Below are 128,019 nucleotides of genomic sequence, written 5' to 3'. Positions count from 1 at the left end.
GAGAGGAGAGGAGAGGAGAGGAGAGGAGAGGAGAGGGGAGGGGAGGGGAGGGGAGAGAGAAGAGAGAGAGAAGGAGAGGGGGGATGTGGGTGAATGGCGTGTACACGTTCTGGTGTGTGAATATAAGCATGTGTGGAGGTCAGAGGACAATCTTGAGTGTTGCTCCTTCCTTGTGTGAGACAGTCTCTTCTTCACTGTTCACCACTTTCTACCCCAAACTAGCTGGCCAACAAGAATTCAGGGATCGTCCTTTCTCTGCCTGCCGTCTCCCACGAGAGTACTGCAATTACAGATGTGCACTGCTGTGCCCACGCTCTGTCACATGAGCTCTGGGGATTCAAACTCAGGCCCTCACACTCACACAGCAAGCACTTTGCTTACTGAGCCAATTTCCCAGCTTCCTCCACCTTTACCATGATTAAGGTCTGTTTTTAGAAGAGTCCCCTCCCTTGTGCATGCGTGGAACAATGCAGACCCCTGCGGCAAATACTTACTGTTGCTTTCCTTTTCCCATTATACACGTGCTGAGAAGAGATAGACAGAAGAGGCTGTGCTGAGCCTGGGGCTTGCTCAGGAGAGGGGAGAAGGAAGATTTCTAGCACACCTCTTCTCGAAAGAAGGAAAGGGAGGCCCCCATCTCTGTCACTTGATGATGTGAAGGCGAGAGAAAGGTGGAAGAATTTCCAGTTTTCCTTCTCTCGTGCTTTCTCTTCTGAAGGATGGAGGAAGCGGTCCTTTAGGGACCAGAGCACCCTCATAAGTTTCTGCGAGCTGAGAGAAAGCCTGTAGTTATGGACAGAGAAGGAAACACAGCAGCAAAATATTAGTGCTGACGGCTGGACGTTGGCAGAGAGGAGATGAAGAGAGGCTGGAGGAAATGAGGGCTGTAGAGCCAGCTACAAGCCAGAGAAGAAGGCACACTCTCTATGGCAGGGAATGGATGGCGAAGTCCTTAGAGAATGGCATCTAGTAGCTGGGTTCAAGATGCTGCAGTGATGTGCTGTGTGGAGTCCCTATGTGTTATCTCACGCTCTCAGCAAAGGCAGATGCATAGTCGTCCTTTCGTGCCCATTGAACTGCAACAGTGGGTCCATCTGTGTGGTAGGCCACAGAGAGGGCCCAGGTGTCCCAGAGACAAATGGGGTAATAAAAACATTTAGAAACAAGAAAGCCAGATGATAGCCACCAGAAGGAAGGTGGTCCCTGAGCATGCTCAGAGGTTGATTGATGTAAGTGGTGGGACCCAGCTGCCCCAGTGTGGCCTATAAATTGCCATGACAGCCATTTTACTTTTCCAATTAGTTTTCAAATGTCCACATGCTGATTTGTTTTGCTGGAGTGATTGCATTGTTGGGTGTGGAACTCATGGCCTTGTACAAGTGAGGCCAGCATTCTGTCAATGATATTTGCCCCTCGCCCCACATGTCCTTGCTGGAATGAAAAACAAGTGGCTCTCCACCCCACGGAATTGCCCCTGGGACTCCAGAGGTTTCCAAAAGAGGCCGGTCCTTTTTTCAAGCACCAAGCGGAAATAATTGCAAAGCCTTTTGTCCACAAGAATGAGTCCCTGTCCCATTGCTATTGAGGACTGGCCCTGCTAAGTAGGATGGATAATATCCATAATAGTCTCTGTAGCTGATGGCCCAGGCTACTGAGAAGTGATCACATTGAGTTTCCTACATCTGTTCTGGCACAGATGGACAGACAGACTCATCATACTTGCTTCTGCCCATCTGCGCTGATTCCATAAGTCCTTGACAGTCATCGACTAAGACTTTCCCCCTCCCCCCACCACCACCTCCCCCAGGGAAGGCTCTCTGTAACTGTCAGTGGCTAGCAGGAGCGAGAGGGTGCACTTGAAATATTAATAGAGTTAAAGAAAGTCCATTCACAGAGGTTGGGTAGAGCTCAGGGAAACAGAATGGCAGATACCAAGGACAGCCCTCAATGAGACATCAGACTTACCTAAGCCTGAAGAGACAAGGAAGGACAACCCGATCCCAGCAGGAGTTGCTGCAGGGTAGTCAGGCAAAAGGAGCTGTGCCACAGGTACATCTAATACTCTTGCCTGGGACTGGACTATATAGCTCAGTGGTAGGGCACCTGCCTAAGATGGTTGAAATCCTTGCACAATTCCAGGCCAGTAGGGCAAGAGTTGGAGATACCTTTTGCCTCCTTTCTCAGTCTTCCACTGACAAAAATAATAGACACTAAAGGATGGGGTTGCTGAGTAATAGGATCTATGTATGTCGGCACACTGGAGTAACTAAAAATTAACCAGCACAGCCCACCCCAAGCAACACTGAGCATCCATCAGGAACTCTGCTAAGAAGGGGAGGCAAACACTAATCCTAAGGAAACAGTCCTGTGGACACCATATTGCCCCAGATAATGTCAATTTTGCCTCATTCCCAGGCAGACCTTACACTGGAATGTAGCCAGTGCAAGGCAGAGAGGCTACAGAGCCTCCTCTTAGTGGTCATGAGGCCTGGGATGGACGGTAGTCTTGGTCTTTCCCCTCCTATCCCACGTCCCCTGCATAGTCCCTCATTGAGAGAGGAGACAAATCCTAGTCCTGCTTTTATTGAGTTAATACATGCCCAAAGAACTCAGAAAGGGGCCTTCAGGTCTAGTTGGAAGCACTTTAGAACTCCCAGAAGAGGGCCACAGGAGCTCCTGGATCTGTAGTCCCAAGATGAAGAGCACTGGAGTCTCCATAGAACTAATTAGGAATTTAACCCTAGACTTCCAGAATGGGGACATAGGGCACCAGATGTACCAAGTGTCCCAATGAATCTTTGGGCTCTGGAGTGAGTCTCCTCTGCCCCTGTGGGGTAGCAGTAAAGCCATAGCTTCTAGGGTGTGGGAAAAATTGCCTGACAGTGCAGCAATCCCCTTTTCTGTACACTGGTTCACCTAACAGGCCCCAAATGGCACAACGCCATCTTCCAGTTTATCGGACTCCCACCATGTGTGCTGGTGATTCCCAATCCAGAACATCGATTCTTATTTATTACAGGGGTGGAAAACTCAATTTCACGAGTCACACACCATTAGCTGGAAGATATAATAGAAACGACATGGGGGTTCCTCACAAAGTTAGAACTAGGCATGCCATATGATCCCACATTAGGGCGATATCTAAAGGAAATGCAATATTTCAAAGCACTCTACTCCCATGTTGATTACAGCACAATTCACAATAGCCAAGAGCTGGAAAACTTATAAATATTCATCAATGGATGAGCAGATGAAGAAAATGTGGTACCTGAGTACAGTGGAATCTGATTCATCTCTAGAAAGGATGAAGGCTTGTCATTGGGATATGGATGAAACTGGAGGTCATTCTGTGAAATGAGCCAAGCACAGAAAAACAAGTACTCATGATGTCCTATATGCAGTCAAAAACCATCGCTTCCTCAGAAGCTGAGAGGAGAATGGTGGTTACCAGAGCCTGGGGGAGCAGAGGGGGACCTGGTCACTGGGTCCTATGTTACAGTTAAAGAAATCAGTTCCATTGGGTTACTAGGCTGCAGATTCAAATGAGCTTGGAGAGGGAATTTTGAATGCTTCTACCACAAAGAAGTAATGTTTGAGGTGATATATAGGGTTATCTGGACTTGGCTCTGCATAATATACACACATATCAAAACATCTTATGATATGCTATAAATATGTACAATTTGTGTATCAATTTTAAAAAAATAAATAAAATAGAAAAGGGACAGATACTGCTTTTTTTTGTATGTCAGTTACTGAAATTAAGCCTTTGAAAATCCATTCTATACTACAGTTTTGCCAGTCGTTTCTGGAGGGGGGGCAAGGCAGATGCAGAAACAGAGTTGAGGGAGGCTGCAGCTTCTACATTCCCTACAAGTTGCTGGCCGGGGCAGTGACTAGGACACCATAATCCATACAATCTATTGCCTCTGCTGTAGGTCGCATGCCCCAAGTAGATGTTAAGTCTGTATTGTTGAAAACACCACATACTTTGGCTAAAGCACCTGGAGAAATTAAGCTGAGACTGACCTGGTTATTGACCTAGTACCTAGTATACCATGCTATCAACATGCCAGGCAAGATGTGCCTACTGGTTCAATAGTAGAATGACTGTTATAAATGCAACCAACCACCTTCTAAATAGATTTAAGGCCTATTCTGTGTTTGGAATAGGAGGGAGCCTATGTTAGAAACTGTGAGCCAGGGCAAATCCCAGCAGTTGTGGAGGTGACTGCTGTTGTTTGTTAAACAGAAATATGTGCCCATCAAATTATCTTCTAAAGATTCGTGCACATATCCTTAGATGACTACACCGATCAGCTTCTATCATGCAGGGAAACTTCTTTTTTTTTGCAGTGGGCAGGAGTTATTATGGGGTTTCATGAGGGGTCAAACTGGAGAATCAGTGACTGTTGCTGTGATGTAGTGGCCCAATTCTAAGATAGAAGTGGAAGAAAATAAGCAGGCATCTATATCATCCTCTCTAAGGCTCAAGGAACATTTCAGAAGAGGGAGGGGAAGGCTGGAGGAAGTGGTGGAGTGTTGTGTAGCGATTTCCTCCAAAGGGAAGGTAGGGGTGAGGGTTATGAGACTCAGGAAACAAAACAGGGAGCCCAGGAAACTCATAAGACTCAGGAAGGTCATAAAGTTACAAAGCTCATAAATGGCTACTGAATGGCATTACTCATTAGCGTGCCTGAATTCCCACTCATCTAGCCCAAGAAGAGTCACAGGCACCCTCTTTGATCACTCAGAAACTGGGCCAAGGATCCTGCGTAGAGTGGGTGAGAACAGAGGACCTCAGGCAGTGCTGCTTCTGGGCTCCAGTGGGTATGAAGGAGAAAGGTGAGCACCAGGACCCTTGCTCATCCTAGCCTTGGCTCAGGTGTGCACCTAGGACTTGGTTCCGTGGTGATAGCCACAGGAGGAGAGAGTTTTGCCAGATAACCAGCACTTAGATTTGGCGCTTTAAGTCTCTATAATACTTCCCCACCCCATGTGTATTGTTTCCAGGCTCACACATGCATGTACACACACACACACACACACACACACACACACACACTGGTTGCATCTCTCTGGGGGGGGGTGCAGAATACTTCAGGGGCCACCCTCTTCCCACATCCCAGGGAGTACTGAAGGCCTGAGGTGTCTGATGGAGAACCCCATCAGGGCCTTCAGCCTCACACCCGGAAGCGATGAACTAATTAATGACTGTCTCCATGGGAGCAGCATACACTGACTCACTGGACAAAAGCAAGGACAGAGAACTCTGTGGCGCTTCCTACAAGCAAAATGGCTTTATTCATTCCTGCACGGAGGGCAGCTGCAGCATTGTCCCCGGCAGGCCAGGCTGTGGCCTGTGGCTTCTGGAGCCTCAGGCTGGCGAGAGGGCAGGCAGCACCTTCCCGGCACACTGGCCGAAACCAACACGGTAGCCGTCCCCCTGGCAGTGACCTGAAACACAGTAGGGCAGGATCAGTCACAGAGCTGCAGACTTCCTGGGCGTGAGCTGCTTCAGAGGGTGGACTGGGGCAGCATGAAGACAAAGGGGGCATCACTCGGGACGGAAGCCGACCCAGGGCTTTGCCTTTCATTTAACTCACTGCACAGCCCCATCCTAGAGACAGGTCCCCTGCCTGGAGCTGTGCCTCCTGCTACTCAACGTGAGAAGGAAGAAATGAGATCCCAGCCGCCAGTGGAAGAAAACTCAAGCACACGACTGAGAAGCCCCATGGTTCCCTGGACCAGATGGGGCAGCAGATCTGTGTGGTGAAGAAAAACAGGCAGGTGTGAGAGACGCCACTGTCACATGGACTGCAGGATAGGAAATGGGTTTGTGTCACGAGGTTTCAGATGCCAAGACAGAAGTCTCAACTAACGGTGAGCTAAAGGGCAGTGGGCAGAGAAGTGCCTAGCCGGTCTCCAGGAACAGGTCCTCACAGGTCCAAAGCAGAATGCCAAGTGAGGACAGAAGAAAAGGCTGGAGATTGATGCCTGAAGCCACTTGCTCAAACCGAGGGTGTTTGGTTACTTTCTTCTTCTATGTGGTTCCATGCAGGGGCCACACAGGTCCAAATCCTGGCTCTGCTTGTACCCATCTCTTCGACCCAAGGATTCGGATTTCAGTTGTGGTCTCTGTATATGAAGGGTGAGGTCTGGGTACCCACGGGCACCTTATACAGTGTGTCATATGAACTACATGAAAATCTACCACATAGTCAGTCATCAGGGAGCGACATAGGGACTTGTCTCCTCATTGAGAAAGCATGAGAAGACATGATAGAAAATGACATGATAAAGGAAAGTCAGAGGAAGCCAGTAGGAAAACCAAAGAGAACCAGAGCATGTGAAGCTGGAAGGCGGTATACAGGCCCTGGTGCCAAGGCAGGACAAACCGGGGCGCCTGTGGATCCTGCTTCCCACAACCACACAGGAAAGGACTCCTCCTGCCCTCCGTGGTACAAACATCAAAACCACCATGGGGCTGCCTGCCTCAGCCCCAGGGCCCCTTTTTCCAGGCCTGACAACTGCCCAGCCAAGACCGCATTGTTAGAGGCAGCTGTCAGGCTCTGTCGTACTGACATCAAAGAGTCAATGTCACTTTCTCTCTCTCCTCTCTTTCCACATCAGCACTTGAAAAAAAAATGCTTTCACTCAATCCACAGGACCACAGCAAGAACCTGGGGTTGGCTGGCAGGCGCTGGAGCAATACCATACATAAAACTGGCATACAGCAGTTGGAGGACTTGCTTGACATGCCGAGGTCTAGCCTTGGAGAGAGCAGCTCACCACGGGAGCTGTGTCCTGACCTTGCTGTCTGTGTGTGCCCTAATTCACCTCCCTTATGCTCTCCTAGGTTTCTTACTTTGCAAAACGGGGACAATGACACATTTTCCAAAGGCTTGGGTGAGTAAAAAGAGAAATCACAGAAGTAGATATATACCTCCAACACAGCGGGACTCCGCAGACATTTCATAAGTACAGTCGGCCCTTGGCATCTCCAGGGTAAGCCCCTGGGCAGTTTGCATATGGCCTACACACATGGTCTCTACACCTCAAATCATCTAAGGGTGGCTTACAATGTCTAAGACAATACAAAGGCCATGTCAAGAGTTACACTGTATGGCTTAGGGAGGAATGACAGGAGAAGTGGATATCTTCAGGAAAGACCCAACTCTTCTCAGTGTTTTCCCTCCGCAACTGGTTGGATACATGACAGTGAAGCACAGAGACCATGAGGCACTGCACAGTTAACCAGAACTAAGATCAGTGAGAGCAGAGTGGGTAGTGGTCAACCCCGGGGTGTCGCCTGTTGTCCTGAGCTCTGCCTGAACCTTTCTCCTTGGTCCGGTCCACTCAATGGTGTGCCTAGCCTGTCTCTATGCACTTCAGATTGAGCTGTGGACTCCAAAGACATCAGCTCCCACACTGGGACCTCAAATCTACCTCACAGAGTAAAGGCTTTCAGGTGGGATTGTGGAAAGAGCCTTGAAGGCTCTTTGGGTGGGTCCTAAAACCAACACGAGCATGTCCTATGAGACAAGGAGGGAGGTTTGAGGACAGAACAAGACTGTGTCTTGATGGGAATGGGCACTGGAGCTCTGCTGGTGGTGCCGTAGCTGAAGACCAAGAATAGGCCTTCCCCCCAGGCACCTGGAAGGAGTGCAGCCCCTTCTCCACCTGCATGGCAGATTTCTGCCTTCCAGAACTATAAGAGAAGACCATCAAGCTCATGAGCTCTTATCACATCCAGGAAATGAAGAGGAGCCCTTGGCTAGGTATGGGAGCTGACAGGCATGCTGCCGACTTGAATGACACTAAGTGAGCTCCCGCCAGAGGACAAAGGTGACTACTTTAGTGGCAGGGAAGGCTGAACCAGGCTGTGCCAGGCTGAGATGGAGGGTCCACAGAATCTATGAAAAGTGGTGCTGTGATAGCAGAGAGTCTGTAGTAGAAGGACGCCGGGTGAGTCACACAGAATCACACACAAAGTGATGACAGATTGTGTGAGGCAGCAGATGGGTACCATGAGAGGTTCTCGGGCAGAATAGAAGCATTGTGGAGCAAGCAGGGGGACCCTGTGAGCAGTACTGACTAAAAGGTCTATTGTAGAAGCTTCATGAGGGCTCCAGCTGGGGAATATCTAGAGCATGTCAACTGCACAGAGAGGAAAGGACACCTTAACGAGATATTCAGCAGACTAGGATGAAGAAATGGGTCCAAGATTCCTGTTGTAAAATATTATTTTAAGGAGTGTTACTTTTGTCTATGTTGCATTTGTTTAACTCTGTGAAGCTGTGATACTTTGCCTGTATAAAACACCCAATGGGCCGGGCGGTGGTGGAGCACACCTTTAATCCCAGCACTCGAGAGGCAGAGGCAGGTGGATCTCTGTGAGTTCGAGGCCAGCCTGGGCTACCAAGTGAGTTCCAGGAAAGGCTCCAAAGCCACACAGTGAAACCCTGTCCTGAAAAACCAACCAACCAAACAAACAAACAAATACACCTGATGGTCTAATAAAGAGCTGAATGGCCAATAGTGAGGCAGGAGAAAGGATAGGCAGGGCTGGTAGACAGAGAGAACAAATAGAAGAAATCTGGGAGGAAGGAGCAAGAGAACAAGAAGAAGAGGATACTGAGGTCAGCCACCCAGCCACACAGCCAGCCATGGAGTAAGAGTGAAAGTAAGATACACAGAAGTAAAAAAAGAAAAAAGCTCAGAGGCAAAAGGTAGACGGGATAATTCAAAGTTAAGAAAAGCTGGCAAGAAACAAGTCAAGCTAAAGCCGGGCATTTATAAGTAGGAATAAGCCTCTGTGTATTTATTTGGGAGCTGGATGGTGGGAAACCCCCGCCCCTAGAGTAAAAGAGTAATAAAGTAACCAACAATAGTTTCAGTCCACAGGACAGACTATTTGTACCAAGGCAGCATCAAGGAAGTGTGGGAGATCAGAGGATACACAAAAGGAAATGAGTGGCAGGTGGGCTGAGAGACGAACAGGTGAGAATGTAGGAGATGGTTATAGGCCCCATGGAGGAATGCCCTTCAGAGAGGGTCCCATCAAAGAAAGGTCAAGGGGCTTGGCTCTCTAGAAAGTTATGTAAAACAGCAGAGGACAAGAAGACCTGGATACACATCATCACTGGTTCAAGTACTTTAACTGTAATATATACTCCATGCTTTAGATGCCCCAAGGTGAAAAGAATTAGGACGGTACAGATCAGTTGCCTGGAGGGGAAACCAGACTTCCTTATTCACCGTCTGCAATGCCTCCATGAAATGCCACCCTCACTGTGTATCCTGTACAATAGTGTACGGACGACACTGCAGGGTGAGCCACTCTATCGTGAGCTACTCCTCATTTCTGGAGTCCCAGGATGCCCTCTGGGGGACTCAGTGGGGGCCCAGTGCACTTCTTCCAAGAGCAAAGCTATTGGCATCATCCTCCAGCTCTGTTATCAAATTGTAAAGATGAGGCCAATCAAGTCTCAGAATGTTGAGTACATCAACGGTCACACTGTTGGTAAGTCCCTGGGAGGTCACTGGAATGTTTATGACTCCAAGAAGTGGTCTTCTAATTGTGATCGTGCCTTCCTTGCTATTGATAAATATGTGGAGGGCAAAATGGCAACAAAGATGTGAGGTCTTCAACCTCCTGGAAAGGAGCTGCTGAGAATTTCAGGCACTACTGTAGTCATGCCCTCCCTGACCCCAGTTCCACATCAGCCCCTGCCCATGGATTGGGACATAGTCCAGAAAGCAAGGGCCCCACCATTACTGAATAATTGTTTGGGGGAAGAGATGCAAAATGGACTCTCATGATGTTTCCTGTGTGGACACTAACACATGAAGTCCCCAGGGTATAGCCCAGGCTGTAGCCCAAAGCATACCATGCAAACATAGAATCTAGAAATGCCCGTAAGTGAAAGGGAGATAGATACCCATCTATCTCAGCCCGTGGGGCTTGGTGGTCCATACCTGCTATGATGACTTCATCACCATCCAGCAGGAAGGTCCTGGTCTGCCCCTGGCCTAGATCAATTGCCTTTGTTCCCCTCCAGGACAGTTCCAGCATAGAGCCAAAGCTTCCAGGTTCCTTTAGAAGAGAAGGGGGGGGGGTGACGACACGTATTTATATCTTGGTGATATGATATATCAGCTCTCGTGTGGACAGTACAGTGAGACACAGGGGCCCATAAAACCTTTGAGGCCATTATAGACATGTCCTGGTAGCTCAACAGGCTGTGTCTTCATCTTTCCTGTAAGCACGATGTCTATTCCGGGTCCTGTGCCTATAGTGTGCCCGAGGGGCCTGCTTCAGTGTGTCTTCTCATTCTATAGACTGCAGCTCACAACCCCAGACAGTGTCATGTCCAACACCCTACCACTGGCAAGAGGCTGTTACCTCCCAGTCAACATGGCCAAGATCTCACCGAGTGAAGCCAACCTATTTACCACATCATCATTTCCAAAGTTGTGCACCCCTCTCCCCAGGCTCGTGGTGGCTCAGGGGTAGATGAGAAGCCTGCAGCTGTGAGGTCACCTCCTTCTAGGAGGGAACAGAGGGTTAGAGAGAGTGGCTGCTGCTTTCCGGGGAAACAGAGTCAAGCTCTGGATCTCACACAGATATCCCTTAGCAGGGAAACGGTTTACCCCCGACATTGCTCAATTTGACTAACTTTGGTTTGGTGTCTCAGGGGGTAGTTTGACTCACCGATCCACTGATGGTTCCAGAAGCCAGGAGGTCCCCAGGTCTCAGATTGCAGCCATTAACAGAGTGGTGTGTGAGCTGCTGCAGCATGGTCCAGTACATATGCTGAGGGCAGGGACACAGTAGGACACATATGGGCATCCCACTCTCCGGGCAGGATGCAGTCTGCTTGTCCCATGCCCTCCCTGCCCTCCCCACTCCATGCATACTTATAATTTATGCCTGCCTCATTTCAGTTGAGATTTTGCCTTCCTCTTGTCCCTCTCCAGATGCCCTGCTGTCCACCTGCTAAGGTTCTGACCCACCTCGCCCACCAGCTCTAACCTCACTTCCTCTGGAACCTCATCTCTCCCAACCACCTTTTCCAAGATGTCTGAAAGCTGGGCCTTCTCAACCCTTTCTGTCTGTCCAGGCCTATGTGTTCATGAGCACCTGAGGCCTGGGAGTTCCCAGAGCTGTTCCTGGTGGACTGTCCTTCCTGCAGTAAGGCCTGACTGACTCCTCAGACCAGGACTTGGAACTGCCACCAGCCCTGGAGCTGAAATGATTTTAACAGAATGTCAGAGTGAGGTCAAGGCTTCTGTGCCAGAAACACTCAGAGGCAATGCATGCCCAAGCCTCCACAATGACACAGCTTCCTGGGTCTCCCTTCTACAGCCATACTGGCAGGTAGTGGATCCTCAGAAGTAGATTCTTCCCTTGGTTCCTCCTCAAGCTCTCTATTTCTTTTAACTACAAGGAGGTTATGCAAAACAAATGCATCCATCCATAGAGTCTTCAAGTGGCCAAAGAACATATGAAGAGGTACCCGGTTGTGTTAGCCATCATGGAAATACAACTAAAGCCACAATTCCCCAAATGGCTGAGCTGAAAAGGCAAACACTACATGTCCATACACGGAGTAGCAGAATTTCTTAGATGTCAGTAGTGGGAATGTTCATGTGATGGCTAATCTCAGTTGCCAACTTGATGTAATCTAGAACCAAGTGGGAAAGAAGCCACTGTGAAGGGCTGTCCAGATTCAGCTGACCTGTGGACACACCTGTGAGAGATTCTCTTGGTGAGGTTAATGGAGGTGGAACATCTTGGAAACATCTTGGAAAGCTATTCAAAATTATTCCTAGTTATGCATTTTGCTTTGTGGTGTGTGTGTGTGTGTGTGTGTGTGTGTGTGTGTGTGTGTGTGTGTGTGTGAGTGTCCAGTGTGTGTATGTGTGTGTGTGTGTGTGTCTGTCTGTCTGTCTGTCTGTCATGACCCAGCAATTCTATTCCTGGATATATACCCAACAGAAATGTGCACACGGGTACTCCAAGAGATGTGTACTAGAATGCTGACAGTAATTCAAAGGTGGCCAAAATATGGAAGCAACCAAATGCCCATCACCCATTGTGGAGCTGGCACAGCAGCACCCTTTATAGCAACAAGACAAACAAATTCCCACTGCAAAGAACAACATGGCTGAACCTCACAAATCCAGCATTGCAACAATGAAGTCCAGCATAAAAGATACAAAACTGATAAACAGACAAAGTCTGAATGGCAAGAGAAGCATGGAGATGTGGTCTGCCTTGGGAAAATGGTGGCGTAACTGTAAAGAGGCAGCAGGCTGACGAGGGCTGGGAATTCCCCTTTCTGACATGGGTGCTGGATGCACAGGGATGCTTGCTTTGTGAAAACTCCTGAGCATTTACACTTATGATTTTAGCATTTCTGTATCTGTACATGTGTGTGCTGATGTTTCAAAACAAAACAAAAAACCTCTGCTTTTTTCTCTTTTTGAGACAGGCTTTCTCTGTGTAGTTTTGGTGCCTGTCCTGGATCTTGCTCTGTAGACCAGGCTGGCCTTGAACTCACAGAGATCCACCTGGCTCTGCCTCCCAAGTGCTTGGATTAAAGGCATGCACCACCGCTATCCGGCAAAACCTTTGCCTTTTGATGGCTCTGTGCTTATGAACACATACTTCTATAGCAGGGAGCCTGAGGTGCTTTCTTAGCACCCATGTTGGGTTCTCACAACCCCCTGTAACACCAACACCAGGGATCACTCTTTTCTGGACTCCATAAGTGTTTGCACATGCATGTGCATACATGCATGCATGCATGCACACACAATTTTTAAAATAATAATAAATATTTTTAAAAGGTGTGATTAAGACATAACCGGGCTGCCAAGGTGTAAGTAAAGCTTGCTGCACAGGCACGGGGGCCCAAGTTTGACTGAGTCCCCATGGCCCTCATAAAAATCCGGGTGCGGGTGCGGTGTGTACCTGTCCTCTCAGCACTAAGGAGGTGGAGACAGGAGCATCCCTGAGATTGCTGGCCGGCCAGCCTAGCCAGTCAGTGAGCTCCAGGTTCAGGGAGAGACCTTGTCTCAAAAATAAGGCAGACAGTGACTAAGGAAGACACCCACTGTCAACCTCAGGCCCCCACATGTGTACACAACAGCACTTTCATCAACCCAGCCCATGAGGACATGGGATCCAGAGGCTGGCCCTTACAAGATGTGAATTACTCCCAGAAAACTCTGGCCACATCTGTGCAGCAGCCTCTTCCTTGACAGGACTCTGTGATGTCACGCATGTCTAGGGAGGGACAGGGTCATGGAGACTCCAGGCTTTCAGGTGGATGTCATGCTTGTCTAGGGAGGGACAGGGTCATGGAGACTCCAGGCTTTCAGGTGGATGTCATGCATGTCTAGGGAGGGACAGGGTCATGGAGACTCCAGGCTTTCAGGTGGATGTCATGCTTGTCTAGGAAGGGACAGGGTCATGGAGACTCCAGGCTTTCCGGCTGACCTGCCCTCTCATCCCTAGGTGGATGCCAGTCTCCTGTTCCTGTCCCTTTCTTCCCTCCCACAAAGCAGTCTACTGGCCTCTAAACTCACCTTAAAGTTGGACCTGCAGATGGTAGCCGCCTGGCTCATTCCTTCTCCTGTTAGAAATTGAGAAGTAATACTCATGAAGATTTAGTCCCACCGATCAGAAAGGAAACCTTTCCAATTGCTTCCACTTGCCTGCTAGGATTTCACTTAGTCTGTGGAACAATATGCTTAGAGGGTATCAGAGCGTGGAGATGTCTACTGAGGCCATCTGGTCCAGGATGGGCAAAGATGTGCATCTAAGCTCTCGGTTTCTTCTCCCACACCCACAGGAAGCACCACTGACAGAGGCATGCGTGCCTCTGAGTCTAGACCTGACTTCAGAGTACCTCTTCCTACAGTGCTCCTAATATCCACCAGGCCACCAAAGACAACATAGGCTGAAACCTACATATGACCTTGATCAAGCACAGCCTGCTACTCTCTGGAGAGCTGATCTACCTGCTACACTTCATCGTTAATGCCAACAGTCCTTACTAAGCACCTACTTCATGCAAGGGACCAGCCAGGGCTGCCATCTTCTGATAGTATGAACCGCTAGAAAGTGCTTCCACCCTCAAAGCCCAGCCCTTCCTTCCCTTGGTGCTTGTTGCCCCTCTACAACAGGAAGCTTGCTCTGAAGCCCCACAGGAGGTCAGCGTGCTCACATGGCTGCTTTCCAACCCTGTCATTCTGACGTCAGCGTGGAACGTCAAAACTGAGCTGAGCTCTGTACCTCCGGATGCCGTGATTTCACCCCTATCCTGGAAATGCCCAGAACAAGAGCAAGCTAGGACGGCACTGCAAGGGTGTATCTACGAGTGAAAGCACTGGCTTGGAATTTACAGCCCCAGCACTTAGTTCCAGCCTTACCCTAGTCAGTCCCACGACTCAGGGTAATCCTTCCTCTCTGAGCCTCAGTTTCCTGACTTGAAACATGAAAGGATGGGACCAGCAATTTTCCAGAGGGTACCACCATGGCTTTTGGATCTTTCTTAGATGGAGCATCCTGCTATTTGATCCTTAAGAAACTGAATCTTGGGGCTGGAGAGATGGTTCAGCGGTTAAGAGCACTGGCTGCTCTTCTTAGAGGACCTGGGTTCAATTGCCAGCACCCACATGGCAGCTCACAACTGTCTGTAACTCCAGTTCCATGGGATCTGACACCTTCACACTAATTCACATAAAATAATTTGTTAAAAAAGAAAAAAAAGAAAGAAATTGAATCTCCTGCCACTTATGAGGGCTGAAATCTAGGAACTGACCATAAGGACACAACACAGCCTGTGTGTAATCACAGACAAAAGGAGAGAAATTGAAGGAACAAGGAGCCAGCTAGAATTTGGCCTTGAGGAACTGAATATGTCTCTCGGGCAGGCTCTCTTCCACCCTGAACATGAAGATGACACCTGCCCCTTCCTAGTTACAGGTTCTGTTCTGGGTCTAGATCCAGGTGTATGGATCGGTTTCCTTCCCCATCACCATCACACAATAAAATCAAAGGTATAATCCCCGTTTCACAGATGACAAACTAGGACATTACTTGATTACTTGCCCAAGCCCCACAGCTGGACAAGAGAAGAGCTGAGACTGACCTCCACCACGGCCTGCACAGCAGGCCCCTCACACCACAGCTTGGCCTGGAGAGCCAGCCCCTCAGAGCTCAGTCTGTGAAGAGGTTCAATGGAGGCAGGCCATCCCCATGGATCTCTGCGCTGTCTAACCTGCTGCTCAGGGCTGAGCCCTGCTTCTCATGGTCCCATGAGCCTCTGAGATCGGACTTTCAAACAGGCACTTGATGAAATGGTGCCACACATCTGGGGTGCGGGGGGGGGGCAGTGTAAGGTAGCTGGCAGTGACAAATGTGAGCAGACACTAGGCAGACACAGAGTAGAGAACCAGTGTTCCCATAGAATGGAGGGTGGCCCTTGCATTCTCTTTTTCTTTACAAGAGCCCCACACAGGCTCCAGACTGCAGCAGGTGCCTCTAGTGCCCCTCAGCAAAAGCTCAGGATCCCTTGGGGGCAATGGCACCTGCCCATGCCTGCCTGCTGAGCGTGGGCAACACCACTCGCCCTGCCACATACCTTTCAAGGCAACCGACAGGTTGATATCAAATGTGTAGGGCTGCTTGTGGCAGAGATACGGCAAGGGCTTGGGGTCCTGGAGGAAAGAGCACATCAGGGAGGGGCTGTCAGGGGGGCTGCATTCCCAGCAGCCTCTGCTTTCCAGCACAGAGTGTGCCACGTGGCAGCAGAGTTTTTTTCTCCAGAGACCCGGTTCCTGCACACTGTCCATGGTTGGGCAGTAAGAATCAGGAGGCTGCATGTGCTAGATTTGAGAAAATCGGCTGAGGATGGGGTGCATGAGCAGGTCGGGCAAAGGAGCAACACTGCAGGGGAGGATAGGTTTGGAAAGGGGACCGTGGGAGGCAAAATGGTCCATAGCATCTGTAAGGAAAGGCTGGGACAAAAGAGAGGGCAAGTGCCTGGAAGACAGAGTGCCTGGCAACAGTGAATCTGGCAGCCCTATTTGGTGCTGGAACACCTGGGGAGGCAGCTGATGGCCAGGCAGAGATGCTGTACAAAAGAGAGCATTTCCCTAAAATACAATACAGACAATCGTATAGCAGGACGTAAGATCACCCTGGGTGATTTGAACAGCCGTGTGTTTCTGATGGTAACAGTGCTGACTAGTGATGCTAGGGGGGGAATACAGTTCCTTCCTGGTGCATGAAGGGTTAAACGCGAAGCTGCTTCAGAGGAAAAAAAAAACACCGATTAGTTGGGAATGGACAAGGGTGGTGACAGCAGTACACAGATGGCACTTGGGAAGGACAGAGGCAGCTGGGGTCACAGACAGCTCTGTGAAGGTGGACCTGGAGGAAGGATGAGGAGGGGAGATGTGGGCCATTGAAGGCAGGGGCCCAACAGGTCCTGTGAGGACAGAAACGGAGAGGGGGTGGGGGAAGACAGACGAAGGGGAGGGAGAGCAGCGGAGGGGAGAGGTGGGTGCTACGATGGGAAGAGCTAGGGAAGAGCCGAGGAGATGGAGTGAAGGCCTTGCTGGAACTTTTATGAAGGGCCCATTTGCAGGGAAAGTCCCCACGGTTGTTCAAGAATAGAGTTACATGGACGAGTGAGGGGGAAATGCGGCAGGACACAGGCTGTTGAGACGATGCCAGGGAGAGGGTGGGGAGGAAAAGTGGAGAGCCCCGAGCAGAACCCTCTGGGGGACAGCTGGACCCAGAGACAGACACAGGAGGACCAGATAGGTCATTGACAGACCCATGTTTGAGAGAACATCTATGCAAGCTAGGGCCTGCAAGGTGTTGGCTATAAGGCCAAAAGGGCAGGGTGACTGTAGTGAAGGGTTGGGGCAGAGCATAGTGGGACAGGCTGGGGAGTGAGAGCGAGGGCCACCAGCCTAGGCCTGGGCAAGGGAGTGGGTACAATGTAGCAAAGACATGCACTTTTTTTATACCCTCTATTCCAAACGCATTCTACAAAGTAGACTCCAGAGGGAGCTGTTGCACAAACCAAAATTGTGCAATGGGGCACCGGTGCAGTCAGGGTTTTGCCAGGCAGTTCCCTGAACTCAGAGAACTCTGAAGGCTACAACATTACATTTTCCCCTCTGAACTGTGTTGGAGGGAGAGACATCCCTGGAGCCACGGCGGCCTGGCCACTGCACCACGACGATGCTCCAAGCACTGCCTTGTCTCTGTATTTGCTCCAAGGGCAGCAGGAAAGGGCAGAAGCTGGAACTGAGAGCACGGCGTTCAGCAGAGGGGTGCTTACCTGCTCCGGGTTGGGCACAACAAAGGGCATGAGGGCATCCATGGGCACCACCCACGGGGAGATGGTGGTTCCAAAGCTCTTCCCCAGGAACGGCCCAAGGGGGACGTACTCCCACTGCTGGATGTCTCGGGCTATGGGAGAAGGCACGAGCTTAGGGCTCATGATGGCTTACAGCCACTGCTCACACCAAGCTGCTTCCTGCCCTTGACCTGCAGGGACCTCTCTACAGGGCAAAGCAGACCTCCCGGGGAACGAAAAGAAGGGTGTTCAGTGTGAAGACCGAGGTCTTTGGAGGCACTGTGCCAGGCTACAACACAGGGTAACAAGACTATCCCTGAATGGGGTGGGGGGGCGCTCTCCTGGGATGGGTGAACCCACTTCCTTTTACACATGGTAGCAGGGCGCAAAGCTGGCACTCAGAGGCTAGGCTGCTGAACTTTAAGGCTCAGCTCGGTCACTGGCTAAAATCCCTCCACACTCAGCTCTTCATCAGCACAATGGGATGATGGCGTTGGCAATGGTGAGTGGAGATAGGTGGGGCTTAACAAAGGTTTAGGTACTGTCGGCTCCATCCTTCCACAGATTATGAGGAAGCAGCTGAGGGAGGCTGTGACTGGCCCACATCCTCAGAGTCAGAGGTCAGAGGCATCACTCTTGTGGTCCCTGGGCCTTCTGCCTCATCCCCAAGCCCTGTGTGCTCCTCAGAGCAGAACCTCAGAGGAAGCTGGGCCACCAGGCCTTACCACTCCAGTCGTTCATGAGGACCATCCCGAAGATGTGCTCGTGGGCTTTGGAAATAGGGATTGGCTCTCCGAATGTGTTCCCAGGGCCTACAAAGAAAGCCTGTCATAGGGAAAGTTGGTTAGAATCAAGATGACCCGTCACTCCGGGTCACTGTGGGTTACAGAGAAAGGGAAAATATTTCCAAAGTCCAACCAGGAACCAGGGCTGCCTGAGGACCTGGTACTAATCACTGGATCTCTGAGACCAGAATGGCACTCATGTGTGCCCTGTTTTCCTACCAGCCCCATGACAGTTTCTTCCTGACCCTCAGGGCATCACGGGACATCCTGCTCCTTGCTTTGTTCCCTATACTCCATAACCTAATATCTGACAGCTCTGTTGTGAAGAACAGAAGCATGAGATGTGCCCGAGCCAGAGCACCTGACACCGTGGCTCACAGCCCAAACTGTCTCCAAATGAATGGCATCTGTGCAACAGCCATTAACCAACAGAACACCCAGTCATGTCTAGGGGAACCTAAATGGGGAGGGGGGGGACCTCCTTCAAAGCACAGAATCAGTTACAGTCATGAAACCAGGGTCATTTTTATTTGTTCTGTGACAAGGTTTAAACAATGCAAAAATTTGCATCAAGATACAAAGCAAAAAGACCTGGGGTCACCGAGGCACGAAGGATCCCACCATTTTCAAGTGCAGGGGCTCACCACCTCATTTCTCACAACTGCACGATAGTCTTTAGCACTCTCGTAATAACATGCTTAATTTTATTAATTTATTTAATTTCAATAAAATGTAGAGCCTCACTAGGAGGAGAGGAGGGAGAGAAAAATTTGGGAAAGATTATTTTAAATTATAAATAAATGTTTTTTTAAAAAAGGGAAGCCTTGGTATAAGCATGTTTATGAAATGGTACAGGCCCGGCCACAGGTGTAATGAGGTGGGTGTGGCTTGTTAACTCATGTGACATTCCATAAAATCACCGTGAATGTGAACAGACAAGGTGAAACAATACTCCCGTCAGAAGCAAAGAGCTGGGTTTTCACAGCCTCTGGCTACAGCACTTACCAACTGAACAATAAGTCATTTTATCTTACCATATTTTACCTCTTCTTGTTAATGATAGCCGGTAGAGAGCACTGGCTCAACACCAAGGTCTCCATCAATAGCTACAACTTGGGTAGGAAGGAGGCTTTTCTAACATCTGTCTCTGTAAGGGACATCTGCCCTATTGCTGTTAGGAGACCACAAGCACTCTCCACGTGGGGGACATGATAAATAACAAAAGCAGCTCAAAGCACATAAGAATGTGGAAAACATGGGGTTGGGGGACACACCAGAAAACTAACAAGTGTTTCCAGAAGGAGACCTGAAACAAGAAGACAGGGCTCCTGGTGTGACCTCAACGAGGGACCAGTGTGTGCATCCAGACACTCCTATGTTCTGTGTCTCTGTGTGGCAATGGCTTGTGTTAATATCTGGGTTGCCAAGGAGCTTAGCAAGTGGGTGAATTCTCGAACACAGAACCTGAAGGAAGAACACCAACTGTGCCCAGGGGTCAGATGACAGGTCCACGGGGCTGCTGTTTGCGGCTGGACAGGCATGAACTGCTTCCCAGCTTTCCTGCTGCAGGCCTTTGTGGATCCCCCTCAATGAAACTCTACACATAACTCACCATTTCCAACTCCACGTCCAGGAGTCTGCAGGCACCATACACAGGAGGCTTTGCTGGAGAGACAACAGATAAAAGGCAACCATCAACACCACACTACAGAGCTCATAGCAAAAGGGCAGAGCTGGGCACTGGCAGGGCCTGGAGACTGGAGTCGCTTACAGTTATCAGGTCTCATCTGTCCCATGGGTCTTCGGATTGGGGTGCCAGATACCACGATGGAGGAAGCCCGGCCATGGTATCCCACAGGTAAGTGGAGCCTGACAAAGGAGAGTGAGAGGGGATGGGTGCCATGGCTGTTACATGGTGTAAATTCAACTGCAGAAAGAAACAGAGTCAGTATACACTCACTATTCAAAAGTGAACACATGTCCTCAAGTGTCCAAAATGAATTAAGAAAGGAGAATGGAGACACCAAATGTGGTGTCATACAGCGGGAAATGATCCAGCTCTAGGAAGAGAAGGGGGCAGGGTGTGCCTGTAATCCCAGCACTCGGGAGGCAGAGACAGGAAGGGTACCACAAGTTTCAGGCTGGCCTGGTGTACATAGTAGGTTCTAGGCCAGCTAGGGCTAGCTACACAGTGAGGAAGGTGAGGAGAAGGAGGAGGAAAAGTAAAGAACCCAGAGTTCTGCTGCTTCCTTTGTGGGCCCTGTCCATCTCCAAGGCAAGGGAACCCTAGGAATAAATCACAAAGCTCAGAACAAATAGCTATCCAAGGCTGGGGAACACTGCCAGAAGATGCTTGTACAACAGGAATAGGGAGAGGAAATAAAGGAGTCGTCCACATATCAAAACACTACCAAGCAAGGTGGGGCCAGGGGTGCTCTCCGATGAACACACAGAACTACGCGTGGGTGAGAAGACAGCCCATGATAAACACCAGTGCTGTTCCGAATAAAGCAAGAGGTTATGCCGGGAGTGCAGTGAGTGGCAGCTCCCCACAAAAATCTGTCTGGACCCTCCAGGAAGATGTATGAATGACAATTACTAGCCCTGGATCATCTAAAAGTCCCTATGGCCCAGAGTGTCTTTGTACAAGGTGGAAGACATGGAGAAGAGGAGATAACCATGTGATGACAGAGGCCGGTGAGAGTGATATAGCCACAGGGACTGTCCATCTGTCCATGGTGGCAGGAAAATGGACAATCAGGGTCAGACTTGCACGACACAGCAGGCTGGGCCCGGTCTCCAGGTTCCTGCTTAAGGTGGGCAGATACGACAGAATGCATGCAGCCCTGCATGGCTCCTGGCTGTTTATCCATCAGAAACGGTCTGCTCTCATGACCGCCGGGAAAATGATCCAGCAGCTTGTCTAGCCCCAAAGGAGCTGCCTCTCACCACGGTGCCAGAACTTGTCTAGCCAAATATCAGGGATCAGGAAGTGAGGGGCAAGGCTGGGTGAGGGAATGGGTCCTTACCCTCATCTGAAGCAAACTGGGGAGCCACAGCCTTCGGCCTGCATTCCCTTCACAGAGTAGGAACAAGAGGCCTTTCTCTTGTGGTGTGTGATTCAGGGTGGTCCTCAGTGCTGCCTTTGGTTTACCTTATGCACATGTTCTCCAATATAAAGATAATATAGGATGAGCCTCCCTCCTCTAAAACGCTTGAGACTGGAAGTATTTCAGATTGCTGATTTTTTTTTTTCCAGAATGCTCATGGTTAGAACATTGGCAGTTTGCCGAAAAAAGAATCTAGAGATCAAGCAGCACAGAGAATCGAATCCCCTTGTCTGTTCTCCAGAGGGGAGTTGAAGGGAACTGCCCACAGGCCCTTGACAGCCCCCCACCCCTCAAGTCATGCTGAGGGAATCAGAAGCTAGGTCTGCTGTTTCCAGAGGCTGGAACATCATCACTTCTAGTTTTTCCAGAGAGAGAGAGAGACAGTCAGAGAGAGAGAGAGAGAGAGAGAGAGAGAGAGAGAGAGAGAGAGAGAGAGAGAGAGAGAGAGAGATGATTTTGAATTTATCTCACCATCTGATCTAGGACGTACCAGTTGGGCATCAGCGCATTCTCCTTGCCCCTGAACATGATGCCAACATTAGTGGCATGCTGCCGGGAGGAGTAGAAGTCTGTGTAGTCTCCTGCAGAAGGAAGACCCAAAACAGCCAGTGACCTAGATGGAGGAAGGCCAGTCCCACGTGAAAGGACTCACACCCTTCTTTAAGGACCCCTTCAGAAAATAAAAAAGTAAGCCCACACTTTCTGAACCAGGCAGTGCGATTTAAGTATGAAATGGCTGCTACCAATCACTCCCTCCCAACTTGTAGCACATGTAACTGCTGTGACCCTCACATGGGCGAGCCTTGACATGCCTTTGTCTACTATATGCCTGCTCCCTAGTCTCATTTCTTCCTCAGCTCTGCTGGCTTAAATCCTGGCAAGTCTAAGGCCCCACTACAGAATGCTTCTTTGGAGTGGGCTTCACTCTGCTCCAGTCCCAGGTGTGCAGAAACTGTCACCCTTCGGGCCAGTCCCAGCTTGGCCCCTATTTCATGTGACTGGCCCTCAGCACCAAGAACAAGGCATCTGATCTCTGTATTTGAACTTGTATATCAGTGCCTGTGGATTGTGATGAGCTGAACTTGGAGGTTCACAAACTCCAGGTGCCCCTCTCTCTCAAATGCAATGGATTACTAAGATCTCCTAGAAAAACCACTTAGGGTAGTTTGCTTACTCATCTTCCTAAACCTTATACCACCACCATTCCCAAAGCAAAGCTGAGTACCCCAACTCCAGCAGCTTGGACTGGAAGTGGAGGTGGAAAGATGAGGAGAGGCCAGCTAGGCAAGGGGCTCAAGGGATGGACAGACCCTCACTTACTGTATCACTACTTCCCACCTTCTGTCCTGTGCACAGAAGTAAGAGTGAATGTATTTACCACAAAAACAATCATGTCCATGACAGTAAAAACAAGAAGCCACAGCATCAGTTAACTAGAAAGGATGAAGGACCCCTAGAAGACAACTAGCTTGCCGTAAAAGTAGAGCACAGTCCTAATGGGAAGCAAGAGACAAGCCCATCCTCAAGCCCGCCTTCCACCTAGCTGTGGGCACTAGCACCTCTGGAGGACTCTGCCGAATGGAGAAACTGGTTCCGGAAACCCCATCCTTCCAGGGCAGAACTGTACAGTTCTCAGATCACAGGTGTCCAGGCATGAGCAGAGGCTCCCTCTCATGGCTGACATACAAGGATACAGCCTATGCCTGACCACAGGCTGATGGGCCCATCCTCAGCTTCAGGCTATCAGGCTGTATCGACAGCAACTTGCAGATTCAATCAAATCAGATGCCTGGTCAAATGCATACATGGGCCCTGCAGGGGTTGCGGGGGAGGGGGTGCCTCTGGCTTTCCTCAAAACTCTCTTTCCAGACAGCTCAGAGTGCTTGCCTGACAACCTTCTGGGAAGAAGGAGTGAACTGCTGTACAGGGAGCCATGTAGCTAGTCACAAACTTAGACAGGCTGCTACTTCTTCAGGAGAGCAGGCTTGAGACAACCTGAGCCAAGGCCAACTGTGTGCTGAGCTTGGTCATGATGGGATCATCTGGCAATCCGAACGCCCTCGCTCTGAGGCTTTCTTTCCACCAAGATATGGGGGTCCAATGCCTCTGCCCAGCCATCTAGGCCCACTAAACTACTCAGGTTGATAGAACAGGGAAACAGGACTCACCTATGGCAGCAGGAAGGTGCATCTTGGCAGAAGCCTGGGAGGTGAACGCACTGAAACATAGAACCAGGGGCTCCATCTAGTCTTCCAGGCCCAGAGCCCTCCCACCAACATGCGACCCAGAACAGCAATGGGTGAAGTTGGCCTGACTGTACCAGGCCAGTCAGCCAAGCAGCAGTGCATGAGGGCACTGCCAACTTCCCCGCCCTTATCGCCCCTGGCACGTCCCTCTCTCCTCAGGTGTTCCTCACCACTGCCGAAGCTCCTTGTCATCTCTCAGCCTGGCTTGGCTGGCAGACAGCAAGTTCTGCAAGGTTGTTCTTGCCTCCTTCCAGGCCGCTTGGCCCAGGCCCATAAAGCTGTTGAGAGTTGTCTAAGACCAAAACGTGATCAGAGATGGTTATGCCTGAGAAAAATCCTCCAGCCAGCCCTCCCTCCTGTCAGAGTCTGACTTCTCTCTATGCATTCACAAGTCGGGGCCTTTGTTTACATTTTTGTCTTCTCTGCATAAAGCTAGAGAAAGCTGGTTACCTTCTCGATGCCCTGTCTCCTCCTGGATATGCACCTCACAATCAATGCTCCATAACTATTATGTGGGCAGCAACCCACAAACTGCGTAAGTCCCACTCATCTAGAGACAATATTGAGTCTGTGCCGGAGGGTGGCTAGGAGGACTGACAGAGAGGATGTATGTAAAGCTCCTGTACAAAACAGGTACTCAGAAGATACCACAAGCACCCCTGCCTGTGTGTCAGGAAAAAGCAGATCCTAAGAGCTGGCCTGTGACAAGGGAGGAAAGTTGCACCAACCCCACAGGCATGGAAGCCGAGCTGACTGCCCCCAGGTACTCCTGCACGCCTAGATGACAGTGCAGCCATCTGACATAGACACAAGCAAGGCTGGATGCTCCAGGACTGTACCCTTGAAGGACTGGGCAGCCATCCCCCATGAGCATGGAGGCCAAGATGACTGCCTCAAGCTGTACCCCAAATCTGGACTGTAAGGCTCATGGCTCCTTTTCTCACGGTTTTCTTGGGCCTTGAAAGACCAAAGCATGAATAGCCCAGTCTAAAAAGGAACCAGAGTTACAGAATATCCTCATCTCAGAGGCAACTTGGAAAGACCCTCTCAACTCAGGAGCTCACATTCTATTGAAAAACCACCCTAAGATGTCAAGGATACCTCCTGTTACCTATTATGTCTCAGAACAGCTCCCACTTATCCAGGGATAACCTGTGACTAAGAAAACACTATCTCATTTGCAGTAGGTGATGAAATGGAGACAATCCATGACATAATATCCTACCTCATCAAAGACATGCTGGTGTTTGGAGAGGACAGGCCCAGTGAAGAGGTGTTTAATGACACTGAGGTCCAAGATTTGGTCACCGATGGCCACACCAATCCGCGGCTTTGGCTAGGAGGAGAATGATGCGGTTAGTTCTGACAGGCCCAGCTCATTCACTGCAACAGCCACCCAATACGTAGGGGCCAATGGGTTCCTTTGGGACAACCCTCATAAAGAGAGGACTGAGGACCAGAACCCAGGACAAGAAAGAAAACAAAGCTGTGATCTCTTGATGGAAAATTAATCAAATACCCTCCATAAAATAGAGGAAGAACAGGGAGCCTGAGGAGGCAAAGTTCCTAGCATTGCTTACATGCCTCTAGTGATGAGCGGCTCACCACCTTACCAAGAACCTGAATTCCTCTTTATATTGGGCCTAGGGCTTTGCTCAGGGCCATTCTATGAAGCAGAGCAGTGGGTGCTCCACGTGTAGTGACTTGGAGTGACAGCTCTGGGGTAGCCCGAATGCAGCAGAACTCAGGTTGCAGGGTGCTGCAGAAGCCACAGTGCTCGACCACGTGAATGAATTTCTTTTATGCCCCCATAAAAGCTCTGCAGGAGTTCAGATGAATACAGTGACCCAAATATTTTATCAAGGCTGGTCTCTGGCCCCACAACACTAAGCATGTTGGAAGATTCCACCTCCTGGAACTCTGACCTAAGCCAGGCTTCCTTGGCACCTGAACCAGCAGTCCTGCCATTCTAGGAAATTCGTGGGAGCTGAGAGGTGGAATTCTTGGCTGGCCCTTTCTCCAGTGCCTGCTTTTTTTCAGGGGCTGCTTGGCAGCCCCTAGGGGTTAGGGATAGACCAAGGCCACACAACCCTGAGAAGCTTCACTGGAGAACTCATATGTTTTCAGCTCTGTAACTCCATGGGCCTCGGTCTCCCCACTATGCTTCAAAGAAAACAAACCTGAGCTACATGGGTCCAAGTGACAGTCCACTCAGGTGATGTATAACCTGGGGAGATCATCCTACGCCTTGCTGAAGGCAAGAAGGAACCTCTATCATTGAGTCACCTCTATGATCTAGTCATAGGCGTTACCTGCCTAGTCATAGGTGAACGAAGCCTATACTTTGTTTATACTAAGTCACTTTGGTACTATAACACCTGTTAAGGGGGAGGAGTAATCGGTAGTCCTACCCAGATCTGAGGCCTATGAACCACAACAATCACAGGAATAGCAAGATATTCACAAAGCGGTAATAATGGCACTTAGATCCTGAGGGTCACCCACAGCTGTCTAATTAGACTTAAGGCCTTCCCAATAGGAGGGGATCCATGCCTGTTACTGTAAACCTAGCCAACGGCCCATGGCTGGAGAGGTCACAGACCCAAGAGGAGAACCTACTACTGCCATTTTCTGAAACCAATATAAAAATCTAAGTGTGTTCTAAATATGCATCCCTATACCCACAGATAAGTGTAACTCTCACCCCTCATCAAAGCAGCTTCTTTTTGCAATAGATAGAAACCATCAGAGATCCACAAGGGGTCAAAACGCAGAGAAGAATTCATCATGGGTGCCCAACTTCTGCAATGCAATCCCTACTCCTAAGGCTCAGGAAAAAAAAAAAAATCATCCAAGAGGGAGCAGAGAGACAGTAAGAGCCAGTGGCTCAGGACACCTGTTGATAGATCATTTCCCTAGACATGACCAGGGAAATGCACCTAGGAACTCTCAACAATGTAGCTGCCTGAATAAGACCAGCACAAAGACTCCAGTGGGCCTGCCAGGACTGATTGGAAATTCCACATGGCCCCACCCCTAGATGAAGAGCTACAGGAGGTCCATAGTTGCCCCCAGGGACAAACTCCTGGATACATGTACATATGAGCAAAGCTAAATGAATTCAGTGGGATATATATACATATGAATGTACATGTAACAATAATAAAGAAGAGATCATGAATTTGGGAGGGGGAAGGGAGAAGTTGAAAGGAAGAGTGGGAGGAGCAGGAATGATTTAGATGCAGTACTTCTATATGAAATTCTCAAAAAAATTAATTTTAAAACTAAAAATTAAATTTTTATTACTAATTAAAAAAAAAAGCTAGGCATGGTGGCACACTCCTTTGAACCCACACTCAGTAAGCAGAGGCAGGCAGATCTCTGAGTTTGAGGCTAGCCTGGTTTGCAGATCTAGTTTCAGAACAGGCAGGGCTACACAGAGAAATCCTGTCTCAAGAAATCAAAATAATATTGATGATAACAACAACAACAACAACAACAAAGACACTGCAGAGTATGATGTCTAAAAAGCCTCTAGCCACACATAACAATAGCTCCAGATTCCTCTGGGAGCACAAGTCAGAGTCCCTTACTACCTAGGCAAGTCCTGACGATGTACTTGCCTGCACAAATGTGATACATCTGCCTAACTCATCGGTGCTCCCAGAAAAGGCTGAGAGAGAGCTCCTCCCCTGAGGGCAAAGTACCAGAGGAGGCCAGAGGGAGTATTCTGCTTCCAGAAGGTGGTTGGCTGGCACAGGTTAAGGCTCCACACACCACGACACATTAACTTTGTGTCCTTGCAACATCTAGTCATGCTTGGTGGTTGTGAAACCACCAGTTGACTCTTCTTTCCAAGGCATTCAGCACACGCAGGAGACAAAAGGGCAGCCATCTGGGCAACAGATGTAGAGAAAGGGACCAACTACCAGGAACCCCTTCCTTCCTTCTGCTGGTGCTTGCTAGCCAAGCACTCTACCTATGCTACCTGCCAATCCTGGCGAAGATATTCTGACTCCTGTTACGTCCAACCAGTTTCCATGGCTCTATGGCTTACAAAGCTGAATCAACAGTGTAAGCAAAAAGCAAGCAGAATATACCACAAACATTTTGGAAGGATATGCTTTTCCCACCCAAGGAGCCCTTTATGTATTCGCTGATAACTCCACTCCACTAAAACCGTTTTTAAAGATTTCTTTCTAATCAGACTATGCATACAAGTCAAAGTTCATTTCTCTTGCCCCACAGAACTGGTGATCAGTTCAGGGAATGCCTAGCAGCTCACACTAGAGCAGAAAAATTTAGGCTAAAGGTAAAAGAACCTGGTATCTTAGAGCGCACAGTTTCTAGGCCAGGAAGTACTTGCATCCTCGGAGTTGCTCAAAAATAAGGGAGTCAGCTCGTACTTTCCAGGTTGTAGAGTCAAGGACTAGCAATAAAGTGAACAACCACCCGGCTTCTTGGAAGGAAACCGACTTCAGGACTACGCGTCCGTTTCTGGGTCACAATAATCTCACGGGCCTGCTGTCCAGGCGAGGGAGGATAATTCCCATTTCGCTTTGCATTTGTTCTCGCACAACCACACAGACTGGGACTGAATTTTAACATCGTGCACAGCTATGGTGGGTCATGAGCCGCATTCGAGCCACAGGCACCTTCCACAGAGGCTCCGGAGGAACAGACCGGAGTTCCCACCTCCCCGCGCCCCAGCCCAAGCGCCGAAGCTCACGTGGCTTTGAGTGGAGAAAACGCCATAGGGCAGGTTTTGGATGGGGAAGTCGGAGTCCTCGGCCACCGGAATAAAAGACATGATGACGAGCACTAGGCAGGAAAGCCCTCAGCCGCAGGGGTTGGCTAGCGAGACTGTGCTTAGGGCGAGAATCAGTCTAGCGGTGCACTCTTAGATGCAGAGACCGCCCCGAACCGTGGGACTGCTGTTGCCCCAGGCCAGTACACCGTACCGCCTGGCAACACCCCTACCCGCCCCCTCGGGACCGCCTTCCCACTACAGGCACCCTTTTAGCACCCGCCCCGGGACCACCCAACACCCTTCGCGCCTCCCTTACCCTAGGCTCACCCTCTTTCCCACCCAGCACCCGCCCCGGGACCACCCCATTCCCATGCCCCTCGACCGCCCCGCCTCTTTCCGGGCCCGCCTCCACTTCGGCCCTCTTCCACCCCGGAACCGGCCGGCACCCGCTCCGAGACGACCCCATTTCTCTCTCCTGCGACCTTCCCGCACCCGAGACCACTGCATCCATCCTGACACATAAGACAATCCTCCTTATCCGCCCTAGACATGACCGGAACCATGGAATCACCCGGCCCCATCCCGCCCCTGGGACTCCGCCTCGTCCACGCCCCGCCTTGGTCCTGCCCCCTCTCCATCCCGGAACCCGGGACCGTTCCGCCCCTATGTCCATACAACCCCCTACCCGGTACAACACCTGGGTCCAGGTATTCGTTCTCACCTAGAACGCCCCAGCCCCCAAGGCCCCGCCCTGTAGGTGCTTCATTTCCATAATCTTCCGGCCTCACGGTTCTTCTGAGCGGCCCCGCCTCCCTAGGAGCCCTGCTATTTCCCGGACCCACCTCCAGTTTGCACTTGGGGATCCACCTGGTGACCCCTTTCTTCTGTCCAGGGTTGCCTGCAGCTCCTCCGGCATCACTGGATACTGCAGACGCCCTGTCCCCAGCTCCTCTGCCTGCACAGCCTTGCTCTGGATCCGCAGAGAGGCTTCCAGAGCTGTTGCTGGAAGGGTGGAGTTGGAGCCAATATCCAGAAAAGTGTGACGCGCTTGTGTTTAACCTCTCATAGTTCTACCTCACCCCCCCCCCAGCCCTTCCTCCCGACCCGTACGATACTAGTGGGAAGTCCGCTTCTGAGTGCATGTGTGTAAAACGGGAGGGAGGGAGGAAAGACTATGGACTCTGAGTCCAGAAATATTAGAAGTATGCCTAATCACTGCCTAGAAACTTCGGCGTGCACGATAGTTCAGATGAGGTCTATGGGAGTACCCCTAAGGCTATGGTTGTGTTGGTGGAAATACTTCAGGAACGCAATCTGATAAAAATACAAAGGATTATTTGAATTATTTTGTATTTGCAGAGACGTGCTTTATGGCCTAAACCATGATCTCTAAGAAAGTTCTATGAGCTGCTGAGAATTTGTACTTTCTAGCTGTTGGAAGGTGTAATGTTTAACATTGTCAATTTGACTATTGGATTTAGAATCACAATGGAAACACACCTACACGTGTCTGTGTGTTTCAAAAAGGTTAACTGAACGTGGGCAGCACCACTCCTTCAGCTAGAGGCCTTGGATAAGTGAAAGGAGAAATGGATCTAGGCACCAGCATTCATCCTTCTCTGCTTCCTGGCTGTGGATGCAATGTGATCAACCTCTTCCTTCACTCTTTGCCGTGCCTTCCCAGGTTCCTTCCCTGCTATGGTGGGCTGCATCTCCTCAAATTGTAAATCTAAAGAAAACCTTCCATCCTTAAGTACCTCCCGTCAAGTATCTGGTCACAGCAATGAGAAATTAATACAGATGGAATATTCTGTAGATATCTGTTAAGTTGGCTACATCTAAATTGACCTCTGAAGTTTATCGATTTTTAGTCTGTATGATCTACCTACTGATGAGAGATTAAAGTCACTTAAGATTATTATATCAGAATCTATCTGTTCTTTTTAAGTCCATTGGTGTTTATGAAACTGAGAGCTCCATCGAAACTTTAGCGTATAAGTGTTTATGATTGTTATATCTCTTCAGAGGATTCTTTTTGCTAATATGTAGTGACTTCGTCTCTTCTAGTTTTGGTTTGACATCTACTTTTTTAGTTATCAGAATAGCCATGTGAGCTTCTATCCACCTGATAAATTGAGTGATGCCTATGTTTCTTGGAGACAAGAGACAGTTGGATCTTGTTTTTTAATCCAATCAACAGTCTGCCTCTTGAATTGAGAGTTAAAGATAATTTACTTTAGGTCATTGTTTTTATCATTACCATTTTTTGGGGGGTTCCCAGATTACAGCATCAGGTATTATTGAGGAAGGCTTGTTGATTCCTACAGATTTTGTAGGTGGTTTTTCTGATTTGTTGGAATGCTCATTCTTTTCTTCCCTATTTGGATTAGGAGTCTGTGTTGGGCTCACTGGATTGTTCCTTAGTTCTCCTTTGCTCATGTATTTCTCTCATCAAATGTATTCTTTACTGTCTGTGTTCTCTTGGCTGAGCCTATCCTCCAAGTATACTCTGTAGTGCTGGTTTGTGACCATGAATTGCAATAATTTGTGCTTGTTTAAAATGGCCTTATTTCTCCATGAGTTTTAAAAGATCATTTTGATAGATTGGTAGTTATTTACCTCCAGAACATGAAATCTATCACCCCATGCTTTCCTGACGTTCAGGGTTTCTGTTGAGAGGTCTCGAGACTTGACATTTTTTTTTTTTTAAACTTCTTTTAGTGTTCTTTTGTACACTATATAATGAGGTTTTCTGGTCATGCGGATTTGGGGTTCTAGATGCCCCTTGCATTTGGATTCTTGCTGTAGCATCGAAAAATTTTCTCCTCTAATTTCATTAAGTGCATTCTCTGTGTTTTTAGTTATTTCAGATCCTTCTACCCCATGAATTCCTAGATTGGTTTCTTGACTAAATCTTGAAAGTTGCATCATACTTTTACTTTTTCTTTTCTTCTTTTTTTCCCCCAAAGCTTGTCTTTAACCCCAGCACTTCAGAGGCAGAGGCAGAGGCAGGTGGATCTCTGTGAGTTTGAAACCAGTTTGGTCTACATAATGAACTCCAGGCCAGCCATGGCTACATAGTGAGGTCCTATCTCAAACAAACAAACAAACAGACAGACAGACAGACAGACAGACAAACCCCAATTCTTTTGCTGAATTTCTCATCCATTTTGCATAGTTTCTCATCTGTGTTGTTGACTCTTCTCTGGGTCCTGAATGGATTTCCTTCCTCCATCTGGTTATTTGTATATTCTTTCAAGACATTTATAATTTTTTACATATAAGCCTTCCAATTCTTTTTACCTATTCTTTCCTCTTCACGCATCGCCTCTCCTCTCCTCTTTTCTCCTCCCCTCCCCTCCATCATCTCCCACTTCTGGTTAAAAGGGCTCATCAAAGGGTCTTTCTCATCTCTGTGAGATCAGTTAACTGTATTTATGTTGGTTTATTTCTGAATTGTTCTGTTGCACATACATTATTCTGCCAGTTATCAGTCTTCATTATGGGAGCAATGTAGTTAAATTTTGGAGTCTGTATCAACTTGCACCTTGTGTTTTTTTTTTTAATTGACTATTCTGGACCTTTTTAATCATGTTGATGTCTAAAATATAATTTGCTGAGATTATTGGAATTGTACTGAATTTACCTGAGTGGAGAACAACAGATTGAGTCTCCTCATCAATGACTATGGACCAGCTCTCCTGTTCCATGTATCTTTGCTTTCTCATTAGTTTTAGTTTTTCCTTACATAAATGTTATACTTATTTTACTAGACTTACAACTAAGTATCTTTTTGGAAGGTAATTCAAACTGTTACTTTCTTATTCAAAACATTCTTGTTGGTATGAACACTGACTTGTTTATATATTGCAATCCACATAGTTGCTTCTAGCTATCAGAGTTATGCCAATTCTTGTAGGTTTTCTATGGAGCGGACATGCCATTTGCAAATGAATACAGGTTTTCTCTCCCTTCCCAATCTGAGAAACTTTTCCTATTACATTAGTGGATCAACAGGATATAAAGGGGGAAACTTTTTTACCTCATTCTCTCTCAGAGAGAAAGTATCAATTTTCTCACCTCTTAATATACTAGGTAGGTTTGAGGTATACTTTTCCTTTTCTTTTAATCTATAAATTTTTTCTAAATTCCTAGTTTGTTTCATTTTCTCATGAATGGGTGTTGGATTTTGTTGTATTTTTCCTGGATCTATCAGTAGGACCATGATTTTCTTCTTAGACTGATGTGAGACCAGATGTACAACTAGCCCTGTAGACCAAAAATAAATACTGCCTGATTGTGGCATATAATTTTTAAAATACATCTTTAGGTTCTACTTGCCAAGTTTTTGTTAAGGACTATTTGCATTGACATTTATGAGAAGCACTGATCTATTCTCTCATAATGTATTTGATAGAATACATTAGAAAGCATTATCTCAGGGCTGAAGAGACAGCACAATGCTTAAGAACACTTGATGCTCTTGCACAGAATCCAAATTCAGTTCCCAGCACCCATATAGTGGCTCACAACCACCTGTAATTCTAGCTCCAGAAGACCTGATGCCCTCTTCTAACCTTTGCAGAAACCAGGCAGGCACAGGATATATATATATATATATATATATATATATATATATATATATATATATATATATATATATATATATATATATATATATACATGTGTGTGTGTGTGCACGCGCCAAATACTCACACACATAAAATTTAGAAATTAAAAAAAAAGGCAAGCATTCTCTCTGCCACTGCATTCTACATGAGATTGCAGAGAATTTGTCTAATTTCTTAAGTGTTTAGATTCACTAGTTTACCTACCAGGGGCTTCCCACACACACACCATGGTGATTATACACTCTCTTTAATGTATAAAACACTGTCTTATGAATTTTAGAAGCCTGTTCCTGTGGCTAATTTTTCATCAACGTGACAAACACTTGTATCATCTGGGGAGAGGGAATCTCAGTTAAAGTGCTTCCATCAGATTGGGCAATAGGAAAGTTTGTGTGAAATTTTCTTAATGATGTAGTTGAGCCCAGCACCTATCCAATTGTGGGCAGTGCCACCCTTGGGCAGGTGGTCCTGGGCTGTATAAGAAAAGGGAACATGGCAGGAAGCAGCATCTCCATTGTTTCTGTTTCAGGTCTTGCACTTACTTCCCTCAAACACTGATGGTCTGTGACCTGGGACTTACAAGCCAAATAAACCCTTTCCTCCCCAAGTTGCTTTTGGTCATGGTGTTTATCACAATAGGAAGACTAGAACAGGGTCTTTCGAGAAACTGGCCAGTCATCTAATTTATCGTTTGTGGGCATAGAATGATCCAAAGTATTTTTTAAAATAACTATGTTCCTGGGATCTATACTGATGGACCCTCTTCCCTCCTGATAGAGATCACTTCCCCCTTTTAACATTACAGATGTTAGTGAACATTGGGGACCCACAGGTTTCTAGTTGTAAAGGTCTTTCATTGGTTATATTCTATTCATCACATCTCCACATTCCTCACTTATTCCCCTTGCCCTTCTAATCTTTTAAAAACAATTTTTTTTTTTTTTTTTTTTTTTTAAGATTTGTGTGTATGGATGTGTACCATGCACACAGGGGGCCCAGGAATCACAGAGCCACCATGTGGGAGCTGGGAATTGAACCCAGATTGGTAAGAGCAACAAGTACTCTTAACTGTTGGGTCATCTCTCCAAGCCCCTCTGAATTAATCTTAATGATTACATACTAAAAAAGGAAAACCAAAAAGCTAAGAAGCCAGTATGAAAAAGAAGCAACAAACTTCACAGATCCTTTCCTAAATTCCCAACAATATTCAGCCAAATGTTCTAGAAATTCTGTGAGGAAAAGAAATTCTAGCCACTGTCAGTTTTGTGTAAGTTGTCTTGACATCAGCAAACAGGGCTCTTGCATTGCATACTTGGAGTAATCATTTCATGCAATCCAAGTTAATGTCTCAAAAAATTTAAATGACAAGAAATTCCACATCAACACAGAAGGGACAAAGAATAACAGGTTGTGATTTACGGTTTTATAATTAAGGCACACTGAGGCTGGAGGACTAAAATTTTATTGAAAATAAAAGTAACACTTACATGCTGGCCATGGTGGCGACGCCTTTAATCCCAGCATTTAGGAGGCAGAGGCAGGTGGATTTCTGAGTTTGAGGCCAGCCTGATCTACAGATTTCCCGGACAGTCAGGGCTACACAGAGAAACCCTAATTCAAAACAAACAATATAACAAGCTGGTTCAGGAGTCTTTTCATGCACCAGTCCCAATTTCAAAGTGAGGTTATCAAACAGCTTTATAATTAACACTTTCCTTTTTAATATTCAGCTTGAGGTAAACAAAACAGGATTAATCATAATCCTTGGCTCAAGATACTCCGCACTGGCTCAGAAAGCCTTCTTTTGCTTACTGGAGTATCTTGAACCTGCTACCCCAAAAGCTGTCAGCTGTCACTTACCAGCCTATGCTGCCTGTCATCTAAGGAACAAGCTTTACATCATTACCCTTTTCTTCATATAAACTTCACTACGGTTTGTAAGAGGTCCATTTTCAGACCTCTCTTCCCTGCATAGCAGAGTACTGAACACAGAGCTCCAAGCGTGTTCTCCATTGAGCTGTACCCTGGCTCGTTTAACACTTTGTACTTTGTATTGACCTCACATTCTACCCACCACTCTTCAGTGAGGACTTGGGTTACTTCTAAGTTTTCAAGTTTGTTATAATCTAAGTTTTTCTTGTATGTGTAGTGAAACTTCTGGAGGACAGAGTGCATTAAAAGCCCAACTTTAAAAAGTATCAACAAACTCTGAAGTGTCAAACCACTGTTCACTAACAGCAGCATGGAAACCCTCTAACACTGCTACTGCAAGGCTTCAAATTTTTTGGCAAGTGGATAGGTGCTGTTATCTCCTGTGGTCTTGATTTGCATTGTAGCTTCTTTCCACTAAGTAACCTGTCTCCCCATGTGTAGATATGATAGGACAGATAGTAACAACTTGTTTAAAAATGTTTTACATTGTTATGGATTTTAGTTTATTGGTACAAATTTGAAGTTAATTTTGTTATACTGTATATATATTTCTACTCTCATTTGAAGTACTAGGTTTATGTAACTCATTTAGATTGTAATGGGTAATTAAAAATACAGGTTAATAATTAGTCTTCTATGATAAACTTATAGTCGTGTTAGTTTAGTTTTCTAGGTATATATAGATATATTTCAGATAGATAGGTGGTCTTCAAACACTTCAAAGACCTACAAAATATGGCATTTAAAATTAAAAATTTAGACTTTCTGGACAGTGAGACATGTCTGCTCCTGGCAGTACCAATTTACTTCAGAGAGGAGGATGGACATCAAAGACACTCTATATGGAGTTTATCTTCTTCTTGGCAAAAATTGCCATTTGGGCAAGAAACTGTTCTTCCCTGGACTGCTTGATCGACTGGACATACAGGACCAATAGGAAGGTGACCACTAAACTTTGCTTGGCAAAATGGTCCTTCAGGTTCCTGCTTCACAGAAGAAACTGCCAGGCATTCTACAGGACACAAAGAAAAGTGACTGAGAGACTCTAGGCCTGTGGGCTAAAGACAGATGCCCCAACTTCACAAAAGAACTTTGGATGATTGTCCAGGCTGCCAGCTGTCTGTGTCTACTCTCGCAAGACTCCTGAAAGTTGCTTGCATCCTTCTCCCGTTTCTCAGGTAACATTATATCCTTCTGAGGTCTTTGATTTGTTAAAGACTAGACAGTTATAATTTTCTAGTTATGATAAAAAATAAGTTACATATAAAACCTTAGACTCATAAATATAAGATAGAATATCTTCTTTAATTTTTGCCAAATACAAATAGACTAGATTTAACTATAATTCTTGCTTGATAATTGTTTTGTTATATGTAATTTTACTATGTGAAAGTTAAAACCTTCCTTTTTGAAAAAAAAAAGGTGTGGGGGGGAAGTGCTGTGGGATGTTCTCTATGCTGTCAATGTATTGCTTTGATTGATTGATAAATAAAACACTGATTGGCCAGTAGCCAGGCAAAAAGTATAGGCGGGAGTAACAAAAAGGCAGAGTCAGAGAGATGCCAGCCACCGTGAGAAGCATGATGTAAGATACGAGTAAGCCACGAGCCACATGGCAAGGTATAGATTTATGGAAATGGATTAATTTAATATATAAGAACAGATAGCAAGAAGCCTGCCACAGCCATACAGTTTATAAGTAATATAAGTCTCTGTGTGTTTACTTAGAGGATGCTAGTGGGAGGGATCTGCCCTGACTGCTGGCAGACCGGACACAGAAAAACTCCAGCTACACCCATGTTCTCTAAGTATCTTAAGGTCTGTTAGGTGGTCTAACTATTAATCTTTTATTCTCTTGGAGTTTTAAAATGTTGTATTACATTTCCATCTTTTAACATTCTTCTCTATAGTGTCAAAGGATTTATTTCCTCTTTCCAGCTCGATGTCTCCTTTCCCTAAAGCATCAGGCTATCTTTACCTGACACCAGAGTTCACTTTGGTCCTTTGGTAGGCAATCTAGTGTCTCCCATTGTAATCTCAAGGCAACTGGTACTGTTCAGACACTACTGTGGAAGGATGTCTTCTGGCTTTTCAGTTAACTGGTGTTAAGTTGTAGAAACTGGCATTCTATCTTGCCACCTAACTAAACCTTACTGTATCTGGTGATTTCTTTCTGGATTTATTAAGGTGTGCCATTAAAAAAAATCATAAAATGTTCAAAACTTGAGTGCTGCTTCTGGCTCATGGGTGTCTTGTGCCAGTGTCTAGGATATGCAACAACACCATTCTAAATACACACAGTAAAATGGGCACCTTGTCTGTCTCTCACTTTGAAACAGTCTGCACTTTTTGGCAGATCTTAGTTTTTCTTTGACTGATAGGTTTTACATAGACATTATTGGCTTAAAGAAAATTCTTTCTATGTTTTTTTGTTTTTGTTTTTGTTTCTCGAGACAGGGTTTCTTTGTGTAGCTCTGGTTGTCCTGGAACTCACTCTGTAGACCAGGCTGGCCTCGAACTCCCAGAGATCTACCTGCCTCTTCCTCCTGAGTGCTAGGAATAAAGGCGTGCACCACCACTACCTGGCCTAGTTTTGTTTTATAAATTTACTATTTTGTTTGTGTATGCACGCGCCCATGAGTGTGGTGACGGTCTCTGGAATTTGGTTCTGAAAATGGGCTTCTGTGGCAAGCACTTTCATGCACTTGGCTATTTCACTGGCCCCAAGAAATCCCTGCCTAGCATGCAGTCTGGACCCCATCTCCAGCATTACCTGCATAAACCAGCATGGTGGAAGATGTCCTCAGCTACATATTAGCTGGGGTACAACAGACTCTTAACCAATCAATCCCTTTCTAATCCTGCTATTTTGTTAATTATGAAGGGGCTCTTTTTTTTTTTCTTTCCTTTTCTTTTCAAGACAAACTCTCTCTCACTATATTATCCAGGTCTGAAGTTTATTATATTGACTAGATTAGCCTCGGACTTGCAATGATCTGTCTGGTAAATACTGAATTACAGGCACACACCCCCATGCCAGGCTTACTTTATCCAAATTTACTGAGACAGTCACAGTGGTTAATTCTCATTTAAATCTATCTGCATGATCAGCTAAATATATAACTGTAATATTAAACCATCGTATATACATTAGTTAGTAATTAAAATTAAGAAATTTTACATCAAGGAATTTGTATTGTAAAGTACAGCCAATGTCTTTTTAAACAGACTAATTTCCAGAAGTTTAGAAACCAGAGGACAAATAGGTCTTTGGAGGGCTTATAATTTCGAGTTTATAATTCTTCTACTGATACATGAATGTCTTCTACTGAGACACTGAATGTCTCTAATCCTGTGGAGTAAAGGAGCCCCCATTAGATGTTAATTTGGTGTGTCAGAGTGCAGGACAGTCAGTTGAAGGCCAGAATATGTGAGAGCTCAGTAACCTGGTTTTGAAAAAACTCATAGGAATATAATTGGCATAGCAAATGAGCATGAATAGATGTGAGACAAACAGTGGTACTCCTAACAAATTAGGAAAGCAAAATGGCAGAAGATTCAAAGAGACATTAACTACCAGAAAGAAAGAAAAAGCAGCATTTTTTTTTTCTGGTTTTCCTTTTTATTTAATCAAAGACTGGTGAATAAACATAAATACAGCACAATGACTTCAGATCACTCTTTATATTGTGCACACACAGACCAATGAACAGTAATCTGAAAGAAACTTGCAGTCAGCAGTGAAATGCATTCAGCCTTTCTTTCCCTTACTAAAAAAAAAAAAAAGAAAAAGAAAAAAAGAAAAAACCCCATAAATTTAGAATCTCCTCAGCACATATTCTCCTGTGACAAATGATTCCGACATAAATAGTGGGTGCAAAGAAACTATGCTAACATATGTATAACCTTTGTTAATGAAAACAAAACAAACACAAGCAGCCATAATGATTAAGATACATTCAGTTACTGATAACTAGTTGTGCCCAGAAGGGCATTATCAAAAGGGAATCGTGCTGCAGAGAAAAGCTATATATACATACACAATGAGAAATAAACTGCAAGATCAACACATGCATGTTTAATACTGGAAAAATCACAGCCCTCCAGAATTTCTCCACATTTGTTATAAAAGCCCTCTGCACTCAACTAAAATTAAAATGATCTTAAAAGGATAATACTTCTTTTCAGCCACAGAAACTGCAATGGAAATAAATGTTCAGAGTCATTTTCAAAACAAAAACAAAAATCTATTCTTCTGATGACATGCATGATTCAAAGGTCTATGCAAGATACGGTGCTCTACATTCCCAAGGACTAGGAAAAAAAACCTCAAGTCAATTTTTAGTTTGCAGATGGTCAAAGGATTTTGTATTCCAGCAGGAGTTCAAATCTTCTGGATCTTTTCTCCAACAACTACTGGATTTTCTTTTCTGATTTTCTCAGCAGCATCAGCTTTGTAATTGTAAGAGCAATTGTGTACATCTGAGTAACGGTGCACACCACAGTAAACATTTCCACACCGGCATTCAAACCCTGGAAATGGATGAATATGTGTACAGCATGGGTTAGACAGGATGGCGAGACAGTAAGTTCTTCCCACAGTTGGTGCTAAGTAACACTGTTTTCAAGTCTATGAAGAATCACTGTAAGGTTCTAAAGCTACATTCTCAGCTCACTAGCAGAGAGCTTCCTTTCTTGCACCTATCTACAAATACATGTTTGCACTAGGGCAAGCCCTGATTGCTTCTCTGAGCTGGTTTCACCTGTGATAAGAGCATAATTTCTTCCTATGAAAAAAGAAGGCTGCTAAATTGAAAATGGATCATTTCTTTTTAAACTGAAAAAGCATAATATAAAAGCAAGTCCTACTGTCAGGAGATAACTGTAGCATTTAATTACGAGCAGAGCAGTGAGTCCTGCAGAACTGCTTCTGAATGACAACTCTTTTAACTTTTCCCTCTGCTAAGCTCTGAGGAGATGTGAACTGTTCTGTGGGGGAAGGTCAAGAAGATAGAATCCAGGGTCAGGTTCCTGTGCATCAATGTCCTCAATATCAGAGGCAAATCACTAAGCTTCCTTGAGACTCACGTGAGCTTTTTATGGAATTGTGAATTACTCTAAGGATCAAGTGAGTGTCCATATAAAATAAACACCCAATAAAAGCTACTTAACTATCCAGGTGGTGGTGGTGCACACTTTTAATCCCAGCACTTAAGAGGCAGAGGCAGGTGGATCTCTGAGTTTGAGGCCAGCCTGATCTACAGAGTGAGTTCTAGGACATTCAGGGCTACAGTAAAACCCTGTCTGGAAAAACCAAACCACCACAACAAACAAAATAAAAAACAAAACGCTACTTAACTTGAGGGGTATGCTCTGTGGGTTAAAACCCAGACACAGCTGCAGGGAGAATGGCAGTTCTGCTCCTCCAAAATAGGCGTTTACATTATTATGGATTTGGGGAAACAGAGCTCAGGAATAATCAATATTTTAATCAACATTGTCATTCACCTTCTTTACTACATTTTAATTTTAAAAACATATTCTGAAAATTTATGTACTAGAAAATTAGCCAAAATTAGATGAAAATTAAGTCCTAGACCTGTAGTCAGGAAGTCTAAAACTCTATGCAACTTTTAAAGGATGCGTTTGATATTAAATATGTATGTTTTAAATAGATATTGGAGGAGTGGGACAGTTTAGGTTAACTTTGACATCATACTTTAATCTCCTTTAGTGACAACCTAGTTTTTAGCATGAAGTGATCCTAAGGTATCATTTTCTTTTCTGTTTTTTTTTTTTTTTTTGTGTATGTGTGAGGTAGGATCTGATATAGCATATGCTGGCCTTGAACTTGTGGATCATTCTGTCCTCCTGTCCCAAGTGCTGGAATTACAGGCATGTGCTACCATGCCTCCCTCTGAAGCATAATTTTCATTCAAAGTCTTACTGTTCTCTGCTCATATTTCTGATTTTTATATAAGTATTTGGCACAATGCCCAAGTAAACAATCAGTGAAACTATTTGTAGCTGCATCACATTCTAGTGAAGCAAGCCCAGTACAAAGCTTGCCTGGCCTTAACCCTCAGCTCCCTTGTCAGAGAAGAGGCTGCACTTTCCTTGACAGGCCTCCCCTCCCTTTTGTTTATGTGAATGGATCACAGAACTCCTGTCCCTGAATGCCCAGAGCAGCCTGACTGCGCTTAACCTATCTTCTTTGCTAATATTTTTGAATAGTTCCCCTTTAACAATTTTGACAACTGAGTTACAGCACCAGGCATGTACTAGGATTGTCTTCTACACTGCACCAAGCTGCTTTGCTTTTAGCTCACTGACCATGCATGGTCAATCATCAACATTTTACATAAAGCACTCCACAGCTTACCAAAGTCCCTCCAAAATACCATCTCCTTGAAGGCAGGAGACATCTTTGCCCTTCACCGACATTCACCACATTGACCTTACTTGTCAAATACTCTCAAACCCAGCTGACATGAATTTTTAAATGCTTAAAAAAAAAAAAAGAATACAGAAGTTGACATGTATGTAGCCAACTCCCATGCTTACAGAGGCAGCAGCAATATTAACTGGCCTTAACAGTGAGCATAAGTTATTCAAAACATGACCTTAACTTTAAACCATCCAAGGAAGCCCTTACCAGTAAGTCCCACTTTCTTCCTGCACATGAAACAGCGATTCTTTTTTTGTTTTGGTTTTTCAAGAGACTTGCTTTGCTCTTCAGATGGCTGCTGTGTTGTATCTGATACTGAAGCTGACAAAAATAGGAGGGCGACAAATTTAATTATTCAGTAAGATTTGGTGTTTGGGTGGTGGTTGATCTATATACCCCATACTATCCCATAGATTTGTAATTCAAAGACTAGCTAAGGAACTGGTTTATAGGCCAGGAAAGAGATTCATAAACTTGGGCTATGTATAAAACATGACCCTATTTTCATTAAATGCATGTATACATACAGGTAGAAGGTAACCTGTAATATACTAAACAGTGGTTCTCAACAGTGGCTTACAGATCTTCTTCTTTTGGTATCTAAAGTGGGGAGGGGGAGAGGGAGATAGAGACATATACTGACTACCTAGAAGTCTAAAGGAATGGTATAAGAAGAATAGCCATATGAAAATTAACACTGCAGAGTCTGGTCTACAGAGACTTCTCAGAAAACAGGAATACCAATGTTCTCAGAATGTTCCACATAAAACCACTTAAGCCAAGAGTTGTGGCACATGCCTATAATCCAGTATCCAGAAGATTATTGTTTGAGCCTAGTTTACAGAGTAAGTAAAAGGCCAGCCAAAACAACAAAATGAAACTCTTTCTCAAACCTATCCCTACTCCCAAAGCACTTAAGATGCTAGGAAAAAGAATCAGACATAAGTAAACATTTTAAAGTTAACAAACAATGCATTTTCACACTAAAATCAAGAGCAGATGCATTGAAACTCAGTTTTAGTCACTGTCACTAAACCCTGCTAATGTGCCTTTTCCTGTTACTTGTCACCCTGGCCCTCCTGAGTGCCCCAGAGTCTGCAACCTTGCTTGGTACACATGACATCTAGCTTGAAAACAGTAAGGGGCCTATCACGGTTCAAGTTCCAACTTAACCATTTGGTCACAACTAGGGCCGTTCCAAGGAGTCACCACTGTTGCCAACTATTCTGGCTCATAGTTCTACAAGCTACCCCAAAAGGCTTTCCCATTCCAACCATGTGTGTTCTTTAGAGTCATGATCCAATACCCTTCCCTCATCAACACTCTAGCTTTCCACCCTATTCCCTACGCTTCACCTGTTGCAGGTGAAAAGCAAACAGTGTAAACATTTTGATGGTTGCCCACGATTCTCCAGGTGAGGTCCAGGGATCTTCACCGTTCCTGTCAACTTCTCCTGGCCATGTTACATCATCCCTTAGCTGCCATATATTGGATCCACACAGCAGTGCCTGACTTCCTTAACACATCTCTCTCTCTCACCTGTGGGCTCTCATGAGGTCTTGCCATGCCTGATCTTTAGCAACTAGCTCCATCTTGTCTTTTCTGTTTACACTGATGGAACCCACTCCTAACGTCTCAGAGCAGGAAACCCTCGCTATCTTGTGTTCCCATGGTACTTTCTAAGCTCCTATAACTGTCTACTTAACTTGGCTTAAGTGAATTCTTTGAGGGAGGGAACCTGTCCCATGGTCAGTGTTACCAGAGCCTATCATGATTCCCATGTCACTCAAGAAATAAATGTCTGTGGATCTGCATTAAGTCACTTACCCACTGTATCTATGGAGGACATTTCCATAGCCAGAGCACAGCACCTCTTACAACTATCTACTTATAGCAGATACACAAATACTTCTTAGTGGACTATAACTTGCTTATGTTAACTCATCTAGTATTAAAAAATATGACACCAGACAAAATACCATACATTGGAAGTGAGTGAGTGTATGGTAACTGAATTCTACAGCACAACTTCTCCACTAGACAAGCTAAACCCAGGCCAGAGAAACTTCTGCTAATATACACCCTTATTTCTTATGGCTTTTGAGACAGAGTCTTAACTCTAGCCCAGGCTGGCCTCAAACTCATGGTCTCCCTGTCTTGACCAAGTGTGAGTCACCACATCTGGCCACATTGTGTTTTTTTAAACAAAATAGGGAGACAAACTTTTTTATTTTCTACAAAAAAGTACCCCTAGAATATGAGCTCATTGTGAACAAGGGGTGAATGTGTTGTTTTAGTCTTTGTCTCTAGAACAATATTAGGTAAGGCTTGGCTCTGTAAACTGAACTCAAAAATAATTTAAACTGTAATCAGAAATGAACCTGTATATTTATTTTCTTTAAAATTTGTAAGCCATGATATCTAACCTGTTCTCTAAAAAATATGGTAGTCAAAAAATTAATGCTTAAATGTCAGTAACACTATCACAGATTTCTTTACTAAACAAGATTAGTTTAACTCTTGAGAAATTTTGGGAAGTAACCAGAAATGGAAAGAGTGAAAATTTATGTCCTTCCTCTGAACACAAGTGATTTCACACAACTCAACAGTGAAACTTGCTGATTAGCCCTAAAGAACTAAGACAAATTACTGATGGCAGGTGCAACTTTGAAGTTAAAGACTGCTCGGCTGTCTTAAAAGCCCATAAGCCAGGGCTTGCATTTGGACTGCTGAGTATCAGATACAGCTGAGAGGTGATGGGGACATCTGCTCACCGCAAACCTTAATTCACAAGCAATACGTTGAGTACTCTGTGAAAGACTGACTCCAAGAAATTACTGTCTCCTTGGGTTATATGTGAGATTTAAGACCACAGAATGCCTTATCCAATTCTGTTTATAGAAAAGGAACTATTCAATCACGAATAGAGCTATCTAGTAGCAAAGAAGCCAAAGAACCATAGTCTTACTGAGTTTAAAGTTAAGGACAGTTTCTTTAGAACAGGATAGGTTTCATACAGGGAAATGAAAATTAGAAATATACTGCATATTGTTAATAACTAAGAACTGCTGACTGTCTATATCATACCCACTGGTCATACATGTTTGTGGTGAGGCCAATGTAACAACATAAAGGCAGCAAAATCAACAGTACTGTGCTTGCCAGCTGAATTGCTAACTGGAACCCTGACTAGACATGGTCTACTGGCTATTGCTGTTAAGAGACTTCAAAAAGCACTGGACAGGTAAGAGTGGTTTAACTACCCACATGGAGGATCACATTCAAGAGGAACAAGGCCCTCTGCTCTGGGTCCTGTAAACAGAAAAAGAACACAAATGTAATAGTAAGTACACAACATGATTTAAATACTACTTGTTTGGGACATATTCATAAACACAGTGGAAAAAACAAACTGAACTTAGCACAAAACATTATCTTAATATGCCCACTTTCTCTTGGTGGTGGATACAGTATCTCTATATAATATGATACATAATTTTTTCCCTCACAGTCTTGACAATTCTCAAGAATCAGATGACTTTGTTTTTTTGGTGTGCAGCATTTGCAGAGCCCAAGCATGTAAGACAAGCACCCTACTACAGAGTTCCAGTCCAGCGAAGGATCGGAATTGAGGAGCTCAATGGTTCTGCTTACTTCTGCTCTGAACCCAGTGCTGACACAGAACAAATGCTCTCTAGCTACTACTTAGGGACTCAATGCAGACGGTTAAAACCACCAACTGGGATAATTTTAATTTTCCTTTCAAAAAGAACCTCATTTTCTGATGTGTGTGTTTAAACAATATAATTTATGTTCTTCCCAGTTTAAAAATTCTATGTAAAATAAGAAAAAAATTTAACTACCAAGAGAAAAATCAGACTAGCTCTGGTACTAGCATCCAAAAGAAACAAGTCCTATTTTTATTATTTTCCAGGAATCATATTAAGTAGAAACAGGTCTGGCAAGATAGCTCAGTAGGTAAGGCTGCTTGATGCCACCCCTGACAGCCTGAGTCCAATCCCCAGAAGCCACACAGTGGAAGGCAAGAACAACTCCAGTGAGCTCTAGTACCAAGCAAGGACATGCTTTTATTCTCTTCAGAATTAAGAGTGAAGATGCTAGTTTACCTGATAATTATCCTTAACTTTTTGAGAAACTCCACATTGTTTTCCAAAGCATCTACACTATTCTGAATTCCCATAATGTGCAAGTGTTCCAATTTACACACACCAAAACACTTGTTATTGCTACTGCTGGCAGTACTCTGTGGGGGGTCCCGTGTTAATTCATTATGGGTATGCTTTTGCAATTCCCTGGTGACTACAGATGCAGGGCATCCTTTCACTCACTGATTGTCAGTTTGTACTTCTCTGGAAAAGTATCTACTCAGACCCTTTGCCTATTTTTATTTCCTTTAAAAACATCTTATTAATCCTCTGAGAACTTCCTACTGTACTTAATTTATTAGATTTTTATATTTTATTTTATGTGAGTGCTTTGCTTGCACATATGTATGTGCACCACATGCATGTTTATGCCCTTGGATCTAGAACTGCAGTTATAGATGGTTGCAAAGAACCATGTGGGTCCTGGGAATTGAACCTAGTCCTCTGCAAGAGCATCAAATGCTCAGCTACTGAGCACCATTCTACCTAGTTTTCATTGGATCTTCATATTCTGCTTTCTTTCACTCTTTCTTCTCTTATTTTTACAGCTACCAGAGATTTAAACTAGGGTCCCATGCATGTTGCCCAAGTGCTCTACCTCTGAGCTACATCTCCCACAGAAAATTTTACTTCTTTATACACTCTTATTAGACAGATGATGTAAAACATTTTCTGTGCTGCTTTTCTACTCTTTTCATGGGGGAAAAAAAAACTTGAGAGGACACTCATCTATCCTCTTTGGTTGCTATTGATTTAGGTGTCTTATTTAAGAAACTTCTAATCCAAAACCACAAAAATTACACTTTAAGAGTTTTTATAGTCTCAGCTCTTACATTTATGTAGGTTTTGGTTATGTTGTGGGTGAATTTTTACATCTTTTATGAAACAGGGATCCAATTCATTATTTTGATCAGACTTTCATTTTCCCACTGGATGACCTCAGATCTTTGTTTCATATCAACTGCCCTTAAGCTTCTGAGTGTATTTCTGGACTATCAATACTATTCCACTGATCTGTGTGAGTAGCTTCATTGACAGGACTTCAGTTTGGATCACTGTATCTTTTAATAAATTTTGAAATTTAGAACTGTTAAGTAGTGCAATTTTTTCAAGACTGTCTTGGCTATTTTCACCCATTCTTCAAAATCTTCTGAAATCCCTGATTTATTATGTAAGCTTTTCTAAATAACAGTCCCAAGTTAGCCCAACAGTTCCTGCTGTGAACTACTGATTTAACAACTCTAAGAATCCTGGTTCCCTTTGCTTTGTCTTTGACAGCTCAGCCTCCAAAAAGCTGATTCATTCTACACCGAAAAGCTTTACAGTCAGTCAGTCATCTTTTATTCTAAGCCTCTGATAACTCTTAAATCATTTGGTCAATATACAAAACAAGAATATCCCTCACTGTTTGTACAGCTCATTCTGCATCTGCAGTCTGAATTATTTTAAATTTCCTGTAAGGTGGACATGATTAAAGACAATGAAAATACAGTGCAGAAATGCTGTCAGGGGAAAGACATGAAACCAGAAGCTCTACATCTAAACCCCATCTTCCTTTCAGTCTGTACCACCCAAGACCCGGAGGGCCGCGAGGGTAACCGAAGTTCAGCTTTATCTTCAACAAGGCAACCAATCTGGTATAGTAGTGAGGAATACACCAAAATGCATACGTATTTTGTCTTTAAGCTAGTTTTTATGAACTGTATGACTTAGATTTTTAAGAGCTTGAGATACTATCTTTTTTAATTAAAAAGGGTAATTAAACAACAAACATACAGCAATAGGCTAAATTTTCATTTAAGCATAAGAAAAGTTCTTTAGAGCCATGATGCCAAAATCAAAGCAACACCTACTTGGTGGCATCCTACTCTAATTATAAACAGAATACCTGCAGAAGAAATGCTATTCTGAAAGCCCAGTGACACTGGAATACACAAGAATACCAGGCAGCTTTGCTAACAAGCTAATCCTACCTGCTTGGGGGACAAAGGGGACTGGACACACCAGCTAGATGTACACAGCGCATCCCAGACCATAAGCACCACACTGTCTAGTGGAGGAAATAGAGCCACAGTGGATGCTGGGGTTTCAGCTCCCCATATCATGTGCCTGTGCTACAGGGGCCTTTTCAGTCTCTTTTTACTCATTCAGTAGACGAAAACATCATTCTCTGATTTGGTCAGCAAGGAAACTATGTGTAGAGGAAGTGTGTGTGTATATGTAAGTATCTATATACAAAGAAGCATATTATATTTGTGTTGACAAAAAAGGAAAATATTTTAAATTTAAAAATAAGTAAAAAATTTTAAAGGAGGCTGTTCCAGATGAGGAGCTAGCTCTGTCTGCAAAGTGCTGGTTCCCCTAGAACCTATGCTTGTAAAACAACAGTTGGGTCAGTGGCATGTGCTCCTATCGCTCCAGTCACGTTACACAACTTGGTCAATTCTGGCCAGTAAGAAACTGTCTGAAAATAAGAAAAGCAGATGGCAATAGAGGAGGGACACCCTATGCACTAGCCTCCACATGCACACAAACTCACACACAACTTTACAAGTTGAAGACTAACCCCTTCCTTAACTTAGGTAAAAGTGAAGCTTATATCTGATTTGCCAAAGATTCAGTTATGCTGAAGTTATGAACGCTTAAGTCTTTAAGGAACTGAGAAGTTAGTACTGATCTAAATATCATTCAAAGCATATTTGTAAAAAAGAAACTCTCACTTTTAAAAGCATTCCACAGTCTCCTAATATGACGTCACAACTACGTTCTCAATTAATTCATTCAGGGTGGGCTGGAGGAAATTATGATCTCCATATATCAGAATAGTATAAAGTATCTACAACATTACTGTATTATCAATTCACCTACCTATAATCTTTACCATTTGCCAAACTGCTCAACTCTTACTGCACCTTTAATCTGGTTTGTTTTGGTTCTTTTTTTCGAGAGAAGGTCTTACTATGTGGTCCTAGCTGTTGTCCCGGAATTTGCCTCGTAGACCAGGCTGGCCTTGAACTTAGAAATCTGCCTGCCTCTTCTGGGACTAAAGGCATGTGCCATCACACCCAGCTGCATCTTTAATCTTTATGAATTCTTTTCACAGACAACAATCTAAAAGGTGTTGTGTTCTAAGACATACACAACTAACTATTGTTCTCTTCCATCTGTGCTAGCCTCCTTCTCAAAACCATTTGCTCTTGGGAGCTCCCCTTTAGTTGTGTCTATGGCCTAAAACTAATCAGGATCCAGACAGATGACTCTGTTTTCTGTTCCACTGCTGGCTCACCTTCCTGCTTTACTTTCAAATTCTTGCTTTAGCAGCTTATACCAGACCCTCCAAATATCAGGCACAATCCTCATCACTTTTCTTTTACCTACCTACATCTTCCAAATAAGCTCTCTAAAATTTTAAATTTATCACTTCTTCCTCAATTCATTAACATTTTCTCTAACAGGCTGGTGAGATAGCCCAACATTTAAGAGCACATACCGCCATTGCAGAGGACTCAAGTTCAATTCCCAGGACCCACAACGAGCAACTCACCATTACCTGCAACCTCAGCTCCATCAGATGCCTCTGGCACCTGCCCTCACATGCACACAATCATACATATAACTAAAACCCTTTTCTGTAACCAATACCTGTCTTTACATCACTGTCACTATCATAAAGCTTTGATATCAACTATTCTAGTTTATATAACTAGTGGATAACTTAATCAACATTTTTCCTTTTATGCATTTAAAATACCCCACAAATCCCTACTATTCATTTTAGTTTTCTATTTACTATTACACTTTATGAATTTATAGTGCTATGTGGGGTAGGTTAAAGTATTTATATTGGCCACACAGCAAAAGTCACTTCCTGTAGCAAAATCTGCACAAATAGGTAAATCTGGTTAAGCACTGACTGGACAAGAAATAAACCAAGGATAATTATATTATTTAATATAAAATTTAACAAAGTTCAAATGAACATACCAAATCATCTGTCACTAGCATGCCCACATCATACATGATGCAGAAGTCAGTGTGCTCTCCCCTTAAACCCTGCCATGGTGTCACACATCCCTGAACTTATCTTTGCACAGTACACTCCCTTGGATGACAGGATAAAACAGCCTAGAAGAGATTAAAAACCTCCTAAATGCCTCCTCACTGAGAATGCCTGCAGATAAATTTTTAAGGGTACTTGGGTCACTTGAATCCATTGAACCAGGGTGACAGAGAGCCTGGGGTGCCACACTATGAATGCAAGCAGTTGGATATGACTACTACACTATAGGTCACATGGGGAGAGGAGTGCCTGGCAACTAAGAAAAGCCTCAGATAATGAGTCAAAACTAAAGACAACCAGATTCCAGCAAGTCTGTAGTCCCAGTGTTTGGCCAAAATAACAGAACATAATAGTTTAGTGCCTCTACTGGCCATTCTAATTATGGTTTTTAAACAGATTTGAATCTTCTCTTTATGCTGATCTCATTATGTAAGTGGGAAATAGATCCTAACATTCTAATCAATTAAATATTTGAGAATATGAAAAATACTATTCACAAAATAAAACTATCAAAGCATGTACTTATAAGCAGGTATTTTTCTAATACCCAAGTCTATGTATGCTAGCATCTGGCCTACAGAATTCAAGTGTTAATAAACAACAAATACATGCTCTATCATATGCAAACCTTGCAGGTCTTCTGTCTCGGATACTGCTTTGTCCACAGATGTACTGTCCACTTGGGAAGGTGCTACAGATTCTGATAAAAGTGACTGATTTGATACAGGGCTAGAAAAGCAAAACATATTATTTTTTTAACATAACATTTTTAAAAATTAACTTTCTTCTTTGGTTTTGAGATAGGGGTGAATTCTGTTTCCCAGGATGGTTTAAAACCCCTGGGCTCAAGAGAACTTCTGCCTCCTTCAGGTGAGTGCCACCACACCCAATAACAGTTCAGTTTGAAAAGGTCATCTTCCAAATATCCATATAAACTGAAGGTTCATAGTAAGTACCACTTACCATAGAACACAGAGACACTGGTAACCTAACATAATCACGGGGGCTTGGAAACCAAGGCTAAGTTGGGCCTGAAGTTTATGCTTTGGAAACCAAAGCAACAGCATCTATTTTTTTGTACAACCCAAGTACCACATGAATGCACTAAATAAAAACTAGAAAGATGCAGCCTTGCTTCAGAAACTCTCAAACAGAGTTAAACAGAGTTGTTAAGTGAGCATCTACTATGGACTTTTAAAAAGGAACCACAGTGAAAACATTTGGTGGCCTGCTTTGTAGCAGAATAAGATGGAAACAAGTCTTTCCTTCCCTCCCCTCTTTTTCTTTCTCTTGTCTAGAAGGGCCTCAAATTGGCTGTGCAGTTGAGTCTGGCCTTGAACTCCTGATCCTCTTGCCTCCATTTCTTAAGTCTGAGATTATAGGCATGCACCATGACTTTCAGAGATTAAAATACGTACTTCTGTATGCATTCCTCTATCTCTGACTTCAGAGCTAAAAACAAAAAATATATATATTCTAAAAAAAATGAGTATTACCTCATGATAAAAACAAAAAGAATCAGAGACAAGGTTCTTCTGATTCAAGGCACCAATACATGTAGACCAAGGACTGCAATGTGAAGAACTAACCCAACATGGGTTAGTTTAAAAGGACTTCAGCATCAGGTCAAGATGCAGTGTGAAGACTAAAGGAAAAGATGTCTCAACAGGGAACTGAAGACTTGAAAGAGCTCTCCCTCAACATAAAAACAGTGAAAAGCATCTTGTAACTAGTGAGTAGCAAGCAGTCAGATATAGTTTTAGGCCAATAGATCCTGCTATGGCTTTAAAGTGTTCCTCAATGAAGTGATCAAAAGCAAACAAGATCAATCCTCTCTAGTTTTCATTAGTTTTAGAGTTACCCTGGTTGCAGAGATGAAGACGTGGACTCTAGTGCTGACTGAGCGTCTGGGCCACTGCCGTCTGTGCACTGTACTGGTAACGATTCAGACAGACTGCTGACAGAAGCTGCTGTAACACAACGATATCGCATGTTAGTGATTCCAACAGCAATGCAAGGTCAGTTTCCCACAGAACACGGTATATAGGGTTTCCTTCTTTAATTTACAACTTTGTTATCATTTGCTGATGGGAGAAAACCTTGTGGAAGGTGGTGCTAGGAGTTAAACTCAGGGCCTTGTGCATGTGAAGGATGTGTTCTACCAATGAGCAATACTGTATCCCCTACCTCTTATTTTTTTTAAATCTGCTTTAGTGATATGAATGTAGCACCATAAATATGACAGAAAGTGAAAGGAGTTATTACATATACCCCAATGTGCTTGTCATAAACACTGCTGTGCTTTAACTGGATTACTTACCAGGTGGGCTTATTCTACCACTGCTACTGTTCTGCCTCTGAAGATGTTCTTTATAGCATACCGAACACATGCCATTTGTACGAGGGTTTCCATAAAATCCGCAGCCAGTGGAGCAAAGCATAGGTGCTTGGCTGTGGTTAGTTTCTTGAGCCATGTTCTTCTGTTGCACACCTGAAATTTGCAAAGAATTAATAAAGAACTCAACCACAGGACTTCAGCCTTACATTATCCAAATCTGCTTTTTATAATGAGAAGAAAACCACATGTGTGCCCTTTCCCTGAACACTCCATGGCTGTCCCTAGAAACAGTGCAAAAGTCAAGAACAAAGGGCACTTGGTAACTCCTACTTCAAGCTACCCTATGTAGGCAGGTCTGTGCTGGCTCAGAAAGGATAAAACTTCCCCAGAGCAACAGGCTTCTTTCTGAAGAGACTGCACCATTCAAAGATTAACTTCAGTTTGGACTCTTAGAATAATGAGCAATAACTGAGTTTTGCTATAAGTTATACTATTTAATTTCTAGCTATTTAAAGTTTTGTCCCAAGTCCACATTAACTTGTGATTCTGTTTAAAAATTACCACTGAATGTAAAATTCATTCTGGTGACAACTTGGAGAACTAGGGAGAATGCTGGTGAACTATGGATTCAATCATGGTGGAAGGCAATTTATTAATTCACCTCAAGAGCCCTGTTGAACTGCTCTCTGAATCAGCCATTATTTTCCTTAAGGATCATCTACAGAACAGTATCTACGGTATAATCCAAAAAAGAACAAAGGATACACAAAGATGTGCTCATGGGGTAAAAATCCCCCCCTCAATGTCCAACATTAGAATGAAGTGCTAATGACAAAAAAAATTCCAGAATCAGTAACATTTTGAATGACTTTCTCAGAGAAAAAAAAAATGTTGCTTGTGAAAATGTATATGGTGAACTGTATATATAATATGGTGTTAACTGGTGCTAAAGGAGGAGTTATTAATTATAAAAGAGCAATAGAAAACATATTTAAGAATGGCAATGCTAAGTTTTTTTCTGATATGTTCCTTTTTTATTAGACTTAAAATTTTTTTTTTCAAATCAAGATACTACTTGTCTAATTAGGGAAAACTTTTACTTTTTAAAGCATTTATAATTTTAAAGAGTGAAATTAAAATCTAATGGGGACAGAGACATTAGTTACAGCATGCTGGGACTCAGAACTCTTTGGGAACCACAGGAAGGTGAGGATCAATCACAACAGATGGAAGAACTTCACATGCTCTTTCTCCCAGAAAAGGAACTGGTTATTTGGAACAAACAACCCATGAGAGCAAACAGTAATAGTAGGCTTATATAAAAAAAAGAACCCCTTCTACAGGGGTATTACAGACCAAGAAAGAATAAGATACACAAAATAGAAATTTGTCACTGAAATTGCTTTGATTTGGTAAACACCTAAGGGAAACAAACATTCACTGTTCACTGGAACCAGAGTTTTTTCCATCTGAATGTTTTGAAGATTATCGAGGGTGCAGATGTACCTAATTTAAGATCCAAGAACCATAAGGCCCTTTGTCTGGACAACAAAAGGAAGCTGTAGGCTTAGTATCTACCATTAAAAGTAATGTACCAGCCCACAAGCTGGAGTACTCCTTTAATCCTATTACTTGGAGGCAGAAGGAGGCACATCTCTGTGAGATCCAGTCCAGCCTGGTCTATATAGCAAGTTCTAGGCCAGGCAGTGTTACAAAGTGAGACCCTGTCTCAAAATAAACAAACAAATGAAATAAAAGAAGACATGTCCTAGCTGTGTGTGGTAATGCATACCTGTAATTATAGCACTTGAAGGTTGAATCAAGAGGTCACCAATCTGAACTACATAGAGTTCCAGGCCAGTTTGGGCTAACCAGAGTAACTCAGCCTAAAAACAAAAACAAAACCTCCAAATAACAGAAAAGGTCTCAGACTGTTAAGGTTAGTATTTAGACCTTTAGCTAGGAATATGATCTGAAGTTCTGACAAGCTTCTTTTTCACTCCTTGACAAGTTCTTCTAGAATCTCATCCTTGTCAGAGTGTATGTGTGAAGCATGTGATAGATATTATCAGTCATCTCTCTCCTGCAGCCCTGTAGATTCATATGTCAAATTAAAAGACAATTATAATATAGAGAAGCTAACATAAATGAAAGTTTGATGTCAATATGTTCCTGAGGGGCACCAGTCTATCGCATTCTCTTTTTGTGTTTCTGTTGATGTATGTGTGCAGATGCACACTCATTTTGTGTGTACATCTGTGCTGAGGCCAAAGGTTAAAACTAAAACTGTGTGTCTTCCTCGGTCACTTTCTACCTTGCACTTAGAAACAGTTGTCTCACTGAACCTGGAGTTCACTAATACAGCTAGACTGTCTGTCTGTCTGCCCAGTGGCAAGGACCCTTCCGTCTCCACCTTCTCAGTGCTGGAACTACAGAAGTATGTTGCAGTGCTCGGCTTTTTATGTGACTGTGGGGGATCTGAACTCTGATCCTTATGCTTGTGCATCAAACACTTTATCTGCTGAACCATCTCCCTAGCCCTGTGCTCTTTTTCCATGTCTGCCTAGATCTGTTACCAGGATGACTACTCATCATTAGAAAGCTAATTAAGTAATCGAGCTGGGATTCATCCCAGTAACCTAGCTATACCAAAGTCCAGGTTTGAAGCTAGTAGTTTTAAAAGCATGGTCCATGAGCCCCTATGGAGATCAACACTATCATCAGAACAATGTTAACAAGTTATCTGTCTTTAAAAAACAAAACAAAAGAAACAAACAAAATATAGTGTCAATGATCCTTAGTGGTGCAAAAGCAGTGGTGTGTAAACATCCAAAGCCTTTCAATGAGTCAAACAGGAAGTGGAACAAACTGCACTAGCAGACATAATCATGCTACACCCACGCAAAAAGCAATTTATTCATTAAATTTTGTCCAAGCACACATATCTTATTTTGAGACTGGGTTTTCTGAAGTCATAGGCATGTGTCACCACATCTTTTTAATATTTTGTGTGACCAACTGGGAGGGTGGTCTCCTATGAAGCATTTCTACATTCTGGAGAAATATAAATGTCTGAAAAAAAAATGGTTGTGCAACTATTTGAACTGTAAGGTGACTGAATTATCCTTTTAATGAAGAATTTTATTTGACAGAATGACTGATAAACTGGATATCAGACGACTATATGGTAGACATTTTCTTATTAAAAATGAAGGAAGTGCACCTGTCACTTCAACCAACCAACAAAAAGTCGCCCATACCAAAGATAACATTCAAGCATTCAGACTGAAACGGGCTTAACAAGTCTCCAATATTTTGAGTGTTTTACTGAAATTAGTGATGTTATTAATAAAATGTGATTAAATGATATTGAACCAACCTTTAAAGACCTCCTTAAACCAGTGAACTAAGTACCCAATGTATGACAGTACAAGACCATTCGTGAACAAAAGATCCATTCAAACTGAAAGAGAGGCCAGCAGAAGACAAAGAGGTTTCATATGGTGTCAGGGTCAAAGGTGCAATCATCCCTGAAGAAACTTTGATGTAATAGTAAAGAACACCACCTTTTATCATTTAGAAAGCTTATTAAAACATTCTTTTTTCAAGAGCCCAGATTTTCTTTACAGCAATGTAAATGTTAAATCCTAAGCAACCATGAGAATCTTGTTTTATTAAGCTTCTTAACACTAAAAAAATGTGGTGTTGGGGGGGGGAGGGCAGGTGCAATTTCCATTAAAACATTTTAAATGAGTTAATATTAAAATTTCCCCTAAGTTTTACTTGTCATATGATAAATAGCACAAAATATAATATTCATGAGAAAAGCTTTTCATGGTACTCATTAATTTTAGAAAGCATAAGATTCTGGAACCAACAATGAGAATTTACTGCTACAAAATGTACATTTCTCAACACAAGCCACCACACTTCAAGAGGGCTAAAATAGATTCTTTTGGGAAAAGAGGTACAAAACTGATTTACCCTTTCTGCACAAAAAACAGATACACAGCATATCTCTGGACTTAAAATTTTATGTAAGTGGAGGCTACATGGGGTATCAGGAACACATAACAAGCCTCTGTGGGATAGGTAATAGGGAAAAGACAACGTAGAAGCACAGGTTCAAATGTTACTATACCATGATACTAAGCAATAGATTAAAGTAAGATAAAATAAAAGAAGCTTTTTTTCCCCCAACACAGATAAGCATTTCAGTATAACTGAAAATCACAAAGATCCCAGAGAGGGATGTATTTCTATGAACACTCAGGTAAACAAACATGAATAAAAGGAAATATGACCATCAAGCTTTTCTACCACATTCAACTTCAAAACTAACATTAAAATTCAATATCATCTAACTCTAGGTATTTCCTAAGCCAAACTATCCTGCACAGGAGGAAATTGACAGTAACTTTTCAGAATTCAAGAGACACAAAATATTCAATCTTATTTATTCATTTTCAAAACACTGAACAAGTACCTTTTGAAAAGATTCAAAATGACCACACACACACACACACACACAAAATCACAAAAGGTGACAATTTATTCAAAGGCAGTGGAACAGCAAGCATGCCATGGGAAACCCCAGTTCTGCACCTCCCGCCCGCCCACCCACACCACCGCATTTTTTTTTGGTAGGTGAACAACTTGCAGGGCACCAATCTGGCACTGAAATGATCAGGGAGCAGAACAGGTAAGGGAAAAGAAGGCAGATCAATTCTTCATGCTGCACTGTGGGACTCCACAGCTACAAATCCAAGGAGATGAAAATGCCAGGCATAAGCTCCAGCACTGACTAGGAGAGTATAGTAATAAAACAACTCATGAACTGAATACAAAGTGTTGAACTCACTCTTCACAGTCAAACACAACCTATCACCCCCACAAAATTTACTGTGGGACTATTGTTTTATCCCTACGCCATTTATTTCTAAACAACTCTCCAAGATGGTGCTATGAGATCCCCCAGTTTAACAATGAGGAAAATAATACTCAAAAAACTTAATAACTGGCCTCAAATCACACATCTGGTAAACACACAAATCAGCCTTTTTATATTTAAAAAAAAAAAAAAACGAGAAGAATGGCAGTCTGTTTTCAAACATTTGTGAATAATTCATGCAAATAATTTTTATTATTTGCACTTAAAGACTAGCTTAAACTTTATGCAATTGTTCAGGCTTAAGATAATATGCAACTTTAACTAGCTGTAACCAGCTATACTAAAAAAAAATCAATTGTTTCCTTTATGTCTTTTTTCCTAACAAAGTCTGTATAAAAGTTCAAGATTATATAATCTGAGAATGCAAGAAAATTCATTACCATTAAAATGCCTACAAACATCAGCAATGAATGAAGGCAAGAGAAGCAATGATAAGGACACACCGTTGTTTCATTTTCTATAGCCAAGTCACCAGTTCTAGTGATTTTATCTGGGAATATATCTCATGCTATTTTACTTTCCATCCCAATGGCGATTCTCTTCCCTTCACATTGGGGAGCAGGGGTGGGGAGTGTTTTTAGGAGCCTTGAGGCTGAGTTCCATGTGCACAACAGCCGCACTACTTTTAATTTTTCTGTTTTACTACCTTGCTTCCAGTTCCACTGACTTCAGTGCTCCTTGAACACCTAGGTAGTCTGAGTTACTGTATAGTAACTGCCCTTGAAAAATACTCAACCAAGCATTCATGTTCTACATAATGTACCTAGTTCAGCCTACTTTCCACACAAAGTATACTGTGTGAAACAAGAACAGCCTTGGAGACAGCCAGCAACAGGGCAGTTCCCAACTTTGCCAGTTTCTTGTTTGGAAGAACTTGGACAAGTCACTAACATAGCCTAGGGGTGATACTCTAAGAATACGTACATTACCTATCCAACAGATTAAATCCTGCATATAGTGCCCACCATACATCTAAAGCTCAACCACTGCTCCACCTCTGCTCGGCCTGAAAGCAGAAGGCCCAGTCCCGTCTCCACGCAGACTGCTCATTGCTGGCTCTTGCTGCTCCTTCCCTGTAGATGCCGTCTGCTGTGGCACTCTGCCCAAACAGTCCTATCTATTTCAGGAAGTCAGTCTCTCTCGAATTCCTCAGAAAGCTGCTTGTGGCACTCTTTAGGATGCTTAAGTCTTAACCATAGGGCAACCCAGTAACTCACTTTCCATCTATACGAAGTCTTCAAATCCCTTTTATGCCCACATGAATCTTACAAAATATTTGTTGACTAACCACATCTCATTGTTGTTGAAATGTTGTGGAAATGTTATTCAGAACAGATGACTAGCAGCTTAAATAAGTTGTAAGATGCATGCACCCCCCAACATTGTCTTTCTGCCTTGATCTAAAAGAAACTAGATAGAAATAGTTTATAGAGTCACTCAGAGAAGCTGTAATATGCCAACTTAATCTTACTCAGCCATGTTTGGTTGGCTAGCATGTTAGTCTTCAAAAATTGGGGAATGTCACTTAAAAGTCTCAGATTTTCAAGAAAAATAGGAAGAACTCACAAAGTGAGCTCATTTTCTCAAAACTAAAGCTCAGCTAGGCAGGCCTCTAGGATGGCCTGTGTCTGCCCACTTGGTACATCAGTCTTGTTTTTCAGATTAAAATATATTTTTTATTAGTTCTTTGAGAATTTTGTACAGTGTTTTGATCATATCTACCCTCCTTCCCCATCTTCTGACGTTCACCCCACTCACCTTTGTGTCAGTCCCTCAACCCCATCAAGGCCAAATATTCTGGAATGTGTGGCCTTCCACTGAGCAGGTCAACTTATCAGAGGCTATATACTCTTTGGGCCCTTCATCTAGTAGTTAAAAAAAAAATACACATTTTGTGTGTCTGTGAGCATGTACGTGTTTGCCTGAATATATGTATAAGTACTACATGGTGCCCGGGGCTGGCAAAGGCCAAAAGAAGGCACTGGATCCCCTGGAACTAGGATTACAGAAGGCTGTGAGCTGCCACATGGGTGCTAGGAACCAAATCTGAGGCTTTTGAACCACTGAATCATCTTGCCAGCCCCTGACCAGAATTTGGGACCTTTCAAAAAAAAATTGAGTGTGTATGTGTGTGCACACATAATGTAGCAAGTTAAATAAAGTCACCAATTAAACTATGAATTACTGTTATAGTATAAACTCCTAAAGTCCCTCAAGTCTGTCTTTCTGATTTTTTTGTCACAGAGTCTCACTTTGCAGCTCTGGCTGGCATGGAACTGACTATGTACATCAGGCTGGCCTCAAACTCAGAGAGATCATTTCCTTCTGCATCCTGAGTGCTGGGATTAAAGGTGTGCACCACCATACCCAGCTGTCTTTCTTTAGTCACTAGAAAGCTTACCACCCAGAGATGGCTAGTTATCATATATTATTGTATAAAAAGGGAATCTCAGAAGACAGCAAAGTAGAATCTAAGGTATTCCCTACTATAATTTTTAATAAGTGAGCTAAAGATCAATTAATGCCCAGTGTGACATGCAGTAAATTCTGAGTTCTGAGCATCAAGATCTTTAATTCCATGTGATTGAAGTGTGTGCGTGTGTGTGTGTGTGTGTGTGTGTGTGTGTGTGTGTGTGTGTGAGAGAGAGAGAGGGGGGGGGAGAGGGAGAGGGAGAGGGAGAGGGAGAGGGAGAGGGAGAGAGAGAGAGAGAAAGGGAGAGAGAGGGAGAGAGAGAAAGGGAGAGGGAGAATTTGTCTGCAGAGATAACCCGCAAGGTCACAAACAGAGAACACACCTTGACAGAAAACTCTTGGGAAGAAAGCTGCTCACTCTGATGAAAGAACAGGGACTTAAGTTAAATTTCCTACTGTACTGTAGGCTTGATAACTCTCTGCATAGCAGTCCCCAGATCCCTATGTCGAGTTTTCTTTCCTGCTGTTGCTTGCACTGAAAGACAAAAAGGCCGTTGAGTCTTCCTAACATATGGGTAAAATCTCTTAGGATTTTTTCCTAGAAAACATACAGCACATCATTCCTACATGCTAACTACATCAACATAAGAAGTATTCTAGTGTAAATCCCAAGGGCCTGGAGGATAAATCTCGTCAAAAGGGGCCACTGAGCTAGACAAGGCAACACATGCCTCTGAAAGTTCAAGGCCAACCATGGGGTAAGGTGGGACGTGGTCAGTGTATATGTGTGTGCATGCCTGAGTACATGCTATACTTAGTATCTTTTCTGGCTCTTAAACTTTTGTAAAGGAATTATATGGCACCTAATACTGTGTGACTTAGCTATGCTCTTTATGTAACTGTTTGTTTGTTCTCATCCCTACACAGTATGTTCCATGGTGTAAATGATTATCTCACGTTGATGGGGATTTTGGAACTTTCTCATCTAGGACTTCTACAAATACAGTTGTTGGGGATTTTTTTTTTTTTTTTATGTAGCTTTTGGTTAACGTGCATCCAAACTTTGGCTGAGTACACAACGATGATGAGTGGAAAAGTTGGATCATAGGGTATGTGGATATTCAACTTCAAGCAGAAACCACCAGTTTCTCAAAGCAGTCACAAATGTTTACACTTTCCTAAGAGTATAAGCCTCAGGGTATTCCTTGGCTCTCCCACCCTCAGTACTGTCTTCTAAACTGGGCTGGATGATGGGCTCCAAAGATGTCCATACCCTAATCCCAAAGCCCTAGGTATTTTCTCAAATAGAGTAAGACTCTGAGGAGATCTCATCCTGGATTAATCAGGTAAGCCTTAAAAGAGAGAAGCACAGCAAGCTTTGAGATGTTCAGCAACACCTTCATTTCTGATTTCTTGACTCTAAAATCAAGAGAATGATTTTTCTTTGCTTGTTACTACCTCTTTTCTATTTAAACACTCTTGTGCCTCCATGTCTTATTGCTTCACCATCACTGGCACTAGCACAGCAGAGGTCATCTGCTTGCTCTGATTGGCTACTGGGCATCCTCTTCTGTCTTCACTGCCTATTTTCTGTCGTATGGTTTGGGGTTTTTGTTTGTTTGCTTTTTTTTTTTTTTTTTTTTGGCTTATTTTGCCTACCATGTGCCCTCTCTTTTCCATTTTTAATGGGGCTTGATTTCATAAGCTGATGCTTTGAATGTGTATTCCCTGGCTGGTGGCACTGCTTTGGGATGCTGTGGAATCTTTAGAAGTGGGACTTAGCGGAAGAAATGGATCCCTGGGGACAGGCCTTTGAAAGTGATATAAAGGCCCTGTTTCTGAGCTTGCACTGTTTGCTTCCTGGTCTATCGTGAAATATGGGGCCTCTAACATCCTCCTCTAATACCACAGACTTCTCTACCACAATGGACTGAGTTATCTGAAACTATGAGCCAAAATAAATTTTTCTTCCTGAAAGTTTTTCCTATCAGATATCTCATCATAGGGATGTAAGCTATGTTAATAATGCCCTTGTATAGTTAGGTGCTATTTAATAAGCCACTGCCTATTCCAAAATCATGAAGATATTTCATACTTTTTTTCTAAATTTTGTTATCTTTCATCAGTGACTTATATGGACTTAACTTTTTTAAAACACAGAATGAGGCAGGATTAAGATTCATGTTTCAGTCATACATAAATAACTCAAGTCACTACTAAAACGATCATTCTTTCCTTATTGCAAGGCACTATCAGTTTGTCCCTATGATTGTTACTTTGGGGAAGCTGGTTGCCACATCATAAAGAAAGACCTGTGTGATAAGCAGCTGAGACCTCCAGCTAACATGCTCTCAAAACTGATCTTGATTTTGTACCACTTTTCTTCAAAAATAAGTCAGTACTTACATAAAGTCACTCAATATCCCCACTTATCCAAAAGGCAGGGAAATACATTCAGAGCTCCCCAGTGGCTGCTTCATTTATAGACTTTCACCTGGTCTCAAAACAAAACACACACACACACACACACACACACACACACACACCTAACCCCAAATATAAAATATGATCTGTAATACACAAGATCCATACCTATAAGCACTCTCATTTCCTGTTTGACCTTCAAGTTTCTAAGCCATCCAGCTATCCCTTCTAAGCAGCCAGATAGCAAGGAGTGGCTTCATCTTCCACATTCCTTTAAGAAAATATCTTCACCTCCTTCATCTCCCACACCCTTTTAAGCAAATCTCCAACTTAGTTTATAGCCTTTGTGAATGACTGTCTTGCTTAAGTTCTTCAGTTCAGTAACACCTTTCTCTAAACCTCTCAGAATCTTGTACAATGCTTTTTATGCAACTGACTTTTATCATAGACATAGATACTTTAGGATTTGTCCTTATCAGTCTGGCTATTGGCTACAGTCTACCTTCTAAACCAAATATGCAAAGCCTACCTGGAATCCCTGAGACCTTTTCTGAGTTTAAGGAGGTCGAAATGATAACATCTATAACAATTTATATCCCTATGTGGTATCATGTACCTGTACTTCTAGGTACTGGAAAACTGAAGCAATTAGAATCACTTTTACTCAAATTCAAAGGCAGCCTACACAATATAGAGAAAACCCCATTTTTAAAAAACACCAAGTATGGTAGCACACAGACAAAATAACTATACTGGGAAGACCAAGACAAGAAGATCAGACAGCAAATTCCAGGACAGCCAGGCTACACAGTGAGACCTTGTCTCAAAAAGTAAAACAACAAAGAGCTTGTCTTTTTCAATTCGTTGGCATCTACATCGGCAGTGTGAAAGAGAGGATAAAACAGCTGATACCTTAGTGGTGACACTGACCTGTGTCAGAAGTTATAAAACACCTTATCCCTATACTCTTAACATGAAAAAAACAGCAGTTCTTTTAAAAAATATTCATTTTATGTTTTTAAGGCTCTCATATAGCCCAGGTAGGCCCATGTAGCTATTTAGCTAAATTTTAATCTTGCTACCCTCCACCTCCCAAGTGCTAGGATTTCAGGCATGCGCTACTACTCCAAAACTGTTGCTGGAGATGGAACCCTGGACTTCATACATATTGGGCAATCACTACCAACTTCGATATACCCCAAACCCCTGGGAAGGTCTTTATCTCTTCTTAAAAGTTGATCTTGTAGTGGCTAGAGAGATGGCTAGCTGTTTGGCACGTTGCTCAGATGGAAACCATTACAGAAAACCATAATCAATCAACATGCAGAGTCACGGAGTCCCAGTGAGTACATCTACAATACATTCCTACACCCAAAGCTCAAGGAACATTGCAGAAGTCCGAGCAGAAAGACTCTAGAGCAGCAGTTCTCAATCTTGGGTTGGGGGGGGGGTCGCATATCAGATATTTACATTACAATTTGTAACAGCAGCAGAATTATAGTTATGAAACGGCAACGAGATAATTTTATGGCTGGGAGGGTGACCACAACATGAGGTATTAAAGGGTTGCAGCATTAGGAAGGTTGAGAACCACTGAATTAGAAGATCAGGAAGTTTGTCAAATAATGTCAAAAGCTATACTATGAAGTCTCACCAACATGACTGCCCAGACATGAGTTGAATAAGGATGACACCAATGGGCATACCAAAGTGGATGGAGGATAGGCCACAATGCCTCAAGCGTACACAAAGAACTACAGGCAACTAAGAAATGGTGAGAGCAGAACAAATAGTCTTCCCCAAGAAAAAGCACACCAATTGGTTATTGGATACCATATGCCAGCTCTGAAACTGTATATACAAGTAATATCATATACACCAAGCAGGGTTTATTTAGGAATGAATGTGTATGTGTGTCGCATGTGCGTGTGCATGCACACATAATGAAGAAGCCATAAATTTGAAAAAGGTGGGGAGTAATATGGGAGGGTTTAGAGGAAGGAAAGGGAAAGGAGAAATGATGTAATTATGTTTTATGTTACAGTCTCAAAAATAAAAGGAAAAAAGTGTGCTGTTCTTTTTCTAAAGACATTTATTTTATGTATATAAGGGTATATATGTATGTAAGACATACTTCAAGTATGTCTGTATACCACTTTGCATGCTTGGTGCTAGTAGTGAGCAGAAGAGGTGTTGCATCTCCTGTAACTAGAGTTCAGGATGGCTGTGAGCCACTGCGGTGGTCTGAGTGAGAATGGCCCCATAGGCTCATTATTTGAATGCTTAAGTCACCAGGGAGTGGCACTATTTGAAAGGATTAGAAGGATTAAGAGGTGTGGCCTTGTTGGAAGAAGTGTGTCATTGAGGATGGGCTTTGGGGCTTAAAAAGCCCATGCCAGGCCCAGTCTGTTTGTCTCTGTCTCTTTCTTGGCCTTTGGATCAGCTACTGCTCTAGAACCATGGGTGCCTCTATGCCTCCATGCTCCCCACCATGATGATAATGCACTAAACCTCAGAAACTGTAAGCAAGCCCCCACTTAAATGCTTTCTTTTATAAGAGTTGCCTTGGTCATGGTGTCTCTTCACCATGTGACTAGATTAACCACCATGTGGGTGCTAGAAACTGAATCTGAGTCTTTTGCAAGAGCAGCAAGCGCTCTTAGCTCTTAACCGTTCAACTATCTCTCCATTGTGGTGATAATTTAATTGTGCTGAAATGTGATTTTATTTGTATGTTAATAAATAAAGTTTGCCTGGAGATCAGAGGTCACAGCAAGCCAGCAACAGAAGTCAGGAGGTGGTAGCCCACACCCTTAATCCGAACACATGGCAGGTAGTCTCTGTGTGGTCAAGGACACAGCCAAGCATGGACAGAGCCTTCAATCCCAGTACCAATCATAGAGACCTGGAGGTCTGAATAGACAGCAGTGACAAGGAAGTCATGTGGCTGACTTGGAGCCAATGAGAAGGCAGAAAAGAAAGGCAATAAAAACACAAGTCAGACAGGAAGAAGCTCTCTCTGGGGAAGCTACTGCTGATAGTAAGCTAAAGCTAGTCAGAGCTATTGCTCTGATCTCTTTGGCTGTTACCCCTGTATTTGGCTCTGTGTTTCTTATTTAATAAGACTGTTTAGAAATTTGTCTACACTCCATCCCCAAACAGCAGTTCCTAATGAAACAATAACATTATTGGCTTTATTAAATCTTGGTGCAGATTCTGCTTTAGTTTATTTCTCTTTGATCCTCTTTTATAGGAGTTCTGGAGTACTGGCACCTTGGAATAATCCCTTCCTCATGATTGTTTCCTGTCCATATGACACTGACAGAAGTCACCTTTGGACAGAGTTAAGTTTCATGGCTCCTTTTTCAGAGAACATATCTGCTGGGGAAACAGGCACTACAAACCCAGAGGCAGACTGTTATAGCTACAGATGCCTATCTATAATCAGCAGCAGTGCCTTTCAGGATCAACTGACAGATAAATGATGGACAAATAACCTATCTGTGAGGACAGAGGGAAAGAATGTGACAGAAAAGGGAAAAATCAAATTCAATACACAAAGCACTTTTCCCCCTAGAGTTGTATTTGCAAGTACACTAGACTGATGTTGGCAAACTTTTCCTTTAAGCACTAATAATAAATATGGGGCTTTGTGGGTCATACAATCTCTATTGCAACTTTCCAGTTCTACCTTGGTAATGAAAAGAAGCCACACTCAAATGTTAATGAATGAGTGTGTTTACAATAAAAGGTGACTGAGAGTATTTGGTTAGTGGGCCAGGGTCTGCCAATTCCTGTCCCAGGCTCAGTGTATCAGGTACTCAAGTAAAGCCTGATTGATGAATATATGAATGCTTTCAAAAACTTGTTTGATTAAAAATGTTATTAGAAAAGACACAGCAAGACTTCTTGACAGCAAATCAGTTTTTCTTTTGTTACAGTTTTATTCAAGGATGATATGCTGACCTGTGCTGCCTACTGTTCTTCTGGTTATTATAATAGAAGTTTTATGCCATAGCTTCTGCTTGCAAGGATCAATGTAGAAATATGAGTGTGTGGCTGGGCGGTGGTGGCGCACACCTTTAATCCCAGCACTCAGGTGGCAGAGGCAGGCAGATCTTTGTGAGTTCGAGGCCAGCCTGGTCTACAGAACAAGATCCAGGAAAGGCACAAAGCTATACAGAGAAACCCTGTCAAAGAAGAAGAAAAGAGAAGAGAAGAGAAGAGAAGAGAAGAGAAGAGAAGAGAAGAGAAGAGAAGAGAAGAGAAGAGGAAGAGGAAGAGGAAGAGGAAGAGGAAGAGGAAGAGGAAGAGGAAGAAGAAGAAGAAGAAGAAGAAGAAGAAGAAGAAGAAGAAGAAGAAGAAGAAGAAAAGAAATATGAGAAATTTGAGAGTGTGACTCTGTGGTAGATCATTGGTTAGCATGGGATCAATCAACAAGGGCACAGCTATCAGTGTCTGATTTTCATGTACCTAAAAAGACACAACATCTACCTTCAAAATCAAAACATCAACAAAGCCCACAAAGTGCTAACAAGTACCCGGAAAATTTAGAAATATAATCTAACTTCAGAGAGGTTTTTGTTTTGTTTTGTTTTGTTTTTAGAGACCATAAAGACCACCACAGTGGCTGAGAAGAGTGGTAGAGTTCTTGCTACCACGCACAGACTTTGGATTTGCTCCCTAGCACCACAAAACAAGCAAGCAAATAACAAGTGCATGGCATTCCAGAGGCTGACTTTTCTTTTGGTGAAGATGCAGTCACTTGAAGTAAGGGCTAACAAATATCCTGACAAGAGGCCTGATGACAATTTACTGCAGAACAACTATATACGCAGGGCCAACTTTATATGCAGGGCAACACAGTGAAAAGGACAGACTGGCTTAATTTTAATGCCAGCTTTGATTATGACACTTTCTGCTGCTGAGACCAGGCCCCTCACATGGAGGTCGGTGTGATACCTGACTTTTCTACTTCATGGGATTCTCAGGAAGAGCCCATCAGGTGATGAATATGAAAACCACACCACAACATAAAGTAGTACAAAACTCGCATTAGAATTGAGTGACTTGCCGGGCGTTGGTGGTGCACGCCTTTAATCCCAGCACTCGGGAGGCAGAGCCAGGCGGATCTCTGTGAGTTTGAGGCCAGCCTGGGCTACCAAGTGAGCTCCAGGAAAGGCGCAAAGCTACATAGAGAAACCCTGTCTCGAAAAACCAAAAAAAAAAAAAAAAAAAAAAAAGAATTGAGTGACTTTTAAGTCAACATCTGAGAACATAACGAGGGATGGGTGCAGTTATTAATCCAAGATTCAGCAAACACACTGCATAAAAGGCCTGCTTGCCGCATAATAGATCACTTGTTAGGAATTAGTTGAAAATGTCTCACTTCTGAGATGATGCCAATTCCTTAGTCAGAAGTGTCAGGGAATGGTTCATAAAATGGTATATCAATTATTTTGCTAGCACAGACTTTCTAATTGCTTATACTGAGCATTTACCATTGCAGAAGGTCAAAAACAAGCACAGCCACACTCCATATAATGGCATTCAATAAATGACTAGTGGTTCCACAGGTTATACTGCCTGGTGATCCCACCGCTGTCTCAGTTTTCACTAGTATATGCTCATGTGTGTCTGTGGTGAACAGATGTGTGACGGAATTCTTCCTGGGGGAGAATTCTGTGTGTTTGGAATGGTGAAGTAACCTTAGTTATGTGCTTCAGATGGTGGAAATAACCTTAGAAACAGAATAAGGAAACATTGTTAAAAGTTTATTATCTACGCCAAGGAGGAGTTTGAAGTTAGATGATTAGGCATCAGGGAACTATCCCAACTTAACAATTAGAAGGAGCCTTAACAAGTACTGCTCACTACATACTACCATTTCTCTTACATATCTCATACTGCTTTGAAGGGCATTCAGAGTAATAAAGGTAGATGCTGCATGACATCAAAGTAGGTAAAAATGGCTCTTAAAGGGGAAACAGTAGGGAAAATAAACAAGTCAGAGATGGTGTCTGTGATGACCAATCTTCACTGTCACCTTGACTGTATTCAGAATCACCATGGACATAGACCTCTCAGTGTATCTATTATGAGGGTGTTTTCAGTGGAAGGAAGACCCACCCTGAAAGCGGGTAGAGTCAATGCATGAGTTCGGACTGACTGCATAAAAAGGAAAAAGCAAACAGAGCACAGCACACAAGGCTCTCTGCTTCCTGACTGTGGATACAATGTGACAACTGCTCCACACTCCACAGAACTGTCAGTCAAAATGAGCTCTCCTTAAGTTGCTTTTATCAATTTTTATAGAACGTAAGACAAAGCATTCCTTCCTTCCTTCATTCAGTGTATGTAGCCCCCCTGAGAGACTATCCCTGCTCCAATAGATGGCCCTATACCCACGCACATACTGGCAGTACTCAGTAGACTGAGTAGGTTTATAAAAACGAAAAGGAACATGGGAGAGATGGTTCATCACTAAAAGCATGTATTGTTCTACAGTTTGGTTCCCAGCAGCCACATCAGATAGCTCACAACTGTCTGTAACTTCAGCTCCAGGGACTTCAATGCTCTCTTCTGGTCTCTGTGGGGACCTGTGAGCCCGTGCACATACCCATATACAGACACACAACACATACTTAAAAAGCAAACATTGGGTGATGGCGCACATGAAACTGGAAGGGAATAGTTGTGGAGAATGGAAGCAGTTGGAAGGAGGGAGTATGGATAGATTTGATCATTTATTTTCTTCAAATATTAAAATTAAATAAAAATTTAAATTTATATCTGTAGTAGTTTGAATGAAAATGCCCCTAAAGGATCATCGGGAGTGGCACTATTAGGAAGTGTGACCTTGATGGCGTAGGTGTGGCCTTGTTGGAGGAAGTGGAAGTAGGCTTTAGGGTTTCAAATGCTTCAGCCAGGCCCTGTGTATCTCTCTTCCTGCTGCTCTCTGCCAGTCCTGATGCAGAACTCTCAGCTACCTCTCCAGCACCATGCCTCCCTGAATGCTACCATGCTTCCTGCCATGATAATGGGCTACTCCTCTGAATGTAAGCAAGCCTCCAATTAAATGCCTTCTTTTATAAGAGTTTGCTGTGGTCACCATGTTTCATCACAGCAACAGTAACTGTAAGACTGTATTACCTTTATTTGTATTTGTCGTGAGACCAGGGGGTGGGAGTGGAAGGGTGGGGAGAGGAAAGAATGTGTGCCATAGCACATGTGTGGAAGTCAGAGGACAACTCCTAGGAATCAGTTTTCTCCTTGCACCATGTGGGTCCTTGGGATCAAATTTAGGTTGTCAGGCTTGGCAGCAAGTGCCTTTACTTGCTGAGCAATCACAATTGTCCAAGGATTCCGAGCCCCCCCTCCCCCCCAGAAATGAGAAAAGCAACTAACTAATATACTGTTCACTAAATAAAATGCAGTAGGCCTATAGGATCTACTTGCTAATTTGAAACCAGTTGATGTTATTCTTCCCACCAGTTAGTATGAAAAATAATGAGTACTTAAGAGGCACAATATTCTAAAGATAAACAAATTACTCAGGAGAAATATACTTTAACCTTCATCCACATAACACAAGAGCACTTCATACTGCTTGTAAGTAGAAAAGAATATGCTATGATCAACAATACCTATTCAATAAAACATGGAACTCTAGGCTTGTTTTCTGGTATTATTTTCCCAACTACACATCTATAGTATCATAACTAACTTCAGAAACAGCCCATCCATCAGGAGCCAGAATTACAAACCAAAAATCTTAAAAATACAACACTGTGCATAGCTTTTGCGAATATTATCACTTAGGTAATTCCTCATCAGGTTTATGTGGTCAATATGTTTTGTTCTATCAGGAGGGGGTTGGGTGGATAAAGAATACTGAACAGTAGGGCAGAGTGCAGAAGACATCTCCAAGTCCAACAGTTCCTTTTTGGTATTTTTAAAATGCCCGAATTCTATAAAAGATCTTATTTGAACAAAGGAGTTCAAATGGCTACAGTGCATTTGGCAGCACTAGTCTATGTCCCTAAGAGCCAACCCAGAACAACAGCAGGCTAAGCTAAGGGACGGTTAACAGTCATCAACACCTCAGAGCATAACAACACCATCAGACCAATTAGACAGCCACCCTGTTTCTCAATTGACATGTTTTCTATACACCAGTTCATCAATTCACCTAAAGTTTTCCAGACTTTACCACTAGATTAAAAACCGGAGCCAGGCTTGGTTGTTCAAGTCTATGATCCCAGCACTTAGGAGGCTAATATAATAAGCTTGGAAAGTCAGGAGTTCAAGGGCAGTGTGGGCTCATGAAACCTGCCACCCCTTGAGGGAGAAAAAATGGCCAGAGACATATAACTCTTTCCTAAAAGGTCCAAGGTTCAAAAATTATTTCAAGGCTGGAGAGATGGCTCAGAAGTTGAAAGCACTAGTGTGCTGCTCTTGCAGAGGACCGGGGCAGTGGTGGCGAATGCTTTTAAGCCTAGCACTTGGCAGGCAGAGGCAGGCGGATCTTTGTGAGTTTGAGGCCAGCCTGGCCTACAAAGAGAGTTCAGGGCAGCCAGGGCTACCCTGTCTCAAAAAACAAAAATAACAACAAAAAGTGTGTGAAATGGGTGGATACTGGCAGCAGGTTAAGAATGAGAGGACAGGTGCGTGAAGGGCATCACCCCACTGTGCTTGGGATGTTTCCTATGGTACTCTAGCTGAATATGTTCATGATTTCTGAATTTTTAAGCTTGGGTTGATGAGAAATGGCTCAGTGGATAAAGGAGTTTACAGCCAACCTGAGTTAGATCTCCAGGACCCACATGGTGGAAGGAGACAGCGGAGTCCCTCAGTTGTCCTGTGCTCCACACTCACACTGGGGCAAGTGTGCACATGCATAATGCAAGCACACACACACAAATAAATGTAACTTTAAAGTCTATTATTTGGGGGCTGAGAATGTAGCTGTGATAATACTTGCCTAGCATGAATGAGACCCCAGGTTCAATCCCCAGCACGACAAAAACTAAGAAAACTCAACTATTACTTTGAGGATTTATATTTCCTAGTATTATTACTCTTAAAGAAGAAACAGAGGATTGAAGTATTAATGATAATCCATTACAAGTGCTGTGTATCACTGAACCTTACCACCATGTTAGATAGAAAGTTATCGCTGCATTTTACAGAGGCACGGAAGGGTTAAATAATTCCTCACTATCACCTGGCTGTTATTAGTAATACCTAGGATGTGAGACCAGGGCAGCCTGACTCTATAGTGTTAGCACTTAGCCACAGCCACTGGCTCTCATGTAGCCAGAACTCCATCTTAATCATGCTGAATAATTAATGCAGACGCAAAAGAGGCCAAAATGAATGTATAAATCTGGGTAAGAGGGACCTGGATCAACAAGCCTACACACCTTCCTGATAAGGTAAAGGGCAGAGTAGGGTAGGGCAGACAGAGAGACAGAGAAGAACAGGCACATCCTCCACACAGACCTTCTGTTGAAGTAGACTGCGAGGCTCCTTAGCACTGCCCTGCACACCCTTGACAAGAGTACTACAGAGCAGAGACTCACTTCAGAGTGAGAGAAGCTGGAGAGAACCTACCACCCATTTACCCAGATACTTGACTACCATAAGCCTTCTAGCTATCAGGCTTCCCTTTCCTACAGTCTCCTTTCTGCCTAATCTGACCAAAACTTCCGTAAGTTGGTCCCAAAGGCTTCTTTCACTTTGAATTTTATTTTTGACTCTGAGAGGAAAGTGTGTTCTGATTTGTGTGTATGTGTATGTGTGTGTGTATGTGTGTCTTTAAAGAGCAGCACCAAATTGATCTTGGCTTTACAAGTGAAGTGCCAAACAACTGGCTAAAGAGTAAAACTGCCTGTTCAATAACCCAGAGCACCAGTAAAGAGAGGCTTGTCATTCTTAAAGGGTCACACCTCTGAGCTTCTCAGACATCACATCTGTGTATCCCCTGACCACAGAGTGGGCAAACAGAAGTCTTCACCTTCAAAGGAGTATCTATATTCAAAGTGTAGTCTTCACTGCTTGCTGCGTCTTCTTGATCCCTGCTTTAAGGTATAGTCCACTTGTGATATTAAAGAGAAAGTAACTCATCTTAAATGCAAACACACCAAGCAAACAGCCTCGGTCGCTCTATGCGACACCCACAGGCTAACCGCCCTGCTCCATCCCTCTCATACTTCCAACAAGTCATCTGTACACACCACTCATTCTTCTAAAGAGAAGGGAGTCCAAAGTAGAGCTTCATTCTGAAAATCCATCAACAACAATAAATTGAAGCAGAGAAAAAAAGGTGACTTCCTAAGAGGATTCTTGAGGTGATAACTTTAGGAAAAGAAAGGAAAATCTCTTTCCCTGTCACTATGAATTTATCTTGTCCAAGTAGTGTAATAATAGAGTACATTACAACATTTCAAACTGCATTTAAGAAGTAAGCATTCCTTTAATTTCAGGTAATGCTCTCTCTAAATTATTAAATTATCAGGGATAATTTTCCATACCAATTTCACAAATTCCTAAAAGAAATTTTATGGTTGGCTGAAATTAACTCTAAAATAAACAATCTAAAAAATAATCTTTTGCTTTAAAACAAGAAAATTAGTCATGCATATTCTAACTCTTAGGATAATCTTAAAGATGTGTGGTCACCAACATTGTGCTACTGTAAACAATATCTTATGACTAAACATCTACTACCCACTCCACCCCTCAAATCCTACCCACCAGAAAAATAAGACTTTAAAGTCTTATCACGCTGACTTAGGTGTATCCTCACGTACTTTAGATTTTTTAAAAATTAAGTTCTATGTCCGTTACATAAGGTTACAGGCTTAAGTCTCTACTCACACAGTTGAGGTTGATGAGCAAACAGCTGTCCTGTGTCTTGAGATAGACATTAGCTTCCTGCCTTTCCTATCCTCATAAGCAGCTACTTAAAGTTTGAGTTTTATGCAAGAAAACATTTTAAAGCCTTCAGTGTTTTACTGCAGCAGACTTCAGATTCATTCCTGTAACACATTTAACATGAAACAGAGTTGAGACAGTTAAAACTTATCATGTAAATTTATCACATTTAATCATCTAAAAGTTAAAGGAATGCTTTCACTATTTCAGTGACACAAACAGGGTAGTAACAACCATAACCTACCACTTTTTCTACACAAGGCCATAAGCTATGTGAACCAGGGTTACTTTTCATAATCATTTGATCCAAAGTTAGTTAAACTAGGTAGTCTTCAATTTTTCTGAAGTTTAGCAATTTATTTAGAATACCTGCCACAACTTTACAAGTGGTGGATGGAGGGCCTTCAGTTCTCCAAGGACAGTTCTGTCCCAGCTCTTAGAGAAAGAGGTCCTAGTCCTGCTGTGACAGCAGAAAAGTGCTAGCTGACATGTGCTGTAGGGACCTGCAGCACAGGCCCCCAGATTCTGTCTCTACAGTACCACCACTGCTGCAGACTAATCAGATCCTACTCAAACTGAACTTGTAAAGCAAAACATAAAACCAAAATGTTTAGAAATCAGGAAGTGATTACAGTTAAGATAACTCCTATCTGCATTTCATTAATGTATATACACAGGCAGCCATGATGACATTTTGTACTGTAGAAACAAATAGGAATATTTTAGTTTAAAGATTCCACTTAAAAAAATTATACTCCTAGATAAAAATGATGTTTGTAGTATTTAAAAATTTGATGCAGGGACTAGTAAGATGAGTTAGCTGTAAGGGCTCTTGCAGCCAAGCCTGAAAACGAGTTTGATTCCTAGAACCCACCCACTGGTGGAAAGAGAACTGACTCAAGTTGTTCTTGGACCCCCACATGTATGCCAGGGCACATATGTACCCCTCTCCTACCCATGCCCCCCACAATAAATAAATGAATGTAAAAAAAAAACTGATGCAGAGTACTCTTAAATAGTATTACTGCCCATATATTTATTCAATCTATTTTTAAAATTCTGGCCTCACTGCTGTGACAGAGCAACATAAAGGGACAAATTTTAGGCTTAGATGGCTCAATGTTTTTCTTTCTAATTGGCAATAAACTTCAGCAAAATAAATTTCAATAAAATTCTTGAAAATCCAGGTAACTACTTCCCTACTATATGAACACTGGCTTCAATATATCTATACTGTTCTCATTATTACAGTAAAGTTTAGGACAAGTTTTACTATTTCATGAATATAGTATAAATACTTAACAGTTGTGCAGCATGACTTTTAAAAGTACAAGAAATAACTTCGAAAGCCACCAACTTTACAAGTATTACATTACCTAATGCTGAAATACTGCACATATGCTATGCTATAAAGATGACTAAATGAGTTTATTCAAAACAAATACTTCTTTATAACACAAAAGATCTAAGAAGTAACTCAACATTTCACAAAGTTTGTAATTCCTGGAAAACCTTCCACACAAGAGTTTTATGGACATGCTCTATCCTCCTTCCAATAAGACTGTACATCACATACTCATCACAGACTATGGAACTGAGGCTCGCTCTCCTCAACTCACTGCTCATTAGCCTCAGGCTAGATTAGATGACAGGCCACAGTGATCCAGTGTATTTACAGCAAGCCGTGTCTGGAATTGAGTATCATATAGTCAAATACAACACTAGTAAACTAGCTTTATCAGGAACATAACAGGATCATGAAGCAATCTCTTTGGAGGAAATAATTATGGGAAACTGGAGGGAGCAGCCGCCAAGGGGGTAAAAAGGAACACAATTGAAATGCTGTTAAATAAAGAGGAAAGGAGCAAACACCTCACACAGTGCAAAAGTGCTTACAACACTCTGTACTAGTTCCTGTTCAACACTAGACACCGTAAAGCTAAGGGACACAGCAGCTCGGACAAGTTTCCTCTTGCAGTTTTGAGCTCACACAATTAAAGCCCTGAGACTAATCACCTGAGTCACTACCACTGTAGCAAATGACTCAGGCAAAATCATCAGAGAGGTTAAAGGTGGTGGAGGAAGGTTACACGAAGGCTGCTATACACTGAGTCTCAAGGTGCATCCCACAGGTGACTTAGCACAAATGGAAATTAACTGACAAGGAGGACCCCAGCAGATCTCACACTAATCAGATAATCAAAATTTATCCCTGACAAAGACACAGGTGAACACATGCCTCCTGTTGTGGTACACAGAGAAGCTCCTACCACAGACAGACATTCCTGACACAACTACATTTCCTAACCTCAGTCATGAACACAGGAATTAGCCCCGATCTGACAGATATTCTACAAAAAAGTGTGCCGTCCACTTCAAAAGCATCAATGCCTGTAAAATCAAAGAAAAATTAAGAGAAGTCCCTAATGAACAAGAACAAAAAGATGTGGTAGCAAATGGCAATGAGTGTCCAGATTGTATTTCCTGGACTGAAGTAAATGAGCAGGTGATCTCTGTGAGTTCGAGGCTAGCCTAGTCTACAAAGTGAGTTCCAGGACAGCCAGGACTGCTATACAGAGAAACTCTGTCTAAAAAAAAAAAAAAAAAAAAAGGTGGTGGTGGGGGCACTGAAGAGATGGTCCAGTGGTTAAGAGCACCAGCTGCTTCAGACGATCCTAATTCAATTCTCAGCACCCATATGACACTCTTAACTGTCTGTAACTCCAGTTCCAGAGGATCAGGCACCCTCACAGAGACATACATGCAGGCCAAAAAAAAGGAAACAGAGAGAGAGAGAGAGAGAGAGAGAGAGAGAGAGAGAGAGAGAGAGAGAGAGAGAGAGAAGAAAGAGAGAGAGAAGAGAGAGAGAGAAAGAGAGAGAGAGAGAAAGGAGTTAATGAACATTATGAACATTACTGGAACTGGGCTATGGTGTCCATACCTATACACCTAATACCTAGGAGACTGAAGTAGGAGAACTACCGTGAGTTTGAAGTCAGTCTGGGTTCCAGAGTGAGACCTGGTCTCCAAAAACAAAAACAAATGAACAAACAAACAAAACACCCCAAGCAACACATTATAGAGAAAACTAGTGAAAATTCAATTTAGAGGACAGCAGACAATTAGACAATATTGATTACATTATCTTAAGGATGCCCTTGTCCTTAGGAAGAACATATGCTAATGTCCACATACTAAAAGAATACAAGGTAACACCATATGATACACACAAGTCAATTCTCAGGAGTCAGAAAAAACACTAACTGTAGGTAAAAAGCAAAGCAAAGCAAAACAAAACAAAACAAAACAAAACTTGTTGTGCAAGGACAGGCTTGAGTTAGACACCCCCCCCCAGGACCCCTGTAAACAAACAAACAGGACACAGTGAAACACAGTTCCGAGTCAGACAGGAGGCTCTCTGGGATTCACTGGCCAAGCAGCCTCAACTAATGGGCAGGCCCCAAGTCAGGGAAATCAACCTGCCTCAAAATACAAGGTAGCTATCTCCTAAGGAATGACACCTGAACTTGTCCCCTGGCTTCCACATACATATACACAACCACAAAAACAGCAACCAAAGAACATTCTGACTAGAATAATACAGAAATACTTTATGCAAAATAGTAAAGGAAGTCAGACCCTGCTAATAAGTACACAGGAGATTATTTATACAGTTGCTGTAGCTTTCTATAAGCTTAAATTTCAGAGTATTTAAAAACTACTCGAAGCTGCTATTCTAATGATCCCACGCATCTAGTAAAACAAAAGCAGATTTCCTACCTTACAGCTGTACTCAGGCGGCAGTCTAAGTTGATCTGACTTATGGTCAGCACCCACAATGACTTACAGGAAACAGGGTCTGACAGAACACCACAGATGAGTGCTCACTGACAAATGCCATGCAATGATGATAAGCTGTGAGGCACAGATTTCAAATTCGCTCCCCTCCTTCCCTATTGTACAAGTACAACCTTCCCCATACTTCACCAGAGGTGAAGAGGCAAACCTTTCTCTTTTTTTTTTTTAAGATTTATTTATTTATTATGTATACAGAAGAGGGAGCCAGATCTCATTACAGATGGTTGTGAGCCACCATGTGGGTGCTGGGAATTGAACTCAGGACCTCTGGAAGAGCAGTTGGTGCTCTTAACCTCTGAGCCATCTCTCCAGCCCGAGGCAAACCTTTCTACCAGAGCACTGCCTTTCTTAATCTGTAAGCATGTCTGTCTCCTTGCTAAAAAAAACCTCCAAAGTCAGCTAATTTCTGGTTATGACAGGTAACAAGGCAGAACCAAAGCAACAGCTAATGAGCAACCAAGAGCATCAACTGAAAATATCAGGACACACCTTCAACCTAACAATGTTCTGTGATGCCAACAAGAGCTGAGGAACACACACATTCACTACAGAACATCCTGCACCTGGAGAAGAAAGACATGGAATGTAAATCATTGACTTCCAAACACTAGAGACCAATCACAATCATAAGTGATATTTTTAAAAAAAAGGGTGAAAGTAAAGAGGGAGGGTAGGTGGGTGGTATGGCCCAGTGGTAGAGTACTGCTTTGCAGTTTGCCGATTCAATCCTCAGCAAAGACATTATAAGCACACTGCTCCTAATACCTTTTCTTTAAAACTTGTTGAGGCCTAGAACAGCAAGCAGTCTCTGTACTAGGAGATTCTCATAACAAACACAGTAGAAAGGAGAATGGTAAAATGTGTAGTTTGCTCTGTCTCAGAGGAGGAGCGGCAAGAATTGGAGCCTGTGGACGAACATGAACAGGAAGGCGGCATTCAGCTTCCTGTTCTAACCTGGATTCAGCTTTTACCAGGTAGCAGCCATCTAGGACAGAGCATCTACCATAACTCAGCTGCTTCTGGGCCTTGCTTCTACAGCTCTGCTATGCCTTCTTTCAAGCAGGCTCTGTAATACACTGGTCTGATCTCTGGAAGTCCACGGCACACGTTACCAGCTCAGCTCTTACAGAACACTCAATATCAAAACTTTCTCACTCCATCCCAATCCTACCCCAGGTAGTAAAAGCAGATAAAATCCTCTATCTCTGCCAGACCTATCAGCTTTTCACCCTAAGATCTAAATTTAATGATCACTTCCTTGAATGCTAAAGGTAGATATGGTGATATTTTATTTGTGCTGAAATGTGATTTTATTTGTATGTTAATAAAGTTGCCTGGGGATCAGAGGTCATAGCCATTAAGCAAAAGTCTGGCAGTGGTAGCATACGCCCTTAATCTGATCACATGGCAGGCAGAGTCTGTGCGTTCAAGGACATAGCCAGCATGGTGACACATGCCTTTAATCCAAGTACCAACCATAGAGATCTGGAGGTCTGTATAGACAGGCAGTGACAAAGAAGTCATGTGGTTGGGTTTAGAGCCAATGAGAAGGCAGAACAGAAAGTCAATAAAAAGACACACAGGAAGAAGGTTTCTTTCTCAAGGGAAGAACGGCAGCGGCAGGAGTGGTAAGAAGGTGGTCTTAGCTCTTGGCTACTGTTCTCTGACCTCTGGGCTTTTAACTCTGCATTTGGCTCTGTGTTTATTATTTAATAACTGTTCAGAATCACATCAGCCGGGCGTGGTGGCGCACGCCTTTAATCCCAGCACTTGGGAGGCAGAGGCAGGCGGATCTTTGTGAGTTCGAGGCCAGCCTGGGCTACCAAGTGAGCTCCAGGAAAGGCGCAAAGCTACACAGAGAAACCCTGTCTCGAAAAAACCAAAAAAAAAAAAAAAAACAGAATCACATCTACAGGTAGATGGTAATGTCATAAAAGAATCAGAATAACACACACTATGAACAAAACCAGACCAATTCAAATCTAAAATTTAAGCTAATTTAAACCTGAAAGACCATATTTAAGAATTACAGATATGTAAACATATGTGTGTGTGCATACATACACACAGATTTTTTTTTAAGTCTTCTCCAGGTATGAAGACCAATACCTGTAACCACAGCACCGAGAGTCTAAGGCAAGAGGATGGCAAATTCCAGGCAGGTTCAGATTAACAGTGAGTTTCAAGATGGCCTGGTACATAGAGATGTTCTATCTCAACGTAAAACACAAGTGGGGCCCAGTGGTTCAGCCCATGCCAGCTCAGCCACTATGTCATCTGGGGCCAACATGAGTGGCCTGTACATCTGCAGAGCAGCTCAGGCTGGGAGCCACCCTGGAGAATCGAGGTCTCTCAGGGAGGTAGGGAGGTAGAGAGCTTAGAGTGCAGCATGCAGAACGGCTACAAGGAGGCCCTGCTAGTAGGGCTTCTCTAGCTAGAAACAAGCCCTTCCCAAGCCCAGATCCTGACTTTACTCTGAAGACTGCACAGAAAAAAACCTGTTGAGGAATGCCTTTAAACTCACACAGAACAATCCCAGCACTCGGGAGGCAGAGGCAGGGGGATCTCTGTGAGTTCGAGGCCAGCCTGGGCTACCAAGTGAGTTCCAGGAAAGGCGCAAAACTACACAGAGAAACCCTGTCTTGAAAAAAAAAAATGAAAATAAACTCACACAGAAGAATGTCTGCCTCCTATTTCAAGAAAACTCTTCTCTAGCCAAATGACTGAGACAGTTAGCTTCTTTCATGGCCTGTTCCAAAAGCCAAATATCTACAGAAACTAATAAACTGCAAGACCAATACAGCTGTTCAGACAACAAGCTACTCCCCAAGTCTTAACCAGTTAGAACTCCATGTAAATTTTAATTCCACCACTCACCTAACAGCAACAAAATGTGGTAACAGAGCTCGTAAACACCATGATCAGGTTTCTTAAAAGCTTCCAATAATTACCAAACTTTTTTCTCCTATAAGTCCTCTGATCATTCATCCTGGCTGGTAGTCATCTAACAAATGCTATATGCTGGTAGTGGGATACATTTGTGTGAAGAAAACTAAATACAGAATCATCAGCATTTCTCAATAAGCTGTATTCTATTCTATGCCATTCAACCCATTACACTTTGAGACTGTCTTGTACATGACTTCATGGCACTTCTAGTTTCTAGCCTACCTGTTTAAAGCAGAAGTTTTAACAGACACATTAGAGGGTTTGTATGATAGGCTAACATCTGACTTGCATTTTTCCACACCACAAAAACTTTGATCTCCTACACAGCAAGTACACCAAATATAATCACTCTCACAAAATTCGTTACCAATGTCTATTCCACCATTAATTTTGTAGAGTCAATAGCAGAATGCTCTAATAGTATAGCATACACTACCTTGGTCTAAATTAGCTCTTTTCTTTCTTCTGGATCATTATATAACCAGCAGAAAGTTAACCATTTAAACTATTACAGCCTAAATGTAGTACAGTAGATGACAAGTCCTTGGCTGGAAAGATTTTTGGATCTATACTATATTTTCTCTCTTCAAGAATTTAATGGTACCCAAAAAGCATTTAGGGAAAAAAAAATCAACAAAAATTACAAAGGTGGGTAAGTAGTCTCCTTCGCACCCCATTACAACTCACAATGTGTGCATTTTCACTATTTCTAATGATCAAAAAAAAAAAAATCACTACCACCTTTACCAATTTCAAAGCTTTCTTTAACCAGGAAAAAAGGTAGAAAGGAACACTTCAACTCTGAAGCTACTAAACAGTCAATTAGACTGATGTGCCCTGACCTGGCCTCAACACTGCATGGCCATAACCTTGACAACTCAAGTTGCTGGCGTAGGAAGACCTAATAGGTCGAACTCTTATCACCCCAAGACCAGGCTTTTCTCTTCTGATTTGCTTGAGGTTAGAAAAGCCACAAAATAAACTGCTAGGTACGAGCTCTCTGATGTCAGCTAGCACCCAATTCCCACTTCTCTAGCACAGGGCTCAGTCATAGCTCTTTATTGTTCTTAAGCTTGAAATCCACTACACTCCAGCACTGGCCTCAATACAAGGAAGTCAGTGTATCCAAGGCCTACCTTTAAATTGGCTAGAACCAAAGATTAAAGAGATGGCTTAGTAGGTCAAAGTGTTTGCTGTGCAAGTCTCAAGACCTGAGTTCAATTTCTGAAACCCATATTTAAAAAGCTAGATGTGATAGTTTACACCTATAATCCCAGCATTCCTATGGAAGTTCATGGGCCAGCTAGCCTGGAGCACAGAGTGGAAGAAATAAGAGACTGCTTCAAGAAGGTGGACAAGAACCAACTCCCAAAAGGTATCCTAATGTCTACACACAACTGTCCACCAATAAATAAATTAAAAACAAAAGTCAAAAAAAAGTTATTCTATTATTATTTTGCAAAATAAAGGAGAATGGAAGTCAAAGTTTCAAGGGATAAAATTTAAAATACTGGGAATTTCCTGAAATGGTCATCGAACATTTTTTGCTATGTGACCTTTGAGATGGGTGTCTAAAAGCCAGAATCAAAAGCATCAGAGATGTAAATCCCTTGACCTACTACTCTATTTCTAAAGAACTGGCTTCTGAAAACCATTCAAAGCTAGCACTTCCTAGCTAGTTCTCAGGGATTCTTAAGACTCTTCATGAATCATAACGGGAAAGGGAAAAGTTTAGCACAGACACAGTTAAGTACGTATTTGTAGTAGAAATGAACATGGTTTTAAATTATTGTAAAGGTGGTAACTTCAAATTATTTCAGTCTACCAACAGGCCAAACTATACATCATCTGAAAGATATCCTTCAGCCTTGTTAATCCAAAAACTGGTGTTTACTGAATGTTGGCTCACATTATCAGGGAGGCTGGGTAGAGGCTGGAAAGCTGTCAGAAGTTTATGGCTAAATAGTGCTACATAGTGAAATTCTGTCTTAAAACAAAAAACAAACAACAACAAAACCACAAGAAGAAATAAAGAGTGGAAGGAAAGCATCCACATTTAATGATTCAGGAAAAGTCCAACTTTTCATTTGTCATTATTTGTTTTTTGACATGTCTTACTAAGTAGCACAGGGTGGCCTTGAACTACTAAACCATCTGCCTAAGTCTCTGGAGTGCTGAGACAGGCATGCAATCACCATGCTTAGCTAATGCCAGCTCTTAAAACTTGCCTCTTGTTTTAAGTTACTGCATTCCCAAAAGAATTCCGTAAGGGTAAACAAACAAACAAAACAAAACCTCCACTGTAAACTTTAGAGAAACAGTATTTGCGATTATAGTATTTATAAATGCTTTGGGTTAGTTAAAAATAAAGTGTGCTGGGGCTGGGATGCAGCTCAATTGGTAGTGTCTTACCATCACAGATGAAGCCCTGATCTCAGCCCAAGCACAACATAAACTGGGCACAGTGGCACACACTTGAAATTCCAGTACCTGGCAGGACCAGAAGCTCAAGGTCATTCTTGGGCTAGACAGCAAGTTTGAGGGCACCCACCTAAGACCCTACCTTAAAAGGTAATGTGGCTATTACTAATCGTAAATAGCTGGTAGGGGCCAAGTTGTATTTACCACCATCTTACTATTTAGAAGGGCAACTAAATCTTTACGTGAATACTCAAACTAATACTCAAATTTCATGGGAAATGAGGTAAAACTTTATGGAGATGGAGATTAAAACACATATGGGGAAGTTCTTTAGGTGGTCTGTCTTGAACTAATGCAGTAGACGTCTCCTGCTAGGATGATGATGGTCCATTTCATATGCATTGTTCTGAGCTACTGGACAGACATTGTGATAGTAAATAATAAAAGGGGCACAGGGACTTCCAAATTCAACACTGCAGAGAAAACAGTTGCTCTCAAAACACAATTTATATTTTCATATGAAACCTAATTTGTACAATTATGTGACACTAAAATGTTTTATTCTTATGCAACAAGACAAAAATTAAAAGAGCCTGAGAGCCAGCGATCACTCAGCAAGTAAACAGCCTGGCAGCCTGACTTTGATCCCCAGAACCCAAGTAAAGATGGAAGGACAGAATCCATTTCACAAAGTTGTCCTTTGACCTCAACACACATGCTACATAAAATAATAGCACAAGCTCTGTCTTCAATTAAACATATATATTCATGGACATGATGACGGAAAAAAAATGGTAAATGACATGGTAAAAGGAAAAGCCAAATTCAAGCCACCAGATAAGAAGAAAGGTGCCTATAACAGTGTGAGTCATGTTTATTGATGCCCAGAAGTTGTCAAAAAAAGTCAACTTTTTTTTCCTTTTGCATGTGTATATGGTATATAGACATGTGCATGTTTGAGTATGACTACACAAGGGTGCATCTGTGTACTCACATGGAGGTCAGACACTGAATGCTTTCCTTGATTGTTTGCCATCTTAGTATTAAGGCAAAAGTCAGGGCTTGCCCATTTGGGTAGCCTGGCTAGTCAGCTTACCAGAGATTCCATCTCTGTCTCTAGAGCATTGGGGTTACAGGTGGGCTGCTGCCCCCTGTGATTTTATGTGGTACTTGGGCATCAGAATTCTGGTTCTCCTGCTTGGGCAGGAAATACTTTTTCCTCTTCAATCAAGGAAGACAGAAGTTTTTATAGAGACAACCTAGGCATCCTCTCTGCCCACCACACTCTCCTCACATGAAAGGCCTTAAAGAACAAACAAAAGTTAAGTTTCTTGAGCAAAATAGATCGAGCAAGGAAACAGATTACTACGAAACTGCTACAGACTACAGAAGAGATGGTCTCCTGCAAATAGCACCATTGTGAAAGAAGGTAGGTGGTGTTTTTGGTGGGAATATACAAAAGCCCCTGTCTGAGAGCCTCCTCTGTAAAGCCAGCATCGGCTAGACACCTGGCAAACCCCTGAAAATCATTTTCCATTTGAGGAATCACAATTTTCAGCATGTCACATATGGTCCATAATTAGTCCATTGCACTTATTTAAAAATGTCTATTTTGTAACCTAACCAGCAAAGCCAGTACTCTCTGGCTTTACTCCAGTTTGAGTACTCCAGCTGAGGTTAAGCTGGAAAAGCCGTGGTACACAGGAAAACTCTCTCGGGGAGAAAAAACTCCTAGCTTCATTTACTCTCTCTGCCCCAATTATTTCCAGAGTGAGAACCTGATCCACATGAGAATACCGCCCATGCTTCTCTCCCACAGTGGGAGAAGAGCCCAGAAAAGTCTGCTACTCCAAGAGGGCAGCCAGAGGCCTGGGTGCTCCATGGGCCCTCCGCTCTCCCAGCTCTTTTTCTTTGGATGGCATAATGCATCAGAATTTCACAGAACAAAGTCACAAAAGGCCTGTGTTTGGATTATTTCAAGACATTCACACTTCGCAGGAATGAGAACTTCTATCTTTAAGTCAGTTCTTTTCCTGTCTTTCTCAACTATAAAACCAACTCCTATGAAGTCCATCAGAAGGGTGGATTGCAGAGTCAGAAAATACCTTCAGATCAAATACATGACATGTCTCAGATAGGCTTTCTATTGCTATGATGTAACAATGCAACCAAAAGCAAGTTGGGGGGCCAGGGGGGAGGACTTATTTGGCTTATGATTCCACATCACAGTTCATCACTGAAGAAAGTCAGGGCAGGAAGTCAAATGGTAAAAACCTGGAAGGAGCGGATTCAGAGGCTATGGAGGGGTACTGCTTACTGGCTGGCTTGCTCCACATGGCTTGTTCAACCTGCCTTCTTATAGCACTCAGCCAGGGGTAGCATCATCACCCACAAAAGGTGGGGCCCTCCCACATCACAATCACTAATTGAGAAAATGTCCTACAGGCTTTTCTACAGAATGAATTTATGGGAGGCATTTTCTCAATTGAGGCTCCCTTCTGTCAGATGACTCTAGATGTGTGGTATTGACATAAAAAACTAGCCAGCACATGATGAAATAACCAGATTTCTTGAGATTATGCTTTTAGAAAAATTCTGAGTTCAGTTGGAGAAGTGAATCAGTGGCACAGTATTTCCTCAGCATGCACAAGTCCATGGGTTCCATCCACAAATATCTAAAAAAGTGGAATAAAAATGCTGTGCTATGTATAATACCTTACCCAGGAGTGTGAGTGTCTTATCTACTTTCTGTTTAATTAAATTAAAAAAAATTAATTTAATTAAATTATTTAATTAAATAATGTTCTGGAACATTATTTAATCATCTTTCATCTCTTTTATTCTGTTTAAGGTTCTAACAAACAACAATGTATTTACTTGAAATACAAGATCATCTTTCTTCCTTCTATCAATCAATATTCCCCTTTCTCTCAGCATAAACATGCAAAGTTCTGGCCAGAATGAATTATTCTTCCTACTGTTACTCATTATTTTAAGACATTTGATAAGTCTAGATCAAAGGACCACACAATAGTGAGCTGGATTATCATTCTCTCTGTAGTGATAAGTGCTCTAACTTATTCAGTGCTCTCTCTGAAAAAGTTAAGGTACTGAAAATGCAAAATAGCTCCTACTCTGTCAACTAAATAGACATTGCAAATGATTTGTTTGTAGTCTGAAAAGTAAGATTTCTGCACTATCAGGAGCCAAGGTTCAAACTCAGAAATGTAATCAGTTGCTAAGACTAATGGTTATACTAAGGATGTAATTAAATATGTATTAAAATTAAAATGTCTCTTATTAAAGAGAGGAATGAATCAAGGATATTGAGGAAAAATCAGTAACCTTAAGTGTTATTTTTTTTAATCTAAAATATTTTACTTGATTTTCACAGTAACACTGCCATTATTAAAGAGATTGTTTTACCTCAGTGGAACTTTGTGAAAACCAAATGGACAAAAAGGTCCCGGTAACCTATTCCTTTTAAGGGACATCTGATTGCTCTAAGGAAACAATTCAGATTGTTAGAGTAAGATGTAGCTTGGAGATTCATCACATGCATGCCAGTCATTCAGCACCCTAGTCATATGTAGCACCTTTCTTCACCCTTCTGACATAAAATCATCTGACACTTACTGAAGACAGACTAGAAAGACAACAGAACATTACTGAAATTTTCTGAACCCATTCTCGACCCCTGAAATAGAGTCTCATTACACTCTCCAGCTCAGCCTTGAACTCCTGGGCTCAAGTCAATTCCCCTGCTTCACCTCCCAAGTCACTGGGCCTAAAGAACCATCCTGACTCCCTGATGAAATTCTTTTTTGCAGTATTTCCTTTGGTGACTTCTGTTTGCCAAATGGAGTCAGAGCTATGATGAGAACACCTTCTAAATCAAAACCTACTGAGGTGTGACCTAACATCAAGGGATATTTTAGTGGAAACCCCAAAACTTTTGGTGATGGGTTTGAGGCAGGGCAGAAGGAGTGAAAGTTATAGGAATATGGAAAAGAAAAGGAGCCGGGCGGTGGTGGCGCACACCTTTAATCCTAGCACTCGGGAGGCTGAGGCAGGTGGATCTCTGTGAGTTCAAGGCCAACCTGGTCTCCAAAGCGAGTTCCAGGAAAGGCGCAAAGCTACACAGAGAAACCCTGTCTTGAAGAAAAAAAAAAAGAAAAAAGAAAAAAAAAAGAAAAAAGAAAAAAAGAAAAGGAGTCCCTGGCTCAAGAGACTGTGTGAAGCCAGCTGGGAATCAAGACTTCCTGCACAAATTACAATATTTGCTGTAAAGACAACATTTGTTTTACATAGAGGTTATGTTCAAAAATGCTGAAACAGTAACCAATGAGCTTGGCTTAAAGCCTGAGAATTCAGGGTTTCAAGTGTGGTCTTATTCCATTCTTGGATATTTTCTGGGACTCACACAAAGACTATTAACTTCTGTTTATAGTGAAGATACCTGAACTTCTAGCATCCCTGTGATCTAGAGTTTGACCTTATCCACTGTAATCCTGTCATTTATCTCAGGAATTTTCCTGTATCATTACATTTATTCAGTGTGTAGACATACACTTCCCATCATTCTTATGAAGTCAGAGGAGGGCATCAGTTCACTCTACCATGTGGGTCCTGGGAAGCAAACCCAAATCATCAGCCTTGGCGGGAAGCACCTTCACCATCTGGCCCCTCATTTACATTTCTCAGCAATCCTTTGAAGATCATAGCTCTGAAACCCACAAAGTCACACATATGACTACTGTGAACACAATAAAGCACAGCTCTATCTTGAGAAGCTTGTACATGCACTTGAGTATGCCTTCTCCTTTCCTTGAGTGCCTTTCTTTTTAACTCCTGCACTTAAAACCATGTTTAAAAAAATAGCCTTTTAATAAACTCCACGTTGGGTTCATATTAGTCCATCCTGAAATTTCTTACTGCAGTCAAGTCAAGGATCCAGCTTTACCTGAATGGAGGTATATGAAAAGAATTCAGACTGCTATAGACAGCAGCTTGGAGCTGTCTCTACCCCTGCCACCATTGACAGGTCTAACAAAGGAGCATCTCAATTTTCAGTGCTGCTTCAGGTACACAGTCTTATATTTTATTAATGCTCCCCCAAAAGTATTTCTAAATGTTCTAAAAAAAATTAAAAATACAAAAGAAAATTAAAACTGTACTGCCTGGGACTGGAGAGATGGCTCAGAGGTTAAGAGCATATATTGCTCTTGCAGAATGACCAAGTTCAATTCTCAGCACTCACATGGCAGATCTAGGGGATCCAATGCCCACTTCTGACCTCAAACCCAGGTTTGTACATGCTGCACAAACATATATTCAAGTAAAACACTCATACACATAAACAGACAAACAAGACTCTAGTGCCCAAAAAGAACTAAAAATCACAATACCCCATCACCTACTACTTGTCACTTTATGTTTCCAAGCTCCAGTTTCAGGGTTCTAATTAGCAGCAGGGAACAAATATCTCTCCAACACAACTCTATTTAAGACCTTTCTCCTGGTTCTTTTTTATGGTGGGGGGAGAGGGGCTACACAACATCAATACTAGAATTACAGGTGTGTCTCCATGCCTGGCTGTCTGGGTTCTCTAGGCTAAACTGTCTACTGGAAATTTACTTACGTATTTTCCTGCCTCTTCCAGTAAAAAGACAAGGGGAAGAACAGACGAAAGCCGCCAGTGAACTCATAGCAGGAGAGGATAAGAACAGTAGACTTCTATAATAAATGCTTTTGTCCGCATTGTCCCCTCTAATCTTTTTTTTTTTTTTTTTTTTTTTTTTGGTTTTTTGAGACAGGGTTTCTCTGTGTAGCTTTGCACCTTTCCTGGATCTTACTCTGTAGACCAGGCTGGCCTCGAACTCACAAAGATCCGCCTGGCTCTTCCTCCTGAGTGCTGGGATTAAAGGCATGCACCACCACTGGCCGGCCTCTCCTCTAATCTTTACAGTGTCCTTTGAAGGTAGAAACAGGTGAGGAAATTAGAGAAATCACAGAACTGGCTCAAGACACACTGCTGGCAAGTCACTATATTAGTCTGCTTTCTGTTCCTGTAACAAACTACATGCACACTTTATAAAGAGGCTACTTAGCTTGTTGATTTGAGTCTGACAACCCAAGACTGGGTGGCCCCAGAGTTCTGATCTCTGATGAGGGCCTCATGGCAGATGGCATAGCAATTGGCAGGAGCCATGCAGATCACATGATGAGACAGGAAGCCAGATTATGAAGCCATGCTTGCTCGTTTATAAATACCGTTCTCAGAGGAATTCACTCCCATAGACCAATTCACTTCCTTCTGACCTAATTATGACCTCAGTGACCCAATTATTTTGTACAAACTCCTCTCTCCTTAAAGAATCTAACACTTCTCAGTATTGGTACACTTAAGCTTCTCACCTCTGTAGGACTGAGCAATAGCCAAACCACTGCAGGGGTAAAGCAATCATCTGAACCCAGATATTCCATGTAAAAGACCAAGCAACTACAGAATGAGACACAGATTCTGATACTCATGGTCACTAATTCATTTCAAGAGGCATTTCCCTGAAGATCAAGTATTAAGTGTATATGGGTTGAGTGTACACAACACACACACACACACACACACACACACACACCGAATGTGCACACAAGCACCTGATTCTAATTGTTGTTCTAAGACTAATAGATAGATACATAACCTGAAAAAGTTCCAGAGCTCTATAATTTGAATAAGGAATGGCCACTATTACCAGAAAGATAAGAAATTTAGCAAATCACAATACAATATGAAAAACAAAAACAGACCAAACAAACCTACATAAACCTAACCAAGGAAGGGAAACTGCAGAATAGTGACTTGCTATGTCACAGGAGAGGATTGCTTTGTTTATGATGGATGTTGCTTGGTTAGTATTTTAAACCAGGATAGACATTCTAGATTAAAGAAAGTACAAATTCAACCTAGTGTGAGTGGCCTACTATCCCTGACATATAAATACCTACAGGCTGGATTCTAATGGGCAGAAGAATAATAAAGTACAGTTCCAGCATTTACATAGATGTCAAGGACTAGAGCTCAAACTAGTCTAGAGGAAGCTAAGTAAAAAGCAGAGCTCAGGCAGCTACAGGAGAGGCTAGTCCCTTTCAGACATGAGAAGCTACATAAATAGTGTATTAAGCCACAGGAAACATCTAGAGGTGGAGTCGAAATTTCAACTCAACATTTATTTGAAAAAGAACTATGAGGAGACAAAAGTAAGTACTGCATGGTCCCTACTGTGCTGTGCTTTAATATAAAGGCAAATTACTAAATTATCGCCAACTTGTATGATGAGTGAGAAAAGTTTTGAAATCTTGAGTATCCTGAGAATATATGAAAGGTCAAAAATACCAAGCAGACATAGGGTATTTGGAAAGAATGTACTTAATTCACTGACCAAAATATAATATACACAAAATTGTTTGACTCATGAAGACACAAAGATGAAAAAGCCCAAGACCACGGTGGGCCTCTTACAAAATACTTCAAGTGTTAGGAACTGAAGGAATCTAGACATGTACTGTCCAATACAGTATAAATGAGCCACATGGAGCTTCCAAGACTTTTAATTTCATTTCATTTAAATTTAAAATCTACCATTACCTACCAAGTTAAATACCACTGGCCTACTGTACATGTAAAGAGAATTTCCTTACCCAGGAGGGACATGTATTTCCCATTATGAAAGGGATGAAGATGAAAGTATAGGTATTGGTGAATTAGGAGGCAGGGACAGGAAACGGAGAAAAATTCTATGACAACTACGAAATGAGATGGAATATTATGGAAGTCAAAGTCATATAAAGCAACAACAGCTTAAACCAACCACACAGTAAGATGGGAAAAGGCTATGACCTAAAAGGACAGCCAAGACCAAGAATGAGTTGTAAATTATAAAATTCAGTGAATGAGTTTATATTATAATAACTCATATTTATTCTTTGGCCATTTCATACATGTATGTATTTGGTTAGAACGTCCCCATTTTTTTCTCTGGTCCCTGTTTTGTTCCCCTATTTACATCCTTTCTTATTCCCAATGTATCCCCCTACTACTTTCAGATCTGAGGCTAAAAAAAAAATTAAATTATAAAAGATATTGTTGGGATACTTGACACAGCTGAATATAGACAGAAGAATTATGTAATACTATTCACAAACATCAACTCACGAATTTTGATAGTTTAATCTCACCAAGAAAATATTCTGTTCTAAGGAAGTACAAAGTACTTGGGGTCCACGTCTCCAGCTTGCTGAGAAACAATTCCCATGTATACACACCAGAGTCTGCCATAGCAAGATAAACTAGAACGGAGGACAGAATGAAATGGCAGACAGAGTTGGGCCAGCAGAGCTCCTAACTGTTTTCCACTTCTGCAGAAAAGCCTGAACTAAAGCTGGGTGGTGGTGGTGCACACCTTTAGTCCCAGCTCTCACACTGGGGAAGCAGAAGCAGTCGGACGTATGTGAATAAGGCTAGTTTGCTCTAGAGAGCCAGTTCCAGGACAGCCAGCACTGTTAAACAGAGAAACCCTGTCTCAAAAAAGCAAAACCAAAAAAAAAGTTTAAAATAAAATCAAAACAAAGTTTTACCTACAGTGAAATATTTTAAAATTACAGAAAAATGATAGCTGCGTCAACAAACATAAATACATGTGATTTTCCTCTAGCAGCTGAGGTTTAGAAGCAGAGTAGATGGCAGAACTGGTCACAAGTCTTATAAGCCTTGAGTAGTGGGAAGAAATATGATTCAAGAGGGAATCAGAGTTTAAAGGAAAAAACAAGGCAAGAAAATTTGAGTCTTAGTAGAATGAGAACTGGAAAGGCAGAAAGACTATATCCAGCCAGAGGTAGGGTATTAAGATTCACTAATGAACCACTATGAACATTATTAATAGTTAAGAAATGTGAATTAGCATCACAGTGAGGTATCTGCTCTATATCTACTAGGATGATTAAAATTTTAAATCTGATCATACCAAGTGCTTATGAGGGGAAATAATTTCAATGCATTACTAATGCAAGTGAAAGACAGTTTAATAGTTTCTAACTGAGTTGTTATATGTATGACCATGCAATTCCACTTGTAAAAAACAAAGAACAAGCCACACACATATAGGTTTAATACAAGTAGCTAGAGAGAAGCGTCACGGTTAACAATTAAATGCTGTTAATCCTTGAAAGGGATCTGGGTTGGGTTCCCAGCACCCACATTGTGACTCACAACTATGTGCAACTCCAGTTTCAGGGGATCTGATGCCTGCCCTCTTCTGACTTCCTCAGGCAACAGGCACACAGGTGGGTGCACATACATACATGCAGGCAAAACACACATCAAGTCAAATCAAATTAGAGAGAGAGATTCCAGGGCTGGCTGGTTACAGTGCTAGTGGTAGGGAACGTCCCTAGAAGGCTTAAAGCCCTCTAGTTAGATTCTCAGCACTACAAAAATAGCACAAATGTGATTCAGTGTTCAATAGAGGAGTTGCTACCATTGAACCAATCCTCCTAATCTGTTTTCACTACTCTGCATAGAAGCTTTCACAGCTCAGTATGGCTCACCCTCACATCATTCTGTCACTCTAGTTCCCTGGGAGCCTCTTCCCTGTGCCAAGAACTGCTTGAGTGAGGATAAGCTACTGAATATAATATAGATCTGCTAACCAGTAAGACATTGGTTGGAATAAGCTAAAACAGGCTTTTTTTTTTTTTTTTTTTTTTTTTTTTTTAACTACTTTACGGGTCACTCTTTTTCAGGTGAATAAAGCTTTTGATTTATAACTAAAATTGTAAAAAGGAGGTGGTTCCCTGCTACTAGGCAGTAGCAAATATATATAACAAATCATCAAGGCATGTCAATTTCCCCCTTTTCTAATTTCCTGGTCTTCTCTGCTGAGATGCTACAGCAGTAACTTAAAACCACACACAATTTGGCATTGTGTGTGTGTGTGTGTGTGTGTGTGTATAAAATCTTGGCATACAGATAAGACAGTGTATACAATACTAACAGAATAGAAAATAGGAATCCTCCAAAGTTATCAAACAGGATGAGAGTCCTTTGGAAATTTCAGCAGTTCACAAGCTTATCTGATCAGGTAAGTAGTGTGACAACCTAGGATCTCTGCAAACACCTCAGTCAATCTGCTACTAAATGATGTGCATTGTGGGGCAGCCTGCACACTTAAGAGGAAAATGAGGCTAGAGAGTTAAGTTTTCCTTTTAAATAAGATTCTGAGAATAATTTTCCTAATAAAATATATATCTTATACAATGCTACAGCTACTGAATATATGCTATATACTTCACGCAACTGGCTAATAAGGTTCTATATTCTATTTATCTACATAAAATTCTATTCAAATTACATACATTATTATATAACATGATAATCTATTACAACATAAATTCTGTCACATTGTTATAACACATTATTTTTCATTTTTTTACTATTAAAAACTAGCTAAACATTATTTTGGATAGTAACTATGGCATCTTAAAATTTTGAACAGCAGTATGGTAGTTTCTGTTTCAAAAAAAATTTAAGAGTAAAAAACAAAAAACCCTTTGGCTTTCATCAAACAACCTATGGGTATTTACTGTAACTACTTTTATTTCCAGTGGTGATTAAGAATCCACTCCCTTAAAAAAAAAAAAAAGTACTAGCCAATTACCACTTCTTTCAAAACTAAAATGGAAAATCTATTTTTTGTTGTTCCTCAATGAAGGACCTTCTGTTTTAAGTGCATACATTGTAGAGTAGATGACAGAGGATGGTAAAAGGAAAAGAAAATATTTGAAATGAAAATTATTCCAAATCGATGATTATTTAGTGATACTGTCGGGGGCAAAGTCTTCTTTGTACAGAAGAACTGGCAGGCGGCCTCATCTAGCACGCAGTATGTTGTCCAGTAAGGCTGTTTGCCTTGTGCTCCCAAGCAGACACTTCACACACCTGGATGCAGGATAGACCTTTACACAAGGCCCAGTCTATCAGCTACAGAAGCAGTCATTAGCATTCCCACAGCTCAGATAAAGCGCTTTCACACTCTGCCTAATCTTCCTCTAACACAGCTTGATCTCAAGCTTTTATTAAATGTGAGGAATTCAACAGTTTAGAAATTCAGAACAGGCCACATATGGAAACTACCTTTACACTTTTTCTGTATCTCATTCTTTCTTCTTCTTACATCATGGGGATATTAAAGTGTCATGTCTTTTTTTTTTTTTAATGTTCCTCTAAAAAATGTCATAAAGTTTTGAGCCTTTCCTAAAGGGAAGAACTGTAAATAGCTGGTTAAAGAATAGAGTGGAGTAGTGTGAAAAAAAAAATAATGAAAATCTGGACAAGTACACTTACACTCAAGTCGAGAAAGACATACTCAGCAAGGCATGGTGTCGCATCTGTAACCCCTGCTGCAGCCAGTTCAAAGACACCCTGGGCTACAATGAGACTCTATCTCAAAACGAGAACACAGCCTAGTGGTGGGAAAGGATTTTGGTTTTAATCCCACTGTGTTAGCTACTCAAAGGCAATTCTGGACAAATTAGCTAGCCTTTCTCAATGTCCCATGACTTTTAAGGCTGTTTAGAGACTACCAGAGAGAATGTTTAGCCCACAATTAGCTGGCATTATTATTGTTCCTAGGTAGTGAAGCTCCAAAGGCAGGAATCCCTAGCTAGACAAGATGACACAGTCAACAGTGCATTTTATCTGCAAAGAATGGTGAAGAGGTCAGCCGGGTGGCTGTTCTAGTAATTTAAGCGAAAAATCAGTGTGGCTTGTGCTAAGGAGGTGAGGAAAAGAAGTGGACAGATCTTAGAGATAACTACTGATTTATAGTTAAAACTGTGGCTACCTGGGGTAACAGAAATTATCAGAATGACACCCAGGTTCTATCTAGCATAGGGGGTACACTTGGTGAGCTGGATGACCAAGGGTCTCAAACACAAACAAACACACACACACACACACACACACACACACACACACACACACACAAACACACACACACACACCTGGGTTTAAGATTCTGGTCTTGGAACCAATAACAGTAAGGACATGTGGCTGGAATGAGATTAACAATCCTATGAAGCTCCATGACTTACTTGATGGTTACAAGGAGACACATTTTCAAACGACACAGAAGTTCACAAACAGAAGCACAGATAGTGTCATTAAACTCATGGGAAGTTTTTCAAGGCTGTCAAGAGTACTAAATGATACTGAAGAAATCAGTATAGGACAAAAGAGATTCAGGTGCCTGCACAGGGCAGAAGGGAAATGTACACAAGGAACAGACAGATCTGCTCTCCTCTACCAAACACTACTAAACATAAAACTGCTTCAAGTGAACACTAATCACATCCAAACCAAGAAAACCAAGTTCATCCAACAGATTCAGATATCAGCTCATACATAAGCACCTCCTACGTTACCAACAGGAGTTAACCTCCTAAAACACTTAGAAGCCACACAGGAAAGTCATTTAGAACTCTAAAATCTGTTGTCATCCAGAACAAAGAAACCTCATAAATAAGAAGCTTCTAGTTTGTCTCAAGTTTTATCAACTTAAAGTTTTTCCTCATACAATTGAGGGGAAAAAAATCATTACACCCCATGAACTGCCTAACAGTAGGGACTTTGACTGCATTTTTAATCACTTTTTACATCTTTCCCCAACATTTAAGCAAATTTACAAATTCTCTTCTCCCTGTAGTCACTCACATACATTTATTCTTCCCCTGAAGCCACTGAACTAAGTAAGAGGGCAGCCCCTACTTGTCAACCAGAGACCAACAGAACAAAGATGCAGGGGAGAAACTGGTCAGGGTATTCATTTCTCAAGATTTCAGTGCTCCCCAGAGCACATGAATGTAATCAACAGGCATCGCTTAAGTGGCTGCTACTAAAACTATTATGTATATAATTATCTTCATCTCTACTTGACATGGTAAAGGTTAAATTTTAAGAAAATCAAACATTTTCCCTAACTGAGAATAAGGAAATTATTTATGATGGAAATATAAAAAAAAAATTTAAGTGTCTCCTTCTTTTCCAAACATGAAGAAATAAAAATGTCTAGAAAAGTAAATCATTCATCGACCATAACAAAAAAGGTGGCATCAGACCCCCCCACCCCACCCTCAAATCTCTACCGTCCTGGAAATAAACATCAAGACAAGCACAGCACTAGCAGCTGTGAAAATAATGATACTAAGTCATTAGTAAATTATAAGAAAAAGTTACAGAAAATAAATTCATTTGCAATGCAAAATGAGATCGACTAAGTCATGATATGTGCTCATCATGAGTAACAGAATAATCCACACTTATCATTATCCCTATTAAGTTAGTAATTTTGAATTTTGCCTTAAAACATCTTTCAAATTTATTCTGCAATATTAGTCCATCAATTCCTAACTCATATAGCCTATCACACCTAAAGACCAGCTCCTGACAGCATGGATCAGCACTCTTCGAAAACAAAGCCTGTCCCTAAGCACAGATATGTCTGGAAACACTGTGTGTATACAATGATCTTTTTTACCTTTCACTGAAAACCTGTAAAATACTGGAAAGGTCTTGATATTTTAAAACATAGAACTATACTTGTCTTTTAAGTATATTTTAAAGTCTCCAAGTACAGAAACACAGTTAACAAAGGCTATTTACTTATTACATGTTTAACGATTACATGTAACGATTGCTCTCATTGGGACTCTCTAAAAATGTTCCTGATATATTTTCTTTAAAAAAAAAAAAGCTCATTATGGTATAAGCTTATAGAAGCAGCACATTCTCAGGAGGGCTGGCATCAACAAAGCCAGTGTAAGATATTAAGTTCTGAACATGCTGAGAGCAAAACACATAATAAATAAAACAGCCATACAGAGATACACAATTGCTTACTAAAGGGGGTAAAAATATTCCCAATTTCCTTTAGCTAATTTTAATATACAGAAAATGGACTTAGATCCATCTATATCTTGGAAAATTGAGTTTAAAGTAGACTATTTGTTTAGATAAAAACTAGCCAACAACTCAGAGCTCTAAAGGCACAATGTAAAGAAAATTAAGAGGTTACTCTTATGGAACTCTGAAGCCGTCCTATGGGCGGCAACAGAAAAGGGAATAATCTTTCTGGAAAGCATTTGGGCCAGTGAGTGTTGACATCCTTTTATCTAGGTAAGCCTATTCCAAAGGAGACTTTTTTTCTTGAATAAATCAGTATTTTACAAAAAGTAAAGTGTTGTAAATTATATATAGTAAGGATATATAGTCATTGCAATACCATTTAAAATAATGAAAAATTAAAAACAATCTAAAGGAAAAGATGAAAAACTAGGTTAACTTCAGAGGACTACACAACTACCAGAACTAAAACAGTTGTAACATGAGACATCCAGTACACAATTACAATTATTGTAAAATGCAGAAATATAAGCTACAGAGGTAGAGGGAAAATGAGGCCATGAAATTGTCCTGTGAGCACACACGTGACTTCCTGATTGTACTACAGTATTGTTTAAGCAACAACCACATGAGAAAAGCAATGATTTTAAATGCTTCGAGTGATCTGGAACAAGCAGACAGCAAATACACACACTGACTGGGAGGGCTGGGCTGGCACCTGTGCTGATATTAAAAGGAACTTTTAAACCTTGATTTCTGAGAGCAAAAGGCACAAGAGAAAAGAAAAAGAGAATACTGAGGCATACTTCCAATTATTTAAGTAAAAAATGTTAACAGATCCATAGATACTTTTTTCAAGTTTTGGTAGCCCACCTATCGCTATTAAAAATATAAACCCATGTTTTTCTGTTTTAAAGGGATGATAACCATTATCTTCGCCTTTCAAAAAAATGAATTCTGAAGAAAGCAATTTTATTTTGTGATCTGTGATACCTATCAATGACCTTTGTACTGAGATACTAAAAATGTCAACATAGTCCTAAATTTAAAATATACTTGAGTCAAAGGGGGAGTGGTACACTAAGAGAGAAAAAAAAGTCAAACAGTTGGCATTTCCATTTTTTAAAAAAGAACAAATTTCTCATTTTTTTTTAGCAAGTTAACAGTTTATATTTAAGGAAAATGATATCAAACAGACCTCCTCAAGATGTCATATATAAAAACTGGCAAATGACTGCTTCAATATCCGATTTAAGAGAAAAGCCTGTTAGTGAAGGTGATTTTGATTCAAAGGTTTTTAATGGCACTCATATTCTAAACTAAAAATAATAATAAAGCCAAGTTTGATTCTTTGAGCACCTATTTCCTGTTCAAACAGCCCTTTTGTTCTGCTTCCCTGCTTAATTTTAATGTTCATTTTGCATCAGAAAATAGAAACAATGACAAAGCCTAGTATACCCAAAAGCATAAAGAAGCAAAAGTATAAAATATAAGATCATTAAAAGATTAGAACAAAAATCCTACCAACAAAACCTCCACAATTTTCTGTTTGCTTCACCTCAGATTAACTTCACTTGAAGCTGTACTCCAAAGCAACCAAACCTGAACACCCAGCTCCACCTCCCGCAATCCTAGTGGCTGACGAGTCAAATCTCCTCCCTGTTAGTGAGGCTGGTAACTGTGATTGGATACGACTAATATCCATTATTTTAAAGAACTTTTCCTCGCTAGCAGGTTAGGTTAAACACACTAAACCCCTGGATAAGCTGGTTTCTTAAAGAAACAGGCTGTAATGTTTCAGTTTTCCCATTATAAGCGATTTGCTTTCTTTTGTCTGTGTTAAAGTACAATGATAATTCACAGAAACAACTTTCATTTACTCGGTGATAAGCTATGTAAAATACATGCTTTTAACATAAATAATGTGGCATTCACAAAGCCACGAATGTACTTATGTTTTAAATAGATTTTCTCTTTAACAGAGTTCATATTTTATCTGAAAAATTTTAAACATCTACACAAAATCCATATAAGATTTTGCCAAGAACAAAACAGGGATTTAGTGAGAGAACCATTAACTCAAGAAAAACAAAAACAAAACCCAGCGTTTAAAAAGAAAACCCTAAATGCTAAAGAGCCACTTCTAAGCTATCAAATTAATTCACTGACACAGTCTTGGTATCACAACACACTAAAATTCTCACTGAACCAAAGATTGCTATTTCCAGTTAAAACTGCTTATTCACTGCAAAAGGAGATCTAAACACACAAGGCAATCTGTCTAATGGTACATTCAGGAACAAAGCTGATTTGTTTATTTCACAGTGCAAAGGGATCTAACCCAGAGCCTCAATCATACTAGACAAGCACCCTGCCATACATCCCAGGTAGAAAGTTCAGGGAGGTTTATATCATTTTTCCCCATGCTGTTTTTTGTTTGTTTGAAACAGAGTCCTTACTGTATATAGCTCAGGCTGGCCTAGAACACACTATGTTGTCTTCTAAGAAGGAGGCTGCCTCATACTCCCAAGTGCTGGGAAGGAAGGAAATTATTACCAAATGTAGATGAAAATTGTATTCTTTTTAAACTATCCAAGAAACTATGCATAGTGGTATTTGTACTAGATTCTGAAGAGACACTACAAAGGACTCTGATTTTTAAAGTAAAAGGACCTGCAGTCTCTTATACACAGCTACATTTTTCTGTATTTTACGTTTTAATTAGAACTGTTTACATTTTAGTAGCTTACCCCAAACTTTATTTTGACATTTTAGCATTACCTGATTGACTGGTATTTAAGATATTTAGTAAAATAAACCTTTCACTTCTACCAATACTTTAAACTGATTTAAAAAAAATACATAAAATTAAGGTAAATTAGGAGTGGGTTCTTCTGATTTGTTTGTTTTGTGAGACAAAGTGAAGCAGGCCTTGAATTCCTTCTCCTACCTCTACCTCCTGAGTTCCAGTACTACAAGCAAGTGACACCATGCCTGCTATTTACAGTGGGTTCTTAAAACGCTTTCAATAGCTTATGTATTAAAGAATTTTCTATCTAAGTTTACAGTTTTCAAGTTCAAAATCTCCCAACAATTTTTTTCTCAGAGAAAAATTGTATGTTAGAACAGAAAGCCAACAAGACTGTGTTGAATACAAAGAGAAGTCTTTTTAACAAACTGAAAATTCACATAATTGCAACTAGACATGAATATGGAGCAATACCCTGTGGAAGCCCAAACAGCTGCATATTCTATTATGCCCTTTAAGTGGACAAACTGAAAGAGCCAATTCACAGAGGCCTAGTCCCAAGATCCTTTGCAACAACTTACTGCTTTGAATGCCCAGCACTTCTTGAGTCAAGTTCTGGTTTTCTTGCTAGAGTGTGATACTTGTGCAAAACAACATTGGAAGCAATCAACAAAAAGAATACATCCAATTTACAGTGCAGACTTGAAAAGACAGATTGTAGATGACCAAATGTTTATAAGTTAGAGAAAAAGAACATTAAAAATTGGAAAGCAGGATCAGATTGGTAAGATGGGTCAGCAGGTAAAGGTTCCTGCCCCTAAGTGTGACCACCAGAGTTCAACCCCATTCAATCCCTGGGACCCATATGGTGGAAAGACTCCTGCAAGTTGTCCTATGCCTCTGGAAGTGCTCAAAGTGAGTCATACACACAAAAGAAATAAAAATTTTAATTTAAAAAACTGTCAATAATGGAATTAGTAGGCAGTTGTGAGCACTAAAGAAACTGCTTCTCTGAGGGCAATTTTCACTTCAAAGTGAATAATTTGTAAGGAATAGACACTAATCATATGTTAGCATAGAACTAACACCAATACCAGTCTACTACCAAGACAAAAGGGGGGAGAAGTGGGCCAACTGTGTTGGTACATGCCTGCAATCCCAACACCAGGGAGGCTGAGACAAGAGGATGACCACAAGTGTAAGGCGAGCCTTGACTACATAGTAAAATGCCAGCTTTGACTACTCTTTGAGACAGAATCTCAAAAACACAAAAACAAAAAAAGGGAGTTGTGGACTTAATGACCAAGAAGTGAAAGAACTTCCAGGTGATAATCATTTTAGGTGGCACACATTAAAACGGAGGTATTTTATTCTCTTTCTAACAGCAGAAGAGAACAAAGAAGCAGTATCAAACCCAGAAAGTATGTACTCAAATTACGTGACAACAATACTGGGTGGTAAGAACAAGGAGCCTACATGAAGCTCTGAGAAGCTGGGAGTGTGACAAGGCCACTTTCTAAACATCAAGAAGGCAGAGGAGACACTGTATATTCTTTATGGGAGCCTAGAGGTTCCCCCAAACCTTTCCAGCTCAAAAACAATTCATAAAAGAGTAAGCCACTGAACAACTTGGTCAGACCAGATTTGATTTTTTTAAAAATCCTACACAGGGCTGGGGCATGGGGATGGGGTGGGGGATAGCACAGTTGAGAATGCCTGTCTACTATGCATAAAGCCCGGGGATGGATCATGCATGCCAAAAATCTTAGCACTCAGAAGGCAGAAGCAGGCATATCAGAAGTTCAAGGTCATCCTTGGCTATTGCTATATACTGTTAGCCCTGCCCACACTACAGGAGACACTGTCACAAAACAAAACAAAAAACAAACAAAAAACCTAAAAAGAATAGCATCTATTGTTGATCTTACAAAAGCCATTCATCCTGGCACTCTCCCTGGACAGAACTGGTGATGTGCAAAGTCACCAATGAAAAGACCACCCTGACTTCAGCATAACACGCTGGGATCAGTGAGAATAGAGCCTGAAATCAACTATCTATGGGATAAGGAAAACAATTTTCAAAACAGATTTCCCTGGCAGACACACATTACCTCCAACAGCGAGGGATGTGCTCTAGTTTGCAACCCCTGGTGTGGTTTATCTTCTTACAGGGGGTGGAGGAGAGCACAAAGCGTATATGCTCAGAGGTTGGCCATGGCCCATTCAACCACACACTGAACACAAAGGAAACATTAAGAAAATTAGAGCAAACTACAGATAGGAAAGAAAACCAAGCTGATAGGAATGAACTCTTTATACAAAAGTCAGTAAGCTGCTTTGTTTTAGGTGTGTAAAGAGATTAAACAAGGCCACCAAATAGCACAAATTAAATGGGGATCAAAACAAAATGTAAGGAAAAGAAAGCAATCATAATTCTCATGTATGAAGGTGTGTTGTTCTGGGCTATAGGCAAACAATATTGTTTTATAAGAACAGAAGTGTGAACAAAACAAATATTCCATGTGTGTAGACGAAACTGCTAGATAGTGAAAAATATACTACAGATTGGTTTTTGTTTTCTCCCTACTTTGTTGCCTAAATAAGAAAATAAATAAACAAAGAAATAAATAAGTAAAAGATCAAAAACCTAAGACTAGTTATTAGATAGCTATTAAATGATGACTATCTTGGGTTTTTGGTTTGGTTTGGTTTTTTCCAGACAGGGTTTCTCTGTGTAACAGTCCTGTCTGTCCTGGATCTCGCTCTGTAGACCAGATCTCTCTCTGTAGACCAGACTGGCCTTGAAGTCACAGAGATCCACCTGCCTCTGCCTCCTGGAGTGCTGGGATTAAAGGCCTGCTCCACTGTGTCTAGCTTTATTTTGTTTGTTTGTTATTTAAGTTGATAGGGTCAACACTGCCTGCTGAGGATACTGAGGTTGACAAAATAAGCATAGTCTTTAGCAACTGTGTCAAGAGTGAGAACAGTCCAAATAAAAATAATTAGAGCATTGTCTCCAGAGTAAAACACTAAAATAGTAACTATATAATATAATACATACAAAATATCATTATTCAATATATACTTTTGTTGGTTTTTGAAAAGGTCTTTCTATGTAGTCCTGGCGGTCCTAGAACTTGCTGTGTAGATCAGTCTGGCCTTGCCTGCCTGTGCCTTGAGTGCTATGATTAAAGTCATGTGCCACTACACCTGGCTACACAGTATTTTTTCTTTCTTTTTTTTTTTTTTTGGTGTTTTGGTTTTTCGAGACAGGGTTTCTCTGTGTAGCTTTGTGTTTTTCCTGGAACTCTGTAGCCCAGGCTGGCCTGGAACTCCAGAGCTCCACCTGGCTCTGCCTCCCAAATGCTGGGATTAAAGGTGAGCGCCACCACCGCTTGGCTGGCTACACACTTGTTTTTAAACTTTCATTCTTGTTTTAAAACAAATGTCAAGTTTGTATTTCAATATTCACTTGTTAGATATGGCTATTTTAATTTTAATAGCTAGGCATGGCTATTTTAATTAAAATAATATAGCCATTTGCCACATGATTATAAATCATGTTAATCATGATTAATTTTTATTACTGCAAAAGACCTCTTATCTCTCCTGTCCAATACAAGTCAATAACCACATATGGCTACTGAGTACCTAAAATGTGACTGATATAAACGAGGAACTGCAGTTTAATATTATGTCACTTTAACCACTTAGACAGGAGAGGCTGGTAGTTAGCAGACCATCAATCGCAGCACTGGTGGAAGAAACAGACAGTAGAATCATGCTTGATTAATAGACTCCAAATGCTAACTGATTACAAAAGAAATGCTTACTCTGAATAAGCTATACAACCAACACAGAGATAAGGCCTATTTCATAGTAACAGGAAAGAGGTCTTGAGGAAATCACAATGAAGCAAAGACATTGTAAATAGGTCTGTCTGGGGGAAAAAAAAAAACCAAAAACCAACCAAACAACCAAAAAACAGACAGTGCGTTAGAAATGGTGAAGAAAAGGACGCAGGGCCAAAGAACACCTTGTTAACAGAGGTCTCCAAAGTAAGAGTTGAGCTTGTCCCACTCCCCCTCACTCAGCAGACCCCAGGTAGTCAAATACTTTCTGTGTATCTGTTTGCACTAGCCATTTCTCCCCCTGGGGATCCCTCTAACTCCTCAATCTCAGACCAGAACGACAAGACAAGTTTTAGGGCATGGGAGGATGAGAGTGGCTTTAAAAAAGTAAGTTTGTCACCAGTTTTTAAAGTTTTGCCAGGTACAATGGCACACTCAGTGCTCAAGAGGCTGAGGCCAGGGATTGTAAACTGGAGAGCAGCCTGGGTTCTACAGCAGGAAGCATGTCTTAAAAAGGAGAATTTAAAAAAAAAAAAAAGATCCACCAGGTTGATGAAACTAAGAAACTACCAAACCAAGGTTGGTACCACTGATTGACCAACTGTCACCTCCTTAGAGATAGTGTGTGCTAAAAGCATCCAGTCAGCACCTATCATTTCTTTATTTCCAAACACTTTAAAATCTGAAAGGTCCTATCTGTTGCTTTAACTGCCCCCCTTTCTTACACTTCCAGACTCTATGAAAGCAAGGACCACAGCTTGGTTATAGCTGTACCCTCCACACTTAACACAAAGGCTGGTGTGAATCAGGTGCTCAGAGTGTTGAAAGGAAGAAAAAACGCAACAGCAGGTATTTTCTAAACACGTATGTAGCATGGCCCAATGCAAGCCCAGGGGAAACGCACTTGCCCACTGAGTCAGGCCCAGGGTCTGAGACCTAGCAAACAAATTTTGAGAGTAAAGGGAGTACTAGTACCAAACCAGTGGTACTGGATAAGTAAAACAGAATTAAGTACACATTCATCTTATCATGTAATTAAAGGTGTTTTTATTATACAGAAACACAAGGGTTGTAGCTAAATTTAAATTTCTTAGTTTTTTTATGCAAATGCAAGTGTGTGCATAATGAGGTGAGGGTAGAGGGTACATGGAAGTCAGAAGACAACTCTGGCATTAGTTCTTTCCTTCTACTACATAGGAACTAATGATGAACTCAGGTCACCAGACTTCTATGGCCTGACTCCACAGTCATATTTTTGATAGACTTTTAATAACTGGTCAACCATCTATTTATTTCAATTTACATTTATATTAAAATACATTTCAGAGAGACACAAAAATATGGATATAAAAAAAAATGAAGCTTTAAAGAACTAAAAGAGATACTAGAGAGACAGCTGAGAAATTAAGAGTCAGTACTGCTCTTAGACATGATCTGAGTTCAGTCTCCAGCATCCACGCCCACACCAGGCAGCTCATAACAACCTGTCAACTCCAGCTCCAAGGGAATGCAATGCCTCTGGTCTCCAAAGACACCTGCACACTCATGTACACACTGCCCCCCCCATAATTAAATACAATAATAAAAATAAATATTAGAAAAGAATTAAAAGTTATCTCAGAAGGAGACTACTTTAAATATAAAAGCAAAGTCAAGTCATAAAAATGTAACTGTTGTGATGGCAAGATGGCTCGCTCACTGGGAAAAGTGTTTGCTATATAAGCCTAATAGCCTGAGTTTGATCCCACAGATCCAAAATCATATTCTGACTTCCATACATGTTTTGTTCCAAGCATGCATGGACCTACCACCCACATTATACACACAATAATATATATATTTTTAATGTTAAGTATTGGGCTAGAGAGATGGATCCATGGCTAAGAATGATTACTGCTCTTTCAGAGGACCTGAGTTAGGATCCCAACACCCACATCAGACAGCTTACAACTCACTATAACTCCAGCTCCAGGGTATCCAACAACCCATTCTTGGACTCCAAAGGGACCAGTGTTTACTGCATGTACACACACACACACACACACACACACACACACACACACACACACACACAAACAATTTTCAAACAAAATAGATCTTTAAAAAATAAGTCAAAATATTTTAAAAATTCAAGGAAGGAAATAGAGGTTAGGAAGGAAGAGAAAGGAAGAAGGCCTGTCAGCAAATACAAGGCAAATGAAGAGCCAGGAAAAATATTTGCAATACAGAGCAAAAGGTTGCTATCCTAGATAGATAAAAGGTTCAATAATATCTTAGAAGTATAAACACTGAATCATGGCCAACCTGAATTAAGACACACTGCAAGTGGATGGTGTACATCATCACCAAAAGCACAAAATATCCTACAAATAATCTCTCACATTCACATTTATCACATACTGAAAGCACTGTATTTTTGTTTTGTTTTTTGAGACAGGGTTTCTCTGTGTACCAGCCCTGGCATTGTAGACCAGGCTGGCCTTGAAATCACAGAGATCCGCCGGTTTCTGGCTCCCAAGTGCTGGGATTAAAGGCATGCGCCAACACTGCCCAGTTTGTGAAATACATTTTTATTTAACCTAACAAACAATATATATTACAGTCTTCCTCTTATATGGCTATGAGAAAATTTTAAATTACTTAACATGGCTCTGATTTGCAATTTGCATTGTATTTCTATGGGCACAACCACTGTAGTTCTATAAACCATAGTAAAACTGTGTCTGAATTTTATCTCATGGATTGAAAAGTCACTGCAGGACTTTGAGCCTGGGAGTACCATAATCTATAAACACATTCAGGGCTGGCAAGATGGCTCAAGTGGGTAAAAGTTCTTGCTGTGCAAGCCTGTTGACCCGAGTTAGATCCCAAGAACCCATGTAAACATGAAAGGGGAGAACTGACTCTACAAATCTGTCCTCTGACCCCCACACACACATCCCCCCCCCCACCCACACACTTTTTTTTTTAAATACAATAAATATATTTAAATGTCCTCTTGCCACTGGAGCAGCCAGAGCAGACTATAGGGATAAGAACCTGAAGGAGGGTAGCAATTAGATGACTACTATTATCATCTTCTATAAAACAAAGGAGTTGAGACATCACATTTGGAGTAAGTTTTGAAAGTGGAGCCATCCTATCCACATTTAGAACTCTTGAAATGCTCAATCCTGCCTCGGTCTCTAGAGTAGCTGGGACTACAGTGGCATAATAATACACACTCACATGCTTTGGTAAAAATTTTAAGAAAGATTTGGCAATCAATAGTTAAAAAGACTTTAAAATGTTCACATGCTTTGACAGCATCTGTACCAAGACTGACCTCTAAAGAAACATGTAATAATTTAGGAGATATAACATATACACAAAGGCCAAAGATATGCTTGACAAAATGTTAATTAACAATGCTTATCTGTGGTAGTACTGTGAGTGGTTTTTCTGCCTTCCTATTCATTTTTAAGCTGTGGGGGAAATCCCCAAACTCTCTGCCACTACCATTATAATGAAATACAAAACTATATTTTAAAAGCAGAGTCTATTAACCTATAAAAACAAAATATGTGCAAGCTACAAACATTAAAAAGGCTCCTCTCAACCAGATGTGGTGGCATATGCCTTTAATCTTAGCACTGGAGGCAGTGACTGGGGCACTCTCTCCGAGTTCCAGGTCAGCCTAGTCTACACAGAGTCCTAGGCTACATATCCTGTCTAAAAAATAAAAAAGGCCCTTCTTTCATGCCTTCAACAAAACAAGTCATTTAAAGCTACACAGTTCTCTCTCTCTCTCTCTCTCTCTCTCTCTCTCTCTCTCTCTCTCTCTCTCTCTCTCTCTCGTAATTTGGAACTAAAAAACACTTCAGTGTATGGCTGACAAATCTTGAAATTCCTACTGCACATGTACATATCTGTCTCAAAAGCTGCACAGTGACAAGGGGGTCCTAATGTTTCCCTTAAAGGCTGGGCCCTCTGACAGATGCTCCCCTCCACCAAAGCCTGTGCCAACTAGGTAGGGAAAGCTTAGTACAAGTTTCTTTTGCAAGAGTGTTTTAAGGCAATGAAGATTCCTCAATAATCTGCCAAAGGCTGCGGGAAGGGGAGGAGTGGTAGAGAACAGAAAGGGTGGCTTTACAAAACAAGTGTTTTCTCCAACTCGCTAGTTTTGCACTGAAAGGGTACCAAACAGTGCCAGACTTCCCACAATCTGCTTGAAGGGATTCAGTGTAAGGAGAGTAACAGGAATCTTAGTTCCTCATGCAAATATAACAACTAGGAACCAATCACCAGGACAATGACTCTTCCTGATTAAAGGAAGCAGAATCTTAACGTTTTCCTTCACTTTATTTCTCTTTTGCTCCTGAGTGCCTAAAACTTTCTCCTAGGATCTACAGTATTTACTTTAGACAGACAACTTGTGCAACTCCTGCTGCAAGAAGAAAAGTTCGCCGAGTACATTTGTTAGAAGCAAAACAAGAAGCACTATCGCAACACTGGGGTTAGGAGAGGAACACATCATTAAAAAGCAATGAAACATTATGAACCACAACCATATACTATCTGTCCAAAGTTCAAAGGGAAAGGACCCTAAAATGACATGGTTTGAAGAGATGAGTCTGTGACAAAACTATTTTTTAAAAAGGCCAGTGAATGGTAAACAAAATCCACGAATCTAGAATGTTTACCTCAGAAACGGTAAACTGCAGTAGGCCAGATAAGAAACTCATGAGCAAATACAAGTTTGGGTAATGTTCTATTTCTTCCTTTGGAGTGAGGAGTCTGGAATTTTCATTGCTTCCCTTTTTATAGGACATCGTGTTATGTATTACCCTAGCCATTAACCATTACTTTTAAAACTTCGCGATATAATTCACATACAATCTACTGTACAGATTTAAAATCTAGTGAGTTTTGACGTTAATTAACACAGTATGGCTGCAGTCAAAATAATACAGCAATTAAACCAGGAACTTAACTGTCTGTGCGTCTTACCCCTCTTACATGTTTTTAAAAGAAAATTAATACAACCTGTTTTGTACATTTAAATGTTCATGGCTTACCAAAAAAAAAAAAAAAATTTGCCCCCGTAGGCCTGGAGACAATACATAAAACAGCAATTGCCATAAATTACTACATAAATAATCTCAAAAGCCTACGTGGCATTTTTCATTAGGGGGGAAAAAGATAAATTTCGAATCTGGTTTCAAAGTGGCGTTTAATTTCGTGTTTTGTTTTTTCCCCCGGAGCCACCGGGTGCTGACGGCCGAGCATGCACGGCTTGGAGGTGACCCCAAGGCCCCAGCTCCCGCACCCGGGTGACAACTCCGGATGATGCCGGCAAATCACAGAGCTTTGATGGAGTTAAATTGACTTCAGACGCCACACAACCGCGGAGCTTGTTTACGCCTCGAACAGCGAGAAACTTGAAAACGCTCTCAGAGGAGCAGAGAAACTGGAATCTAGGAGACTCCCTCGGAGTCTTCCGCAGCCTCAAACCCACAAAAGGGACGTGGGGGGGTCACAGCTCGGCTGGCCTCAGCTGCTCCGAACCGGCCCCAGGCGCGCCCACCACGACCCCAGCGCGCGCCCGGGGAGCCCGGGACCGCGCCCCGCCGGGACCGCGCCCTCCGCTCGCCGCCGCGAGGCCACCTGCTGCGCCGCCCGCCGCTTCCGGCTCCCAGGCCGCCGGGAGGCTGCGGCCGCCGCTGCCCGCGCTCCTCACCTGGCGGCGGCCCTCTCCGCCCGACGCGCTGCCGCCGCCGCCGCCTCTCGCCGCCGCTGAGTGAGGACAGGTGAGGCCTCCGAACCCCGACTCGCTCCGGCCCGCCGCAGCCGCCGGCCCTCCGTCCGCTGTTTATTAAACTTTTCTGTTTGGCTGCTCGGCCTGTGACGCGGCCTCCGGGGAGCGCCCGCGATTGGTTCGCTACGCGCGCTGACGCGGCAGTCCCAGCCCGCTGCCTAATTATGACCGGCCCGGGCGGGGCCGCGGGCCGGCGGCGGCGTGGGGGCGGGGCTGAGCCTCGGAGAGTGCGACTATTGGCCAAGGCGTTGGAGGGGCGTGGCACGGGGGGGGCGGACGACGCTTCTCTTTCTTCGGCCACGCCCCTGCCTCCTGGAGGTCTGCGGGGTGGGCTTGCTTTCTGGTTTGCTGCGGGAGGGTCCCGCGCAGTCTTAGGGGATCTGATAATGTAGCTCCGGAGCGGCTGCCCACGTCTATAACTGGTCTTCACCTGCATAGTGTGAGCGGAAATCTTGAGCTTCTATTGCCCCGGTCCCCAGGAGACCTGGTGGGCCAGAGCAAAGTCCAAGGTCTGAGCCCTGCCCTGCCCTAAGCCAGGACTTGCTCAGAGCCAGACTGGAGACGTGTGTGCTCGCTTGTGTAAAGCACACCCGCACGCACGGACTCTAGAAGCCCCCTGGACCCTTATCTTTTGCGGAAGCGTGGGTTCCAGTCTCAGCTACCCCTGCACAGGTCGTGCGGTCGTGCGGGGGCAGGGGTGGCTCGGGAAAGCAAGTGTAATGTTGAGAGCGGCTCTACCATGATTTCCCAGCCCAAGCGGAAGTGCCAAAGTCCTGTCTTTACACGAAATTTTGATATTTTGTTAGTAGTGGGGTTGTGCATTAATTTTGACGTTCTAAAATGTTTATTTTGGTCGCTGCCCCCTTACCTATTGTGCTGAAGTTTCTGCCCTACTTTTACAGTTATTAGGGCTCACGGGCGCTTGATTGAGATACAGCTGACCTTTTGTGATTGGGCTGCTTTCTATGGTCTTGTAGAAAGAAAGGATAGTTGAAGTGGAGGACACAATGGAGGTCAGGAAGAATTCTAAGAGGAAGAGGTAACCTTTGAAAAATTCGGACGACTTCTTGGAAAAAGGAGAGAAACACAGTGAGGTGATAGACAAGCTTCTGGGGCAGGGTATTCTAAAATAACCGCTAAAGCTAAGCCTGGCCAGCCATGGTGGCCCATGCCTTTATAATTACAGCATTGGGGCAGGTATATCTCTGAGTTTGAGGTCAGCCTGGAGTACCTAGCAAGTTCCAGGATGGCTAGGGCTACTTAGTGAAACCCAGCCCCGAATAAATATAAATAAAGCTAAGCCTACTGCATGAAATCAGAGCAGAATTGAAGGACCTTACCCAGCTCCTAAGGGTATTCTAGGGGTGTTTTTGAGAAGCATTCAATTTCCATTCAAAATTTATATTTAGGGCTGGAGCATTGGCTCAGCGGTTAAGAGCACTTACTACTCTTGTGAAGCACATAGGTTGGGTTCCCAGCGTCCTTATGGTGGCTCACAACCGTCAAAACATTAATACACTTGAAAATAAATCTCTAAGCCAGGTGTGGTGACTCATGCTGCGAATCCGAGCACTAGGGAGGCAGAAGCAGGTGGATCTCTGTGATTTCAAGGCCAATCTGGTCTACAGAGTGAGTTCCCAGACAGCCAGGGCTATGTAGAGAGACCTAGTCCCAAAACAACAAATAACTCATTCATTCTCATTCTCTCTCTCTCTCTCTCTCTCTCTCTCTCTCTCTCTCTCTCTCTCTCTCTCTCTCTCTCTCTCTCCCTCTCCCTCTCCCTCCCCCTCCCCCTCCCTCTCTCCCTCTCCCTCCCCCCCTTCCTCTGTCTCTTCTGTCTCTGCCTCTCCCCACCCCCATGTCTTAGAAACAGTAGGCTAAACCACCCAGAGATTTTGCCCAAGGGGGTGATCTTTAATGGTGGAGACAAGGCGATAAGGCAGACTGGGGGAGGGGGATGTTTTGGGTTCATTTATGGCCTTCCTAAAAGGCCAAAGTGAATAGCTACTTTCTTTAGTGGGAAATGAAAAATGAAAGCCTCTTAGAACTGAGAAGGAAAGGAAAGGGAAGGGTAGATCCTCACAGCTGAAAGATGCTGCCAGTGGCAGGAGTCATTGTGCAGCCTGGAATTCTTTCCGGGTTCACTAGTTTCTGGCTATTGAGAAAAACTGTATGAGAAGAATGTAGAATTTTGTCTGGGGTTTCAGTTGTTGCTCAGGCACATTTTGACTTGCTGTGTTGAGCCATGTCTAATCTTACCAGGTCCTCCGTTTTCTACCCATTGGGAAACTGTCAGTGAGTGACGCAAAGATTCCCCACCTCTGTAGAGTTAATTCTAATGGAGGGCATGCAAATAAACCTAATAGCAGACATCTGTGTGTTGTGAATTATAAGGTGACCTAGATGGAGAAGGTAACCATCTAAATGGAGGCTTGAAGGCTGTGGCACCAAGCACAGTTGTCAGGACAGGCTCCGTGGGGAAGAGGAAGTTTGATCAAAAGTATAAACGGCAAGAGTGTCCTGGGGAGGATTCCAGTGTGTGAGGATCAATAAGCACCATTCCCAAGCCAGGAACATCAAAAATGCTTCTGTTGGTGGGTCCTGAGACCAGGGAGGATGAGGAATTTGTGAATCAGGTGAACCTGTGAGGTTTTGTATGTACTATATAGGGCTCTTACTGTAAGTTAAATGGTCCAGCACAGGGTTTTGAATAGAAAAGAAACAAGGAACACTTTAGATTTGAAAGGATAATTCTATGTCAAAAGTAGTCCCCAAAACACCAGTGTTAGCAGCAGGAAGCACATATGGGAAATTCTGTCTGACTCCGTGTAAGAGATGATAGGGACTTATACCAGAGAACAAGGAAGGCCACAGGAAGAGACCAAATTCTGGGTAGATTTTACAAGTAGAGCCAACAGAATTTCCTGATATGATGATACATTTTTACTCACATCGAATGTGGAGTGAAAGAGAAATGAATCAGGTGAGGTTGAGTTTTGGCTTGTGCAGCTGAGAGGTAGAGCAAGAGAGATTGGAGATTACAGCACATCCAGGCAGAAGGTAAGATCTGTAGGTGGCTACCTGACATGTTTCAGAGATTCTGGAACCTTTAGATGAAGGGATCCAGCTGGAAGAGGTAGAAGATCCTTGAGGATACCCTGCCCCCTCTTCATGTCTTTCTTTGATTTGCATCCACACTGAGTGGAAGCTCCTCCTCCACCACATGTTCCCACCACCACGTCATTTGGTCCTAGTGCACAGGTCCAAGACATCATGAACTGAACCCTCTGAAAGTGAGTCAAATTAAATCTTTTCTTAAGCTGTTTATGTCAAGTGTTTGGCCACAGCAATGAAAAGTTAACTAATATAATCTTCCTTCTTTCCAAATCTTTCCCACACCCCAGCCCTAGGCAACTACTAACCAAATCGTAACATGATACGTAGATACTTTCACTCAGGATAACCTTCGCAAGATCCCTTCGTGTGGTGATATTTTATTTGTGTGAGATTTATTAATATCACATCTCTCCGTTTTTTTTTTTGTTTTGTTTTTTTAATGTAGGCCTCATTGTGTCCCATCTGTTTGGGTGTGCTGTGTATTTATTTTCATTCAATTCTAGGAAGTCTTTAATTTCTTTCTTGACCCACTTTTTATTCATTAGTAATTTGTTCAGTTTCCGTGAGTTTGTGAGCTTTCTTTAATTTTTGTTATTGATATCCAGCTTTGATCCATGGCTGTCAGATAGGATGAACAGTGTTATTTCAGATTTCTAGTATCTGTTGAGACTTGCTTTGTGTCCAAATATGTGGTCAATTTTGGAGAAAGTTCCTTGAGCTGATGAGAAGAAGGTACTGTTAATGAGCATAGCTCTGCTTATTGCCCTCCAGGTCACCACATCCCTCATAATCTGTGAGTTGTATGAAAACTCTCAGGGGGCAGTGTTACTGGTGCTTACAATAATAGTGATTGACTTTTTCAAGCATTGCTGCTGGAGCAGATGAATGATTCAACCACCACCCTTAGAAAGAATTTAGACATGTAGATTATTAGTAAAGTTAGGTTAAGATCTTTTTGTTAATGGCTTTGATGTAGAAAATTTTGAGGAACAATTTCAAGTTTAGAAAGGCACACTTTTATGTTGGGAGCTGTGTGGCCTAGTTTCAGACAAGTCCGGAGTACTTGTCCAAAAGATCTGCAGATGAGACAAAAGACCACAGGGACAGTCTTACTTGGCAAGGACCAGTGACTTCGGGACAGTGCAGAATACTGCTGGGACCATGTGGCCTGCACACTCTCTTTTCTCTCATAATATTGATGATTCCCTTAGCGATTTTTAGTGTCACATTGTCAGTCATGCATCAGACAGATGTGATCATTCCCAGAAACCCTATTTTTTCTCAAATATTTTCCTCTAAAATACTTTAGGAGCTGATGCTTCTCAGATTTCTTGTCTGGAGAAACCAGCTGTCACTTCAGACCCTGAGAGCTGTTCTGATTCACCGCTGACAGGATTAGAGGCAGATCCCCCCTATTTCTGTTAATATGTTTTGTTAAGTTTTGAAGAATATTGTTGTTCTTAAAAATGTGTGCCTATGTTATCACCTTTTAGTTTTGTAAAGATAGGATGTACCTGGCTCGATATTTGTCCATGCTAGCGAAATGATGCGTTGTTTTGGTTTAAAGATGTTTTGATGTAAAAGTTGGGAAAAAACATATTAGATGTATTTGTTTTTCCAGAGGTTAAGGTTGAAGGATGGGAAAAAAACATGTTTGTTAATATGGAAAAACGTGCTTGTTTTTGAAGTATAAATAAAGATGGCTCAAGCTATTCATGGCTGTCAACTTGTGTGAAATTCATCTGGTAGTTGACAGTTCATTTCTTCCCTCTGATTCCTCTTCTCCATCTCAGGACCTGAACCTGAGCTGCAGCAGGACCATGGCACTTTTAATAGTTGAGCAAGGAACTCGTTGAGGTCAGGGAACAAGATCAATGGCAGCCTGGCTGTTACTAGCTGACATACATGCTAAAGATGGGTTGGTGACCAAAGGCCATGATTCATTTCTTGTACCCAGTTTTGCTCTTGGCTTCCTGATATGATTTAATAAAAAAAAAAAAAACAAAAACAAAAAAACTGTTGATTAGTAGGTATGTGCTCTGAGGACTTAAAGTATAAATGACTGATTGTTTTATATATGTGTGTGTGTGTGTGTGTGTGTGTGTGTTTAGATTTATGATTCTTTTAAGATCTTTTGTAAGATTACTTTTTGTTATAAATAATAAAATAATTGATCCTTTTAACCACAAACAGCTGTCTGATAGTAAAAAAGAAACTGGCTGAAATAAACTTGCCTTGCTTAAAACTTTGTTAATCCATTATAAAAGAATCATTGCAGCTAGGTGGTGGTGGCACATACCTTTAATCCCAGCACTCAGGAGGCAGAGGCAGGTGAATCTCTGAGTTCGAGGCCAGCCTGGTCTACAGAGTGAGTTCCAGGACAGCCAAGGCTACACAGAGAAATCCTGTCTCACCACCACCACCACCACCACCACCACCACCAAAAAAAAAAAAAAAAAAAAGAATCATTGCTTTGGGGTGAAGATGTTATGGTGGGAAAATTAGTACAATTAAATTGTTTAACTACTTGTGGGCTTCTAAGGAAAACAAGTAAGTTGTGATCATAATGGGATTTCTTTGTGTATAAAGATATTTATTTTTGGAAAATATGTAACTTGTGGTTGTGAGGTAATCTTTTGTTGCATAGAAATTTTTTCTTAGGAGAAGTAAGAGAGGAAGGAAAACATCTGGGAAGAGATTGAAGGAGAAAAACTGGAAAGAAAAAGAAGAAAGACAACAGGGCAGAAGAACAGAACAGAGTAGGAGCAAACAGAGGGAAAAAAATGAAGAATGAAGCTTTGCCCCTCAGATAAAGTTCCCGTGTGTGTCTGTATGTCTGTCCAGTAGTTCCTCAATTCCACGCTTCCTCTTCAGTACCTGACCTGCTGTGTGGCCCCTGGGTCCCTCTGCAATTTATTCATTGTGTTTTCTTGGGTGTTGTTAACCTCTTTAGGTTGGAGTTTTCTTTCTAGTGCCTTCTGTATACTGGATTTGTAGATAGACATTCCTTAAACTTGGTTATATCATGGAATGTCTTATTTTCTCTATATACTGTGATTGGGCATAGTATTGGGCAAACTTTGCTGGGCATAGTAGCCCAGGCTGGCATCTGTGGTGTTTGTTCTAGAGTCTGTAGAACATCTCTTCAGGCCCTCCTGGTTTTTGGGGTCTCCATTGAGAAGTCGGGTGTTATTATAATAGATCTGCCTTTATATGTTACTTGGTCTTTTCCCCTTGCAGCTTTTAATACTCTTCATTATTTTGTTGTTCTCTACATTTAGTGTTTTGATTGTTATATGCCAAGAGGACTTTCTTTCCCAGTCCAGTCTATTTGGTATTCTTGTATGCTTCTTGAACTTTGGTGGGCATCTTATTTAAGTAAGGGAAATTTTCTTCTATGCTTTTGTTAAAAATATTTTCTGTGCCTTTAACCTGGGTATCTTCTCCTTCCTGTATTCTTATTTGAATGAAAAAAAAAGAGGATATGATGCTGCCAGGTATGGTTGGCAGAGAAGGTTTACTGTAGATATGAAAGAGAAAACAGCTAGAGGCATCTGGAAGGGTCCAGACTAAACAGGGCCAGCAGACTGAACCAGGCCATGAGAGGAGAGAGAAGAAGAGTGAGAGAGGAAGAGAAGAGAGAGGAGGGAGTGGGGCTTAGAGAAGAGCCAGGGACCAAGTGTCCAAGAGTGAGCCAAGAGACCAAGAGGAGAACCAAGAGGCCAAGAGAGCATGTAGCCAAAATGGCTCTTATATAAAGAAAAGAGAAACCAGGGGAAGGGAAGCAAAGCTCAGGGGCTGGAGAGGTTTAGGATAGGGGGCAGGGTATGCTAGCAGGGTGACTCTGTAACAGGTACTTGCAATATTGAGAGATGCTGGGAGAACCTGGTGGCCAGTGTCCACTTTGATACGTTAAATAGGCACCTCAGTTAGCTGTTTGTCCTGGGTTTCTTTGAGACAGCACTATTATTCTTAGATTTGGTCTTTTCATAGTGTTACTTATTTCCTTGATGTTTGGTGCCAGGAGTTTTTAGATTTAATATTTTCTTTGACTGAGGTATCTATTTTCTCAATTATATCTTTAATGAGTTTCCCTTTCGGATTCCTAAATTTTTCTTTTCCTCCAAGACAGGGTCTTACTATGTAGCTCTGGTTACCCTGGCACTCACTCAGTAGACCAGGCTGGTGTGGTGATAGTTTATTTGTGCTCTAACAAATAAAGCTTGCCTGGAGATGAGAGGAAAAAGCCTGTCACTTAATATAGAGGTCAGGCAGTGGAAGCACACACCTTTAATCCTAGCATTTAGGAGGCAGAGATTCATCCAGATCTTTGTAAGTTCAAGGCTACACTGGGAACAGAGCCAGGCGTGGTGGCCCACACCTCTATAATCCCAGCACTAGTTAACCATAGAGGTCTGGAGGTCTGTACAGACAGACAGGAAGTGATAGAGCTGGGTGGAGAGAGGAAGTAAGATGGCAGGGCACAGAAAGTTATGTAGACCTGAGTATATAGGAAGTAGCCCTCTCTTGGGCTGAGGATTTCCTAGTGGTAAGGATGTGGCTGGCTTCTTTCTGTTTCTCTGGTCTTTCAGCATTCACCCCAATATCTGGCTCTGGGTTTTTTTTTTTTTTAATTAATGAGACTGTTTAGCAATTCATGTCACAGGCTGGCCTCAATATCACAGAGATCTGCCTGCCTCTGCCTCCTGAGGGCTGGGAGTAAAGGCATACACCACTAAACCCAGCCTCAAATTACTAATTTTTTCATCTCTAAATTTCCCGCAGTTTGTGTTTTTTGTATTCTGTTTCCACTTTAAGGTCTTGAAGTGTTTTATTCATTTCCTTTCACTGTTTTGTTTGTGTTTTCATAGATTAAGGGATTTTATTCATTTCCTCTTTAAGGACATCTATCTTATTCATAAAGGCTATTTTAAGGTCTTCGCCTTGTGCTTCAGCTATTGTGCAATATTCAAGGCCTCTGTGGTAGGATTGCTAGGCTCTAGTGGAGACATATCGTCCTAGTTGTTACTTTATTTTTTATTTTTTTTATGCTGGCATCTAGGCATCTGAGTGAGGGAAGATTGTAACTCTAGGTGCTGATGTCTTGTCTTTGTTGATGAGCCTTTTGTTTCTTGGTTTCTATTTCCCTCTCTGGTTCTTAGGAGAGTGTGGTGGCTATGTGTTGTCTGGTAGAAAATTCTTTCTGGATCCTTAATGGAGTGGCCACTGGGGGATTCAGGTTAAATATGTTTCAAGGTATTGGGAGGTGACACTGAGGACTAGGGGATGGGGTGTGACTGAGTGGGTCCACAGGAGGCAGGAAAGTAGTGTGTTCCACTAGGATCTGCTTAGTGCCCAAGGAATGGGGCAGAGTAAGGAGAGAGCAGCAGGTGATCTGCTACCGAGCTGAGGGAGAGTGAAGATCTGTAATTAACCTACCTGCCTCCCTTGGTAAGATCGTTTTTAACCATTTTAAGAACTACCAGGATGATTTCCATAAGGATCAAACCCCTTTACACTTTCTATCAGTAAAACAATTCCAGTTTCTCCACCTAACCCACCAACACTTTCCATCATCTTTTTTAGCCATCTGGTGGATATGAAGTGATTTCATATCATTGTAGCCTTGCTTTGCCTTTCTCCAGTGAGCAATCATGTTAGGCATCTTTTCCCATAGTTATGGACTACCTGTATAAAGCCTTTGAAGAAATGTCTTTTCAGATCTTGCTGCCTTTTAAGTTAGATTATGTCAGGTTGTTTGTTTTGTTTTATTTTGAGACAAGGCATCTTGTATTCCAGACTGACCTTGTAGCCAAGGGTGATCTTGAACTTCTGATGGTGATCCTGGAAGAGCCTGGGTACTCATGTCCAATTTATATGATGCTGGGGGTCAAACCTAGGTCTCTGTGCATGCTAGGTAAGCAGTGGAGTTATATCCCTAGTCCTAAGGTTATGTTTCTTTTGTTATTGATTGTAAGAGTTTATAAATGTTCTGAACACGAATTCCTTTTCAAAAATACAATTTTCAGATATCTTCCTTCATTTTGTGGGTTGCCTTATCACTTGCTTCATTGGATCATTTCAAGTTTAAGTAAACCTTGAGTCATCCTTCTCTTAGGTCCTTCACTGTCCAACATCCAGTTAGTCACAGATTGGCTGGTTCTCCTTTAAAGTTTCTGACGTATACCCTCACCACCACCACCACCACTCTGCAAACCCTGCTATTTCTCACCTGAGGTAACGTAGCCTCTGGCTCCTATTTTCTATCCCTGACCCCCACACCCACACAGCTACTTCAGTTCCTTCCAGAAGGGTATACAGAACTACATCCTAGTAGGTCAAATCTCTGCTATCCCTTATATTGTTCCAAACATAATAATATGTAGGGTTTTTTCTTTTTTCTTCCTTCCTTCCTTCCTTTCTTTCTTTCTTTCTTTTTTTTTTTTTTTTTTTTTTTGTTTGTTTTTTGAGACAGGGTTTCTCTGTGCAGCTTTGGAGCCTGTCCTGGAACTCAAACTCACTCTGTAGCCCAGGCTGGCCTCGAACTCACAGAGATCCGCCTGCCTCTTCTTCCCGAGTGCTGGGATTAAAGGTGTGTGCCACCACCAACCAGCTATATCTAGGATTTTTTCAGAGCTTTAAATTCCACATCCACAGTCTGGGTCAGAAGGAGTCGAGTCTCTCCTGGAAGTCAGCAGATCTGTTTCTCCTGGACCCCAGGGTGCTGTGGATATCACTCTGTATAAATAAAATGCTGATTGGCCAGTAGCCAGGCAGGAAGTATAGCGGGACAAGCAGAGAAGAAATTCTGGGAACAGGAAGGCTGAGGCAGAGAGACGCTGCCAGCCGCTGCCATGGGAAGCAAGATGTAAGGTAGCAGTACACCACGAGCCACCTTATAGATTAATAGAAATGGGTTAATTTAAGATATAAGAACTAGATAACAAGAAGCCTGCCACGGCCATACAGTTTATAAGTAATATAAGTCTCTGTGTTTACTTGGTTGGGTCTAAGTGGCTTCAGGACTGGCAGGTGAGAGAGAGTTGTCCTGACTGTGGGCCAGGCAGGACTGGCAAAAACTCCAGCTACACCAGGGTATTCTTCTCAAAATAGGTTGGCCTAGGACAATAGTTCTGAACTAAGGATGATTACATCCCCATGAAACATTTGGCTATATATAGAAATAGTTTGAGTTGGTTGGGGAAGGAAGAGTTCTGTCACCCAATGTCAGAGGGAGGCTGCAAAGCATCCCACAATGCATTGGGCAACCTTCCCACCCACCTCCAAAATGGAATTACTATCCCCACATGTCAGTCCTGTCCAGTTGAGAAAGCTTGACCTAGAAGATAGGTACAAACTTTTGCATTGGAGCTCTGCCATTTAGGCTTCAACACAATCCAATGTCTACTGTTTTGCAAGAAACACTCCAAACCTCATCGCTTAAAACAAGAATTAAACCTATCTGTGGTGTAGGCCCACAATTCCAGCACTCAGGAAATGGAGACAGGGGGATTTGAGGCCAGTCTAAGTTACATAGGTAGACCCTGTCTCAAACAAAACAAAATAAACAACCCTCTATTTATTATATTTCATGATGCTGTGGGTGGATGGGGCACTTCTGGTGCTTGTTTTACCTAGGTTCTGTAGAGCTTTGATGGCTGTCCATCTCCTCTCTTCCCCTGTGATTTCTCCCATTCTGGAGCCTTAGGGATACAGGGACATGGACTTGTTCTGTGTTGGAAGTGATTTCATGATAGTTCTCCATTCTGCAGATCAAACACACAAGACTGACCCAGATTCAAGAGGCAGGGAGATGAACCCTTTCCTTTGAAGCCAGGACTTGCAGAATTGTGGACGTGTTAGTCTGCTCTTGCTGATTTGCAGGTCTAGTCATCTCCCAAGGTCATGGCCATTGTTAATGTAAATGAAGCCGGACAGGGAGGATTGTGGCCAGATCACAGTCTCAGGCTGTGCTGTCCTTGAGAAAAGCTTCCCCTGATGCTTTCTGCCACAGGTCTCAAACTCTCTGGACTCAAGATCCCCTCATGTTCTTAAACATTATTTAGAACTGAAAAAACAAAACAACCACTTTGTATGGCTATCTCTCAATTCTACTTTAAATATTAATTAATTTAAAAGTAACAATAGCCTATTTAAAGTTCCCATAAGGAACATTTTTAAATGAGAAATAACTATGATTTTGCTGGACTGTGTTAAAAAGAGGAATGGCATTGTGTTATATTGTTTATACCTTTCTTCTATATTCAGTTTAACACACGACAGCCTGGTTATATTAATTATTTTATATTAATTATTAATTAATTAACTTGGAGCTGCCATCTCTGTTTGCTGCCCAGTCTGGTCTGGAACTGCTGGGCTCTGGTGGCCATCCTGCTTCTCTCTAGCCAGCACTTCCTGCTGTCCTTTTCTTAAGGTATCACACAGCATGTTGCTTCTGGGAATCACCACTAAATAGCCAGAGATGGAAAGATGGAAAAGACAAAGTATGATTTGGCATTATAATGAAAATGACTGCGAACTTTCTTATCTTTAATAGACCTCTCTGGGGTTGAAGAGATGGCTCCACCGTTAAGAGCCATCTTGTTGCTCTTGCAGAGGGCCCTGATTTGATTCCCAGCATCTACATGGCAGCTCACAACTGTTCAAAATTCCAGTTCCAGGGGATCTAATGCCCTCTTCTGGCCTCTGAGGATACCAGGCATGCACATGGTGCACAGCCATACATGGGAGCAAAATACTTACACAAAATAAATAGTCTTAAAAGGAAAATAATACAGACTTAAGCCCTAGTTAACCTGTAACAGCTGATCCTCATGCTTCTGCCTCCCAAGATTTGCAATTAAGCATGAACCACCACACCCAGCTAATTTTGATCTTTCAAAGACCCACCTCCCTCAGGTATTCAGAGCTCACACTTTGAGGGCCACTGTTTTCAATTGCTGCCATGTTGACAAAGTGCTTTGAAATAGTTGAAGGGTAATTAATATGCTCGAATTAGATGCTTATACTTGTCCTTTGCTACTCATCGTATTCTAGATGGTGCTCCTTTTTATGACTTTACTCTTTTGCATGTCATTATTCTTACTGAAAAACTCCTGTGCTCCCCTCTAAACCCAGGTTAAACACATGCTTCTTGGTGAAGACTTTCTTGACTTTTATGGACAAAGTTAAAGCTCCTTACCTGTTTTCACACATTGTATCTTTATTTGTCTTTTTTGTCATTATGTTGATCATAGATAGTAATGTTTTTCATTGTGACATTTGCATACATATATGTAGTATATTTCAGTCATAATCACCCTCTCCCATTACCCTCTGTTATCTCCCTTCCACTCTTACTGATGTCCTTCCTTATTTTGCCAACCAGCCCCCTTGCTACTCTCAGGCTAGTTCTTTCTTATTTGTTTCTGTAATCTGATGAGCTTCATTAGGGTTGGTTACAGAAGCAAGGGCACCTTACCTAAGTGGCTATGCTGTAGAAGACAAGGTTTCTTCAAGTCTTGGGGCTGGTCAAAGGCCTCAGTGGGAAGAAGTGCTCCTACGGTTCCAGGTTGGTGGCGTGAATTCAATCCCTGGGGCCCACATAAAGGTGGAGGAAGAGAAGCAACTTCACAGAGTTGTGCTCTGTGCTCATTTCCATGTGTGCACAGTGACACGTGTGCCCACACCAATCTAGTACCTGCACCCACACACAATAGTAATAAAATATAATAAAATTTCCAATAAAAGTCTTTCCCTCTACCATCATTTAGCAATGATGTAAAAACCCTCAGGTAGAGCTGTGGCCCCCTGAGCCCCTGCCCATGCCACGACTGGATGCTGCTGACAGGCCAGTTCGTGTGCAGGTGATCACAGCTGTGGTGAGTTTCAGAGTACCACAGCCATATTGTACTGGGACGCCTTCCACCATGCTTCCCCTTTTCCTCCAGTTCTTCCCTTCATTCACTCCTCCTTTCAAGGTATCCCCTGATCCTTGGAGGGGGTGTGTATTAATTACTTTTTTGTTAATGTCTGGTGATAAGACACCACATCCAAAGGCAACTTATGGAATCAGGAGTTTGTTTTGGCTTCCGTTTCTGGAGGGAGAGTCCAGAAGAACAGGAGAGGCATGGCAGCAAGCAGCAGGCATGACAGCAGGCACAGGAAGCTGAGAGATCACATCCTCCACAGGAAACACAAAACAGGGCGATGGAACAGGAAGTGGGGTGGAGCTAAAAGCTCTCAAAAGCCCAATGCCCAAAGCTCCACCAACTAGGGAACACATGTTAAGTACCTGAGCCTGTCGATGGTGAACATTTCTCATTAAAATCACAAGGTAATTTAGATGTCCCATTTTTGGCCGAGCCTGCAACAGTCACTTATTATTGTCACTTTGATCACTTGCAAGTTTCTGCAGTTACCACAGACACTGCTAAAAGAATCTTCTCTAACCAGAGGTGACAGCGGCACCACTCTAAGGACATAAACGCAGTTATCTAAAAGGCAAGTTGATGGGTACATCATGTCCATTTAGCAAAACAATAGCAGTAACTTCCTCACTGAGACTTGTAACCTCCCTCCCTAGTCTTTTGATCAGGTTTTCAGTACCAGGCATGGATTCCCTCCTGTGGAATGGTCATCAAATCCAATCAGGAAGTGGTTGGTTACCCCCATAACAGACTTCCCATTATCGAATCAGTGAGCATAGCTTTCCTGGTCAGTTGGTAATGTTGCACTCAGACTCCACATCTGAGTAAGACTGTTGATGACAAGTCTCTCCAAGTAGCATGATGAGAGCTAGCTCGCAGGGCAGAAGCTTCTAGTCCAGTTCTAGCTTGATTGTGCTATGCCCGGAGCCAAGTTGTATCCTCACACCTTATCTTTCTTATGGGGTAGTACTTACTGTGTTAAATGAAATTGTCCTCAGTCTGTATATTTATCATTGTCTTAATCAGACCAGAGGTTTCTGACATTTGATAAAGTTTTTTTTTTTTTGTTTTTTTGTTCTTTTGGTTTGATTTTTTTTTGTTGTGAAGTAATGATAAAAATTTGGTCCATTTCCACGTCTCTAGTCAACTATACTAACAAGTGTATCAGTTATTCCTTCCCTCTCCATGCATTTGTGTAAGACCGTTAGCATATGTTAACTTCTACATATCATGAGCTCTAAAGCTAAGCTACCTTGATAGTCTATCTAGCCTTGGTATTCTGCTTCAGCATCATGTTCCCCCCATCACCCATGACATTTTAATAATGGTCTTTGCTGTGGAATATCTTTTTGTATGCTGTGAATATATGCTGTTCGCATTGGTTAGTAAATAAAGCTGCTCTGGCCTATGGCAGGGCAGGATGGAGCCAGGCGGGAAAATCCAAAAGAGATAGTGAGAGGAGAAAGGAGAGCGGGAAGAGACGCGGAACTGCCGTCCAAGGAGCAACATGTAATAGGACGCAGGTAAAGCCACGGAACCCATGATGATGAATAGATAAATAGGAATGGGTTAATTTAAGATGAGAGAGCTAGCTAGCAAGAAGCCTTCCATTGGGCATACAGTTGGTAATTAATATAAGCCTCTGAGTGATTATTTTATAAGCGGCTATGGGACCGTGGGGCCAGGTGGGACCGGAGAAACTTCTGCTACAGTTCTTAGTACCTCTCCACCATCACCATCCATTGCTCTTCCATATTTTATGTGAACATTTGATCTTTTTGTGCCCCTAGCTTAACTTCAGAAAAATGTTTGGAAAGCAAGAAATGATGCCATGTGCCTGTTATCTGAGCACTTGGGATACGGAGGCAGAAAGGTCAGGAGAAGCTATGTGGCAGGTTCGAGGCCAGCCTGGGCTATCCGGGACCCTATGTTGTTCCTCTCAGAAAAAAAAAAAAATGAAACAAATGAAAACCTAAAAAAAAAAAAAAAAAAAAAACGAATAATTTTGAGTTTTCTAATTGAAATTGCATTTGCTGAGAACAAATCAGGGAACAGGGAGGAATGTCACATCACCACAGAATGTGAATGACCTGTTAAGCATTCCTCTGTTGCCGGGCAGTGGTGGCACACATCTATAATCCCAGCACTTGGGAGGCAGAGGCAGGCCGATCTCTGTGAGTTCAAGGCCAGTCTGGTCTACAGAGTGAGCTTCGGGACAACCAGGGCTACACAGAGAAACCCTGTCTTGAAAAACAAAACAAGCCAGGCAGTGGTGGTGCATGCCTTTAATCCCAACACTTGGGAGGCAGAGGCAGGTGGATCTCTGTGAGTTCGAGGCCAGCCTGGTCTACAGAACAAGATCCAGGAAAGGCTCCAAAGCTACACAGAGAAACCCTGTCTCGAAAAATAAACAAAAAGAAAGAAAGGAAGGAGGAAGGAAAAGAAGGAAAGGAAGGAAGGAAGAAAGAAAAACAAAACAAAACAATTATAATCCTTCTGTCAGCTGGGTATGATGGCACACACCTTTAATCTCAGCACTCTAGAGGCACAGGCAGGTGAATCTCCTCTGTGCGTTAGAGGCCAGCTTGATCGACAAAGGGAGTTCCAGGACAGTCAGGACTATGTAGAGACCCTGTCTCAAAATAAATAAAACTTCATGGCCAGGCCTAGGAACGTACACCTGTAATCCCAGCATCCAGGAGGCTGAGGCAGGAGGATTGTGAGATGTCTGAGTGGGCTACATACATAGTAGCCTCAACAAAAGAAGAAATCTGCTCTTTTTCTCAGAAGTTATTTAGATTTTTAAATAAAACATTTCTCAAGCATTTTTGTTGCCTTGATAATAATTCAGTAAAATTTTAAAGAGAACAATTTGTGAACATTATATTTCTTATTAATAATTCACTTACATTATACTTAATTTACTTTGTTTTAGTTCTAGGGTTTAAGTAGGACTTTATACGTGTTAGGCAAACACTCTGCCACTGAGCTACATCGGGAGCCCTCTTTGATAAATAATGTATTATTGTTAGGCATGCCACTGTATACAGGTGGAGGTCAGAGGACAATTTTATGGGGTTGTTTTTCTCCTTCCACTTTGTGTGGGCTAATGTGATTGGACTCAGATCATCAGCCTTGCACAACAAGCACTGTACCCACTGAGCTATCTTGCTGGCCCCTTTTTAATTTGGGGGTGGTTAGGGAGGCATTTGAGAATACTTGCAGGAATGTCCGTGGTCTGGTTCAGGTACCCATAGATAATTTTAAAAATTAGTGTGTTTATTATTTTTATCTTTCGCAGTACACCTACAGTCACCTTAATACTAACTTTGTTCCCTAATTTGTTTTCAACCAACTAAACTTGGTTTCCAAAATTATTCTTGATAAGTTTGTCAAGAATCTCTATTTGATTTGGGTCTGGTCAGAAGTTTTTACTCCATACTTTTGTTTGTAGTTTGCTGTGTTTTCCTGTTTGGTTGGTTTAGGGTTTGGTGGTCAAAGTTTCGTATAGACCTGCCTAAAACATACTGTATAGCCAAAGTTGGCCATAAACTTGTCATCCTCCTGCCTCCAACTCCCGAGTGCCTAGATGATGGGTATGCACCACCACACCCAGCTTCACTCTATGTTTATCAGTATTTTTGTTGTTGTTAAGACAGAGTCGTCTTATACCAGGCTGACTTTGAACTTATGATCCTCTTGCCTCAGTTGTTAGCATTCAGGCATCTGTACTGGCCTGCCCTTAGGGTCCTGACAGGATAGACCTCAGCTGTGGCCACTAAGAGCACCTCCTGTGTGCATTTGCTACCTTTCGTTATAAAAGGCGGGCCTTGCCACCTCCCGTCTCTTTCTCTTCACTCTCATCCCCAGGGACCAGTCTCTGCCCTCCCCTCAATACACCTCCTACATGGGTCCTGTTGCCTAGTGTGACTCCTTCGTGCTCTTTTTAAAATAGAACATCAGTCTCCCTGGTGTTATGATTGTAGTTATGTACCACCTCACCTGGCTATCAGTTTTGGTAATTTGGATATTTATTAAAACATTACTAAGCCGGGCGGTGGTGGTGCACGCCTGTAATCCCAGCACTCCGGAGGCAGAGGCAGGCGGATCTCTGTGAGTTCCAGACCAGCCTGGTATACAGAGCTAGTCCAGGACAGGCTCCAAAGCTACGGAGAAACCCTGTCTCGGAAAAAAAAAAAAAAAAAAAAAAAAAAAGCATTACTACTAGTACCACTGAAATATCATAGTGTAAGACAGGGGTCTAACCTCCATTCTTTGGCATAGTTAGCTTTTTTTTTTTTTTAAAGTGTGTATGTTCATATTATATAAAATGTAACACAGTTTTGTATTCTCAGCACTCCAGGACTTGTGTGAGTTGTCTCTGAACACTAAGATTTGAACATGTCTGCTAAGAATTTGGCTTCAAGCTGGACCTTTAATCCCAGCACTCAGGAGGCAGAGGCAGAGGCAGAGGCAGGTGGATCTCTGTGAGTTCGAGGCCAGCCTGGGTCTACAGAGCGAGTCCCAGGACAGGCTCCAAAGCTACACAGAGAAATCCTGTCTTGGAAAAAAAAAAAGAATTTGGCTTCAAACCCAACAGATAAGGCAAGAATCACAGGTAAAATTTTACATCTAGTTTAGAAATTCCCAGATTCCCCAGAGCTTGGACTCTGTAACTAGGAAGTAGAGTGGCTCCTAGCCTTGTCATACACTTTTTTTCCTGAGATAAGGTGTTTCTGTGTATCCCGGGTTGGCCTTGAAATTGTGGCGATCCTCTTGCCTCAGCCTCTAGGGCAGTGGTTCTCAACTTTCCTGATGCTGTGACCCTTTAATACACTTAGTTCCTCATGTTGTGGTGACCCTAACCATAAAATTATTTACACTGTTACTTCATAACTGTAATTTTACTACTGTTATGAATAGTAATGTGAATATCTGTTTTCCGATGGTCTAAGGCAATCCCTTTGGAGTGGTCGTTTGGATACCCCAAAGGTGTTGTGACCCCACAACTCCTCTAGAGTGTGGAGTTTGTAAGCATGCATCACCATGCCTGGCTTAATGTATCATGCTTGAATACACCAATATATCTGAAGCCAGCATGTGTCAATTGAAACAAAGAGAGGGTTGTAACCAATTCAGTATCATCTCAGGGTGGGAAGGGTCAGTGCTAGACTGACCTTTATATGTGCTGGACTACCTAGCAAGCTGTCGTGTTAAGAGTGTCCAGCTGGCCAGTGGTGGTGTATGCCTTTAATCCTAGCACTTGAGAGACAGAGGATATCTGTGAGTTTGAGGCCAGCATAGTCTATGGAACAAGTTCCAGGCTAGCCAAGGCTACACAGAGAAACTATGTCTCAACCAAAAAGAAAGACTGTTTGTCCAGTTTTCATTTTCTCAGGCTCTCCTGGTTATTAAATACCTAATTTATTTAACAGACTTTTATTGTTGTGAGTTAATCTGTTTGGGCCCTGTTGTAGTCTTAGTTATATTTCTCATTGTTAATTTATAAATTAGAACTTGGATTTATACATCAGTTTTATGAACTTGGCTTAAATGAGTCTGCTGATGAGAAATGGATCTAATAACAAGGCCAGTAGTCTGATGTATTTACATAAGAGCAGGGAATTCTGCTCCATGGAGCCTCTAGAGGCATTCTGTAGTCCCTATCCAGGTCCAGCCAAGGGTCAGGTTAATCATCCTCAACCCAACAGGGCCCTCCTCTACCCGTGCAAGCGTGTTCTCCACTCCAGGTGTGACCATTCCCAGTCTTGATCTGGGTTTAGCGATCGATGACCGGTTTCTGTTATCTCCTTGTGTTTATTGATCTGCGCTACTCTCTTATATCTTCCAATTGACTTTTGTACTACTTAATCTTACTTTCTTCTTGAAAGTTTCACCGGACTGTACTCCTCTACCCCCAACACCTCCCCGTGTTCTGAGGACAGGGTCTCACTAGGTAGCATTTGATGGCCTGGAGCTTGTGCAGACCAAGATGGCCTTGAACTCATAGAGATCTATCTGCCTTGGCCCTCCTAGTGCTAGGAATAAAGGTGTGTCCCACTGATTGTCTCTCTTGAGATGGTGAAAGTTTTTCCTACAGCCTCATCTCTAAAGCCTTTCAGAGGGTGAATGTGTCTCTTCTGTGTGAAGACCCCAGGGTATTCCTTTGACTTTCCTGGTGGCTTTTTCCCCTCCTTTACTAACTTCCTGTCATCTGTATTTTCAGAATTGTATTTCTTTTAGCAGGTACCTTCCTAAGTCAAATCTCACTGGACAGAAACCTTCAAAATACCTAGCACCGTGTGCCTCATAAGGATAGTTGCAGACAGTAGGGGTGGCCTGAGGTGTTGTCATCTCTGTAGCACTCAACTGCATGAAAAGCAGAGAAGCCATTTGGCTTGCCTACCTTCTAGGTGATTCTAGATCTCATCAAGATGACAATTAAAACCTACCATCACACTAGGTGAACCATTTTCCCAGATAAAAGTGTGCTTTGCTACTGAATTAAAACATAGTCCAGAGTATAGGAGGGTCTTGTGATTTTTATTTGTTTGTTTGTTCATTTCTTTTCTTTTTCTTTTTCTTTTCTTTCTTTCTTTCTTTTTTTTTTTTTTTTTTTTTTTTTTTTTTTTGAGAAAGGGTTTCTCAGTGTAACAGTCCTGGCTGCCCTGGAACTTACTTTGTAGACCAGGCTGGCTTCAAACTCACAGAAATCGCCTGCCCCTGCCTCTTGAGTGCTGGGATTAAAGGTGTGCGCCTCCGCCTTCGCCGCCGCCGCCGAACTTGTGATTTCTATAATCCCAACACTTTCAT

General features: G+C 42.4%; 2 protein-coding genes across 9 annotated transcripts; both read right to left on the bottom strand.

The window, feature by feature from the left end:
• Nucleotides 1-5,271: 5,271 nt before the first annotated feature.
• Fah (fumarylacetoacetate hydrolase) lies at nt 5,272-28,554 on the bottom strand. Of its 2 annotated transcripts, none has more exons than XM_028873840.2 (14): nt 28,261-28,554; nt 24,757-24,867; nt 23,702-23,823; nt 23,454-23,503; nt 21,776-21,866; nt 19,947-20,044; nt 19,788-19,840; nt 18,116-18,215; nt 17,373-17,503; nt 15,660-15,735; nt 13,600-13,646; nt 10,718-10,819; nt 9,982-10,099; nt 5,272-5,457 (listed from the first exon to the last, which is right to left on the bottom strand). In XM_028873840.2, the coding sequence occupies exons 1-14, from the start codon at nt 28,339-28,341 to the stop codon at nt 5,378-5,380; spliced, it is 1,260 nt and encodes a 419-aa protein (XP_028729673.1). In that variant the 5' UTR covers nt 28,342-28,554; the 3' UTR covers nt 5,272-5,377. The 2 variants fall into 2 exon arrangements, with proteins under 2 accessions (XP_028729673.1, XP_028729674.1); XM_028873841.2 differs by lacking the exon at nt 28,261-28,554 and adding an exon at nt 26,236-26,350.
• Nucleotides 28,555-38,445: 9,891 nt separating this feature from the next.
• Nucleotides 38,446-108,292, bottom strand: Zfand6 (zinc finger AN1-type containing 6). 7 transcript variants are annotated; one of them, XM_037197690.1, is made up of 9 exons: nt 97,288-97,419; nt 72,525-72,685; nt 59,603-59,754; nt 51,839-52,009; nt 51,380-51,488; nt 50,147-50,247; nt 44,560-44,604; nt 41,500-41,613; nt 38,446-39,377 (listed from the first exon to the last, which is right to left on the bottom strand). In XM_037197690.1, the coding sequence occupies exons 4-9, from the start codon at nt 51,990-51,992 to the stop codon at nt 39,229-39,231; spliced, it is 672 nt and encodes a 223-aa protein (XP_037053585.1). In that variant the 5' UTR covers nt 51,993-52,009; nt 59,603-59,754; nt 72,525-72,685; nt 97,288-97,419; the 3' UTR covers nt 38,446-39,228. The 7 variants fall into 7 exon arrangements, with proteins under 7 accessions (XP_037053585.1, XP_028729677.1, XP_028729680.1 ...); XM_028873844.2 differs by lacking the exons at nt 59,603-59,754; nt 97,288-97,419 and adding an exon at nt 108,083-108,292; XM_028873847.2 differs by lacking the exon at nt 59,603-59,754 and having other exon boundaries at nt 51,380-51,485; nt 97,288-97,463.
• Nucleotides 108,293-128,019: the final 19,727 nt, after the last annotated feature.

This window comes from Peromyscus leucopus, chromosome 1 (assembly GCF_004664715.2).
Source record: "Peromyscus leucopus breed LL Stock chromosome 1, UCI_PerLeu_2.1, whole genome shotgun sequence".
NCBI lineage: Eukaryota > Metazoa > Chordata > Mammalia > Rodentia > Cricetidae > Peromyscus > Peromyscus leucopus.
The sequence above is the reverse complement of the archived record's forward strand: the minus strand, read 5'-3'. Positions and strand labels throughout refer to the sequence as shown.

Coding starts and splice junctions, on each gene's coding strand:
- Fah (XM_028873840.2), bottom strand. CDS start 28,341: ATGTCTTTTATTCCGGTGGCCGAGGACTCCGACTTCCCCATCCAAAAC. Junction 13,647..15,659: donor CCTGTCGGTTGCCTTGAAAG/GTATGTGGCAGG, acceptor AATTTCTAACAG/GAGAAGGAATGAGCCAGGCG. Junction 5,458..9,981: donor TGATGAAGTCATCATAGCAG/GTATGGACCACC, acceptor ACTGTGTTTCAG/GTCACTGCCAGGGGGACGGC.
- Zfand6 (XM_028873844.2), bottom strand. CDS start 51,992: ATGGCTCAAGAAACTAACCACAGCCAAGCACCTATGCTTTGCTCCACT. Junction 51,489..51,838: donor TGGTAGAATAAGCCCACCTG/GTAAGTAATCCA, acceptor GTTGTGTTACAG/CAGCTTCTGTCAGCAGTCTG. Junction 41,614..44,559: donor TCTTGAATGTGATCCTCCAT/GTGGGTAGTTAA, acceptor TATTTTTGTCAG/CTTCAGTATCAGATACAACA.